At 35.5% G+C, this 138,107-nt stretch overlaps 6 protein-coding genes and 1 long non-coding RNA gene across 14 annotated transcripts; 3 read left to right on the forward strand and 4 right to left on the reverse strand.

The window, feature by feature from the left end:
• Nucleotides 1-15,053: 15,053 nt before the first annotated feature.
• On the forward strand, nt 15,054-28,631 carry LOC132617755 (TNF receptor-associated factor homolog 1a-like). Of its 2 annotated transcripts, none has more exons than XM_060332828.1 (13): nt 15,054-15,211; nt 16,446-16,655; nt 17,595-17,706; nt 19,853-19,941; nt 20,087-20,155; nt 20,242-20,371; nt 21,358-21,516; nt 21,793-22,141; nt 23,129-23,241; nt 23,997-24,135; nt 25,378-25,841; nt 25,958-26,135; nt 26,565-28,631. In XM_060332828.1, the coding sequence occupies exons 2-13, from the start codon at nt 16,475-16,477 to the stop codon at nt 28,434-28,436; spliced, it is 3,855 nt and encodes a 1,284-aa protein (XP_060188811.1). In that variant the 5' UTR covers nt 15,054-15,211; nt 16,446-16,474; the 3' UTR covers nt 28,437-28,631. The 2 variants fall into 2 exon arrangements, with proteins under 2 accessions (XP_060188811.1, XP_060188812.1); XM_060332829.1 differs by having other exon boundaries at nt 16,446-16,591.
• Nucleotides 28,632-42,961: 14,330 nt separating this feature from the next.
• On the reverse strand, nt 42,962-47,630 carry LOC132618778 (flotillin-like protein 6). 4 transcript variants are annotated; one of them, XM_060333791.1, is made up of 3 exons: nt 47,480-47,630; nt 44,592-45,548; nt 42,962-43,707 (listed from the first exon to the last, which is right to left on the reverse strand). In XM_060333791.1, exons 2-3 carry the CDS (start codon nt 45,519-45,521, stop codon nt 43,171-43,173), a joined length of 1,467 nt encoding a protein of 488 aa, XP_060189774.1. In that variant the 5' UTR covers nt 45,522-45,548; nt 47,480-47,630; the 3' UTR covers nt 42,962-43,170. The 4 variants fall into 4 exon arrangements, with proteins under 4 accessions (XP_060189774.1, XP_060189772.1, XP_060189773.1 ...); XM_060333789.1 differs by lacking the exon at nt 47,480-47,630 and adding an exon at nt 47,312-47,454; XM_060333790.1 differs by lacking the exon at nt 47,480-47,630 and adding an exon at nt 46,616-47,303.
• A 10,203-nt stretch (nt 47,631-57,833) lies between these two features.
• Nucleotides 57,834-61,489, reverse strand: LOC132617013 (4-hydroxy-tetrahydrodipicolinate synthase, chloroplastic). 3 transcript variants are annotated; one of them, XM_060331856.1, is made up of 3 exons: nt 61,307-61,489; nt 59,879-59,965; nt 57,834-58,960 (listed from the first exon to the last, which is right to left on the reverse strand). In XM_060331856.1, exons 1-3 carry the CDS (start codon nt 61,366-61,368, stop codon nt 58,033-58,035), a joined length of 1,077 nt encoding a protein of 358 aa, XP_060187839.1. In that variant the 5' UTR covers nt 61,369-61,489; the 3' UTR covers nt 57,834-58,032. The 3 variants fall into 3 exon arrangements, with proteins under 3 accessions (XP_060187839.1, XP_060187840.1, XP_060187841.1); XM_060331857.1 differs by having other exon boundaries at nt 59,879-59,962; nt 61,307-61,488; XM_060331858.1 differs by lacking the exon at nt 61,307-61,489 and adding an exon at nt 60,084-61,214 and having other exon boundaries at nt 59,879-59,962.
• Nucleotides 61,490-73,626: 12,137 nt separating this feature from the next.
• Nucleotides 73,627-89,652, forward strand: LOC132616469 (uncharacterized). The gene is made up of 3 exons (XR_009573196.1): nt 73,627-73,761; nt 81,833-81,891; nt 89,211-89,652. It is a non-coding gene; the product is annotated as an uncharacterized LOC132616469 (long non-coding RNA).
• A 3,760-nt stretch (nt 89,653-93,412) lies between these two features.
• LOC132616776 (phosphatidate cytidylyltransferase 1) lies at nt 93,413-102,197 on the forward strand. Of its 2 annotated transcripts, XM_060331428.1 has the most exons (13): nt 93,413-93,556; nt 94,644-94,788; nt 95,120-95,373; nt 97,511-97,662; nt 97,871-98,012; nt 98,545-98,701; nt 98,982-99,029; nt 99,118-99,204; nt 100,135-100,263; nt 100,367-100,423; nt 101,396-101,479; nt 101,557-101,681; nt 101,833-102,197. In XM_060331428.1, exons 2-12 carry the CDS (start codon nt 94,714-94,716, stop codon nt 101,644-101,646), a joined length of 1,275 nt encoding a protein of 424 aa, XP_060187411.1. In that variant the 5' UTR covers nt 93,413-93,556; nt 94,644-94,713; the 3' UTR covers nt 101,647-101,681; nt 101,833-102,197. The 2 variants fall into 2 exon arrangements, with proteins under 2 accessions (XP_060187411.1, XP_060187410.1); XM_060331427.1 differs by having other exon boundaries at nt 101,557-102,197.
• Nucleotides 102,198-104,119: 1,922 nt separating this feature from the next.
• On the reverse strand, nt 104,120-113,836 carry LOC132617023 (magnesium transporter MRS2-I-like). The gene is made up of 11 exons (XM_060331866.1): nt 113,285-113,836; nt 112,216-112,245; nt 110,596-110,746; nt 110,339-110,460; nt 108,684-108,758; nt 106,215-106,439; nt 106,052-106,096; nt 104,965-105,009; nt 104,851-104,880; nt 104,590-104,709; nt 104,120-104,476 (listed from the first exon to the last, which is right to left on the reverse strand). Exons 1-11 carry the CDS (start codon nt 113,534-113,536, stop codon nt 104,390-104,392), a joined length of 1,182 nt encoding a protein of 393 aa, XP_060187849.1. The 5' UTR covers nt 113,537-113,836; the 3' UTR covers nt 104,120-104,389.
• Nucleotides 113,837-116,322: 2,486 nt separating this feature from the next.
• Nucleotides 116,323-122,942, reverse strand: LOC132616534 (protein transport protein SEC23 G). Its single transcript, XM_060331002.1, has 2 exons — nt 121,598-122,942; nt 116,323-118,210 (listed from the first exon to the last, which is right to left on the reverse strand). The coding sequence occupies exons 1-2, from the start codon at nt 122,687-122,689 to the stop codon at nt 116,555-116,557; spliced, it is 2,748 nt and encodes a 915-aa protein (XP_060186985.1). The 5' UTR covers nt 122,690-122,942; the 3' UTR covers nt 116,323-116,554.
• Nucleotides 122,943-138,107: the final 15,165 nt, after the last annotated feature.

Raw genomic sequence — 138,107 nt, forward strand, 5'->3', positions numbered from 1 at the left:
GCACCGTCGTCGGTCTGAAAATTGCTTTCAAGGCAGTGGCTTGCCACGACACAACAATGGTTTCATAATTTGTTTTCTTGTTTTACTTGTTACTGATCTGTATTGTTCTCAATTTTTACTAACAATTTGAAAGTGATTTTTTACCAATATTGATCAGATGACTATTTCAATGAACAAACCTTTCCCGATTTGTCAAAACTTGAACCTTTGGATGGAAACAATTTTAAACGTCGTTCTAAAAAACTTTTGATTTTCTTTGAACAATTGGAAGTTGATTATGTTCTGTATGATGAACCACTTGTTGATGTTCCCGACACTCCTACTAATGTTTCTAACGCCACTAGTGGTTCTTCTGCTCCTGCTGTTACTGATGATGCTGCTAATAAGAAATTTAAAAAAGATAACAAAACTGTTAGAGGACATCTGCTGAACCATATAATTAACCCTCTGTTTGATTTAATTGTTACTGACAAATCTGCTAAGGAAATATGGGACAATTTGGAAAAGAAATATGGTGCTGATGATGCTGGGAAGAAAAAGTATGTTGTTGGCCAGTGGATTAAGTTCCGAATGGTTGACAACAAGACAATTATGGAACAGGTTCATGAGTATGAGAAGTTGACTGCGACTGTTCTGACCGAGGGCATGAAGATGTGTAAGGTTTTTCAGGACAATGTTTTGCTTGAGAAATTCCCACCTTCTTGGAGTGATTACAAGAACCAACTGAAGCATAAGAAGAAGGACTTGACTCTCCAGGAACTGATCAGTCACATGAGGACTGAAGAGGCAAACCGTCTCAAAGATAAGATGGAAGCTCTTTCCTTTAATTCTCTTAAAGCTAACCTTGTGGAAACTTCTGGTACTGTTGTGAAAGACAAGTTCAAAGGAAAACAGAAGAAAGTTCCAAAAAAGGGAAATCGGAACAAGAAGAATCACTTCAATAAACCAGATAGCCAAATCCAGAAATTCAAGGGACCTTGTTTTGTTTGTGGGAAACTTGGTCACAGGGTTGCTCAGTGTAATTAAAGACAAGGGCAAAACTCGAAGCAGGGAGGAAAAGGTGCTGCCCAAGCTAATCTTGATGAGGGGCATGAAGTTATTGCTGTTGTAGTCGTTGAGGTGAATCTGGTGGCTAACATAACCGATTGGGTGCTGGACACGGGCGCTTCAAGGCAACTCTGCGCTAATAAGGAGTTGTTCAATAACTTTGAGGAGTCTACTAATTGTGAATGTGCCTACATGGATAACTCCACTACTGTTGGAGTTATGAGTAAAGGAAAAATCCTACTTAAGTTAACTTCTGGAAAAACTTTAGCCTTGAACAATGTTCTGTAAGTACTCTCCCTTCAACAAAGCAGGCCTTAAACTTGTTTTTGAAGCTGATAAAATTATTATTTCTCGTGGAGGAGACTTGTCACGACCCGTCTAGAGGGCCACAACGAGCGCCCGATGCTAGCCCACCCGGGCACCCCTTAGCTTACACTTATCCTTACATCTAGGTGATCCACATAATTAAGCATACATTTCTATTCATCATTCATGCTAGTCCCATTGGACAACAAGTGCTTTTATATCATCATTGGCATTTATGCCACATCAATGTACATGAGCCGACAAGGTTATCCAAACGATATACAAAATATAGGACGACTGGGCCAGACATATCTAACCATATACACATGTCTACAAGCCTCTAAGAAGAGTATAACATGTCACATGAGTGGGACAGGACTCCGCTATGCCCATAACTATGTACACAAAAGAATAAGTACCCAAAGATATGGCTCCGAATGAAATGGAGCTCTGCTATGTAGTCTCTGAAAAAGTAGCTATAGATCAAGCCTGTCTCTCTGTGCACCTGCGGGTATGACGCAGCGTCCACAAACAAAAGGACGTCAGTACAAAGAATGTACTGAGTATGTAAAGCATGATCAATATTAATATAGAAGCATAATGAACAATATGAGAAATAGCATAAGATTGGGAGATGGTAATATCATCGTCATAGGCACTTACTTGCCTTTCATAGGACTTTCCATTTCTAATGCGTATTTGTGTACTTACAACCAAATCATATCCGTTCCATAGTTGTACTCGTATTCGTATACATGCCCTTATTCACATTCATATCGTATCATATTCGTATCCATATCATATACATAATCATATCATATACATAGCATTTACATAGCATACCCGACCATGCAGGATCGGTGTTTCATACATACTTGGCCAACCAAGGCTCAAGGTTACTCATACCTGGCCCTACCAAGGCTTCAGGGTTATCCGTACCATCTGCAGAGGTGTGCGCGCGTTACGTAATCATATACATACTTATTTACATGTCTTACCCGGCCTCATAAGCTCGGGGTTCCATAATAGTCCTACATAGACACATATACACAATAGCTCATAAGCATCTTTACTATTTACATCATTATCATGATCGTCATCAACATCATTGTTACTACTATCGTCATTCATCATATTTATCTTTATAGGCTTACTCGTCATACGAGGGATTTAGTAAAACTGTGGCGTATCAAGAATCGTGAGTTTACTAGCTCGGAAGATCAAATCATTTGAAGGATATTATAGTCTCACAGAAGATTTAGGTATTTGGTCAAAGAACCATGCCTTATGAAAGAAGGGTTAGCCTTACATACCTTTTCCGTTGAACTATTCTACACTTGCGTGTTCTCCTCCAATGCTAGCGTTTCTACCTTCATTAAAGTCATACTATCATTGGAATCGATAGCTAGCATATATGACTAAAGCTAGAGAAAATCGGACAACATCTCCTCTATTTATACAACATTCCTCTATAGCGTATATCAACTCTCAAACATCGATAATACATTCACGATACTATAACGATGGTCGTTATTCATCCACATTATCCAATTTTGCTTTCAATTACTCTTATCCATGGCTATAACACATGACTACGTCCATTTACATACATTGTTCACCTCACGTTCTCAACATCATTCATAGCATATTTACATCACAACACATCAAGAATCATAACTCAATTCAAACTATTTCTCAAAATGGCACTATTCCACATTCATGACCCATTTTGCCATACCTTTCTACAATCCATGTATTTCAAATCTTAAATACCTTAAACAACATAGAAATATCATAAATCTTACCTTAGATGTCGTAGGAACAGGCCTTGGTTGATAATACTCCACTTGAGCATAACCCTAGTTTATCTCCATTCGGATTTTCTTGACTTGTATGATCTTTAATGGGTTTCCTTACACTTGATTCACTTGGTTTATGTTGTTGATCCCTAATAAATCCTTGAATTCTTGTGGAATAAATGTAGAGAGATGTTTTAGAGAGAAAGGGTGTCATGTGGAAATGAAATAATAAACTTGGTCCCCTTTTTAATAACCCAAAAATCTGATCTGGAATGAACAGTCGTCGAAAGTGCACAGTGGTCGTAAACCCAGTTTACGGGCCGTATTCCAGTTTACGGTCCGTATTCTGTGGGCGTATTTAAGCATAACAGAACCAGAAAGTATGCTGGGGATCATGGTGATTTACGATCGCAGTTTACGAGCCGTATTTCAATTTACGGTCCGTATTCCAAGTCGTATTTAACCATTTGAACATTGACAGAAAGTTGAAGTTTTGGAAGTTGAAATACGACATGGCAGTTTACGGGCCGTATACCACTTTACGGTCCGTATTTCATTTTACGACCAACTGGCCAAAGTGCAAACCTGTGACTTTTCCACATTCTCAGAACCTATAGTTAGTCATTATGGATCATAACCTATCTCTTATTGCAATTGCCTTTGGAACCTTATTTAGGGACGTCAAACGTCGCTCCCTTCTTATTAAAACATCGTATACACTATGCCCTTTGTTAGCCTACCCACTGCACGTTCGCGGGGAAATTTTCAAGGTGTAACAAGACTTTGTTGAGAAGGGGTATCTTAGTGGGGGTTTATTTGTACTGAACGTTGTTCAAGAGATTATCAATAATGAAAATGTTTCCAATTCTGCTTTTATTGCTGAGTCTGTTGATTTATGGCATGGTAGACTAGGTTGTCACGTCTCGAACCATGGCCTAGGCGTAACACAGCGCTCGGTGCCTTGCTGCATGCGACCTAGCGAACCACATGACTTGCTGAGTCTACATAGGACATGAACTGATGCAGAATATAAAGTAAACATGCATGAATTGTGAAAACATGGGGTTCAATAATCATAAGTTTGAAAATATTAATATTACTATATCATGAATGCGAAATTATGGTAATGTAGCCATTAAGGCCAACTCAACTGAACATGAAAACTGACTAGTCTATGAAACCTCTGACACGAATCTGTCTGCTAAACTGTTCACCGGGATAAGGCCCTCGGCATACCTTAAATGCATAACTGATATAAATAGAAGTAAAGACACAACCCCGAATGAGATGGGGCTCACCAAAAGCTGATACGAGCAATGTCCTAACGAGCAAATCTGCTGTCCTGTCAATCAATACCTGCATCGTGAAATTCAGGCCCCCGGGTAATAAAAAGGGGACGTCAGCACATTGAATGTACTGGTATGTAAAACAACTGAAAGAAATAACATGGGACATGGAATAACATGATAAGAAGTGGAACTGAAAACCTGGACATGAACATGAGCATAAGCATGAGTATATATATAACATAAGTAAAACATAATAAGTAGGGAGAGCATTTCATAAACCGACAACATGATATCACCACGTGGATACGTGGAGTCTGGTACCTTGCCGGACCAGCAGAGCCCCCATTGTCACGACCCAACCCCGTAGGCCGTGACTAGTGCCCGATCTGGGCACCCAAACACATCTATCAAATGCTATCTCAAATTTTATCAAACGCATTCAAGTATATAACAGAAGCCGACAAGGCGGTGTTTCAAATTTATAAGATTTTCAAAGAAAATTTCGGCAGAGTTTCCTTTGTTTTTCGGACTATCCAAAATAACCCTGTACACAACAAATACCAACAAAGGCCACACAGGGCCAACAGAACAACATATACATGTGCGAGCCGACAAGGCTGCCATAACGAAAGAGATCATATGGACACAACTGTACAGTAGTAGGCACACACACCCACAAATAAGTCTACAGACCTCTAAACAGACCAAACGAATCATATGGCGGAACAGGGCCCCGCCGTACCCGGAACAAATATATATACATACATAACGAACAAAAGTATATACCAAAAATGTATGCTCTGAAATGAGAAGAGCACTCCAAACAGCTGAAGGGGATATCCTAAACTGGGGATCACCGAACTGTGCGTCTGTACCTGCGGGCATGAAACGCAGCCCCCCGAAGAAAGGGGGTCAGTACGAAATATGTACTGAGTATGCAAAGCAGAAAATACAGAAACAAATCTGAGGCATAAACGAAATAGTAGTACAGAACATAAGTATAAATCCAACATATCAAAATTTGTTTACTTTCAAAAATATGTAAGTCATGCGTAGGGTACAGAAGAATATGGTCGCCCGCCCGTCAATGGCGCCATAACACAGCATAACACCAGAATGTTTCAAATCTCCGTATCCCCGTCACATATCACATCACAACATAACGCCATACACAGCATAACACCAAATATATGTGGAACCCGACCTTCTTTTGTGAGTAGCTCGGAGAACCATAAACACAGCATAACTCCGGAGTATATCAAAGTGCGCACGATAACAGAACCGGCGAAAGATATAACAAAACGCACGAGCAGAGTCATGAGTAACCATATGCATAAAATCATTAGCATAGACTCAAATATAAGTAAATGACCATACTTGAAATTCGAAATGATAATCATACCAAATTCTTTCAAAAGTTGTCCGAATTACATAAAGGAAAGTCGCGGGACCCACGGACGGGTATTGACCCGAGACGGGCCCGCCTATGGAAAACATACTTATCATACGCCATACAAACTTCTACGAACATATCAAAGCAATCCGAGCCTTTCTGTGAAAGATATGACGTTCAAAAATTTCGAAATTCCTTAAAGTGAAATCTTTTTATGCAAAGTTCGGAAAGCGATTATTTCAAAGACATAATGGTTCATATTTCATCAAATTATACATAAGAGTGTCAAGGAATACATAAGGGTCATAACATGCTCGGATTCGAATCTTAGAATTTTCTTCAAAGCTTATAATCTAGCCTATTGAAAACTAAGGCATGCCAAAAGAAAGAAAGGTTGCGCTTTACATACCTTTAGCGCTTATTCGTGAATCCCTTTTGCCTCGTCGCTCCTTTAGCCTATTTATATAAAGTAATGTTGTCGTTAGTAACTACATTTTCTGGTTCACAATTCCATAGCCCATTTCTTATAGAACATTCCTTTAGTTCATATATTTTCGTTTTAAGGCATTCTATTATCTAGAGACTTATCGAAATTCGGGCAGCATTTCCCCTATATGTTCGCCTATCCCGAATTTTCAATTGCTCTCCTGTTGACACAGAAATACCAACAACAACATATGGACACAACCATATCTTCAATTCTTTTAATTTAACAAGAACAGCAACATATCAAAACAGCCCCAACTACAACATCAACCCCTAGCTATTTTAGAAAATCTAGCCTTAATGACTCAAGATCATATTCTAAATCAGCCCACAAAACTAACAAGAGCTCTACCATATATCCTAACTTGTGTCGCACAATTTCTTTATCTAACAAGTTGACTAATGACCAAACTAACTCAAGAACATATAGAAAAGATGTAATCTTACCTCAATCACACAAGAAAATCCTTAATCTTAGGATACTTCACCTAGAAGAAAGCTTCAACTTCAACACAAAGTAATCCCGAAATTGCTAAGATTCGGAGGGGACCGAAATTATAATCATGAAATCGACGAAGGAATAAAGCTATACTTGATCTTGGATGGATTTGAGAGAATTTGAGGAAATTTCATAAAAGGAACCTTTATTAGGTTACTACCGCACTACGTTGAAATTTAAAGAAGGAACAAGTTTCTGTAGCACTTCATTAATTTGAAGAGGAGGAGAATCGATTGCTGCTACTGTGAAAATTTTAAAAAAAGAAATCAAATACTTGCTGGTACTATTGATTAATTTAAGCAAAAGATATTTTCTGTTGCTATCAACGAACTTGAAAGAAGAAAACAAAGGTACTTGCTATTAGTACTAATGAAAAAAAAAATAGGTTGTAGAAGAATATGTTGGTACTTATCCATTAATCCTTTAATATACTACATTTATGCCAATTATATAGACATGACACGTGAATGCACCATGAAACAATTAAAGAATATAAGCCTTATCTCAAGTACTACTATTAAAATATTAATGAATCATGGTACCATATAAAATTAATAAGTACACTAATATTTCATTAAAACATTCATGTAAAAATACATATTTTTTATCAACTTCTAATTTTCCCGGTCTATATAAAAAGTACCAATTTTTGTATCCTTATTTCTCAAAACGGTAGAGAGATAATCTTCTTTTCTTATGAGAAAATAATTTCTATCGTCACAATAAGGAAAATTCCATTTATAAACTTCCTCATATCATGTATATAATTTAAAGCATATTCAAAAGGTAGTAGCAATAATAGTAAGTACTCGAAATCATACTTTTCAATTTTCAATTTGTTTTTATTTTTTATTTTTATTAAAAGGGTTCACTTAAAAGAAAATACCATATCAAGGCTATATATAATAGTTTCGAAACTCGTCAAACTTATGGGTCTTACATATATAACCTCGATGAAATTTATTTTCTTCGATTTGTTTAGCTTCTAATATTTATAACACGTCTGTACCATCGCTCCAACCACCTATAATCTTGGGGGGGGGGGGGATAACCTCGTTTCCGTTACCGGTGTCATTTAACTCATACGCTTTCCAACGCATGGAAACGCGGGATGTAACACCCATACCTTGCCAGGGTATAAGGTGGTAACGTGTCTGATGGATCCATTCAGTGTAAAATTAAGGTATCGTCCTAACTGGGCGGAGCGATCCTTGTCCTATGGTGGCTACATAGTTTCAGGCTATCTGAGCCTTCTCGGTAATTCGTGCAACTCCCAAAAACATGAACATAATATAGTTGGCTAAGAAGCCCATGATTTTCGTGAATTAACTTGTACTTGTCTTGTAATCACTATTTGTAAACATGGTTTCATGAAATAACTTGTAAATATGGTTTCATGAAATAACTTGTATTTAGTATGTATGTATATTGTATCATAGCATGAAAGTAATTATATACTATAGTTGCATGAAAACTTGTAGACATGTAGGATATTCATGAAATAATCATTTTTATTTAAAAACATGCATGCAAGAACCCATGGAATATAAGATATGGGTTTTCATAGATTACGGACTGATTCTCAATAATCATATGGAGTTATTAAGAACACAATGATAGAATAATAGCAATTCATACATAATATAATCATGGACATGGACCTAGGGTTGTCATGAGCATGGTATAGAAAACCCTAGTTTTCGTAGAGAATCATAATTTATGGATTATGAGGCGTGGGGAAGAACAATGATGTTCCCACACGTAGATAGTAACTCTACATACCTTAATCACTCCCAAAACTTGAAGAAAAGTCTGAATCTTTGAAGAAGAATTCCAAAAGCTTTGAATTTGGAAACCTTGAGAGGATTTTCACTGATTTTTGTAGCTACTGTTCGTGGCTCAAAGGGTACTGCTACGGACCTCCAAATCCAATCTCCACCGTTCATATTTTAGACTTATGTGTTATGAACACTCAGTTAAAATTTTGGCTTAATCCAACGGTTAGTTTATCGGAAAACACCAAATTCATATGGCTGGTCGGAATGAAACTCAACAGAAAAATACTAGAGTTTTCTCCAACTTTTTACAACTCTTGATTTTTATAGCTTAACGGGATGGATGGATTTATTCAAGTCTTTATAAATGATAAATCTTGTAGAATACAAAGGTTCTTGATTAAAATATTTACCTTGGAGGAAACCTTAGGAAACTAGATTGCTAAACCAAATTCTTGAAGGTTTCTTGATTTTTCTTGATTGCAAGAATGAGTTTCTTGCAAGATTGAAGTGTCTAGGTTCTTTAGGGATGGAGGTAGAGAGAAAAAAGAATAGTCTCTTAGGGTTTAGAATAGTGTTAGGGACGTTTTTAATTCATACAATAATAAAATAAGGAGTCCCAATTCGAGTAGGAAAAGGCTAAAAACGTAACTCAAAATCTGAAAATTCTGCTCCAACCAGTGATAGTAAAACAGGCATAACTCTTAACACAGGGCTCCGTTTGAGTTCCATAAGATACCGTTGGAAATCTATTCCAAAGGGCTACAACTTTCATGTTTTAAGTTTTCTCAAATTATCAACTAATCAAGGAGTTACGGGTGCCCGAAGTAGGCTGGTCAACCACTTTCGTAATACGTACAAACTTTCAATTTTTTTTCTAAAACTCTAACGTGACGAGTCTAACATAAGTTCTAAGCTACGAGGTGTTACATAGGTCATGTTAATATTGCTTCTACAGAAAGACTTAGAAAAATGGAATTAATCCCTACGGTAAAAGTTGATGAATTTTCTAAGTGTCATCTGTGTGTAGGAGCAAAACATGCTAAGAAACCATTCAAATCCGTTACTAGTAGAATGACAGAATTGCTTGAACTAGTACATTCAGACTTAGCTGATTTTAAGAACACGGTTAGTAAAGGCAGAAAGAAGTATTACATTATTGTTGTTGATGACTTTTCTAGATACACTAAGATATATCTTCTTGAGTCTAAAGATGAGGCAGAAAGCATGTTTATGAAATTCAATGCAGATGTAGAAAACCAATTAGACAGAAAAATCAAGAGACTTAGATCTAATAGGGGCGGTGAATATAATGCCAATACTCTAGTGGCTTTTTGTGAGAAAAATGGTATTATACATGAAGTTAGCGCTCCCTATACTTCCCAACAAAATGGTGTAGCTGAACGCAAAAATCGAACCCTTAAGGAAATGATGAACTCCATTCTTTTAAGTTCGGGTCTATCTGACAACATGTGGGGGAAAGCTGTTTTGTCTACATGTTATATTCTTAATAGAGTCCCTCATAAGAAGTTAGACAAGACTCCATATGAGTTGTGGAAAGGGTTTTCCCCTAACTTGAAATTCCTAAAAGTGTGAGGGTGTTTGGCTAAGGTTGGTCTACCTGATTTCAAACGGGTAAATGCAGCATCTAAGAGTTTTGACACTGTTTTTATTGGTTATGCTCAAAATAGTGCTTCTTATAGATTTGTGTCTTTGAATGATTATTCTATTTGTGAATCTAGAGATGCAGAATTTTGAGCATGTTTTTCCTTTGAAAATTAATGTGCCTAGTGATGTGCAAAATAATGCTTCTACATCTATGTTTTTTAATTCTTATGTTATGCCTTCTTCTAATGTTGTTGATAATGAGCATGAAATTGATCTTAGAAGAAGTAAAAAATGTAGAATTGAGACTAGTTTTGATCCTGATTTTATTACTGCTTTTTGACTGAGAATTGTGATATTGATGTTTTAAATGATGAATTAGTGTCTATTTACTTAATGGAGGAAGACCTTAAAACTTATGATAAAGCAATGAGGTCTATAGATGCTATGTTTTGGAAAAAGGCCATTAAAAGTGAATTAGACTCTATAGTTTCTAATCATACTTGGGACTATGATTTGCCTAAATGATTTAGACCCATAAGTAGCAAGTGGATATTTAAAAAGAAATTGAGACCTGATGGTACAATTGATAAATATAAGGCTAGATTTGTAATTAAGAACTTTATCCAAAAGCATGGTTTTGATTACTTTGATACTTATTCTTATGTGACTAAAATAGCGACCATTAGAACTCTTATTGCCTTGGTCGCTATCCATAATTTAGTGGTACACCAAATGGATGTTAAAACGGCTTTTTTAAATGGTGATTTAGAGGAAGAGATCTATATGACTCAACCTGAAGGTTTTGTGGTCCCAGGACAGGAAGATAAAGTATGCAAATTGAGAAAGTCCTTGTATGGCCTAAAACAGGCACCTAAGCATTGGTATGAAAAGTTCAATGGTACATTAGTGGCTGATGGTTTTGTTGTTAATGCTTCTGATGCCTATGTTTATTCTAAAATGATAGGATCAGATTGTTTAGTTATATGTTTATATGTGGATGACATGTTAATATTTGGCCCTAATGTGAATGTTGTTAATGAGACTGAGAATTTTTTGTGTTCTAAGTTTGAAATGAAAGACCATGAAGAAGCAGATGTGATTTTAGGCATTAAAATCAAAAGAACTGGTAATGGCTTTTCTTTGTGTCAGTCTCATTACATTAAGAAGATGTTGAAGAAGTTTGATTGTTTTGATGTTGCTCCAGTAAGAACTCCTTACGATCCTAGCATACACTTGAAAAAGAATGAAGAATCCAGTGTTTCTCAAACTGAATATGCTAAAATAATTGGGAGTGTAATGTTTCTAATGAACTATACTCGGCCTGATATAGCTTATGCTGTTAGTAGATTTAGTAGATATACTCATAATCTCAGTAGTGAACATTGAAGTGCTCTTCATCATTTGTTTGTTAAGGTATTTGAGAGGTACTATGGATTGATGTTTGCATTTTAATAAATTTCCTGCTGTTTTATAAGGTTTTTGTGATGCAAACTGGGTAACTGACAATGATGAAGTTAGCTCCACTAGTGGATATGTGTTTACTTTGGGTGCAGGTGCTATTTCATGGAAGTCCTCCAAACAGACTTGTATAGCACGTTCTACAATGGAGTCTGAGTTTATTGCTTTTGAGTTGGCACGACAAGAAGCTAAGTGGTTGAGGAACCTTTTGGCAAAAGTGCCGTTCTGGGGAAGACAAGCATCACCAATCTCCTTACATTGTGACTCACATGCGGCAATTGGGATTCCTAAGAACATTGTAGACAATGGAAAAAAGTGACATATTAGCATCAGACATGGTGCAGTTAAACAGTTGTTGAAACATAGTGTTATCTCCTTGGAATAAATAAGGTTCGAAAGAAATCCGACAGATCTTTTAACCCAGGGTTTAGCAAGAAAAATGATCCTTAAAACGTCGAAGGGATGGGGCTAAAGCCTATGGATTGAGGTAATATGGTGGATACCCGTTTGTGGTCAAATGAAGCCATATAGGCCATCAATAAACACTAAATTTCCTATCCCTATGGCGTGTAGTGGTGTTTATAAGGTTGAGATTTTTTGCTCTTAATGATTCCATAGCCTTAAGGTGGTCTATGAGACAGACTTGATGGAATTACCTACGTGAGTGTAAAGGTGTGGTCGCCTTTTATGAAAGACTTATGACATCTTTCTAAAGCACTCATTAGACCCAAGGTGTGTGCATGACCATAAAAGCACTTTTGTGAGTGTCGTGGAGTTTGCATAAAACTAAGGATATAGTATGTGTCGTAGGGGTCTCAACTCATGTCCATTTAGTTCAAGAGTACTTCACTTTTTGGATATTTGTTGTTGTCTCATTTCACTACATGTTAGTTCAAATCAAAAGATATTGACACTTAAGTACATGTTTCTTTTTTTGCCTAGAAATTATTCCTATTCTTTATCTTCGCATTAGTGGGGGATTGTGAGAGTTACGTATTGCTATTCTAGTCAATTCTTTATTGGTAATGCAAAGCCAAAGTCTCTTTGTGGTTTTTTTTTTTCCTTACTTATCTTTTCTCCTATATGAATTGCAAATGTCCCACATAGGTGGAGGAAAGTCTTTCTTTCCTCCTTATATTGAATTGTGTGTTGTTGGGTTGGTAAATAGGCTAGAACAAGAGATGGCCTGGCGCACATGAGAATTGGGCTCAGTAGGCAAAAGTGATGAATTTACCTCCCCATGCGCTTGAGGTATACGTGAGCCCAAATTAAATCTGGTTTTGCAAAATTTATTTTTTGATATTTTGGCCTTACTCGAAACAGTCCAAATATATGCTTCCTGGCTTAATGTCCAAATTCATTCCCTAGAATTTATATCCGGTCAAGGCTCATTATTCCAGAGTTAAATTGGCAACGTTATTTCCGTCCACTATCCATAATTAAATGGGCATTTTTATTCATTCCATTATACCGACTTAATCGTGATATTTATTTTTCCGAACGTTAGAGGACATTTCTTATCTTGTCCTTTACTACCGAGATATTATTTACTACCCATATATACCACTAGAGATTTCTCTTGTGAACACACCGAAAAATACTTATTCTCTTGTACACAAAAGTTAATATTTTCTAGTTTTTGGGCAATAGTTTGTGCAAGCTCCGTACTTCCAACCATCAGTGCAGGTGTTGGGGAGTTATTGTGGAACCTTGGGAGCATACCGGGCTAAATGATTTGCACTGTGGTCGGTCCGAAAACCGCTTTCAAGGTAGTGGCTTGCCACGACACAACAGTGATTTCATAATTTGTTTTCTTGTTTTACTTGTTACTAATCTATATTGTTCTCAATTTTTACTAACAAATGTGCCAATCCTTGCCATTGCACAAGCCATGCCCAAGGGTCATTGTTCAGGAGTTTAATGTAGGTTCAATTGATTGGCTATCTAGCCTTCAACCTTCTTGGTGGGGTTTAATTGCTCACCTTATAATTTTCCATGTATAAAAATGACAAGAATAATGCAATCTAGTGATATTAAGGGAGAGATGGATTTAGCCCTTTACAAACTTTTTTTTAGCTTTATAGTTTTTTTACAAGAAATCTGAGTTTTTTACACATAAGAGATCTGCAAAGGCCATTTTTTTCTACTCAAATTGCAAGAATGCAAGAGATCTCATTTCTCGATATTAATGGGCTTCACATTAAACCTACACTCCAAATGTGAGTCCCCGTTTAATTTTTTTTCACTCAAATTTTTATTAAATCAAATAACTTTTTGATAAACATTGGCAGAGATTAAAAGAGTCCTGTTTAGCAAAGTTAAAGAATAAAAAATGTTGAAGATATATTTTAAAAACTTCCTTAAATCTACCTCAAAAATAATGAGATTTGTTTAATTTTTGATAGAGATCTGAATTGCTCTATTTTAATAAGTTAAAAAATTTAAAATTGCTCCGGGATATATATGTGAGATTATGTTAATCTTCTCTATATCATTCTATTTTTATCATGTTTTCCTTATGAATTCAATTTTTATTTTCTTTCCCATTCTCTCTCTGTGTGTAATTAAGTAATAAAGAAATAATTACTATACATATAAGGTTTGTTTTGTAGTTGGTTAAAGTTATGCAGATATCATTAATGTAAGGATTGGTCGTGTATTAACTATTCAACTTTTCATCCTGCATAAAATAATAAATAGATTTCCTAATAACTTATACATATTTTAATTACTGAAAAGGATCAAATATACCCCTATACTATTGAAAAAGGGCCAATACATCCTTCGTTATACTTTGACTGGAGAGTAAAGAGGTGTAAAAAAGCGTTTCAGCTGGCCAAGGGAAGAAGCAATACCGAGTTATGGGTATGGGTCTTTTAATTGATTATTCTGTTATGAGGTGGATTTTAATTTTAATTAGTTTGGGAATAGTTTAAAATAGACCGTAGAGATCTAGTAGCTAAGTTGGTTGACTAACTAATCTTATTGGTGAGGGTTCGAATACCCAAGTTATAATTACCTTCCCATTTGCTCTTTCTCTACCAGAATTAAAAAAAGGTTTAAAATAGACCACTAGGATGATAACATTTATCGCTCCATTAAAATGAGAGCTACATCCGTGCCAAAATATAACGGCAAAAGTATATCCGGACCCAAAGGGGATATTTGGCCATATTTGACCCCTTTCACATTAATTATGCGAGTTTTTAAATTGCAAATCAAACACCACATTAATTCTACACCTGAATGACTTAAAACAATTACCAAATATGATACTCCATTACCTACACAAAACAAGTTACTATATATGTATATTTGCCTCCCCCACACACTCATATTCACACTTGTCACACATCATAATAAATTAGATAAATTTTCCTATTAGTATATATAGTATAGTATTATTCATTTCCTCATATTGGCTTCTTCAACCTATAAAAACTAAAATCTTTTTATTTCTCTACGCAGCTTCCTTTTATTCACAAAAAATAAACTCTTAATTCTCTCTGCTTCATTCAGCTCTGTGCTTCCTTTTTATCGATCTTCTTCAGGTAAATTATAATTTTCACTATTTCCCGATTTGCCCTTTATTATTTGTTTTGCTTTAGGGTTTCCGTGGGTATTTTAGGTAATTTAAGTTTTGCCGATCCTTGTCTTAATTTGTTGTTTTGATTTTTTATAATTAGATTATCGATCTTATATTCAATTTGGGTTTAATTTAATTCTGAACTGGGTTTTAATAACTAGTTCATTTTTTTTTTGTTGATAGACTTAATTATGTTTTCTGTTATTTTTATTTAAATTTTGTTGATAGAGTGTTTTTTTTTTTTCAATTGGGTTTAATTATTCAATTTGGTTTAATTCTGAACTGGGGTTTTGATAACTAGTTGATATATTGTCTGTTAATTTTTTTTTTTTAAATTTGTTGATAGACTTTCTTCAATTGGGTTTAATTAAAAAATAAAAAAAATAAAAAAGGGTTTAATTTGTCACTGGGTTTTTGATAACTGTTGATATGTTTTCTGTTATTAATTAAACAATTTTTGTTGATAGGCCTTTTTAAAAAATAAAAAATAAATTGGGTTTAATTATTTAATTGGTTTAATTATTCACTGGGTTTAATAATTCTGTTGGGTTTAATTATCACTGGGTTTTTGATAACTAATGGAAAATTTTGTGAAATTAGGGTTTATTAGGATTTATCTTAATGTGGATTTTCAATCTAATTTAAAAAACCAATCGAATTCGGTCGGTGTTTTAAAAAAACAGCAACAACAACATACCCAGTGTAGTCCCACAAGTGGGGTTTGGGGAGGGTAGAGTGTAGGGTGCAGACCTTACCCCTACCTTGGGAGGTAAGGGGACCGTTTCCGAAAGACACTCGGCTCAAGGGGAAGGCGGGCAAGAAGTCAGCCAAGAATTGATGAGAGTAAAGGAACCATGGCAAAATATTATAAATTAGCAGTATGAAAATAAGTAACAGTAAATGCAGCAAGCTAATACGAATGTTATATATCGTTGCTACAATGATAACAATTATGCCTTGATAGGATTGTAGTTGGGTCGGTTCGGCGATACTCACAGTCCATTTCAATTCATTTTGCGTGTTTATTAATGAAATTCACACCGTGAATTAAAATCTGCCAGTTTGGAAGGTCAAAAATTTAGCCGATATACTATTCCTTTCTGAGGTTTTCTTAGATACGTTAAATGTAGAATTGGGGTGTTTCATTGCTTTTAGCTCTCTGAATCAATTCTGTAAAAAAGTGTAATTTTTTGGTTTAGGTGAAGTTGCAGGAGTTGTGGAGCGAGAAATGGCTTCAAGTGCATATGAGGAGGCAGGCACAGCAAGGTCTTCGGAGGGAGTGTCAAGTGGGCAGCAGCAATGCCAAAATAGTGAAGCATTGGCGGAATGGAGGTCATCCGAGCAGGTAGAAAATGGAACTCCATCAACTTCGCCTCCTTACTGGGATTGTGATGACGATGATGATGGTGGTATGGTGTTTGCAATCTCCATTTTTTTTTACCAATTCATTCAAATTTGTGTTTGATAATCGAGGATTCATGGACTTTATGATGTTTGATTTCACAGTATTTTTTATGACCCTACTTGGTAAACAAGGTTGTTCGTTTCTTTAGATTTTTCCTTTTTATGTTAAAAGTGAAAAAAGCTGTGTAGGAGTTCTATTGTTGATTATGGAGGCTGGACTAACCTGCTCTACTTTTATGTAGAGTTATCTAGTCTGCCCAAAATTCCTTTTTTTGGCCTGCTAATAAGTGAGGCACTTTACATGCTTCATTTTGGATGAGTGTTCTTTTCACTCTTTAGCATAGGAGGCTTGTATCCCACAGTCTGTTAAGTCTTTCGAGAAAGGATATTAATCACTTCTATAACAACGCTCTGCATCCATTCTGTTGTGGTACCCTGTCTTCATTTTTCTGGTTCGTAACTTCGTATAACTTTTAAGCTGTATGAAAATGCCAACTCTTTAGTGATAGTTATAGTTATATGGCTGGCATAAAGGTCTTAGCCATGCCTTATGCCGGGATATTGGAGTTGTATTTGTTTCATGTTTCTGGTTGTTTTTCTTAGTTTTCATAAAATAGTTATTGCAGTTAAGTTGTGAATTTTACCTAAAAGATATCATAGTGACTATCAGCTTTCTTTAAAAGTATTAACATAAAAGATACCATACTGCCTACTTATCACTTGCCCAGCTACATAGATTTTATAACAGATGTAGATTTAAAAAATTAGAGGATTTAGGTCCGCGTTAGATCTAATTGCAAAACAATGCGTCTTTTGCCTATTGGGTAAAGACATGATCTTTGAGGTATAATTGAGAATTTTCTTTTTGTGTGGAACTCCGTGGCATTCTTATTCAGTTTCACCATTTGAGTTTTTATTCAGTTATCCTTTTTTATTGTCTTTAGGCCCTAAACCTTCTGAGCTATATGGGAAATATACGTGGAAGATTGATAAGTTTTCACAAATTAACAAGAGAGAACTTCGGAGTAACGCATTTGATGTTGGTGGCTACAAATGGTATGATGCTTTGTGAAGAATTATTTTGTGAAACGTACTTACTTGGCTAGCCTCAGTTAACCTCTTCTGTAAGCTCATTTTTGTTACTGCATTTAGAATCTTATATAAAAAATCTCCCATGTGCACCCTATATTATTGTTTAAGCACTGAGAATAGGAGAATGAGAGTAGACAGAAAATGATTTGTAAATTGCTTGAGCGTTTTGACACTCGGCAGCTGATATTAACATCTTATATTTGCTAGAATCACAAAGGGTGTGACCTAGCTGTCAATGAAGTGGGATGAGAACCATGAGGTCTCGGGTTCAAATCCGGCGGAGACAAAAACAGTAGGTGATATTTCCCATATGTCTAAGTCTTGGTAGACAAAGTTACCTAGTACCTGTGTTGGTGGAAGGTAGCAAGTACCCTGTTGAATTAATCGAGGTGCGCGCAAGCTGGTCCAGACACCACGGTTATCAAACAAAAAAAAGTTTATTAGATTCACAATGAATCTTGTTATTTACAATGACTCTAACTCCTAATATCTTTTTCTTTGTTACAATAAGTATTTCTTATTTCCAGTGCTATATTAACTTTTGTTACTCTCTCCATTTCAATGTATGTGAACCTATTTTCTTTTTAGTCCATTTCAAAAAGAAAGGACCCTTTCTAATTTTGGAAACAATTTAATTTAAATCCCCCAATTTACCATAAATGAGAAGCTTTTATAGCCATACAAATATTATAACATGTTCAAAAACCACAAGTTTCACAAGTCTTGTAGTATGGCATGTTTAAGACCACAAGTTTCAAAAGTTATTCTTTATTATGTTCACATAAATTGAAAAGAATGTAGTATCATTTATCAGGTTACATGGAATCTTCTTACTTCCAATGCTACATTAATCTCCGATATCATTTCCACCACTCTTTCTCGCGCTGGCGCGTATGCGCTTAATGGACCAAGCTTGTTATAAATATACTGACTTCTTGAAATCTTCTACGACGTTTCATAAGGACGTCTTGCTGGTTGTTCGTTTGAGCTGACTGTTGAGTGACAATTTCCTTGGAGAGAACCTTTTCCTAAACAATTTCCTTGGAGAAACAGTCAGGATTATGTTACATTGGTTGATAGACCGTTGTAGCTCGGATTGGCTTGATAATAAACTATAAGAAAGACTTGAAAAATTGAGAATTGACTAGGAAAGTGACTTGTGAATTTCTCGGAGTGATTTTTCACTCAGCAACGAGAATTTATTTACACAAAAGATAAGTACAGCTTTTTGATAAAGGTGGTATTTTGGGACAGCTTGCGGGTACCTCCAGTGTTCCCTTGGTACCTGATACCTCCCACCAAGGCTTAGGAAAAGGGGGGAGAAACCACCACATATTTTTCGTAAGTCTCTTTCACTGGTTTATGGACCTCTAGGCCACACCCTTGGATACATTAACTACATCTTATATTTGCAAGAACAACAGATCATTTCAAATGCTATGCTAACTACTATTTTCATTTTCTATGTATATTAGCTTTTCTAATTTTTAATGCTGCATTAACTCTTAATTCAGTTCTTCATTAATTGCTAATGCCATTTTCAAGATAAACTATATTAGTAGGAAGAAAATAAGTAAAAATGGAAAAGTGAGTTACTTCCATGGTTTGGTTAGATAAGAAAAAGTTAAGGTACATGATACCTCTTCATGTAATCTTTCTCCAACCCTTGAGAAAATTGAATGAAAATCACTAAATTCTTCTTACTACGTGTTAAACAACAAGGTAAACCCTTTTTACTTTCCTCTAGAAGTGAATGATCAATAGGTCAGCGAAGGAAAGTAATGATCAACACCCATTCCTGTTCCCTTCCTTCTTCTTTTCCATTGTTGAACCGAATAAACTTTAGCTTAGTTAGAGGCAGATGGGGTGGTCACAGCAATAATAATGTTCTTGTTACATTGATGTAGAGGTTGGTGATTGTAATTGTAAAATTTGGAGTTTAGGTTATCATGTTTGCCACTCTCATCATCGTAGTGGAAGTTCCTTGGGGAAATGCAATAAAAGCAGCATCTGCTCTATTATCATATGTTCGTTTTCTTTCATTGAGTTGAAATTATCAGTTCATGAATTAATAGTGACTGACAAATTTTGCTTCCAACTGTTGCGGCAGGTACATTTTGATATATCCTCAAGGATGTGATGTTTGCAACCATCTCTCTTTGTTTCTTTGTGTGGCTAATCATGACAAGCTCCTTCCAGGTGCGCGATAATGTTGTGATAGTTCTAACAGTACCAATTTTAAAAAAATAAATGTTGTGATAGTTCATCACAAATTCTGTAGAAAGTGACGTGTTAGCTATGGTTATGACTTATGATGTTTCATTCTCTATTTTGATAAGAACAGGTTGGAGTCATTTTGCTCAATTCACTATAGCTGTGGTGAACAAAGACCCGAAGAAGTCCAAGTATTCAGGTTGGTTTATTGGGTGTGTTCTTTTACAGTTGTTTTATTGGTTCCATTTGTGCTCACATTAATATACAGTTGCAAATTTTCTGCAGATACATTACATCGTTTCTGGAAGAAAGAGCATGATTGGGGGTGGAAAAAATTTATGGAGCTGTCGAAAGTTTTAGATGGTTTTGTCGATGCTGATACCCTCATAATTAAAGCTCAAGTTCAAGTAATCAGGTCTATCACGAGTTGTTCCTATTTGAGGCTTTCTAGATTGATGTTTGTTTCTCTTCTCCGTACACGGACAAATGGGAGGCTCTTCTAAATTTGGAAATTAATTTTAGGTTCCTTTTAATGCAGCTCACAGTGTTACCCTTAAATTGCATCTTCAGCCAGAAAAATGAAATCCGTTCTTCTTTGATTGTCCTGTGATTATTAATACACCCCTCTTGCTTTCATCTATCTCAGTTCAAATGCATATACCTTTTGTTTTACCTTAAGAGGTTTAGCAGATGCGCTATGGTAAATGTCAAAGTGATATCTTATGTATGCTTGTGAATGGGGTGTAAAACGTACGGTTTGAGCTTTTTTAAAGTGTTATGCATAAAAAAGATCAAGTTGGTTGATCTCAAGTATAGATGTGGAAAACACGCCAGAAGTATGGCATATGACCTGATATGGACATACTGACATGAAGTATGAACATCATTGAATTGGGTTTCCAAAATTTCTATTTTTTAAGCTTTACACACATATTAATCTAAGTAGGAAGTTATACTTGCACATTGTTTGTGCGTTACAAATTAATCATACAATACAACAATCTCTTTTTCCTCGATGCCATTTATCCTTGTGTTTCGTTACCTTCTAATATTCTACTATTATAAGTTGACCTTGCGTGCATAGGACATGATTGAAGTGCCCTTGCTGCATACTGTGAAGTTTGAACCAATCAGCAACTCAGACCATTATAGACCAAGGCTTCATTTATCTTACATAAATATTCGATCTAACTTTTAGTTCAGCTTGAGAATGTGTAGCAGTTCTTCTCTGAATCCTTCTTTCTGAGGATAGAATTACTGTCCTTTATATTATTTGGCAGTGAGTTGCACCTAAGCAGTGCCTTTGATGCTTGAATGGGTCTCAAAACAGTGATTATTGGATTTGTACCGCTATGATCCTTGCGATGCTGAACTGCTACAATCTATGTTCTTTGTCTGTAGGGAGAAAGTAGAACGTCCCTTCCGTTGCCTTGACCGTCAATATAGACGGGAGCTTGTTAGGGTATATTTGACTAATGTGGAACAAATTTGTCGCCGTTTCGTGGAAGAGCGACGAGTAAAGCTTGGGAAGTTGATAGAGGATAGAGCGCGGTGGTCAAGGTAGGGTTGTCAATTTTTCTTAATTTTTTGGCAATGTTTTGAAGGCTGTTAGTTTCTATAGGGTAGCTTCTATTTTGGTTTGTGCTCTCTGCTGTATCTAGTCTAGCTGGGTTGTTTGTGGCCAATGACTCATGGTTAACGTTTTTATGTTGAAAAAACTGTGTTCCTTCTCATCTCCTTGAGTGAAATGCTTAAGATTTTGATGTCAGTCTTTCATTGGTCACATTTCTCAGCATTTTCACCTAAACTTAGTGACTACTTGTAATGGAATTTCAGCTTCTGTGCTTTTTGGCTCGGCATGGACCAAAATTATAGATGCCGCATGTCCGAGGAGAGATCAGATTCAATTTTGAAAGTGGTTGTCAAGAACTTTTTCATAGAGAAGGAGGTTACTTCTACTCTTGTCATGGACTCCTTGTACAGCGGGCTTAAGTCTCTTGAAGGCCAGATGATGGGCAAGAAAGGTAAGGCAAAATACTCGGATGCAGTAGAACAACTGGTTCCTATTGTCCGTTTGGAGAAAAACATGTTTGTATTGGTGGATGATGTATTGCTATTGCTTGAGAGTGCTGCATTGGAGCCATTGCCTCCAAAGGATGAGAAAGGCCCTCAAAACCGGACAAAGGTGAGTGACAGAATGCCATTGTTGAAATTATAAGCCAAATATATTCTCATGCTTATAGCTCAGATAGGCTCCTTTATGCTATATATAAAGCTCAATAATAAGGATATTCACAATTAGATACATAGAGATGAAGATGATACATGCGTGACAATTTTTCTTCGAAAAAATAAGGAAATTAACACTTGATAAGAATGTTACCCTACAATTCAGTGCAGGTATACGTAAGACGACACTTTTAATGTTCATTGCTATAAGTCTGATTATATTAATTACGCTAGGTAATTGATTAAGGTTTTCTTATTTCTTGCGTGTTCTTGGTTTTGTTTGTTTGTTTGCTTATTTATTTAATTATTTGTTTTCTGTCATAGATTTGTCCCTTTTATTTAGGAGTGTGGCAAAAGTCAAAAGTATGCTTACAATATCATCGTCTGATCGTTGACAAGCATTTGTATGTGGTCCGTGACCTGTTTGGACACATGTTAAGCTGGTGTACTCGGTAGACTTCTGGACTTTTAGTGAAAATATGCTCCTTTGCCGGTGTTAAATACACCTATTAGCTGGTATACAACTAGTAAGTCTGTTTTCGGGGCTATGATGATGTCAGCTGGAATGCTTTTCCATGTTTGGAAATTTCATACTTGAACATTTAATGGCTTTGGGCAAGTGAAGAATTGAACTATACATCTAACGGTTGTGTACTAAAAAGCCTTTTAACTTAGAATCATCTTATTTCCTGATGCACACCCCCTCCCCTCTTTCCCCAGACACACACAAGAACTCAGAAGATCCCTTGGGTGGGTGGGGGGATATCATAGACATTTGTTCTTGTTCTTTATATGTCTATTTTTGGGTAATCATATCTTTTGAGCTATTTGTCAACTTCGTGGCCTGTGTATGCATGCTTGCAATTTATCTTTCTTTTTGGCAGGTAACATTTATGCATTCTGCATTGGCATTTGCTTATTGTACCATTGCCTTTTGTTTCAGGATGGCACTTCTGGAGATGAGTTTAACAAAGATTCAATTGAGCGTGATGAGAGGCGTTTAACTGAATTAGGTCGTCGAACCATTGAGATATTTGTTCTTGCACAGATTTTTAGGTAAACTCTTTAAGTCAATTTTTTGGCATATTTTTGACACGTAATTGTGATAGAATGCATAAGAAATGCTTCGGAACAGAAGTTTCTCTTTGCCCTTGCTATTTAAATGGTTAGAACTTAGAGATTTTCTTGCTTTTTAGTTCACGTGCTTTTTACTGAGGATTTTTTTCTCAGTTCTATTTAGCAATTGCATATTAATTCCGAATTCAGTATATTTTGTGACGTCCTTCAATATATCTCATGCACAACTTATGTATGGTTTGACTCCAGGGTTGGATAAGGTACATTTCCAGCAAATCATATCTTCTCCGTTCGACATTCAATTTCAGATTTGCTCCAAATTAATCCAGACCTTAGTAGCCAGCCCTCATACAATTATCATGTACTTTGCTTCTCTTGAATCTCCTTTCTCAGAACCTAAATGTTTTGCATGTTATATACATGCTAATGCCAACTGATTGGTAGGAAATAAAGGACGCCAACATTTGAAGCTTCATTTCTATATCGTATCAGTTTAAGGGGAAACTCGTATTATGTGACTAGTGCTCAAACATTCGTACAAGCTGGCTATTATGACCTCAATTTAATATCTTACTGATTATTTCTTTCTGTGCTGTGCAATTAGATATACTAACATAAATAGATAACCAGTTGCATCAGTAACTGCATTTTCCTCATCGCGAATAATTAGCAGCAGTTTGTTATCCTTGCAGCTGTTAATGGTTAACGACGACTTTTTCATTTATCTTCTGTAGTAAAATAGAGGTTGCATATCAGGAGGCAGTTGCTTTAAAGAGGCAAGAAGAGCTCATCCGTGAAGAGGAAGCTGCTACTGAAACTGAGCAGAAAGCTAAACGAGCACCTGGAAAGGAAAAAAAGTCCAAGAAAAAGCAGGTATTGTGCTTTATATGATCTGTGTGCAAAGTTTGATTGAAGAGCTATGATATCATAGTAACCGTTGTCAACAATTTATTCTCATGGACCAACAATCAGTTCGTCGGTCTGTCCAACGTGGTCTGGGGTTGTTAAGTGGCATCTCTTTGTTGAACAGTGGAACCTTGGCACTGAGTTTAATTTCTGTTTTTAAGCCATTCATCTGTTAGTAATGGGGTGGAAAATTAGCTACTTAGTAGTAGTTTAGTTCAGAAACAAGCTATGCAGAGATTAAGAATGCCGAGAATTTTTTTTTCAGGCGTTTGGTTCTTTGATATAACAATGGCATAGTTAGGTTAAACTTTAAAATATGGGTTTGTTTTTTAAACTTAATAAAATTGAAATGGTGTTGAACTGTTGATGGGTTTGATGAAAAGATAAAAGGTAGTTTTTGTCTAATCCATGTATTGCTATTCCATGTGATATTAGGTATAAATAGTACACAAATTTGTGTATTAAATTATATCAGGATTAGCTATATAAGATTGAAAATACAAACCAAACACTAGATAAAGCAATACTAAATTTTGTACATCAAATTGGACGAGTGCTTAATGTTATGTAGGATAAGAAACGAGCTTTGGAATTGAATTCTTTTTACGCACGTTGTGTGCACAGAAGCAATCGATTTGGATCTATTTGTCTATGAGCCCGAGCATCTGCCTTAGGTAATTATTGCTTGGAGATCTCGTCTCGGGCTCTCAATATTTGCTACAATTTTGTAGTTTTCGGACGTATTGACAATTGCATATAGTGGCCTCTTACTCCTTGCTTTTGTTTTCTTAGAGTTTTTTAAATAGGTTGACTCGTTGAAAACTGTTTAGTGACAATTAATTGTCAAAGCATGTTGAAATGATGAATGCTATGTAGAATAATTAAATTGTTGGTGAAGATCATTTCATTTCATTTCCTAGGTTTTCCTCGGCCCCTCTTCCAACCCAAAAAAGGAAAAAGAAAACTAAAAAAACCGAACGAGAGAGGGAGTGATGTAAAACTGTAATCTATCTCTGCTGAGATGGACTTAAATGTTCTATCCTTTGTGATTTTGTTTCATGGAAGCACGTTATTTGTCAGTTTCCTCTTTTAATGTTCAGAGAGTACAACCTTTCTGCTTTTCGCCTAACGAAGAAAGAGAGTAGTTCAGAGTAGTGTTATCTATGAAGTAGGATCTTTTCATTTCATCATGCTTGCTTTATATGTCAGGCTAAACAGAAGCGGAATAATCAAAAAATAAAGGATAAGGTTATTGATGAAAAATCTGCTGCGGCGGAGCTATATAAGACTGATCAGGATGGACCTATTTGTGATGGAACGTACATGAATGAGGAGCCAGAAGTGGTGCATGAAAGACCAGATGTACTGGAAGCAGTATCGGATGTTTCTGATTCAATAGATTGTGTCCCAGAGGTAATTAATCCCGACTCTGATGACAGAGATGCAAGTCCTGTCAATTGGGATACTGACAGCTCGGAAGTTCATCCTTCCACGGAAACTAGCTGCAGTGGGTTAAGTGACCTTTCAGCAGTGCAAAATGGGTTAGCAGGAAGGAGAAGTCCTTCTGTAATGGATGATAGTTCATCGACATGTTCCACGGACTCAATTCCTTCAGTGGTTTTGAATGGGCCTTGGACGCCTTCGAACCATAAAAAGCAGAAATCACCCAGCAGGTAACCTCCTTTTTTTCTTTTTGCTTTGTGTGTGTGGGGGTGGGGGTGGGATTTGTTATTCTAAATATGTTTGAAATGTTTGTTTTATTTAAAATTGTGGTGCTTCAACTTTTCAGAGGGGAAAACCAAAGAAACAAATCAAGTTGTAAAGCAGCCGATTGGGATAGTGAAACACTAAGTCAGCCATTGGATGCTGTTTCGGATGTAGGGCAAAGTGATACGAGTTGCAGGGCGCCTGGATCTGAGTCTCAGTCTACTGTGCTTTTGTCGAGTGAGCAGCGAGACGTGAAGAAGGTTCTTATCTTCCTTGTACCCATTCATTTTCTTCTAGAGAACAGGCTGACCATCATAAAATTCTTTTACCGAGATAGCACCCAATGTTGATGAAAACAATTATTTTTGGTTCTTTTGTCTCCCTCACTTATCTCTCATTACTTCCCATTGCCGTTAGATAACCTTAAATTCCCCTCCGTCATCACGTTTGTTACATGCGTAACTAAAAAAGAAATGCAAGAGAGGAAAAATCTCTTGAAACTGAGTTTCATGGTCTTACTGTTCATGTAAGGAATTACTATTCTCAAAATTCCGGTAAACTGACTTTTTTTTCAAGATGCATATACCTTTCTGATTATGAGTTTATAGGAAATTTCTTTTCTGTAGTGCTGTGTTTCTGTTGGGCTTCCAGTAAGTACCAGTTTCATGCTACTTTCTTACTCTGAGCAGGAAGTAGTAGCTTCGCCACAGAGGAAGCCGAGGAAGGCTGAGACAGAGAGACCTTCCAAGGAGAAGTCAAGTGTCCAGTCTTCTCTCAAAAGCCCTACAAAAGATGCAGCCTCTGCTGTTCAGCAAAAGTCACAGACGAAGACCCCCGTCACGAGAGATCCTATTTTGGTCAAAAAATCTTCTTCAGATGGTCCCAAGCTTTCTGATAAACCAGCTCAGGTGGCTAATTCATCTGAAACTGCTGTCATGTTGAAGGCTGATCCTCATAAAACTGTAGAGCCAAGGGTCAAGGATAAGCCCTTGGTGCAGGCTGCTTGTGTTACAGCTGGGAAAGCCCCGTCTCAACATGTAACAGTCCCTGCTACAACAGAAAATTTCAAATGGCAACAAGTGCCTGTCATGTCCAGACCTTTGAGTGATCCTTTAGTTTCTGGACCTAGGCCTGCTGCCCCGCCTGCCCCTGTTGTTTCTATGGTTCAGACAATGCCATCACTGGCTCGTTCAGTGAGTGCAGCTGGTCGATTGGGTCCTGACCCTTCACCGGCAACTCACAGTTATCTCACTCAGTCGTATCGGAACGCAATTATGGGTAGTCCTGTTTCTGGAACTCCACCTAGTTTTGGTCAACCTCATTCTCCAATTTCAGCAGTTAACTCATCATACTCTCAACAGCCTCCTGTTTCTGGAAGTCCGGCTAGTCTTGGTCAACCTCTTTCTCCAATTTCAGCGGTTAACTCATCACATTCATACTCTCAACAACCTCCAGTGGTTTCTGCGGCGTTATTTTTACCACAGGGCTTGGAAAGAACAGAACCTAGTTCTGTCAGACCAAGCTTTTCATATGGAATGGTGAATAATGGCAGCTTGCAGAATGGACTGCAATGGGACAACAACAGGAGTTTGTCGCAAGATCATCCTTCTGCATCAAATGGAATGGTGAATAATGGCAGCTTGCAGAATGGACTGCAATGGGACAACAACAGGAGTATGTCGCAAGACCATCCTTCTGCATCAAATGGAATGGTGAATAATGGCGTCTTGCAGAATGGACCGCAATGGGACAACAACAGGAGTATGTCGCAAGACCATCCTTCTGCATCAAATGGAATGGTGAATAATTGCGTCTTGCAGAATGGACCGCAATGGGACAACAACAGGAGTATGTCGCAAGACCATACTTCTGCATCAAATGGAATGGTGAATAATGGCGTCTTGCAGAATGGACCGCAATGGGACAACAACAGGAGTATGTCGCAAGATCATCCTTCTGCATCAAATGGAAATAGGAACTTTGACATGTTCAAAGCTGTAAACAGCAGAACACATGATCACCTTCCTGATTCTCTGGCATGCGCGTCAGGACGAGGGCCCCAGAGTGTAGCAGCTGCTGATGAATTTCCTCATCTTGATATAATTAACGACTTACTGAACGATGATCATGGGATTGGAAGGGCTTCTTCTATACCCGACTTAGGCTTTCAAAGTTTTAGCAGTGGGTTGCAGCATCTGAATCATGGGTTTGCTTTCCCAGGCGATATCGGCACGCCAGTTGATCTAGGTCCCTCATCGAGCTCGTGTAGGTTTGAACGATCACGAAGTTATCATGACGTGTTCCAGCATAACTACTCTGGAGGCCTTTATGATAGTGCTAGTGATATGATTATGCAGCAGCCCGATCCGCGACTTATGAACGGGCATCATATCGATGGGTTAGTTCCTAACCAGTGGCAAATGATGGGTTCCGATCCCTCATTTCTTGGAATGAGGAATGGGGCCATTGATGGTAGTCACCCGTATCCCGTCCCAGACTATTCGAACTTGGCGTGTGGTGTAAATGGGTATGGAGTATATAGGCCTTCAAATGGCCTTTGAGAGCTTCTATGGTGGAGCCTAGTCTTGATTATTTTCCCTGTCTTCCTTTGTAATAATGCATTTGAGAGGAGTCTTTTGGTCTTTAAAGGAAACATTTTGTATAGAGTGGTTCTGCTTTGTTTCGAATTTTTAACTTTAAAAAAACATGGCTTTGCTATTGCTCCAGACTGGTATTTGAAGTTTGGCTTTTTCTTATTCCTCAAGTTTGATGTATGCTATTAATCCTGATGCTGTTGTAACCAATATGATATAATTTTATTATATCATATACTAGGGGTGTTTACGGTTTGGTTAAAAACCGAGCCAAACCGAAAATCAAATCAAACCAACTAAATAAACCGATAATTAATTGGGTTTGGTTTAGTTTGGTTTTGAATTTTTAAAAACCAATAATATTTGATTTGGTTTTGGTTTTACTAAAAGCAAATCGAACCGAACCAATAACCTTTATACATAATATTTATAATTATATATATACAATATGTTGATTTTTATTATTATATATATATACAATATGTTGAATTTTATAAATGCTTTTAAATAATTTATATACTTTGTAAGAAAATTTTATTTATCTCTAACATACTAATGAACTTTATACCTTTAAAGCCGATTTTACAAAAGAAATCCATGAATTTTAACTCATTTTCAAAGAAACAATTATGAGATTTACCTAGATTCATTTTTTGTATTTCTGATAAACTTTATTCACTTAAATAAAATCATAAATCCTAAGCATTCTATTCATAATACAAAAAACTATAGCTACCACAATAAAAAGATAATAATGAATTATAAGTTGGAAAAAGTTAAAAAATTCTCTCCTAATTGTAGGAAAAAAAAACATGAAAAAGAGAAATACTGTGAGTTTTCTTAAAATCGACCCAAACCAAACCAAAATCGACTACAACCAAACCGATGGTTATATATTATATTTAGTTTGGTTTGGTTTTAAATTTTTTAAAAACCAACTTAATTGGTTTGGTTTTGGTTTTAACCTAAAACCGACCCATTATACTTCAAGAGCTTTGGCTCAGTGGCGTAGAGACGCAACACATGATGCGTAATTTAGATGCATGTCGTGGATTTCAACCCTGTCGCGAACAAAACCTGCAATTGAAGTTGGGAGGAAGGTAGCAAAAAGATAAAACTTCATTTCTACTTGAAGTAGGGATCTAGTAGCTCAGTTGGTTGGCTACCTGAGCTTTCACCTTATTGGTGAGAGTTCGAATTCCCACGTTGTAATCCCCTTTCCCTACCCCCTATGTAATAATTCTTTAAAAAAAAAAAAAAACTTTCATCACTATTTATGTATGATTATTTAATTTGAAATCCCATTGTTTTTGAAGTTGGGAGGAAGGTAGCAAAAAGATAAACTTCATTCTACTTTCATCATTAAATACGTATTGTTATTTAACTTGAGATTTTTATCATAAAATTTCGAACCCATAAAGTACAAATCTTGTAGCCGCTTCTACACAACGAGCCACCATTTTGCATGGTCGCATGAAACACTCGCATTTGAGTGTTTACTCCTAGCAAATGTTCGAATACGCAGTTTCTGTAATTTTCTTCTTATCCAACCAGCATTTATATATAACAGTATAACACCACCGAGGGATGTGGAAGGTTGGATGAGATTACTTTCTTCGCTTTTAACGCGACTTGAATCTGGATTAGTTGACTAGCGGGTTTCGAATACTTAAATGTACCGATTCTTGAGTGCACGTTCATGTGACTTTAATTTCTCAAGTAAAGCTCTTCGCATTGCAAGCGCTTATTGTGTCGGCTCGACCAATCGATAAGTGGAGACAGAATAAAGCGTCCATCGTAAAGGCGTTTACTATCCGTTCTTGATTCAACACGCATTCACTGTAGTGTCTTGTAGATACTGCATGCATTTTCTCATGAACCATAATACTACTCTCTTTGTCCCAATTTATGTGCTATAGTCCGGATTTCGAGCGTTAAACTTCTTTATTTTGATCATCATTCGGACATACAATCTTTAAGTTTTTTGAAAAATAATTGATATATTTAGAAACTACATGAAAGTAGTACTATCAGTCACAATAATTAACAATCTAAAAGGGCATACGAATAAATCGCGGTCAAAGATTTTCTTATTTGACTCTCGAAAAACAAAAAATGTCATATAAATTGGGATAGGGAGGGAGTCTTATATTTGATTAAATCATCGAAGCATTTATTTCTCTTGAGATTTTTTTCTAATGTTTAGTTCTACACATGTCTTATGGTTATACCCTAAAGAAGAAGAAAAGAAGGAACAACGACTATGACGAGCCTTGTGTTGCATGCGTTGATTTACTTGGACAAGACTTTGTATGGAACATAAATTTATACACATGACATATGAGTAATATTATTTATTTTCACACATGACACATGCAGCGGAAGGTGGAACAGGAACCTCTAGGCAATGATGTTAAAAGGGTGTTTTCTTGTTTCAACCATTTTCCCATATCCAAGGGCCTTGATGCTTTTGCTAATAATAGAACATTTGGAGTAGAGAAAATGGAAAATATGAATACGAATGTAACAAATGCTTTAAGAAGAACCATGATATATATATATATATATATATATATGTAATATTAGTATGAGAATCCCTTTTTTGGAGTTTGGTTTTTGGTGAGGAAGAGAGTTATGAAGGTATAAAGTTTATAGAGGTTGTTGAGATTATATTGGGAATGAAAATACAAGGCAGGTTGATGTATTTATAGGCAAATGGATATACTTTAATTAGGGTGTTCAAAGACTAAGTAGGTGTTTGGACATAAAATATGAGATATGTGAAAAAATACTATTTGGAAAGAAGTCGAAAAGGGTATTTGAAAATCGATTTGTGTTTGAACATGCATTTAATTTGAAAAAAAAAAGTTTAAATTTTGTGAGTCGAAAAAAAAGTTCACTTTAAAAACTGATCAATACCATTTTTTCAACCTTGAAACTCACCTTCAAATTAATTTTTTCTTGCAAAAAACCAATCTAATGTATATTCAAATGCTATTTTGAAATTATTCTTGACAAAAATGGAAAATTTATGAACGGGAGCTAGGAATTTCCTTGTATGTGCATTAATTTATTCAAGTTTGACTTGGAAAAAAATAAGTATTTTTAGTTGTTGACTTGGCCATGGTTAAGAACTAGGAATGTTGAATTGAGAATTTTTTTAAACTTTAATTATGACATTCCAAAAAGGACACGCATTCTTGGGCACCAAACAGCATTTATTACTGATGGAAATTTGAAAAAGTTCAAAGAAAATATATGTTTCCTAATTCCTATTGACTTTTGTACATATGTATAGTAGTCAGAGGCTCATCCAGAATTTGAAGACGACGACAGCACCACCAAAGGTAGATGCCACCCCTTTATAATTAATAGGTTGTCTGTTTGAAACCTGCCAACAACGCCTTTTTTTTATGCATTTTTGTCAATTATCAACTAAAAACGAAAATGCAAAATAAATCCTGCAGCTTAGGTTCGAACTCGGGTTGGGTGGTAGAGAACAAGGGTCTAAGGGCACGCTGACCAAATGGACCACTCCAGCAGATATGCTTGATGGGTCTTTTTAAATATATGATAGATATTTAAGGTATATACACATATATATACAGAGTTTTTTCCGAAGTTACCAGGGGCACGTGTCACCTCTCGTAGTACGCTAGGTCCGCTCCTGTTATACAACACTGAGGGACGTGGAAGGTTGGATGAGATTACTTTCTTCGCTTTTAACGCGACTTGATTCTTGATTAGTTGACTAGCGTGTTTCGAATACTTAAATGAACTGATTCTTGAGTGCACGTTCATGTGACTTTCTCAAGTAAAGCTCTTCGCATCGCAAGCGTTTATTGTGTTGGCTCGGCCTTTTGATAAGTGGAGAAAGAATAAAGTGTCCATTGTAAGGGCGTTTACTATCCGTTCTTGATTCAACACACATTCACTGTAGTGTCTGTGTAGATACTGCATGCTATTTTCTCTCGAACCATAGTACTACTCTCTTTGTCCCAATTTATGTGCTACAGTCCGGATTTCGAGTGTGAAACTTTTTTATTTTGATCATCATTTCGGACATACAATCTTTATGTTTTTTGAAAAAGTAATTGATATATTTAGAAACTACATAAAAGTAGTACTATCAGTCACAATAATTAACAATCTAAAAGGGTATACGAATAAATCGCGGTCAAAGATTTTCTTGTTTGACTCTCGAAAAATAAAAAGTCATATAAATTGGAATAGAGGGAGTATTATATTTGATTAAATCATCGAATGATTTATTTCTCTTGAGATTTTTTTCTAATGTTTAGTTCTACACGTCTTATGGTTATACCCTAAAGAAGAAGAAAAGAAGGAACAGCGACTATAACGAGCCTTGTGTTGCATGCGTTGATTTACTTGGACAAGACTTTGTATGGAACATAAATTTATACACATGACACATGAGTAATATTATTTATTTTCACAATCTTTTTTCATGTTGCCAGGTAATGTAGCTAGGAGAATTAACAACTCATTTCTCATCAGATATAAATCATGAATTGACCAAAATATTCACCATTCACAATGGGAAAAAAAAAAGAACAAAGTAATTCACAACCTTAAATAAATTTTTTCTATATCTCTATTTACATCAATTACTTGGATTTACAATCAAAGCTAACCATGCATGCTATACAGTATAGAAAGAAAATGAAACAAACCAAAGAATTAAAAAATAAGCCGTACTACAATATCAAAGAATTAATTAAATAACAATGGTGGACTAATACTATTTACACTACTAAAATTCCGTTTAATGTTTTCTGTTGAAATCCGTCAGAAATTTGATTCTCGGGAACGTTTTCGACTGAATCATAAATTTCCAACGGATTTAGAACGAAAACATCCATTGAAAATTCACTTGTTAGAAACGCCATTGGAGTTTGCATTTTTTTATTCGCGCATGCATAAAGTGAAACAGCAGAAAAGCAGTAATTTGATTCTTCGTCTGATTTTATCCATTCAAGGGCACGAGCCACCACCGCCCTGGCCGGGCATGTTGGTGCAGGGAGAAGAATCAGAAGGTGGAACAGGACCTCTAGTCAATGATGTTGAAAGGGTGTTTTCTTGTTTCAACCATTTTCCCATATCCAAGGGCCTTGATGCTTTTGCTAATAATGAACTATTTGGAGTAGAGAAAATGGAAAATATGAGTAAGAATGTAATGAATCCTTTAAGAAGAAACATGATATTTTATGCAATATTACTGCAAAAAACAAACAAAAAAAAAAACCTTTTGTGGACTTTGGTTTTTGGTGAGGAAGAGAGAGTTTTGAAGGTATAGGAGAAAGTTTATAGAGGTTGTTGAGATTATATTGGGAAAGAAAATACAAGGCAGGTTGATGTATTTATAGGCTAATGGATATACTTTAATTAGGGTGTACAAAGACTAAGTAGGTGTTTGGACATAAAATATGAGATATGTGAGAAAATAGTATTTGAAAAGAAGTTGAAAAGGATATTTGAAAATCGATTTGTGTTTAAACATGCATTTAACTTGAAAAAAAAAAGTTGAAATTTTGTGAGTCAAAAAAAAGTTCACTTGAAAAACTGATCAGTACCATTTTTTCAACCTTGAAACTCACCTACAAATTAATTTTTTCTTTCAAAAAACCAATCTAATGTCTATTCAAATGCTATTTTGAAATTATTTCTTGACAAAAATGGAAAATTTATGAACGGGAGCTAGGAATTTCCTATTCAAGTTTGACTTGGGAAAAAAAAATGTGTTTTTAGTTGTTGACTTGGCCATGGGTAAGAACTAGGAATGCTGAATTGAGAATTTTTTTTAACTTTAATTTTTACATTCCAAAAAGGACACGGATTCTTGGGCACCATACAGCATTTAATTTATTACTGATGGAAATATGAAAAAGAAAATATATGTTTCCTAATTACTATTGACTTTTCTACATATGTATACTAGACTAACACCACCAACGGACATGGAAGGTTGGATGAGATTACTTTATTCGCTTTTAACGCGACTTGAATCTGGATTAGTTGACTAGTGTGTTTCGAATACTTAAATGTACCGATTCTTGAGTGCATGTTCATGTGACTTTCTCAAGTAAAGCTCTTCACATCGCAAGCGTTTATTGTGTTGGCTCGGCCTTTTGATAAGTGGAGAAAGAATAAAGTGTCCATTGTAAGGGCGTTTACTATCCGTTCTTGATTCAACACACATTCACTGTAGTGTATGTGTAGATACTGCATGCTATTTTCTCTCGAACCATAGTACTTCTCTTTGTCCCAATTTATGTGCTACAGTTCGGATTTCGAGTGTGAAACTTCTTTATTTTGATCATCATTTCGGACATACAATTTTTAAGTTTTTTGAAAAATAATTGATATATTTAGAAACTACATAAAAGTAGTACTATCAGTCACAATAATTAACAATCTAAAAGGGCATACGAATAAATCGCGGTCAAAGATTTTCTTGTTTGACTCTCGAAAAATAAAAAGTGTCATATAAATTGGAATAGAGGGAGTATTATATTTGATTAAATCATCGAATCATTTATTTCTCTTGAGATTTTTTTCTAATGTTTAGTTCTACACGTCTTATGGTTATACCCTAAAGAAGAAGAAAAGAAGGAACAGCGACTATAACGAGCCTTGTGTTGCATGCGTTGATTTACTTGGACAAGACTTTGTATGGAACATAAATTTATACACATGACACATGAGTAATATTATTTATTTTCACAATCTTTTTTCATGTTGCCAGGTAATGTAGCTAGGAGAATTAACAACTCATTTCTCATCAGATATAAATCATGAATTGACCAAAATATTCACCATTCACAATGGAAAAAAAAAACAAAGTAATTCACAACCTTAAATAAATTTTTTCTATATCTCTATTTACATCAATTACTTGGATTTACAATCAAAGCTAACCATGCATGCTATACAGTATAGAAAGAAAATGAAACAAACCAAAGAATTAAAAAATAAGCCGTACTACAATACCAAAGAATTAATTAAATAACAATGGTGGACTAATACTATTTACACTACTAAAATTCCGTTTAATGTTTTCTGTTGAAATCCGTCAGAAATTTGATTCTCGGGAACGTTTTCGACTGAATCATAAATTTCCAACGGATTTAGAACGAAAACATCCATTGAAAATTCACTTGTTAGAAACGCCATTGGAGTTTGCATTTTTTTATTCGCGCATGCATAAAGTGAAACAGCAGAAAAGCAGTAATTTGATTCTTCGTCTGATTTTATCCATTCAAGGGCACGAGCCACCACCGCCCTGGCCGGGGATGTTGGTGCAGGGAGAAGAACCGGAAGGTGGAACAGGACCTCTAGGCAATGATGTTGAAAGGGTGTTTTCTTGTTTCAACCATTTTCCCATATCCAAGGGCCTTGATGCTTTTGCTAATAATGAAATATTTGGAGTAGAGAAAATGGAAAATATGAGTAAGAATGTAATGAATCCTTTAAGAAGAAACATGATATTTTATGTAATATTAGTGTGGAAAAAAAAACTTTTTTTGAACTTTGGTTTTTGGTGAGAGAGTTTTTTGAAGGAATAGGAGAAAGTTATAGAGGTTGTTGAGATTATATTGGGAATGAAAATCCAAGGTAGGTTGATGTATTTATAGGCAAATGGATATACTTTAATTAGGGTGTTCAAAGACCAAGTAGATGTTTGAACATAAAATATGAGATATGTGAAAAAATAGTATTTGAAAAGAAGTTGAAGAGGGTATTTGAAAATTGATTTGTGTTTGAATATGTATTTAATTTGAAAAATAAATTAAAATTTTGTGAGTGGGAAAAAACTTCACTTGAAAAACTGATCAAAATCATTTTTTCAAGCTTAAAACTTACCTTCATATTTTTTTTGTCTTTTAAAAAAACCCGTCTAATGTATAACCAAATGTTATTTTGAAATTATTTTGTGACAACAAGTGAAAATTTTGTATGGACAAACGGGTGCTAGGAGTTTCCTTGTATGTGTATTAATTTATTCAAATTTGACTTCGAAAAAAATGTGTTTTAGATGTTGACCTGGCCATGGGTAGGAACTAGGAATGTTGAATTGAGAATTTTTTTTAACTTTAATTTTGACATTCCCAAAAGGACACGGATTCTTGGGCACCAAACGGCATTTATTAATGATGGAGATTTGAAAAAACAAAAAAAATGTTTCCCAAGTCCTATTGACTTTTATAAATATGTACTAAGTGACTTGTTTGAATTGATACTATGACGTGGACTGGATTGATATTAAGACCAAGAAAAGAGAAGAAAATTATAAAAGAGATGTACTTTAGGTTAAACAAGTTATCTTCAGGGTCGGTTGTGACGTCAAATCCAAAGGAAGTCGTCATCCAAGAGCGCAATGGAAGTCGTCATCCAAGAGCGCAATGAGATGGATGAGATAGATGATGTTCGACTTAAAATACATATATTTATTCATTGATTGTCTCACATTTAGTGTTTTTAATTGTCTTTTGAATATTAATTATAATGAATTGCGATTAATATTACTCCCTCCGTCCCCAAAAAAATTATCTTAATTTAACTTGGTACAGAGTTTAAGAAATAAAAGAAGACTTTTGAAATGTGTGGTCCAAAACAAGCCTTAGATATTTGTGTGACTGTAAATCATCTCATAAAGTTAAATTGTTTCTAAATATATAAAGATATCAATCTTTTTGGGACAGACTAAAAAGGAAAGGAAGATATTATCTTTGAGGCAGAGGGAGTCTATTTTTATTAAGTAGATGAAGAGAGTTGGAACAAATTGAGCAGAAAACTATTGAAGTTGGAAAAGAAGGAAAAAAACATAATTTTGTAATAAATACAAGGCTGCTTTGAAGAGATGAAAATGAAAAAACAAGCATTGTTTGCCCACGTGGAATCAGCAAGAAATAATGTTTATCTTAATGTAAGTGCTTGAATGTGTATTAACTGAATTGAAAGGTAAAACCTTGCGCTCAATAACGCACGCGCTAGTAGGCTACGCAGCCAAGGAAATTTCAGAAGCCAACTTTCTCCAATTTTGTTTTGGATTCCGTTATTTTATTTGAGCTTTTTCTACGCATATAAATATTCCATAAGCCATAATTTTTAGAACTTTGAAAAACTTAAAATCCGGAGTTCAAAACTTTGAACCTAGAAAGAGCTTGAAGCTGCCGTAGAAGCTGGAGTTACAGGGTTTTATATTTTCTTCTATGTAATGCTTATTTTTACGTTTTTATTCGGATTATTTGTTGTTTTTCTTCCTTATCTACGTGGAGCTAAACTCTTTAGTTCTAGGGTTTTGACACAAACATGAAAGTTGACGTTTGATTATTGTTTATATCTATTGAATTTCCATCTTTCGGTTGCGTATTTATTTTCGGTTGCTTATTTATTCTTGTGCTTAATTGTTTAATTATTTGGCCAATAGTTAGATACTATCTGTGGTGGGTGAGTTAAGCTTGAAAGAGGGAATTCACATACATAATAAGAATAAATAGAGTTTGTTTGATTTACTTGTTTCACTACTGAGGATAGAAATATACCTTTTAGCCCTACTTAGTTAGTTACGGAGAAGTAAATGTGTTCTTGTTACCTCTGGCGACCATAGAAATATTGGCGTTATAGTAGCATCTACAGACTTGTGAGTAGTTCGAAAGAATATCATAAAGTTACAATTAACCCGTCAACTAGTAACTCATGAAATTGATAGGTAGAACGGTTTAAAGACTCAACTGGATTATTAGTGGGCATAGTCCTAGATCTATCTCTTCTCCGATACTTTCTTGGTTGAAGTTCATTATTTGCTTTCTTTTATTTTTAGTTAGTTTATAAATATAACTTTGTATTTTATTTCTTGTTTAGATAATTAGCATTAGTTTAATTTAGTAAATAGTTAATCATAAGTCCCTTTGAGTACGATATCTGGACTTTAAATTATATATTACTTGTATGACCGCGTATATTTGCGTGTGCATTTAGGAGCAACAATAGATTTACCCTTAATCAGGAGTTTAAGATTAAAATTTTGAGAGTGAAAAAACTGATGATAGGAAATGATTATCCCTTTTCATGGGCCCTAACACGGTGCAAATCTGAAGTTGGATCAATGGGTATCTGATAACATGGTATATCTTATAAAAGAAGCAAAGATACCATCACTCATGCTTGTTGATTTAATGAATTCTACGTGGAGTGAATCTCAATTAGTCGGACTAATGCATATCGTATAACAAAAAGTATTGCAAACCCCCCACAAAAATAAAAAGATGCAAAGGAAGCCACCATTCATGCTCGAGGTTAATGAATTTATTAACTTATGTAATGTCAGTGTACGTAAATAAATTTTTACATTATCAGATCATCTAAAATTAGAAATCTATAAGTAACCCTCCATAAAATATGAAATTTATAACCTTGTAAACTACATATATTACCTGCTACAACATGTAAATGTGACCTGATAATGTAATTTTTTTACACTATCGATAGATATTAGTTAAACTCTTTCAAAATTCATTTTTTTTCACTTTTTGTTTTAAACGAAGGGGTCAAAGTTGGTATACGTTCTTCCTTCTCCGTTAAGTCTCCTTGTGAATACACTATTGTTTTATAAGAAAGATTGTAGTTTCTTGGCAACTTTTGGTGTTCAACATGATATTGTTCAGAAAATAAATAAATGATAGCACAATGAAGTTTGTCAATAACGGCGAATGACCAAAATCAATATGAAGAATATTGAAAATATAGTACTCACGTTTGGAGTGCTACGTAAAAATGGAAATGAAAACTAAAATATTGAAGTCATAAATCTTGGTACTATAATATTTTAAAGTCAAGACTCAAGCACTATAAGTAATACCAACGAGTTACACGCACAAGTTACAACGGTACGAGTGTATTAAGTAAATTAAACATATACTACAACAATAGCAACACATACTCAGTGAAATCTCACAATATGGGGTTTGGGAGGGTAAAGTGTACGCAGACCTTACATTACCTTCGAAGGCAGGGAGGTTGTTTCCGAAAGACCTTCGGCTCAAGAAAAAACATGGCAAAAAAAGGTCAAATAAGGACAAGCAATTCAAAGCAGTATCAAAATAAAATACGAAAGCGAAAAACCATGGTAAAACAGTCTGAAAAAAAGGAGCAGTAGCTACTGCAGAAAGCATATACTAGCTGATTTGATTTTTTTATGAACATTTCAATCTTTTTTTCACTCTTTAATTAATTTTTCGTTATTACTTTTTAGATTAATACGAACTAGAGTAAAATTGACGTAGATTCATATATGTACATCGCTTTCTCTTTTTCTATTCATAGATGCATTTCCGTGTACAAATAATTAGCACACCAAAGTGGAAATTCTTAGTGTATACACTTTTAAGTAAACTCCAAAACCGATACAATTGTACCCCTTAATAGGAAAGGAAAAAAAGAAAAAAAGGAAAACCATCAATTATAAAGTTTCTAATGTTCACACCATATACAAGAAAATACCAAGAAATAACATTGAAAGAATGTAAGTATAGAAGTAATTAAATATTGTGATAGCAACGCATGCATTACGTAGCTTTATGTGCAACTGTACCTAACGAGTACTAAATTTTAATAGTGTACGTGCACTCCAAGAAAAAGTTATTCGTAATCGTACACGTACGTATTTTTAATATTAGCATGTGTATTTCATGGTATACATGATTAACGAGATTTCAAATTGAGATGGATCCATGATTTAAATTTGATGAATTCGACATTTAAGGCTCTTAGCGCTAGCTGAACTAATTGTACTTTATGAGTCACATCTAATAGTTGTTGAAATGGTAGTGGATTTTCACATATATACCTCTATCAACAGAGACAGCGTTAGAATTTTGAGTTTATGGGTTCTAGATTATAAAAGAATAACTGATAACTTTCTTCTTTTAGAATTGGTAACTTTCACATTATATGTTACCAAATAGAAACTTTCTTCTTTTAGAACTGGTAACTTTATTTTTGACACAAAATCTGTACTAAAGCTATTGGGTTATGCTTAATCTATAAACGAAATGCTAGTTCCGCCCCTATGTCTTATTTCGCGTTTAAACTAATGAGTTCTGATAAATTCATGCAGAAGAGCTGCATCAGCAGAACTAGTTTCAAGTACAAGTTGACTGATTATTTTAGAGATCTCAAGTTTAAAATTTAAAAAATTATGAAAAACTGGTAATGATGAGGTTAAATATATATATATATATATATATATATATATATATATATATATATATATATATATATATACAACTTTGTGTGACTCTCTTTTATTTTTAATCTGCTTGGAAAAGTTTGATTTTTAGTTTCTAAGATCAATTTAACTTTAAATTTCTTATTTATCCTTAATGAGAAAATTTAATAGCACTAAAATACTATGACATGTCTTAAAAAAAATCAAAAATCTTGTATATGTTTTGTTATGCACATATATATACAAAGACGGGAAAAACTTCTAACTATCTAACTGCGCTAATCGAATTGATCTTGGGGACCAACGATATTCATGGTGATTAAAAAAAAAAAAAGAACATACACAAATTCACAACAAACCCATCATAATTGTCGTGTATACGAAATCTACTGATCTGATTAATTTAGATTCAGGTAGTATACGTCAACCAAGTGTAGGCACTTGAATGACAATACCATTGCCATCAACCCAAACACGAACTCTATCACAACGAAAATCATCAGTCACAGCACTATTAGGCTCCACAATAGAAACTTTCACTCTCCTATTTTCATTCTTGATTGTAGCCACTGCCACTTGCCCATTCATGCCCAATAGCTCTGGCCACATGTTTTTACCAACACCTATATAGAAAATTAAACATAAGTTGAAAAAATAAAAAAAAAGATAAATATCAACAACAAAAAAAAAAGGATCACCATAGTGAAAGCACAAATGAAATAATAATTCAATTCATATATAGTTGTGGAGCTCGATCTAAAGGTTCTTTCTTGATTTAGCTAGTTAGAAGAATATGTAATAGCATAAAAATAAAAATAAAAGGCAGCTCAATACCGAAAGCATCCAATGTTCACGCAGGACCCGGAGAAGGGCTACACCCCAAGAGGTATAATGTCGGCAATCAACCCTGATGCAAGTATCAATATTTGCTGATCACACACATCGATTGCATGACCTATAGGTCACGCAGTGACAACTTTACGTTGCTCCGAGAATATGTAATGTAATGAAGTTACTACGGTGATTTAGCCCAAAGAGCAGGGACCGAACTAGGGGAGCGCAAGGGATTCATTTGACACTATGGCCATAATGAAGGAGATAAGAAGCCTAGCTGTAGAAAGATTTTATTTTATTTTTATTTTTTATTTTAAAAAAAAAAAGAGACTTACCATTGCATCGAAGCATTTTGTGATTATACAACTTGTTGAGTACTTGTTTATCGTTGTTTATGAGCAATGCTTCTAGGAAGATGAAATAGGTATTTAATCTATAGTTGGAGAGAACAACACTGAGGCCAATAATTTAAAATTGCCGGCCAAGATCTTGAATAATTCATAGACAAAAATTATTTAGGAACTTAATTAATTTATCGGTTTCGACCATTTTATATTTTAGCATTTTTGGGGCTTATTTTACTAGTAATTTGTCTGTAGCATGCAATCTATTGCGTAACTACAATATCCTGCCTATAGCGAGAGTAATGGGTCGGGTCGAAATCATGATCGAACATCTTTAACTTGGTGAAGAAATGAAATTACGACTTTGCTATCAGCTATAGCTTTTGGCACGATCGTAAGCGTTTGATCCTAACACAATCGGTAGCCAAAGAAATTTTGCATCATAAAAAAAAAAAAAAAAAAAAAACAAACAAACAAACAAAGATGGTATTTTCAGTTACCCTTCAATCATTAGAATTTCCAATATACTTAGTTGTGGAGGAGTTTTACAACTAGAATAAACCTTATTTGTCTTTGCAGGTGCATTAAGTTTTTCTGATATTGTAGCAAGGGAATTGTCTCAACATCACCAATTGAGTTAGAATTTCTGCAAGCTGTAAGAACCTTTTTTTAATTTCCCATCAGTGTCCATTATTCACTATGGTGCCCAACTAATCTGAATTCCCGTTAGGAAATCCTACTTTGGAGATAAAGCGCTTTCTATCAAAGACGACTTCATACTCAAAACTCGAACCTGAAACCTCTGGTTTAGAAAGGAGGAGAACTTACCACTCCACCACAACCTTCGGTGGTACACGTTGTAAGAAATTGTCATTATAGTGTAAGTTCCTAACATTCCCCACTCATTTTTCAAAAGAAAGAACAAAAAATAACGCGCCCCTCAACTAATTCCATGTGGTACCTGCTACCTTCCCACCAACACATGTACCAGATAACTCTGTCAACCAAAGCTTAGGCAGATGGGACGAAATCACATAATAGTTTTGCCGAATTTGAACCAGAGATCACATAATTCTCAACCCACTTCATCCACCCTTGGGTGCGAAAAGAAAGAAAAAGCATGTTTGTGAACATCATACTAGTACTAGTTAAAGCATAGTAATCTAAACTGTTAATTCCTTTACTTCCCAATGAAATATTGTGCCTAAATTGAGTCTACTAGTAGATCATTTACCAGCAAGTTAGCTAATATCAACCATTTTGTGAGAAACCATTAAGCTGATTCACTTGATGTGGCCTTGTTTGTGCTGTAAGTACTCAACCATGGTGGAGGCAGCATCTTAGTTTGCTCATTCACAGTCTGTAACAACCGAGGGATTACACTATAAAGTTCGGCCATCTCCTTCATAGCTCCATTTCCTTTTCGTGCATTCGTTCCATCACTCATCTCCCCATCACCATTTGACCAAATAGTGATCTTCGGTTGCAGTCCTCTAATAGCTTCTGCATTGAACTTGGCGATGTCCTTGTATATCCCTTCGTTAATCATCAAGTAATCCCTTAATGCTATGTAATTTCCTCCCAATGCTGACAACAATGTTTGTATGTAAAATCCTTGTGCTGCTGCAAAAGCCACAAGTCCTTCTGCCTCTTTCGTCTTGGCATAGAGCGCAACATCTGCAGCTTGTTTTTTCGCGTATGTTTCAGCGTCTGATTCGACCCTTCGAGCCTCTGCTAACTTTTCTTTCTCATACAGTATTGCATCAGCTGCTTTTTGCTTTTGGTAATACTCCCAATTTGCCTCTTGCACCTGGATTTTCGCAAGAAATCAGCTATATTATGAGGATTCTTTATAAACAATAAAATAAGATTTGATATTTTATAGATCCAAATGTCATCTGACGATGCCACTTTTGAGTAGAACATCAATCTTATTACGTATGTCAAATTTGAACAGTTTTGTTAGATGCTAGAGAGCATTGAACCGTCAAGCGAAGATATAATCAATTGATGCCATCTGGTTGGAAACATCAAATATATACTTCATTTCATTTTATACGGCGGTGTTCTACAGAGCTCCAAGTTTAGGAAAGAAAGAAAGACTTTTAGTACTGATCAAAAATACCCTTAGAATTTTTGGTTTCATAGCCTGTTTGGCCAAGCTTTTTGGAAGCCAAAGTGCTTATTTTTTTTTTTTCTTTTCAAAATGCTTATTTCAGAAAATTGAGGTGTTTGGGCAAGCTTTTAGGGAAAAAATAAGTGCTTTTGAGTAGTAGCAGAAGCTAAAAAAAAAAAAAAATCCCCCAAAGCACTTTTGGAACATTGGTCAAACACAAAGAACTACTCTAATATCGGCAGAAGTGCTTTTCAAATTAATTAGCCAAACACAAATTGCTACTATCCAAAAGCACTTCTGACAAAAAGCACTTTTCAAAATAAGCAGATTTTGGAAGCTTGGCCAAACAGGCTATTAAACATTTTATGAAATTCTTTTTATGATGTATTTTGTGACATTTCTACGGCTACAAGAGGACGTCATTAAGAGTGAAATGGGAAGTATAAAATTAATAAGTTTTCAAAGATAGAAAGGTACCTTTTTTTTATTAGACAAAACAGAAACAGAAACGGAAACAGTGTCATATAAAATAAAACAGATAAGAGTAACTGAAACACAGTTATACACTCAAGACTCACCTTAATCTCATATTCCACATTAGCCCTGCTGAGGAATTGAGCCTTGAAGTTCTCAGTCTTAGTCAGGACATTCCTTTGCTCGACTTCTCGCTGTAACTCAGCCTCCCGTATTTCCACGGCTTTTTCAGATTCCACCTCTGCCATCTTTGCCTGCTGAGCCCATGCCGCTTTCTTGGTTGCTAGTTTTGCATTCGCCTCGGACACTTCAGCTTCTTGCTGATTCTCAAAAATCTTAACTTCTGATCCCACCTTGATCTCCTCCATTTTACCTTGACCTTGTCTTTGAGCGGTTATTACCTTTGTCTCGACATCAATCTTTGAAGCACTTTGAATTGTCAATCCTTCACTCTTTTTGGCGCCAACGTCGCCCTTCATTTTTGCTTCAGCAACATCAACTTTTGCCCTGTTTGCTGCTTCCATTTGAGTTTTCTGGCCTAAGTATGAAAAGTACTCATGACCTCTGACATCAACTAGTTGCTTAATGTTAGCATTATATATCAGAAGGCCAAATTGGTTAAGCTCCACCTGAACCTTTCCAAAAACTTCGCTTTTGAAATCTTTTGTGCCTTTAAAGACGTCTTCCATCGACATTGAAGCAGCCAAGACACGCGTTTCTCCCTCAATGATGCCTTGAACAAGTTCTTTTACGTCATGGGAATCGCGCTGATGAAGAGAAAGAAGCCTCGCGTATTTGACAAGGCTGTTGTGGTCATCAGCCCGGGGACCAATAGTGAAAACGGCGGGGAGTAGGAAAGATAGCTTCTCCACGCTCATGGCATTGACTTCGAAGGTGTAATTTACAGGGGTAACATCAATTCTTGTGCATTTCTGAAATGGCCACACCATAGCCCTCTTCGCAATTTTCAACTCATCAATTCCTCTGCCAGTGATCACCAAGAATTCGGATGGCTTTGCCACATGGTACCACATTGTCCCGTTCCTCTGTTGTTTCACTTCCTGAAAAATTTCCAGAAACAATACACCTTTGTGAGACACAAAAGTACACAATTATTAGCCAAATCAGCAGAATTGCAGCAAAAACATAGCTTTAATTCCAACTACTGATCGTCTTTAGTTTACAATTAATTGGCTGAAGCAGGTGGAAACAATTAATCTACACATCATAAATACAAGAGAAAATTAGAGTTTACGTATTTGATCATCGTTTGGTAACGGGGAGAACTCAAAAAAATAAGGTGAAAGTGCTTGTAAGATTAAGCGTGTTCATATGTAGAACTTAAAGTTATGAGTTCATTCTAACACACTAACTTTGGTTCAAACTAAATAAGTACATATAGCTGACTTCGAACCCAATAAGTCAAATGAGTTATGGTAGAATCCCGAACTTGAACCCATAAAGTTCAAATCCTGAATCCGCTCATGTGCATATGAATCACTTGACTTGATAAACCAATTACACACAAAAGTAGAATCAACAAGAAAGAGAAATTGACTAAATAAGTATTAAAATTTCAAACCCTGTATATGTGTTAAGAATTTCACTAAGTAAAAATAACTGAATTCGAGCCCAGTAAATCAAATGAGTTCCGGTAGAATCCCAAACTTGAACCCATAAAGTTCAAAGTCTGAATCCGCAGAATAGTGTTCACTAACAGTGATTTCTCATACATCTTCAAGTGTTAAACTATTTTACATGCAAAATCAGAACTGCAGCAGTCACTAATAGCTCCAAATTTGATGAAAAAACTCACCTTGAATCTTACTAGAATACTTGTGACACGTGTAAAGCATAAAGTTATGAGTTCATTTGAACCCATTAACTTTGGCTCGAACCCAGTATATGTGTTAAAATCCACTAACTAAATACAAATATTTGACTTCGAACCCAGTAAATCACACGAATTGTGATAGAATCTTGAACTCATAAATTTCAAATTCTGAATCCGCCTCTATGCATGTGAATCACTTGACTTGATGAACCAAATTCATAGAAATTAAAACCACGAAGAAAGAAAAATTGACCCCTTTTAAGCAAATTGAAAAAGCGAAAAATAACAACATACCCATTGTAATCTCACAACTGGGATCTGGGGAGGGTAGAGTGTATGTGTACACCTTACCCCAACCTTGGGAGTTAGAGAGACTGTTTCCAATAGACCTTCTTCCAATAGACCTCGGTTCAAGGAAATATTTCAAAGCAGGTCGGAAAAAGAAATAGCGAAAATGACCTCGGCTCAAGGAAATATTTCAAAGCAGGTTGGAAAAAGAAATAGCGAAAATGAAAAGTCATGGCAAAATACTATAGAAAGCATGTCAAAGCATTATGAAAAAAAAAAAAGGATCAGTAACTACAACAAATAATACGGTGATCGACAGGGGAGGAGCCACATTAGCTCCGGGGGTTCATCCGAACCCCCTCGGCGAAAAATTACAGTATATTTTTAAAGTTAAAATTATTTTGTTATGTATATATAGTAGATGTTGAACTCCCTGACTTCTTCGTGTATTTACCTTTTAGAATTTTTAAACCCCCTGGATGAAAATTCTGGTTCCGTCACTGGTTATTGAAGCGCAAGAAACAACATATAGTAACCAAAATCAAAGGACAAGAAACTACAAGAGTAAAACTACGATGCTAGTAGGGAAGAATAAGCGAGACAATACTTTGAAAAAACAAAATATGTAAGATAACCTAAATAGTGTTCACTAACAACTATTTACATGCAAATTGCAAAATCAGACTGTAGCAGTAAACATACCTTTGATTTTGAACTCTAACTCCCTAATATTTATACATGAGAACAAGAATTGTAATATTTATATATGAGGACAAGAATTGTTTTTTTACACGCCTCAAATTACGGTATAATCTAAAAATTAAAACCCTAGTGTAGCTAAAAAAACGTTCAAATTGTTGATGGACAAACCCTTAGCCAATGTTCACTCAAACCAATTGGTGCATGACATGTGTACTTCGAGTAAACTTTATTGCCTAGTGTGGTTATTATATCTACGCTTTGATCCCAAAAAAGTTAGAGATCAGTGGTAGAGGCAGGTGGGAGCAAGGGGGTTCGAATCTCTTCGACGGGTAATTACACCGTATACTCAATGTTAAAATTATATATATATGTGGACAAAGTTAATTTTTTTTGTATGTTTACTTCTTCGTATTTTGATAAGTTAAAATGGACGAACTTAATAAACGGGTGAGATATTAACCCGCCTAAGGTTAATATCTATTTTTTAGCAAATTTTAGTTTATTTATTTTTTGTCTTGTAATTGTTGTATTAAGAATTTCTTTATTATGGTTCTATATAACATATCAAACAATTTATTTAAAAAAATATATAGATAAGGTTTGTTATTGCATTTTTTTTGTGTGGATTGTCCTTCAAAGGCATTGGTCTTTAATTTTTGTCTCTCAAATTGGTGGTCTTTTTTTTTTTTTTTTTTTTTTTTGCCCTTCGTCTAATATCCCAAGGTTCTAGGTTCGAATCTCAGCTCAATAACAACAACAACAACAACAACATACCCAGTGAAATCTCACAGAGTGGGGTTTGGGAGGGGGGTAGAATGTACGCAGACCTTGCCTCTACCATGGTAGAAAGACTGTTTCTGGTAGACTCTCAGCATAGGAACAAGCAATTCAAAACAAAACGAAAAAGAACAAACCATGAAAACATATTAATACAATAGTCAAAGTACAAGAAATAATAAATACTCCCTCCGGATAAAAAAAAAAGTCCACTTAGCCATTTGCACACCTCTTAAGAAAACACTAATTCCTAGACAAAAATAGATAATTTGGCTAAATTACCCCTAATTAAATAAGCATTGGGATTTGATCATTTAACATTTAATAGGGGCAAATATGGAAAAACAGGATTAATTCTTTCTTGATTTGATAAGTGAACTCTTTTTTTGACCCAATAAAAAAAAGCTAAGTGGACTCTTTTTTTGATTCGGAGGGAGTAGTAACAGAAATCGACGAGCAAGAGACTAAGAGTAATACTACGACTACTAGTCGAACCCTAGTTCAGTAAAAAAAAAAAGGAATTTTGCAAGGCAGACTTTTGCATTCAAAACTTTGACCCGAACAGGCCTAACTTTGCTACGAAACTCCGCCTTGCGATTTTTTGTTTTTTGACTGAGCCAGGGTTCGAACCCCAAACTTCATGGTATTAAGTGAAGGACAACAATTAAAGACCACCAATTTAAGGGATAAAAATTAAAGACCAGTGTCTTTGAAGGCCAATCGTGCAAATGACCCCGCCAGTGAGCCTAATAAAAATTGAAAACACAAAATCCCTCCAATAATTTGACTACCCGGAAGTCTCTACTCCTTCCTCGAGAAGCTTTGTAATTCAACAACTTCTTCACTCTCCATGCTACATAAAATTATCACCCATTACAACTCTTTTTAACTTAGCTTTTTTAATACACTTTCAAATTTCTAGGATTCTCATAAATACTCACAAAAACAGGCACGAAAAAGGATAAATAACATATGCTCTCAAAAAACATAATCTAGTTTTTGACACTACAACAAATTTTTTAAAATACTAAAGAACTTGTGCCGAGCGAGATAAAAGTTTAATTTTTAAACATAAAAATGTTACAGAAGTTATGCCGAGCGAAGAAGGCCCGAAATATTTTTAGTAAATGAACAACAGGACAAAAATTAAAGACCACAAATACAAGGGACAAAAATGAAAGACCAGTGTGTTTGAAGGGATATCCGCGCAAAAAAGTGTCAATAATATGTTTCATTTGAGGCCCAACTATAAGGCTTTGGTCCAGGGCAATTAGCTGGAATGCCCTTATTTTGGGGTGGTCTTTAATTTTTGTCCAGCAAATTGGTGGTCTTTAATTTTTGTCCTTCACTTAATACCATGAGGTTTGGGGTCGAACCCCGGCTTAGTAAAAAAAAAAATCGCAAGGCAGAATTTTGTAGCAAAGTTAGGCCTATTCAGGCAAAAGTTAGGCCTCAGGCAGAATTTCGAATGCAAAACTCCGCCTGCAGGCAGAGTTTTGCAAGCCAAAGTTAGGCTTCAGGCATAGTTTTGCCAGCCACCAGGCATAGTTTGCTACAAACTTTACCTGCAGGCAGAGTTTTACAAGCCAAAGTTAAGCCTCAGGCATAGTTTTGCAAGCCAAAGTTAGGTCACAGGCATAGTTTTGCAAGCCATTAGGCATAAGGCAAACTCTGTCTAGCGAATCTAAACCTCGGTCTTGCGATTTATTTTTATTTTTTTGTTTGAACGGGAGTTCGAACCCGAAACCTATGAATTTTTAGGCAAAGAGCAAAAACTAAAGATTTCAAATTTAAGGGGCAAATATTAAAGACCAGTGCTTTTGAAGGGCAATCCGCACAAAAAAATGGTTATTGATTAACTTGGGCTATATAGCGATCCAACTCTTAGATGGGCTCAACTCTAAAAATATCCAAATTTGTATGGACTTTGTGAAAAGGTCATATATACTCTTGGCGTTATAGAAATGTGTTGCTTTTCGATATGTGGTCATAGAGCCAGTTTGGATGGGCTTAAAAAAAACAACTTATAAGCCAAAAAAAAAATTGGGGTAGCCCAACTTTTTTTTTTTTTTTTAGCTTATAAGTTGTTTTCAGTTTATAAACTGCTTTAGATAAGCTAAGTCAAATGGGTTCAATTTTTTTTTTTTTTGGACTTATTTTAAGCACAAAATGACTTTAAGCTGGCCAGCCAAACACTCAAAAAAAATGAAAACAGCAACTTATAAGTCAATCCAAACGGGCTCATAGTAGTCCAATATGGTTAGAAATTCTGAAGTAATGGTCATTTATATGGCATTAAATCACATTTCATCTCATGAGGATGTACATGGACATATTCTGGTAAGCATGAATTTGAACTTTACTGGTAAGCCCAAGAGTATAAGAGTAATTTTTGCAAAATCAGGCCTCACATATATCTCGCACGCATAGGGAAAATCCACCACTATCTCTTTCATGCCCAATGTTTCACATGTCTGAGCCCATTCTTCTTTTCCCAACTCTTTACAACTCCACTAAAACCAATTCCTTATAAAGTGGAAAGAGAGATCTTCTTATTCCATAAGGGACACTTTTTAATTAGATACATTTACTTATAACACATATTTAGTTAGATAAATTGGATTTGAACAAAATTAAAATAATTCAAATGAATCCGTATGTTATACTTTGCATTCTTTCTAGATTTCATAACCTACTTTCTCAATTCAGAACCGTCTAACTGAATCAACTACAGAAACATTTTGTGAGTTGCATATAGGGGCATGTATAACTAAAGATTAGGACTTGTTTTGCTTTAAGAATTAAGGAACTCTTTTTCATCGACTTCAAGATAGCAAAAAACTTGTTTAACATTTTAGATAAATTATTTCTCCTTTCATTTCAAAATTATCTGTCACTTTTTGCTTCTCTAGATTTTAACCATGTGAACATTGACTAATATTTCAAAATACTTTTTTCATCACATGACAAGAATTGCGACCTAATTATAGTTTGTTTTTTTTTTGTATACCTTTTTTATATCTAAAATTTTAATTTTAAATTATTGAGATGATCTGATTTAATTTAGCTTCAAAAATTAGTCAAGTTGACTCTTGAAAAAGGAAAAGGCATTTTATTGTAACATTACCTCATCGTTACGTTGGGTTGTAACTTCCTTAGCAGTTAAATGTGATGTGCCTAGTCGTCTAAATCGGACCTTTATTTTGGTACAACTTCTTATAAATGCTCTTGTTAAATGATTTTTTAAAAGTTATATAGGAGACACTTGTTATTATCTATATTTAAGGACAAGTAGCCATGCATAGTCTAAACTAAACCAATAATACATCTGTTCTCACTGCTGTCCCCTGAAGAGTTCTCCTTTGTTCCTCAATAAAAGAACAAAAAAGGTACCTTAAACTGAGTATTTGTTCAAATTTTGGGGGAATTTTAATGTCTCTAACATAGTGAAGGAATTTCAATTATTATTACCTATACTAAGGGAAACTATAGCCATGCATAGTCTAAAGACAACCTTAATGATTTGTTCGTCAAAGTCATCATTATAGAAACATCTGCCAGAAAAAGCAAAAGAGTGAATCACAATGATAAAACAAAAAAGACAGCCCCTTCTCACTTATATATAAAGGGCTTGGGAATTAAAATTAAATGACCTGACCCTTACCAAAAATATTGAAGCAATATTCAAGTATCCCAAAAATCCCCCCCACCCCTCAAACAAAAAATATGTTTACATATAAATTGAGATCGGCTATATGAGTACTTAGTTACCATTCGAAGAAAGAAATAGGAAAAACAAGATTTGTTAAGGAGAATGTTGTCTGGTTCGTGATCAATTAAGTGTCGACTTTGATCACTTAAATGATCTCGGACCAGGCTTCATTCCCCTCAACTCGATGTTTTATTTCCAGGAGTGTCGATCATCTTTTTATTTGATACTCATGAGAAGTGGCGGAGATATGAGTATTTTTCACCAAAGGAATTCACCATCTATTATATATAGATAAAATGATTTAATCTTATATATATAATGTGATTTTCCGGCAAATTAAAGAAAGAGCTCTTTATTTGGATTAATGTCAATGTTCTTGTTTTGACAGCCAAAGAAGAAGAACAAGAGACAGCATGCAAGTCATTGATACTGATCATCCCATCTTCGGAATTAATCTGCAGGGTAATAATTAAGTAGTAGAGAACTTGTTGAATTACTATATCCTTTTAATTTTCTAGTTCTTGATTATAATAACACTTCTTTTGTACAGGATATTGACATGTTTGGGAAATGCTAAGTAGATAATTAAAAAAAGAATGTCTCGATTTGTTTTCCAGCCATAGAAGTGTGTAAGAGAAGACATTTGAACAATCAGGTCATGATTTATACCATCATATATTACCCATAAAAATGTTTTTTTTTTCAAGTCCAGTTAACTAAGCTCCCACTAAACTGATAACCTATTTAACTATACTGATAGTAGGGGCGGATCCACGTCCATGGGAGCGGGTTCAGTTGATTCCGCTACGTAGATTTTTTTATTTGTTTGTATATATAAACTATATTGGAAAAACACAAATTAAGGTTTTATATTTCTATTGAATTCGATGATCTGATAGTGTAAAAAAATACGTATATTAACGATGTGAATAACTTAAGGAATATATGAAAACAAAGCTATCTTTACATACAGTTAATATATCTATTGAGTCTTTCACAATGAACGTTGCTTGCAGAAAGTTGCAAAGGATATAGGGTTGATTTAGGGATTTCTTTTCTCTATTCACTCTGTGAGAGGCTTTAGTATGATGTGAGAATTTACTTGAATGTGTCTCTCTTTTCATCTTGAGACTTTTCATCATTAACATTATGCCCCATTTAAGGCTTTCTACTACAGTAATTATATTGGGTCAGCTGATTGGGTCACTTTTGCATGGAAATTCTTTACAACCATGTGGCTTGTCATGTCCAGACAGTTTTTTGTCTAATGAGTTTTATTTTTTATGGTGTAAAAAAATATCTGCATAATTGGGTCACTTGAACGATAATTGTAAGTGAGTTTAAGTTCTATATATTGATGAAACTTATTTAGGTACAATGGTCAAAAACATAGCTGAACTATCACTTCTTCATGAGTTTCAAACCTCAACTATAAGTTATTCCCTTTTCCTCTCTGAACTATCACCATCTACATACTTTTCCTCTCTGAACTATCATCATCTACGTACTTTTCCTACCTGAAATCACCATATGCGTACTTTTCCAATCTGAAATCACCATCTACGTACTTTTCCTACATGAACTATCGTCATCTATGTATTAAAACACACCTAGTTGAGTAAATAGTGATTGTTCAAGTAGGAAAAGGGAACAATCAATAGTTGGCTTAATCAGCTTCAAGGTGTGTTTTAATATATAGATGATAATAGTTCAGGTATAAAAGGGGAACAATATAATTGAGGTGTGAAACTCTCGAAAAAATGATAGTTTAGATGCGTTTTGACCATTAACTCAAATATTTATATGACCATATAGATTAATTGATATTATGTTGAAAACAATAACTAACTTGCTACCATAAATAGGTTGAAATTCACTAATAGTAATTTTAATATATATAACTTAAATCCAACCAACTATACCTAGCTTTGTTAATAGTCATTGATTGGTATAACCTAAAAATATAAATAGTAAATAACATCCAATGACTTATCAACTTCGAGTTAAATCTTCTTTCAACCGTTATTTATTAGGCAAAAGTTGAGCTAAAGTTACTTAATCTTCATTGAGATCATATATTTGTACTTCTAAATCTCAAACAAGTCGAGTCGGTTATATGAATTTCACTAATAATATCATCCATTTAAGCTTATCTCAAGGGGGGAGAATTTATCTTATTATGCTTGTAAAAATCCATTATATTTAGATAAAAATGTTTTTAGGGGAAAATTACTTTTAGAGGAGTCAAAAGTATGGAAGAGAGACAACTTGAGTGTGTATGAAGAAAAAGCAGTGTCTTTGTTGGATAAAGCCTCATCATTAAAATGGAAAAATTGATTGTTCAAACACTTTTGAGTACTTCCTTTCTTTTCAATAATTCTTGTAACAACAAAAGAAAGAAAAAAGAACCATTCAGACAGAAACTTTTATTCTTTTATGAACAAAAAATCTGTGGAAGCTTCAAAGATTTGTTGAGTGTCAAAAACTAAAAAGCTGCAATAGTATAGCAGTAATGAAAAGGGCAGATTTATAAGTATGCACCTTTTACTTTTTCCTTTTCCCTTTGGTTTTAGCTTACATAGGCATGATGTGGTTCATGACACAAATCTAAAAATAACAAAAGAAATGGATGTCTAACGTGACACGTTTTCTCCATAACTTTCAAGTTAAATAACAAAAGAAATGGATGTCTCAAGTTAAATAACAAAAGAAATGGATGTCTAATCTTTTTTCTATTTAAAAGTGTAACTGGTCATAGGAGACCATACCATTTGTGCAGAGTGCTTTTTCATCATGGATCATTAGAAACAAATAATCAATTCTGAAACTAGAAACTCTCTAACGTATATGCCATTAATTCTCATGTATGTAAAATACGGCAGGAGAAATGTTGAGAAACCATAGGCAAGACGGGGGATACACAACCCGCAGGAGTGGCCGAGTTGATTGAGCAAGGATCTCCATAATGAGAGGTCTCAGGCTCAAATCCCCCTACATGCTTTCTCGGTCAAACTCGTCACACAGGGCTTGCCTAGTGCGGTTTACTCTCCTCTATGATTTGCGGGCTATTACGGTGAAGCGGCGCACCCAAAGGGTAGCGGCTGCGGGCTCACTTGTCATTAAAAAAAAAATGTTGGGGGGAAGGAGGGGGTGTTTGTACACAGCTCTTCTCTAACGAGTAGTCGATCAGGTTCTCCAAGTGATAATAATAACTCGAAGCATCAGGTTATCTTAATATTGCAGATAAAGAAGCAGAAGAGAAGAAATTCAGGGCTCTCAAACAAGACTCTCATTTGCTGGAGGAAACTAATAAGGCGATTCAAGTCTCTTACAAGAACTCAACAATGTCCATGCGTGCATCGGAGTTTGGATTCTTTTACCAAAGCAAGTTCAGAGCTTCATCTTACTAAAACCAAATTGCAAGAGGTAGTCGAAGAAAGGTCGTTGGTGGATTCCCTTCAAGCAGAACTAGATAGCTTGAAGGGCTATAACTCTCAACTTAAAAAGAAGGTAGATGAAGCAGAAGTCTTGATGAGAACTTGCGGTTAGATCTTGATAACAGCAAGAAAGAGCTCTGAAGCAAAAAAGTCAAAGGGCGATTCACGAATCCAACAGTTACTTCTGAGGCTGTTCAGTTTCTACAGGAGCGAGGCAGAGGAGAAGAGGTGATGAAGAACGTGGAATTACTCGGACAAGAAGCTGTCACAGCTCGAGCTTCAGCAGAGGAAATACTAAAAAGAGGCGAATGCTGCCTGCAGAGACGCTCGCAAGTCATCAGATTCACAAGATGGGATATGATAAGCTTGGAGTCTAATGGAAAGATCAAATTGGCAGTTGAGAAATACCGTGCTTTCAGCAAAAAAAGTCAAAAGAGATCAGAAATGAGAATGACAAAAAGGTTGCCGCTGCCACGGCTCAAGTAAAACCATCACTGCCAATGAAAAGGAAGTTCTCATCAAAGTGGAGGCAGGTCTGAAAGAGAAGCAGGACATGGAAGTTTCAATCAAGGATGCTTTAAAGGCGGCAGATATGGCTGAGGCAGCCAAAAAGGTCGTTGAGGGCCAACATTTCCCTCTCTTGCTGTTAGGAAACGCACATATGTGTCCCTTGGACAGTCTTGATGTATATTCTGCAAAGTAGAGGAAAAAGATCAATTAATGAACCATTAGTTATAACGCAGTGGCATAGATCCAAACTTGAAATGCGTGACCAACTGATTTATCATTCACTTCAAAGCTTTAGCTGAACTAAGAAAAGTCACACACAATGATAGCTATGACATGAATCATAGATAGCAGCCCATACAATGATGTCAAGAAATAAAGTGGTCAGCGGTACTAAGCTATTTTCACACTCATCTACAGCTCTTTGCCTGGACAACCATGCTTCCGTTGGTTACAATTTACGATCACAAAAAATCCCAGTGTAAAATATCTATTGGGACTCATTTTTAGTGTTCTATTTGGATACTTATGATACATTTTCTAGAGACTAATAGTTACTAACACTCTGGCAACACAATATTCAGAATCGTCTCGAGTCCCAAACACGAGAAACTTGACTGAATGCTCTCAGAACATCAATTCTCAAAGAGAATTCATTGCTTTCACCAAATAAGATATAAGAATAGTATTTTCCTCTATTTTTTTAAATAAGTTTCTCTTATCCAATGCCTGAGCATTCAGAAAGCTTTTGGGATGATGAGGCTTTCTTAGTTTCTTTAACTTCTTTTTTAATAAGTCTATTAGTTTCTTTCACTTTAATCCTTTTCCAAAATAAAACATTAATTTTACAGCAGGAATGACAGAAATCAGTTGGGCTTGTTAGGAATTATGAACAAAATGAAAGAAAAATATAAGTCTGCAAACATGTCACAAAGAAGCAGTGGAAGTATGCATTTACGTGCCACAAAGGAACAGCAGCCAGGGAATACAGGGGTAATCTGCACTAACTGGCTTAAAATCCATGAGAACATATAACAGGCCTTTATCAAAAAAAAAATGAAAATGCTTCATTCAGTTGTTTACTCCCTTTTTTTTTCTTTTTTTATTTTACTTTTTAATAGGTAAAATACCAGAACCAATTTTGCAATTCTAGTTAACAGTGTAGAACGGATAAATTATTGTTTACAGAATTACAGAAGCTGAAATGAAAAGGAATGCAGACTAAAGTCAAAAGAATTAGAGTTTCAGAACCATCGCAAGGTAAGATGGTGAATCGGTTATCAGGCTTACATTGTTTAAGTATGACTAGTCTCAACCGACAGCTAAAGGTCCTAAGAACAGAACTGAATTAAGAATTCCAATAACGACACATCACTAATCTTCCAAGAGATTTTGTTCAACTCAAAAATCAAGAAAAGAAGCCAAAAGATGTCTACTTTATAAACGTCCCTGAAAATTAGGACCATCTAACAACAGCAAAAAAAAAAAAAAAAAAAAAAAAACTAAGATATGTCTCTTTGTATCTTTCTACTCAGTGGCACACAATCAAAAGAACATGTAGGAGGGGGGAAAAATAAGGAGAAGAAACAGGCTAAATGCCCCTAAAAAAAAGAAGTTAGGATAAAGTTATACAGGCGTAAGCATGAGAAGAAATTAAAGCAAAGGAAATTAAACTGTAGATAGTGTTAAGGGGCAGATCAGAGAGAAAGAAAGTCAGCATAAGGGAAGAATGTGAACCTGAAAAGTAGTTTGAGTACTTCATCAACAGCTAAAAGAGAATGGGAGAAACAGCAAATTAACAGTGTTGAAGGAGAGATCAAGAGGGAGTAGAGTATTTATTACCTTGCTCCATTAAAGATGCAATTTTTCTTTAAGCTCCATTACGGCTAGGCTTTACACATAAGGCCAGCTGCTTTCTTTATCTCACTTGCCATTAACTATTTCAAACACAAAAGCAAACCATATACTACAACCCTCGCAATCCCTCTCTTCATCTACATAAAGTACTTCGGAGAAAGATGACGAATACACCAAACATAACGAGGCAGGAGAAGATTAACCAGGATCTAATCCATAAACACAGAAAACAGAAGAAAATGATCCAGTCCATAAACTAACAGCTACAATGTACATGCCTCCCAAAACAGAAAAGCAAACAACAAGAATACTAAAGCTGTCACTGATACATGCTGAAATAGAACATAGATAAATATATCTTCATGCCAAGAAATTTTAAAGTTAAGCAGCTAACAACAAAAACTTACTTCTCAACACTACTTGGGAAAAAGCTAATACCTACCAACCAAAACAAAATCATTATCATCCAAAACTTGGACATCTCTATCCCCTATAAAGTTTTCCCGTCCAATTTCCTCAACAATCTTCACAAACTCCACTCTTTTTGCCTTTGTAAGTGGAACATACGGAAGGCGAAAGACAGGCCTCACGACTCCAAGTTGAGCTAAAGCTGTATTTATAGCAATTGGGTTTGGTTCATGAAACAACCATTCAACCAATGGCATCAGTTTTGAGTTCAAAGCAGGGTTCTTTCCTCCAAACATTAGTTCACGCATCAGACCAGGAACCAAGTTGCTAGTGACAGAAATAACTCCTGCAGCACCATGATCCCACCTTGAGTCATGGCATTCATCATCATTCCCACTCCACACTACGATCCCATTACTTGTATACAGCTCCACTCTATCATTTCCAACACACTCTTTGACACCGGCAAGGTTAGGGCTCTTTGCTAATGTCTGAATTACACGTGGGGGAATGTCTTGACCAGTTCGTGATGGCACATTATAAATGATAGTAGGGCCCATGGGGAGCACACTGTCAAAGTGAGAAATCATACCCTCTATGGAGGTCTTCCCATAGTAGGGATTAATGTGAAGAGCTGCATGCATACCTACAGCAAATCCCTGTTCTGTCGCATGGATTGCTTCCCTCGTGGAGTTGCTTCCTGTGTTCCCGATGACTTTGATTGATCCCCCAAAACAATTGATTGTGTGACCAATGAGCATGATATGTTCATCCCAGCTCATCAATTGACCTTCACCTGTAGTGCCACCAACAATCACACCCTCAACACCATTTCCGATTTGCAAATTTACTAAGGCGTCATAAGCCTCAAGGTCAAATCTGCCATCCGGTAGATATGGAGTTTTGATTGCAGTAACCAATCGAAGTGCTTTTATGTCATCGGCAAACGTCCTGCATAAGAGAAGGTTAAATGAATTTATGTTAACATCGTGTTTGCATGTATCCCTTATAAATTTCCTTGGTGCTGATATTCACTTAATAACTGTTTGCTTTAGCTTAAAGGGAAATGTTTGTCCATCTCCAATGCATGTATCATCGATTGCTGCTAATAGCTTATCAGATTAAGATGATAATGAATGCCCCATTTTGTTCACACAGCAATACCTAAGCATTCAATATACTAGATAGTTCCTAATACCGTGTATTCGCGGAAGACTGACAATATGAAATCTAAAACTGACCTCATTACGAGGCTAGGAATAACATACCAAACAGATGAACCATTCATCAAATCACACACACACAGAGATGATAAAACTATGCTCAAGGAACCACCAGTGCCTTCTAAACTCTTATTCTGTAATATATGTTTTACTAACATCGAATTCGCCAACTACAATTGGTTATCTACTAGTACTATTAAGTCATTGTGATGGTCAACATACTTTTCTTTTGTAAGTAAAATTGGTGAATATACTACATTCTTTCTTTTATCATCTCACCTAACACTTTGTTCAAATAGGAATTAAACAACCTGTGATTTTTCCTAACCTTTTCGCCTTTGACAACTCTTGCAATAATCATAGTTTCCACGTTGAGGTTTGCATGGACTGAAATTAACCCCAAAACGCCACTACATTCCAATTATACACAAATAATCAAGTTGTCAGGTACTTGCAGAACAAGAAGTGGCATTATCCAATACGCACAAGACCAGTCAACAGCAGTGTGTCAATTTAGCAACACCTAACTACATATGATTTCCTCAAACCAATTTAGAACAGTAAGAATACTGCAGGAAAAGAAAAACTTCGATCACATTAACCCCAAATCAACGTCCCTAAGAAACTAAAAGGCGGATAGTATTACCTATTTTTAACTTCATTACTGCGCATTGGGAGGTGGAAACTTGGAATTACTGCTGCTCTTGGTGACCTCCATCTTGCAGTTCTCCTGCTAATCATTTCACATTACACAATTTATCATGTGATACTACCTGGAACAATTACGAAAGGAATTGCTGGAAAAGAGCTAAGCTAGCTAAGAAGAAAGGAAAGAAAACTAGGAAACTAACAGTATTCTCATTGACAATCCGAAATGCAACAAGTACTATGGTACTTGAAGGGGAAAACAGCTCAATCCATGTAACTGCAATGAGCAGGCATAACAACTTTGACAGGGACCACCAACAACAACGTATCCAGTGAAACCCCACAAAGTGGGTCTGGGGAGGGTATAGTGTACGCAGACCTTACCCCTACCTTGGGAGGTAGAGAGGATGTCTCCGAAAGACCCTTGGCTCAAGAGAAAGCATGACCAAAAAGGCCATATAAGGACAAACAATTCAAAACAGTATGAAAATGAAAATAGCGAAAGTGAATAAGCCATGATAAATCAGTCTGAAAAAAAAAAATAAGATAATCGAAGTACAAGAAACAACAGATAGTAGCAGAAATCAAAGGACAAGAAACTATTTCGTTATCACAATGCGTAAATATCAGAACATGTATCTAAAAACCAAAGGGACCCAAATATTAAAAGAGAAAACCCAGCAAAAGTTAATTGAAGTAACAACTACATTTGCCATACAAAGTTCAGCGTACACCCCTGCAAGCAACTCAATTTCCAGATTATATCATCACGCAACTTATGGCTTTTCCATTTGCAGGGGAATAAAATGATTGACTTCACAAAAGGACACAAAACTTGAGTAAAAACGATTTCATTATAGGTCTATTAAAAGACTCATCTTCTCAGCTAAGCAATTGTTATAGGTATTGATATTCCAGCATCGAAACTGAAGGTTAAATGTGTTTAGTGGAATATCACAAGGACCAAAACTACAATATACATATAATTTAGACACCAAAAATGTTCTTATCCCAAGAATAATCTTATATATCAGCTTACTACCTGTTATTTACCAAAAAACATTATTACACATATTAATAAACACGCTTCATTGTTTCAACGCTATCGAAACTGAAGTTTAACTGTGCTTAGTCAAATATCACAAGGACCAAAAATGCCTAGTATCATCCCAAGAATAATCTTATCTCTCAGCTTGCTACCTGGTATTTTTGAAAAAACAATTAATTGTTATACGTATTAATATCGAGCAACGTACCTACCTGTTTGTTTCGATATTAGGTTAAACGTGCTTAGTCAAATATCATAAGGACCAAAATTACAATTCAGGGACCAAAAATGTTATTATACCAATAGTAATCTTATCTATTGGCTTATTACGTGGTATATTTTAAAAAGCAATTAATTAATCTCCAGCAACATAAATACCTGTTTGTTCTGGAAGTTCCAATGGCAGAGAAATGGCAGCGACCTATAATTGAAGATGACATTTTTCTCCCTGTCGGAGATGTAAACGGAGAGAGAATTAAATGCGAGAGAGAAAATGAAGGGAAACTGAGAGAGGCGGCGGGAAAGAGATAAGAGGCGCTTAGGTTTTTTTTTTTTTTTCTGGATATATGGCTGTGGATGACTTTCATTTTTTTGCGCGAATTGCCCTTCATTTGGGTAGTCTTTAAATTTTGCCCTTCATATTTGTAGTCTTTAAATTATGTCCCTCGTAATGCTGGTCTTTAATTTTTGCCCTTCGCATTGCAACCCTGAGCAATCACGCAGAAATCATGAGGTTCTGGGTTCGAACCCCCGCTCAAGCATAAATTAAAAAAAGATTGCAAGGCAAAGGTTTGGATCGCGTGTATGCCGGACCCGGCATACACTTGTTAAGGAATTACCAAAGTTATGTCGGATCTGGCATACTCATGCCTTATGGGCAGACTTGGCATAAGTATGCTGAATCCGACATAACTTTGATAATTCCTTAACAAGTTTATGCCGGTGGAGGCATACTTATGGGAAACTTTTAGTTAAACCTTAACTAAAAGTCTTTTCCTAGTTATGTCTTATGGGGCAGACTTTTAGTTAAGGCACAACTAAAAGTATGCCCCATAAGGCATAATTAAAAGTATGTCCCATAAGGCGGAATTTTTCCTTAAGGCATAACTAAAAATTTGTCTTATAAGACAAAGTCTATGTCTTAAGGAAAAGTTATGCCTTATGGGGCATACTTTTAGTTAAGGCACTTTTAGTTGTGCCTTAACTAAAAGTCTGCCCCATAAGGCATAATTTGAAAAAAAAAATTAGTTAAGGCTTAACTAAAAGTTTGTCCATTAAAAGTTTCCCCATAAGTATGCCGGACCCCGCATAAACTTGTGAAGGAATTACCAAAGTTATACCGGACCCGGCATACTTATGCCAAGTCTGCCCATAAGGCATAAGTATGTCGGGTCCGGCATAACTTTGGTAATTCCTTAACAAGTGTATACCGGTGGGGGCATAGCGAAATTTAAACTTTGCCTTGCGATTTTTTTTTTTTTTAATTTTGACTAAATGGGGGTTCGAACCTGGAACCCATGGATTTTAGTCGAAAGGCAAAATTTAAAGACCACCCCCAAAAAAAAGGGCAATTCCGATAACTTTCGTGAAAGAGTTTTTAGAGCCCGTTTGGATTAACTTATTGTAAATAAATGATAAGCATTTTTAAGTACTGAAATTGATTTTATAAATAAGCAGTTACATATTTAAGTAAAAATGTTGAAACTATTAAATAATTTGTTGATGTATTTGACAAAGAATGTTGATAAGCTGTTCTTTTATTAGAAATTTAAAATGACTACATTATACATAAAAATTTTGCAAAAGGATATAAATTTAAAAGTATCTGTATTAAAAAAAAATTAAAACAAAAAAAGTGGAACAACCCATTTGGAGTGAAGAGAAAATTAGGAGTCCTGTTTTGGAATTATATTTTGAGAATTCGGAAAACAAATAAAGGGTCATATATATCCTTGTACAATTCCAAAAAACTTGTACCCGTCCTCCGTTATACCTCCACTGTTATTTTTCTCTTTATTTAATTAAAATATACACAAATCCCCAATTATGACCCATACCCGTAACCCATTAGAAACCCCTTCTTGTTGATCGTTGTTATAGCTACAAGCTATGAAGAAATTACTCAAACCTAATCTTCTTCTACACCATTATTTTTATTGCCACATACATTGAAGTGCTCAAATAAATCAGTCCAAAAGTCATGCAAAGTATGAAAGAGCGGTGGGTGAAAAGAGGAAAAATGAAGCAGTAACAGCAAATAACAACTACTATGTACAAAACTACAAGAAAAACAGACGGGTCTTCAATATATGTGTCCCCATTAAAGGAGCCATTTATATGTTAAAAAAGATAACGGTGGGGTATATATCATCGAAAAGTGAAACAGAGGACGGGTACGACTTTTTTGGAATAGTACAGGGATATATGTGACCCCTTCCCGTTAGGAAAAATACTAAAGATAAAATATTAAAATACTTGATCAAACTAAAAGTGCTTATAAGCTAAAAAGCTTTAGATTGGAGATGATCAACTTATGACTTTTAGCTGATTTTGCTTATTAAGTACTTGGCTTATACTCCTTCCGTCCCAAAATAAGTGTTACCTTAGCAAATTCACGCTCATTAAGAAATCATAAATACAATGTGGAGTTTACTAAACTACCCCTATTTATTAAATGTTGTTTTTGATAATTGAGCAATATTAAAGAGGACTACTTCTTCAATGTTAGGACATAGTTGAAAACACTTGTTAATTTTTCTCTTAAATTTCTAAGGTGGCACTTATTTTGGAACAGTAGGAGTAACTTACAAGCACTTTGGTATTTACCTAACACATAAATAAGCTAAAAAAAGTGATTTTAAGTCAATTTGACCAGCTTATAAACTTAGCCAAACACCTTCATCTGGCCATGAGATTTTTAATTTTATTCTGAACTTTTTTTTTTCACTTTATTTGAAAATTAGCGCTTAGTCATGAAAATTCCAAATGCAACTTGAAGTTGTACCTTTGGAATTTAGAAAACACCTGAAACCCTATTTTTACTTTTTGTCATTTTTTTCACTTTCAATACATTCAAACAACCAAATATTCTTTGCAAAACTATAACCAAACACAACTCCAACTTAAAAATTCCAAATAAAGTGAAAAGTATTTGGTAACCATGACCAAACGTCTGCTTAGTTTCTTTTAAAAGAAAATAAAAATTCTATTACTTGGAGAGAATGAGGAACGGTGAATTGATAATAAACATTGAATTGATATTCATGAAAAACGTAAAAAGAAAATACAGAGTGCATGGTATAATGCTAATTTTCCATTTCTTAAAAAGTTAATTGTGGCTGAAATATCATGATTGTTGGAGTTAATTACATCTTAATATTAAAATTAATAATATTAAATTTCTTGTATTTTGTCTTAGTGCTCTAAAGATGAGAAACTGATTATAATTTTATATAATATTGTATAACCATGTAAAATTGTGTATAAACATCTCATATACACTTTTATACAAGGTTGATACGTTTAAGTGCATAATATTTACATTAAGTATATAATATTTCAAAGTTGTATATCGAAGGACAAAAAACAATATATATTGGCAGAAATCAAAGAACAAGAAACTATTTCGCTATCGTAAATAACAGAACGTGTATCTATAAATTAAAATGAACTCAAATGCTAAAAGAGAAAACCCATCAATAGTTAATTGAAGTGACAACTATACTTCCCATGTAGCACCCCCTTTGGAAGGATGCCACTTACGAAACAAAAACAAATTTCATACTTACAACGTTCAGAAGAAATTTATTTAATAAGATATTCGGAATAATTTTGTAGCGAAAATAGGGCCATATGAACAAGTTTCAAAATACATCTCAACATAGCAGGAACTAAAAATAGAAATATCCTCATAAAAAAATAGACAACACCTATTTTGAGTTAAATCAACACTTTAGAATTCATAAAACGCGTAGTAGAGAAATATCTTTCATGCTACAATATCCAAGGCTCATACCAAGCATGACATTCAACTCCCAATCTCAAATATAAACTATTTAAGTTTCCCAAGTTCAACATAAGTACTGAATTTAAAATATTACATGACTTGGGCATGGACACTCCCAAAATAGTCAAGTCATTCAGCAAAATCAAGTTGCAGAATATTAGTGTCATGACCCAAATTTCATTCAAAAGTGTTATCTAAGTGTATTACATGGATCACGTACAAATCCCCAAAAGTATACAAAGTAATGTTTTCTATCGGCTTATTACCTGGTATATTTGAAAAAGCAATTACTTCTTATAGATATTAATCTCCAGCAACATAAATACCTGTTTGTTCTGTAAGTTCCAATGGCAGCGACCTATAATTGAAGATGACATTTTTCTCCCTGTCGGCGAAAGAGATAAGCGATAAGCGAAAGAGGCGCTTAGGTTTTTTTTCTGGATATATCTGTTCTCTGTTGTCTAGAGATTCTTACACTGTATTTAGGGCAAAATGAAAAAGTATTTACCCGATCTAGCCCATGTATAAATTTGTTATCTGATTTTAGCATTAATTATCTGATTCACCGCGTAGTGGCAGACCCAAAGGAGGCAATAACGATTTTTTTTTCTCCATCCTCGTATTAAAGTCTGACTAAATTCATATTCTCGCCGCGTAAGGCATATTAGGTGAAACGCTCCCTAGTTACCTATTTAGATAAAAGTGTTGAAACTATTAAATAATTTGTTGATGTGTTTGACAAAAAATGTTAATAAGCTGTTCTTTTATTAGAAATTTAAAATGACTACATTATACATAAAAAATTTGCAAAAGGATATAAATTTAAAAGTATTTGTATTAAAAAAAAAAAAAAAAAGTGGAACAACCCATATGGAGTGAAGAGAAAATTAGGAGTCCTGTTTTGGAATTATATTTTGAGAATTCGGAAAACGGAAAAAGGGTCATATATACCCTTGTACTATTCCAAAAAAGTTGTACCCGTCCTCCGTTATACCTCCACTGTTATTTTTCTCTTTATTTAATTAAAATATACACAAATCCCCAGTTATGACCCATACCCGTAACCCATTAGAAACCCCTTCTTGTTGATCGTTGTTATAGCTACAAGCTATGAAGAAATTGCTCAAACCTAATCTTCTTCTACACCATTATTTTTATTGCCACATACATTGAAGTGGAGAAAATACTCAAAATACCCCCAACGTTTGACCAAAATCCCAACTACACACCTAATCTTTGCGGGGGTCCTATTACCCCCCTGGACAAAAAATATCAGTATCAAAATGACCCTTTTTTGCTGATGTGGCAGTCCAATATGACAACTCCCAATTATTTACAGGCGCTTGTCTACACGTGCCACGTCATCATCGTCTTCATTAGGAATTGAAAAAAAAATCACACCAAATCAACTCAAAAAAAAAATCTCTCAATTTTCCATACTCCATTTTTAGTAAGGATCCGAAAACTCATACCCAATTCTCCTTCATCTTCATCAACATTATCATCATCATCATCATCATCTTCATTAGGAGTTGAAAAAAAAAATCACACCAACTTTCTCAAATCTAATCCAATCAAACCTAAATGTGAAAGGAAGCTTCCTAACACCAAATAGAACAAAGTTCATCCATTAATTTGATCAAACAATCAAGAATTTAAAGAAACCCATTTGGTGTTCTTCATAGCTTTCTCCAAATTCCTAGCAACGGAGTTTAATTTTCTCCTCAAATCAACTCAAAGAATTAGTGCTTAAACAACTCCAACCAAGCAACAAGTAGCAACTCCAAACAAGTAACTTCCAAACATATTTTCTTTAACAAGATTAGATTTTTCAACCTTGTTTTTTTTTTTCTCCAGATTTTTCGTTTTTTTTCTTCAGATTTTTCATTTTTTTTTTCTTCAGATTTTCGTTTTTTGTTTAACAAGATTAGATTTTCGCGGGGGGTATTATTTTTATGTTTTATGAATTTATAATGGATATTGTTTTGACAAAAAAAAAATGGAGGTGGGTATTAAATAGGGTGAAGAAGAAGATGAAGTAGCCTAAAAATGGAGGGAGTTCAAAATTAATCCATGTGGCAGCTGAGTTGAGCACAAAAACACCTCAGATGCTGTTTTTTAAAGGCTGTCACGCGCCACTGGGCGGTGCAGTCACGCTCCCTGCCACATCAGCAAAAAAGGGCCATTTTGATACTGAAAAAATTTGTCCAGGGGGGTAATAGGACCCCCCGCAAAGGTTAGGTGTTTAGTTGGGATTTTGGTCAAACGTTGGGGGGTATTTTGAGTATTTACTCCATTGAAGTGCTCAAATAAATCAGTCCAAAAGTCATGCACAGTATTTCGGGTAGTTTTAAAACATGAAAGAGCAGTGGGTGAAAAGAGGAAAAATGAAGCAGTAACAGCAAATAACAACTACTATGTACAAAACTACAAGAAAAACAGACGGGTCTTCAATATATGTGTCCCCATTAAAGGAGCCATTTATATGTTAAAAAATATAACGGTGGGGTATATATCATCGAAAAGTGAAACAAAGGACGGGTACGACTTTTTTGGAATAGTACGGGGATATATGTGACCCCTTCCCATTAGTAAAAATACTAAAGATAAAATATTAAATTACTTGGTCAAACTAAAAGTGCTTATAAGCTAAAAAGCTTTAGATTGGGCATGATCAACTTATGACTTTTAGCTGATTTTTGCTTATAAGTACTTGGCTTATGCTCCTTCTCAAAATAAGTGTTACCTTAGCAAATTCACGCTCATTAAGAAATCATAAATACAATGTAGAGTTTACTAAACTACCCATATTTATTAGATGCTGTTTTTTATAATTGAGCAATATTAAAGAGGACTAGTTCTTTAATGTTAGGACATAATTGGAAACACTTGTCAATTTTTCTCTTAAATTCGTAAGGTGACACTTATTTTGGGACAATGGGAGTAACTTACAAGCACTTTGGTATTTACCTAACACATAAATAAGCTAAAAAAATACTAAAGATAAAATATTAAATTACTTGGTCAAACTAAAAGTGCTTATAAGCTAAAAAGCTTTAGATTGGGCATGATCAACTTATGACTTTTAGCTGATTTTTGCTTATAAGTACTTGGCTTATGCTCCTTCTCAACATAAGTGTTACCTTAGCAAATTCACGCTCATTAAGAAATCATAAATACAATGTAGAGTTTACTAAACTACCCATATTTATTAGATGTTGTTTTTGATAATTGAGCAATATTAAAGAGGACTAGTTCTTTAATGTTAGGACATAATTGGAAACACTCGTCAATTTTTCTCTTAAATTCGTAAGGTGACACTTATTTTGGGACAATGGGAGTAACTTACAAGCACTTTGGTATTTACCTAACACATAAATAAGCTAAAAAAAAGTGCTCATAAGTCAATTTGACCAGCTTATAAACTTAGCCAAACACCTTTATCCAGCCATGAGATTTTTAATTTTATTCTGAATTTTTTTTTCACTTTATTTGAAAATTAGCACTTAGCCATGAAAATTCCAAATGCAGCTTGAAGTTGTACCTTTGGAATTTAGAAAACACCTGAAACCCTATTTTTACTTTTTGTCACTTTTTTCACTTTCAATACATTCAAACAACCAAATAGTTTTTGCAAAACTACAACCAGACACAACTCCAACTTTAAAATTCCAAATAAAGTGAAAAGTATTTGGTAACCATGACCAAACGTCTGCTTAGTTTCTTTTTTTTAAAAAAAATCTATTACTTGGAGAGAATGAGGAACGGTGAATTGATAATAAACATTGAATTGATATTCATGAAAAAAGTAAAAAGAAAATACAGAGTGCATGGTATAATGCTAATTTTCCATTTCTTAAAAAGTTAATTGTGGCTGAAATATCATGATTGTTGGAGTTTATTACATCTTAATATTAAAATTAATAATATTAAATTGCTTGTATTTTGTCTTAGTGCTCTAAAGATGAGAAACTGATTATAATTTTATATATTATTGTATAACCGTGTAAAAGTGTGTATAAACATCTCATATACACTTTTATACAAGGTTGATACGATTAAGTGCATAATATTTACATTAAGTGTATGATATTTTAAAGTTGTATATCGAAGGACAAAAAACAATATATATTAGCAGAAATCAAAGAACAAGAAACTATTTCGCTATCGTAAATAACAGAACGTGTATCTATAAATTAAAAGGAATTCAAATGCTAAAAGAGAAAACCCATCAACAGTTAATTGAAGTAACAACTATACTTCCGATGTAGCACCCCCTTTGGGAGAATGCCACTTACGAAACAAAAACAAATTTCATACTTACAACGTTCAGAAGAAATTTATTTAATAAGATATTCGGAATAATTTTGTAGCGAAAATAGGCCCATGTAAACAAGTTTCAACATACATCTCAATATAGCAGGAACTAAAAATAGAAATATCCAATCATAAAAAAAAATGGACAACACCTATTTTGAGTTAAATCAACAGATTCAACACTTTAGAATTCACCAAACGCGTAATAGAGAAATATCTTTCATGCTACAATATCCAAGGCTCATACCAAGCATGACATTCAACTCCCAATCTCAAATACAAAATATTTAAGTTTCCCAAGTTAAGTACTGAATTTAAAATATTACATGACTTGAGCATGGACACTTCCAAAGTAGTCAAGTCATTCAGCAAAATCAAGTTACAGAATATTAGTGTCATGACCCAAATTTCATTCAAAAGTGCATATCTAAATGTATCACATGGATCATGTACAAATCCCCAAAAGTATACAAAATGAACATGCTCATGCAAATGTGATCTTCATCTAAGCTTCCAAATAATCTACTTCAAATGGCCATCCTTGAGTCTCCCTTGTAACATCACCTACGATAGTAACAAACTATCGCTATGTATAAAGCTTAGTGGCACATAAACTTAACTAACATTTCATATTAAAAGTATGCTATGTAAGGAGTACAAAAATAAATTCTAGAAATGAGCATATCAAAATCATCATCAAGTACTTAATGAAGGTACAATTGTTTCAAGAGAATCAAATATCAAATAATAAAATAGTTCAATATATCAATATTCAAAATCTCAAATGTCAAGAAGCCTTCCAAAGCTAATTCAAAAAGATCCACCGATTAGTTAATTGAATAGTGAGCTATGTATCAATGTGAGTGCAAGAAGTAAATTCAAGACATAAGCTTATCCGATTTATCATCAAGTACTTAATCAATGTACGACATTTCAAGAGAACCACCAAACCATAGGATAGTTCAAGATACTAATATTTCAAATACCAAGTGTCAAGAAAGCTTTCAAAGCTAATTCATGAAACGTCATTCAATTAGTTAATTTAATAGTGAGCTACGTATCCAAAATGAGTCCAAGAACTAAATTCAAGGAATAGACTTATCAAAGTAAGCTATATACGATATTCAAGAGAGTCAAATATCAACCCAAGAAGTAGTTCCAAATAATAATATTCATATCTCTGGTGTCAAGAAAGCTTCCCCGACTAATTCGAGAAAGTCATTCAATTAGTTAATTTCGTCCAACACATACGTCATGCTATCACATTAAGCATAATCAAATAACAAGAAGGACTGAAGCCCAAATCAAGAAGGGTCATCACCCAATAATTAAGAGAATCAAGAGCCATGTTGAAAGTGGCTTTCCACTCATACTCGAAAATGGAAAAACATCCTTCATCAAGATGATATGTAAATCCAAAGTCAAGATGGGCAAGATCCGAAATCAAGAAGGGTCGTTACCCAATAATCAAGAGAATCAAGAGCCGTGTTGAAAGTGGTTTTCCACTCATACTTGAAAATGGACAAAAGTCCATTGTCAAAATGAAATGTAAATCTAAAGTCAACATGGGAAAGATCCGAACAATACCATGAGGTATGTCATTATAAGTGACAAGGTCACTATCACAAGAAGGACAATGTCTTGACAAGAATGCAATAATGCTCAAGCAATCCATGTGTGTGGGTGAATTAAGTCGTCTTACAAAAATACTTGACATAACACCAATGTCATTTTAACATACTCATAACTCAATTACAAAATGATCCCCTCAATGATAACGTCATATTTAAGTGTCTCAAGATATTCTTTCTTAACCAACAAAGCAAGTAAACTATTAAAGTAGCAACAAAATCAATATGATAATAATTTAATGTTGATAATATTTCACCAAAATTCAAGCTTCTCGCAATAGCTCAAACAATATAAATTGAAAGAAAAGTTCAATTTTAGGTGCAAACCTTGGAGCTTTAGTGCTTCTAAAGCTCAAACAAACATCAAGAAGTTATAAATCCCCAAAGCAACGATCAAATAAATATGTCGACTTCCTTAGCCAATTTCCCTTAGCTTGTACAAGAATATATATACCTTAAATACACAATCAAATATCTATTTAAGTTCAATGGTTCAGCACGTCGAAACTAAACATGATATCAGTGAAAATCACCCTAAACTATCAAAACAGAAATTCTGGACAGTACTACTGTCTTGTATTGTGGCTCAGTTTTGAAAGAGTAAACGAAAAAACTAGACTTTGTGGTCTTAATGAAAGTTGTAGATATATGTCTTGGGGTTCCATAGAAATTTAAATCACCCAATATCAATTTCGTAAAATAATATATGCTCAAACTACTAACAGTAGTACATGGAGGGTTTGTAAAACAAAATCTGGGCAACACTTGCCCTGTGCTTTATCACCCATTTTCGAGTAAATACAAGCAAAATTAGGCTTTGGAGCCTGAACAAAAGTTTTAGATCTATGAAATATCTTTCCATATCATCTTGGCTCACTTAAAATGAAATCTTATACAAGGAGATATGCTAAAACTACTAACAGTTGTCCAGTTCAAAAACGGGTTTGGTAAACTTACCTCAAAAGTGTGGAGTAGCTTGTGGCTCAATCAAAACAAGTCTTGTTGGTGATTTAGTGGGATAATTTGATGAGAGGAGAGGAGTTTTGGGGTTTTATTTTTCTAGAGAAAACGAAATTAGAGGAGGTGGAGAGGATATTAGCCAAAAAGGTATATATGTTACTTGGATAAGGATGAAAAAAAAATGTGGCTGCCCAAACTTTTATGCTTGGATAAATATGAAAGAGTGGCTGCCCAAAATATTAAATATCTATTCCATTTCTTAATTTACTAAGATAATAATAGTAGGAGTAGTTTACATAAATACACCATAACACTTCAAACAAGTTTCAAATATCATCAAATTCACGTTTAGGAAGTGCGAAGTAAAATATATCCTTACTATTAAGATATGATCAATCGAAAATTCTAAGTGTTAGTTTAAAATTTTTGGGGTGTTACATCCCATCCAAAGTTCAACATATAACCTGCAAGCAGCTCAATTTCTAGATTGTATCATCACACAACTTATGGCTTTTCCATTTGTAGGGGAATAAAATGATTTGACCGATAAAGCACAAAACTTGCATGAAAAGGATTTTATTATTGGTATTTAAAAGAATCATCTTATCAGCTAAGCAATTGTTATACGTATTGATCTGCAGCAACATACCTCTTTGTTTAAATGTGCTTAGTTAAATATCACAAGGATCAAAATAACAATATACATATAATTTAAGGACAAAAAATGCTAGTATTATCCCAAGAATAATCTTATCTATCAGCTTGCTACCTGGTATTTTTGAAAAAGCAATTAATTATTGATCTGGTACAACATACCTGTTTGTTTCGGAATTTTCAATTCTGTAGAAATGGCAGCGACCTATAATTGACGATGACATTTCGACTAATGTAAATAGAGCTAGAGAGAGAGGCGACGTTAAAAAAAATAAGGGGAAGAAACGCTTTAGGTTTTTCCTTTCTTTATTATTGTCTATTTTCTCTGTTTTGCCTTGTAATTTATTTCTGTTACATTTATAGAAAAGTCACCAAGGGCAAACTTGTCATTTTGACTCACTCATAAATCTCTTGGTATTTTATGTCACACGACATTCCTTGAAATGGCAACAACCTATAGTTGACGATGACATTTCGACTAATGTAAATGGAGCTAGAGAGAGAGAGGCGACGTTAAAAAAAATAAGGGGAAGAAACCCTTTAGGTTTTTCCTTTCTTTATTATTGTCTATTTTCTCTGTTTTGCCTTGTAATTTATTTCTGTTACATTTATAAAAAAGTCACCAAGGGCAAACTTGTCATTTTGATTCACTCATAAATCTCTTGGTATTTTATGTCACACGACATTCCTTGAAATATCTGCTCTTCAGTTCTCCTTCAGACACTCAAATACACTTTGCTAAGTTCTCATATAAGCCTGTCAAGTACAGGAAATCTGGCATTGGTGCTACTTACTCATCAAGGAACTTTCCATTGAAGTGAATAGTGAGATATAGGTCTCAATTTATATGATACACTTTTCCTTTTAGTCAGTCCCAAAAAGAATGACACATTTTCTTATTTAGCAACAATTTAACTTTGAACTTTACCTTTTATGCTTAACGAGATGATTTATAACCACACAAATATCTTTGACTTGTTTTAGATCACAAGATTCAAAAGTCTTCCTTTACTTTTAAAACTTCGTGCCCAGTCAAATTACATCACATAAATTAGGACGAGAGGTGTAATCTTTTTGTTGAAGCCTTATCTTTTTTTTTGGGGGGGGGGGGGGGGAACCATAAAATAAGCCAATATTTTACAAACAGAAAAGGAAAAGCAAACTAAAACAACAAAACTAGCAACTCAGACAACAAGCCCAAAGTGAAAAGCTAAGATTAGGAAAGTGCAGACTGGTAGCTCATCAATCAGATCTAACACTTCCAGGTAAAACCCTCTTTCAATCACTTAGATTTCCACTAATCAAGTCTTGTAGCTGTGAATCGGCGAAGAATAACTCGTGAAATGTTAACCCCCCTTTTCTTGAATTCTTACATGCTCGAATTTGGGGTTTCAATGTTAATGTCTGTCCATCTTCTCTGATTTGCATGCCTCTATGTGTTGATGGAGTTGTTTGTAAACTATTTCTCTGCAGCTCACTTCTTTATCATGAATCCGTCTTAATGTAACAAAGAATGTTAGTCTCCCCCATTTAGCTGTATAAGTTTGTTTGGATATTTGCCATCGACAATGGATGATAAACACCTAAAAGAACTAATTCAGCCATAATAAAGGATAATAAACTCTGATTGTTAAAGCACCAATGAAGTTTCTAATGGTTGTACTGTATCCTTTGCTTCTCATCTACTGACAGTTCTTCAATGGGATGAGCCATAGGCTAATACCACCATTAGAAGTTTTGTCAATATTTAAGTTACAAAGTCAGACTTGTACATCATTATTTCCTGTATTTCTAGCATTCTTGATTATGATAATTGGTACTTGTGCTTTGTCTAGATTAAGGATTTTTCTCCCTGCACAAGGTAGTTTGGAAAATGTTGAAAAACTTGATGTACCTGCAAAAGGAAAAGCTAGGTTAGTTAAATAATCTGCTAAAGTTGCTAAAGTGTTCCCTTCCCTGAACACATGTTGTGTTATCACATTGAATTGATCCTTCAGTGCCTTTAGTTTGTCCACTTCTGTGATCATACACCATGGTGGCTCCCATATACCATCCACAACATTCTTCATCATTAGAGAGTAGGTCTCCAAAATAACAGAATGTAGCTCAAGCTCCACACAATAGAGTAAATCCTTCAATATGGCTCTAGCTTCAGCTATTACATTTGTATTGATGCCAAACTTTTTACACTCTGCATAAACCAAATCTCCCTTCCAGTCCCCTATACAAAAACCATAAGAACTAGGCCCAGGATTACCTCTAGAAGCCCCATCTATATTACATTTAAACCATCCCTCATTAGGAAATTTCCAGCAAACAATCTTAGAGACTAGAATAGGCTTATAGTCTTCTAAGAATTCAACCAAATCAGGCTACAAAAAAGGAATGTTATTAAGCCATGGGTATCTCAACTTAGCTAAATAGAATAGATTGTTGTTAATCTCATGTACTACCCTTTTAAAGCTCACATTTCCACCATGCTTAATAGTATTCCTTCTTTTCCATAATTCCCAAGTAATTATAGCTGGAACTGCATGTAAAATAGGTTTGAACTTTTCACTACAATCCATTTTCCACCATGTTCTGATAACCCGCTAGAGTTGGATCAGATTCATCTGAATTCCCACCGCATCTCTGAACACTTTTCAGACTTCTGTTGCAAAATTGCCCGTTAAAAATAAATGTTGCATTGTTTCCTGTTGTGGAACTGTGCAACAGTAGCATCCAGTTGTCACAGGAATTCTCATGCTCATCAGTTTGTCAGCAGTAGGCAATTTGAATTTCCACAACCTCCATAGGAAAAAAGAAATCTTAAAAGGCACCCCTTTAATCCATAATTTCTTAAAATCTTCTTGCTCATGTTCCTTATGTCTCGGTATGTCCCAAGCACTGTTAACAGTGAATTTTCCTGTGCTTGTTGGCATCCACCATGGCTTGTCCCAATTACCCTGCAGTTGATCTATGCATATTCCAGTTTTTATGTGTTCAACAATCTCTACAGGAAAAGATTGTTGTAATAAATCCTCCTTCCAGTGCCCATCTTCTATCAAGTCGGCCACATCCTTCAGTTCCTCATTAAGAGGATATTCAATAGGGACCACATAGTGCAAAGCTCCCAATTTAGTTCGGTTTTCATACCAAACATTTGTTGTCCCTCATTTAATTTCCCACCAGATTTCATGCTCTATATTCTCTCTCACTTCTAGCATCTTCTTCCACACTTGAGTCCCCCCTTCCATTGTATCAAAGTAGGAATCACCTTTTTACAATATTTATTCCACATATAATTTGCCCATAGGGTTGATGTTGTTCTGAATCTCCACCATAATTTTGCAAACAATGCATTAGACACATCAAATAAAGATTTAAAACCAAGTCCTCCTTCCTGAGTTGGTAAACATACATCATGCCAAATCGTCCAGTGCTTACTCCTTCCTTCCTCCTTATTACTCTAAAAATATCTAGCAAATATTTTATGAAGTTCAGTAATCACACACTTTGGAGGTGCCAGGACAGAGAGCAGATGAATAGGCATACTCTGAAGAACATTTTTAATCAATACAGCCTTTCCACCAAAAGACAGAAGCTTTCCTTTCTAAGAATGCAATCTTCCCTTCGCCTTCTTAATGAGCTCTGTATAGTAAACCTTCTTCTTCTTGGAATGAAAAATAGGGCACCCTAGGTATGTAAAAGGGAATTGTCCCTTAGAGAAACTTGTAATATTAGTAACCATTTGAGTTAACTCAGTACCAATATTAGAGTGCATGTAGAAAGAGCTTTTTCCTTTGTTGACTAGTTGACCAGAAGTATGCTCATAGTTTTTCAACACTTGCATTATATATTTTAGAGAGTATGTATCAGTAGATGCAAAAATGATAGTGTCATCAGCATAGGCTAAATGGTTTAGAGGACAAGACCACTTAGGCATCCCATATCCAACAAATTTGTTGTCTTGAAATAAGGAATTCAGAGCTCTTGATAACATTTCTGCTAAGAGTAGGAACAGTGCAGGAGACAAAGGGTACCCTTGTTTCACACCTCTTGTAGACTGAAAGAACCTGGTAGCTTGTCCATTCAATAAAACAGAATACTAGTTATTAGCAATCAAACTCCTGATCAAATTAATTAGGTGCTCCGCAAAACCCTTTTTCCTAAACGCATGTAACAAATACTTCCATGATACTCTGTCACAAGCCTTGGCCATATCCAGCTTAATAACAACACTTGCTGGCTTCCCTCTAATTCTGATATCTGAAACAATCTCCTGTGTAAGTAGAATATTTTCAAAAATACTTTTCCCCTTCACAAATCCAGATTGATTTGAAGAAATCAAAGACGGGATTATACTTTCCATTATATCGTGAAGAACCCTGGATATCACCTTGTTAATAAAATTGGACAGACTAACTGGTCTCATATCTGAAAAGGTCTGTACAGGGTGCTTTTTGGGTATGAGAACCAAATTGGTATGAGTAATGGATTTTGGAAGTTCAACCCCATCAAAAAAGGCTAATACTAGGGCATGCACATCATTACCAACTATGTCCCAGCATTGTTGATTGAAAAAACCTGTAAAACCATCAGGTCCACTTGTACTGTTACCATTCAAGGCAAAGACTGCATTCTTGACTTCTTCCTTTGAAGGGTATGAGCATAATATCTGTCACGACCCAACCCCGTAGGCCGTGATTAGTGCCCGAGCTGGACACTCGTATACACCTGTTAACTATAATCATCCACAGCTAGCATAATAAAGAACTTATATATATAAAAAGATAAGACGTCGTCTTAAAACTGTCGCATATATGCATATCATAGCCACCTGTCTCCTGAGGAGTTACAACTTTCAGCAGATAATATCGCACATAAGCCGGCAAGGCCGTCATGATATAGGGGAACGTCCCAACTATACACGAGTCAACAAGGCTACCATAATATACAGCTTCCAGAACATATATATATATATATATATATATATATATATATATATATATATATATATATCTACGCAAGCCGGCAAGGCTGCCACTACACACAACATCCCAAAACATATATATACGCAAGCCGACAAGGCTGCCACTACGAATGGGAACGTCCCAAAACATAAGTCATACAAACACGACTGAACAGTAGCTATATACAACCCACACATATGTCTACAGACCTCTAAGAGTAACATCAGTATTATATGACGGGACAGGGCCCCGCCGTACCCCTGGATAACCACATATATGCAAGAAAAGGTTCTATACCAAAACTCTGGGCTCCTGAACAAGGGAGCACTCCAAGATAGCTGAATAAAAATCCTAAGCTGGCGGATCACCAAAACGAGCGTCTGTACCTGCAGGCATGAAACGCAGCCCCCCGAAGAAAAGGGGGGTCAGTACGGAATATGTACTGAGCATGTAAAGCATGAAATATAGTGAACAGGGTCATACTGAGATGAGAAGTGTAGAAAACTAGTACAATAACCAGAAAAACCACAAGGCTTACCTTTGAACATAAACCATACGCGTCAATATCATATCCAACCAGTTATAGAACTTAGTGACATAATTAGATAATAATCCTATACATACGCATATAAAACGTGTCCCGGCCCTCTAATGAGGGACTCGGTAAATAAAATCATCATATACATGTACATATAATGTGTCCCGGCCCTCTAGTGAGGGACTCGGTGAATAAAGTCATCATATGCCATCCTGGCCGCCATCCCCATATCATCATATCATTATGTCATCATGTCATCATATACATATACATATAACGTGTCCCGGCCCTCTAGTGAGGGACTCGGTGAATAATGCAGTGGATCTGTGCACGAGAACATGTCCTGGCCCGGGACTCAGTGAAAGATGTAACAGTATGCACGAGCAGAGTAATAAGTAACCATATACACATAAATCATCTTTGAGACTCAATAGATAAGTAGACTAGTCAATGCTCGAGTATCAAGATAATAGTCACACTCAGTACTCTTTGAAAATCACTACGAACTATGTCAAATAACGTCTCAGGAATCATAGACATGTATCAAGTCAATCCGAGGCAACTTATAAAAGTTATGGTTATTGGGCAATATGGAGTTTCTCAAGAATAGGAACTTTCATGAATCATTTACTATCCGATCATATAGGAAGCTCGAGAGCAGTAGTTCGACTATTTTAAGAACTCTAATATCAAGAAGTGGATAAAAATCATAATACATGCTCGAAACTTATGAGTAGAATTACCCCGAATCTCATATCGTTTCATACTTACATCTAGGACATGCCAAAAGAAGGAAATGATAGGCTTTACATACCTTTAGCGTTACTCGTAACACGACCCGCATACGCTGTCCAATAGTACTTTATCCTATATTAAGATGTCAAGAACTACGATTAGGCTACGAGGGAATTCAATACGTATTCTAACGTTAGTAACTCCTTTCTAAATAATTTGACGACATTCCCTTTTACATTCAAATCAACCACATACAATCAAGCCAACACCAACGATCACACGTTTAAGTGTTAACCCGAGGCCATTCAAACAAGACTCGAGAACACTTCGGACAACCCGCACAATATTCATAACAGCCCGACCAACATACCATACCACCCGCAATCCTCCAAACTCAACAAGAACAACAACAACAACACATTCTTTTCTTCCACTTTCACGAATCCTACCAACAACCACACGTTTAGCAACATCATTTATATAAATGCAAGAAACTATATTAACATCATATTAGTTTCTACCACAGCCCACAAACAATTACAACTCCAATTTGAACCATTAAACTTTCATTTTCATCATAGAATCCACAACAACAACAATAAAAAATACTAAGTAAACTTAGTTCATCGTTCCTACACAAACAGCCCCTACACGGCTTCAACACCAACACACATAAATCCATGATTTTCATTCATTTCTACACACTACAACACGTTCAAACCATCCACAACACATGCAAAAGAAGATTAAACCTTACCTTTAATACTTGGCTTTTCAACTTGGCTCCAATTTGCTGAATTTAATGGCTTCAATTAACAACCACCCTTGCTGCCCTCAAGGACTAATTCACGTTACCATAGACCTTCATTTGATTTAAAACACCATGGAAAATTAATTTGAATCAAGCTTGGTGAACCTGATTTTTTTTTCCACCATAGCCGTGAGCACTTCCCTCTCTATCTCTATGGTTTATTGTTGTGGAGAAGATGAAATGGATTATGACTATGTAATTAGTCAGCCATTATACTTATATATGCTGCCTTATAGAGTGACACATGTCCCACTTATAGCATGGGCCAATCAAATTTGGCCATGCCATGAGTGGGGTCCACAGCCACTAACACTTAATTCATGACTAATTAAACTTTTAATCCCATTTAATAATCTAATCATGGTAAATTAATCCCAAATTTCCATTAATATTTCCACACCAAATAAAATTTATAAGCAACTTGTGCATTAATAAAAAAAAATCGGGAATTAAAAGTCCTTGTCTCATATCCGAAATAATCTTACCTTCGGATTTATGTTGATTAACTTACGAATAATCCGTCGTATAAAAATACGGGATATAACAATATCATATTCTGTTTATGTGTCACCATACGAGGTACATGTTGGAGTATTTCAAAGTCATTTACATCCTCTTATTGACTGAATTGTTTCTGAAAGAAATTCACTGCTTCCTCTGCTATAAGATCCATTGAATCCAACCACACCTCATTGCTGTCTTGTATTCTATTTAATTGCAGTTTCTTCCTCTTACCACTAACATAGTTATGAAAGAAACTGGTTTTCCTATCACCTTCAGAGATTTCTGCCTCCAATTCTGTTCTTCTATGCTAAAATATTTCTTCAGTTCAGCTTGAGCTTTCTGAAGTACTATTCTGTTAACAATGCTTAGATCTTCTTCAAACAATTGTTCCTTCACCTTTACAATCTCCTTCTTTATTGCTAATTCTTTTAAAATGTCTCCATAAGTTTCTATACTCCATCTTGATAAAGTCCGTTTCAAGTTCTTCAGTTTTTGTTTGAAAGCTAAGTATGGGGATCCCACAAAATCAAATTTCCAATTCTGAACAACCAGGTTCTTGAATGACTCATGTTGAGTCCAGAAATTCAAAAACCTAAAAGCTTTTTTTAATTGCAATATCCTCTTCCCCACAAGATAAAAGTAGAGGAGCATGATCTGATCCAATTCTTGAGAGATGCTCTACTTCTATTTGTGGGAAGATATCTTGAAAAGAAGAATTAACCAGAATTCTATCTAATTTTTTAAATATACAGTCATTGGCTGATCTTCCATTCCACCAAGTATACAGACTACCTTTGAAACCCATATCAAACAGTCCACAAGAGTTAATACAGATGGCAAAATCTTCACATTCAGATAATGTAACTGGCAAGCCTCCCAGTTTCTCCTCTTCTGATAAGACCACATTAAAGTCGCCTCCAACCATCCATGGCAAATCCAAAGAAGCTGCTGTATGATACAAATCATCCCATAGTTGTAATCTTTCCCTTTCATCACATTTGGCATAGACAAAGGTTACAATCATAATCTTATCTATGTCTTGATGGTGAATTTTCAAAGTAATTTGTTGCTCTGAATTCATCAATATATCACATTGCACTGATGCATCTACAAACACCCATATTTTTTCATTTTTATTTACAATGGAACACTCCATCCTAAGTCTTCTTTTGTACTTCTAAATGTGTCTACAATTCTAAAAAGGCTTCACAAGAGCCACAATGAAGCATTTTTGTTGTCTTTGAATGTTGATGAGTCTATGAAAATCCTGTTGTGTATTAACAGACCTGATGTTCCAAATTCGAGCCTTTATCATCATTTAATCTTAGTTGATGCTATCCTCTTTGGTAGCACCCTTTTAGACTGTGCTACTTCTTGATTCTTGATCTTTTTTCCACTAATAGCTAGAGCCCGTGGAGATAGGTCTGCCACTCTAGCTACTTTGTGAATATTATTTGACCTGTTTCCACCTCTTTTTCTTCCTCCTCCTTTTCTAGCTCATTTGTGGTTCTTTGTATCTCTGCTTTAGTCACTTTGTGAGCAACTATATCTCGTAAGACTGCTTTTGAATGAGTTTTTGAAACCTTTACTTTCACCTTTTTATTGCTCGTATTTTGAGTTAGCAGTGTTTTGGACCCCTTCTTTTGATTTACCCTGATTATTATTGGGAGATGCTGATGTATTTTTTGAGTTAGGGTTAACATTATCCCTCTTGTTTAGCTGATTTTCAGTTTCTACTAGCTATTTTTGTGTTGACTCCATCTTGTCTCTTGTGGTGTTCTGATGCTGCTCAGTATCCAATTCATGAATCTCAGAAATCACTGGAACTGATGAAAGGTTCTCCTTCTGGATGGTATGTGACATTTTATCCTCTTTGTGACTTGATAAACAAACAGGTTGTTGGTTCTTCTTGCCTACTCCATCTGCTGATATTATTATTATGTTTTGCTTTTTAATTGGTTGCTGCAAGGTTGTATCATCTGGAGGATCTTCCTCAATGGTTTTACTCTCTTGATTGTTTATTGCCTTGCTTTCCCCAGTACTGTTCTCTTCCCCATTAAAAACTAAAGCACATGAAGATACCCCCTGGTTTTCTACATTAATTATTCCTTGTTGCACAATTTGTATTTGTTCTAGCCCTCTGTATATGTTCAAATCAGTAGATTGAGTTTCACTCTTTTCTTCCAGCTGGTTACAATTCTTCTCCTTCTCTATCTCTATCTCCTGATGGGCCTTTATCATTACAAATGCATTAATGTTATCCCCTCTTTCTCCCTGATTTTCAGAAGAAATTGAATTTCCTTCATGAGAAGGATCATTGCTTGAAATTTCTCCTGATTCTGTGCCCTCCACCTCCTCTCTTCTTTCTTCCCATTTCTTTCCTGAATCTTGTTTCATGGCCCTTTCTCCTTTTATGTCAAGTTTACCTTGTTGATTGAGAACTCTTCCAAATGTAGCTTTTATCCAGGGCTTTGTACTTTTATCCTTGTCATCACTGCTTTTCTTTTCTCCTCCAGTTGTGTCATTTACTTCTAGCCTCTTTTGTGTACAGTTAGTGTTTATGATTGGATTATTCAAATGTGTTTCTTTATTCTCTCCTGATTATTCCTTCATGTTGGCCTTAGTAGGTTCATATGGTTGTTGCTCTCCCTGTTCTTTAGAATTGTTTCCATTTTATTGTTGTGTATGTGCTTCCTGCTTTTCTTCATTGTCTGCTAGTTTGCTCTCTGAATGTTCTTACTCTATTAATGCTACAAACTGATTGCTAGTTTGCACAGCATTATAAGTATCTTCTGCCTTCTTTTCCCTATTTTTGCTTTTTGAATTTGACCCTGTTTTTTTTTTTTTGGCAATTAAAAAGATTTTATTAATTACCATGGAAACATTACAAAACCAGGGGTGAATAGACCAAATTCAGCCCCTCTCATAACGTAAACCTATCAAAATGCTACTTTCCCTGCTTTACTCTTACATACACATAACCAAAAAACTAATAGAGACCTATTGAACCTATTCTATATCCGAAGACTCCACCAGTTTAGACAATCTCATGTTCCTCCGAACTCTGATGCACATAGTAGTCTTCAAGCTATGAGTTATTACTTCACTGTCTCGCCTTTGTTGTTAGTACACCCTTGCGTTCCTTTCGATCCAAATGTCATACACAGTTGCAGCAAAACAGGCCTTGAGTAACCTGTTCTTTACTGTTTTCCCCTTAGATGTTGTCATCACCCAATTCCATTCATCCTCCCAAAGTAATATGGTTCGATTTCACTTCATCCAAGTAAGTAAGTTCTGCCAAATAGCACTGGAAAAAGGACACTCAAAGAAAAGGTGTTGAGCTGTTTCATCAGCCATATTGCACAATACACATTCAGCATTAACATCCATTCCCCATCTGGTAAGAACATCCTTGGTTCTTAATCTTCCATACAATGCTAGCCATAGAATAAATAAGGTTTTAGGACTAGCTACATTGTGACATAGCAAGCTTCTCCATTCAACATTATCTACCTCTTCTCTAATACTCTTGTAGACCTTAGAAATCTAGAACTTCCCCCTGTGAGTATACTGATTGCTAGAGCTTAATATTGGCCAGTGTTTCCTCATGTTTAAAATCTTTCTCACCATCCATGAAGCTTGCTTAGGGAGTTCCATTAGTGCAATGTTCTGCCTTTTTATATAGTATGTGTGGACCCAAGTGATCTATATCTTTTCCTTGTTAAGACTTAATGCCCAAAACAACTTGCAAATGGCTGCTTGGTTCCAGATTTTCATATTCAAAATGTTTAATCTACCTGCACTTTTGGGGAGGCAGACTTTGTCCCATGAGACCAAGGCCCTTTTGGATACGTTTGGTTCTTCTGTCCACAAGTATGTTCCACATATAGCTTCTACTAGCTTGATTACTTTTTGAGGGAGCAAGAACAGTTGTGTCCAATAGGCTTGGACGTCAAACAAAACAACCTTTATCAGTTGAAGTCTACATGCATAGGAAAGGCCCCTTGCCATCCAGTTAGTTATTCTAGTTGTAATCTTAGCTACCAAGGGTTGGCGTTGTGCAATAGTAAGCCTTTTGGTAGAGAGTGGTACACCAAGATACTTGAAAGGCAATTCCCCCATTTCATACCCCAACAGTTGTAGTATATCTTCCTTTGTATCCCTGTTAACACCACCAAAATATACTTGACTTTTAGCTAGGTTAGCTTTGAGCCCTGATGCAACAGCAAACATTTGAAACTTCTCATGTAGTAACTGTACAAAGCCAGCATCCCCTCTAGCAAATAATAATAGGTCGTCAGCAAAGTATAGATGAGTAATGTTTAGCTTCTGACATCTTGGGTGAAAATTAAAGTCAGGATTCTCAGCTAAAGTACTCAAGCATCTATTCAAGTACTCCATGATCAAAACAAAAATATATGGGAACATGGGGTCCCCCTGTCTCAACCCCTTTTTTGCTTTCATAGTCTCTGATAGGTTTCCATTTATTAAGAAAGTGTAACTCACTGTTGTAATGCAACTCATGATCCAGTTCACCATCAAATAAGGAAAACCAAGCTCCTATAGCATTTGTGAAATAAAGTGCCACTCCAAAGAATCATATGCCTTTTGTAAGTCTACCTCGATCATACATCTCGGTGATAACTGTTTTCTTGTATAGCCTTTAACCAGTTCATGGCTCAAGATGATGTTGTCTGATGTGGGTCTTCCAGGAATCAAAGCTGATTGATAAGGTCCCACAATTCCATCTATTACCCCTTTGATTCTATTAGAGATTACTTTAGAGATAATCTTGTAGAGGGTGGAGCAACAAGCTATGGGTCGAAAGTCCTTCACCGTTTCAGAATGAGAGGATTTAGGTATCAAAGTGATTAATGTGTTATTGATGGCCCTAAGCATTGGGTTGTTATGAAATAAATCCTGGACAGCATGTTGTACATCATTTCCAATTATAGGTCAGGCCTTTTTGAAAAAACAAGAGTTATAACCATCCAAACCTGGTGCTTTATTCTCATCTATTTCAAAAAGGGTTGTTTTCATCTCCTCCGGTGTGACTTGTTTACACATATCCTCCTGTTGTTGTCTATTTAAACTAGGTCCCTTCCTTACTACATTTAGATCAATCCCAGGGAGTCTATCAGATGAAGAGCCAAGCAAGGACTTGTAGAAAGTCAAGAAAGCTTGCTCTATATCAGTATGCTTGTGAAGTACTTCCCCAACTTCATTTTTTAGCATAGTTATAGTATTAGTGCTTGCTCTAGCCTTCATACATGAGAAAAAATATATGTTGCCAGCAATAATCCAATGTGCTTTAGATTTTTTCTTAAAGATTTTCTCCTAGATACTTAGCCACTTGTTCAATTCTGCTAGCATGTCCCTCTCCCTCTCAATTTGCTCAGAGTCTCTGTGTGTAGTCATTACAGCTTGGATAGTTTTCAGCTTCTCTCTAACTGCTGCTACCCTGTTTTCAATACTTCCCCCCTCCCTTTGTATTAAGTTCTTCAAGGGGTCTTTACACATTTTCAATTTTTTCCATATCTGGTACATATGAGTTCCCTGGATGTCCTGCCTCCAGACTACAGCTACACAATTTACAAACTCTTCATGCTCAGCTAAAACATTCAGAAATCTAAATGGCTTTCTACTTATTTGGTTATTAGGGGCAAACTCCAGATGGATAGGAGAGTGATCTAAAAAATATTTATCAGTAAAGTGGGCTGTGATATGGCCATACTCCAGGACCCATTGGCTGTTGCAAACTGCTCTGTCAATTCTAATCCAAACATGTCCATTGGTCCAGGTAAGGACTCTCCCAGTAGACTTCACAGTTGTTAGGTTAAGCACATCAAGCACTTGTTTGAAATCTCTTGTTTCAGATTCAGTCACGGGTTGTCCACCTATTCTGTCATCTGGTTCAAGTGGAGAGTTAAAATCTCCAGCGATGCACCAAGGTGTAGTAATTGTTGCCCCTATTCTTTGTAAAGCTGCCCATAATTCCTTTCTTTCCTCTATAGTATTCCTTGCATAGACAAAGGTCATCTCACATTTGAAATTTGAGTTTCTAACTTCTACCGTACAATGTATATATTGAGCATGTGTCTCCTGTATTTATATTCTGATTTGATTATCTTGCCAAAAAACCCATATTCTTCGGTTCTCTGCTTCATTATAGTTATGTGCATATGCCCATCCTTTGGCTATATGTAGCAGGCTTGAAGCAAACTTCCTCTCCTTTACTTTAGTTTCCAATATCCTAGCAACCAAAATTTTATGTTTCTTCATATAAACTCCCAACTCCCTCTGTCTGTGGGGCTTGTTCATGCCCCTGACATTCCAGATAATTCCCTTCATGGAGCAGTTGTCGTGGTCCTCCCATCTGGAGGTCTCCTTGCATCATTAGTGGCACCAGTACCCAGAGCCAAAGGTAAGAAAGAGTTCGCAGTCATCATAGGAGATTTCATTGGGGGAAACTCTAAGTCATGTAGTATCACAAAGGCTTCCCTATTCTCAGCAGAGCTTGAGGCTTTTTCCATCGGAGCGTTCACCTGTGAAGCCCCTTGTACAGTTGGAACCAATGCCTTCTTTTGATACTGCATATTTCTCCTTCGCCTATTCCATCCTTGGTCACCCCTGGGCTGATTCTGTCTTTGCTTTTGAGCTTGAGCAGTTAGTCTAGGTGGTTGAGCAACTGCCTGAGCATCTGGTTGAGCAGCTTGAGCAATTGGTTGAGCAGCTGACTTAGGTACTAGTTCAACAGTTCTAGGATCCTCCTCCCGGCAAACATGCCCAAATTTGATGCATTTCTTACAGAATTGAGGCCTCCAATCGTGTACCACTAATTGGTCAAAGACTCTGCCTAAAGGATCCATGATGGATATCTCATCAGTCATATCTTGGGTAACATCTATATCCACCAACACTCTCGCATATGATAGTCGTGTTTGGTTCCTTGTGCATTCGTCTGCAAAGATAGGTTTCCCCAACCTACTAGCAATCTTACTCAATATCTTTGGTCCCAACAGTTAAATGGTAGGTTAGGCAATCTAACCCAAATTGGCATAGTTCTAGGGCATTCTTGCTAGAAATCAAATTCAGGAGTTCATTCCTTAAGTATTAGGGGCATGCTATTCAAGGTATACGGTCTTGTACATAGGATCTCATTCCGCTCCTCCATGGTTAGAAATTTTGCTACATAAATCCCTCGTCGTGGAGGTAGAGCTCCAACAATGTCACTGCCTTCCAGTGCTTAGCAATGTATTTACTCATAAAAGTATAGCTCGGTGTTTCCCCCAAAGTATAAATGATAAGTGCATTCCTCCACTCTTCAGTTTGTTCCTCAATTTTAGTTGCCTCTATTACTACCATGGGTTTACCATCAATTATTTGTGGAGGTATAAAATCAAGGGTCATACCATGTGTAGCTGCTTTATTATGAGTGAAAAGGCCAGCCCATGTGTTTGGCGCTTCTCCGTCTTCCTCCGCCTGCTGTTCCGGTGGAATTATTATTGCTGCAACAGGGTTAACAGCTACTGGTTCAGGTGTTACTTGTGTGAGATTCTCCTGTGTCCTAGATGTCTTGTTCTGGGTGCTCGATTGAGATCTCGACGGTTCCCCATGCCCATTCGGAGTACCAAGGTGCAGAGGTACAACAACAGGGGTTCTCATTTTCATTGTAGAAGCACTTTCAGTCACCTTTGGTGTAATCGCCTCCGCAGTAGACATCATCTTGTTGGTGAATCGCATCGCTGGTGGGTTATCGGTCTCTTTTCGAGGTCTTCCCCGACCTCGTTTAGCCATGGAAATGAGTTCGCAGGCGCACTTTAGCAAGAGGAGCTAAAATACGCCGAGAGCATTTTTTCAACTTTAAAGAAAAGCATTCCTGTTGTGTTGTTGTGTACTTTATTGTCCTTCACAGGGTTCCAAGTACCAGGATTTCCCAACATTCTTCCACTAGATAGCATTCTGGCTGAATTATGGTATCCTCTTTGCATCACCTTCTCTGGATTCTTGTGTTTCCCCTCCTTTCTTTGTTTTTCTCCTGCTCTTTATTACTTTGTTCCTGTCTGTGTATTGCATTGCTATTTTCCTCTTCCTTCTTCTTTTCCCCCCTTGGTTGTACAAGTTCAGGATTGATCACTCTGCTTTCATATTCATCATGCCCCTGTAGTTTGCATACCCTACAATATTTGGGAATATAATCATAATGAATCTTCACATTAATTATACTTATAGCACCTGTGGTTTCATCTTCAATATCCATCCTGATCTACCTCCACCACGTAGAAAATAAAATAAAAAGGGTGATAAAGAGATTGAATGCAATTTCCAAATTATGAAAGATTAGATAGAATCCTACCAATCTAAATCAAAGTTTCCCCTTACTAGATCAAATAGGGAAATTCAAAAAAGTACAGGAAAGGAAACCTTGTTCGATGACCACTCTTCCTTCTGAATAGAGATAGGGTCGCCTATCAATCAACCATCCGAGGAAGAATAGGATTTTATTCCCTGGCACTGGGACTTTCACTCGAATCTTTTTCAGTGTGAAGGTTTTCTGAAAAAAGGTTTTCTACTCCTTTGTCCTTGATCGAGTCAAGGATACGAAAGGGGTGTAGGAACATTACCATACGCCTGGCTTCCAGGTTTACTTGTTTTATATTATGGTTATATAGAATAACTTGGTCCCTTGCTTCCATTAATCAGGCTCCACGCGCTGGGAATACCTCTTCCGTGCGTCTTTCTCGTGGCACTTCTCCTAAAGACTGGGCTCCCAAGACATAAGAATTGATCGGGGTAGATCTGTCGATAAATCCACTAACACTTTGACCCTAGCACAACTAGGTCTGGTTTTGTTGATAGTTTCCATATCCAAATGAATACGCTGACCAACTGTTGAAGCAAGTGTGAATAAAGATTCTTTCACAAAATATGTAGGTAGCAGATTGGGAAATGAAATCCATGCCATAGCCTTTGATGTCTCTTCATCAATTTTAAATTTAGAGTCATACATTAATGGTCTCATTTGATATGAATATCCCTCCTTATCACTAATATAGTATGATGGTTTTGATGTTAACTTCACAAAGTCTTCAACTAGAGTACATCTAATTAGAACATGTCGACTTCTGAGGAAACCAATTTCACCTTCTCCTTTTAAACCACATTGTGCAGGGATTATTTTGTGCAGTTGATCCATGTCTGGCCATCCATAGGAAAATTTCCCCACCACAGTATGTTGCAGATTCTGCAGAATTTCCATGCGAGACACTTCATTCTCCGTCCACTTGACATATGAAGATCCATGTAGAAAGGAGATCTTCTTCATTTCAATAGGTTGAACTGCATGTTTTGGATTCTGAATAGTTGTATTTAGATGCGAAGGTTTCAAAAGACTAGCATATTGAATTTTGTTCTCATTATGAGTCACCCCCTCCTTTAGTGTAGTCGTAGTGATTTGCTGGTCAATCTCTCCGGTGGACTAACCAGCAGCCACGGAGGCCATAGGCGATTAGGTTGAAAAAATTAAGTTTTGCATGAAAATAGGAGGTGAGAGAAGAGAGAAATTTTGGTAAATTTCTTGGTAAGTTTATTCGATTCTCTCACAAAATATGACCCTTATGCGCAGTGATATTGTTCAAAAAAAGTTTTTAGACTATTATTTCAATGTGATTTTTATGAAAATCATGGATTATTCAAGTGAGTTTAGTTTAAAAGATTACTCCCTCCAGTTCAAAATAAGTGTCCACTTAGCATTTAGCCTCTTAAGAAAATACTAAATTCTTAGAAAAAAAAGTACTCCATCCATCCCAATTTATATGACACCATTTGGATTGGCACAAAGTTTAAGAAAAAACGGAAGACTTTTGAAATTTGTGGTCCACAACGAGTCATATATATTTGTGTGGCTATAAATCATCTCATAAAGTTAAATTATTTCTAAATTAGAAATGTGATAATCTTTTTGGGACAAACTAAAAATGAAAGTGTGTCATATAAATTAGGATATAAGTAGGTATTTTGACTAAACTACCCTTAATCAAAATTTGCATATTATTATTAACTTACACGTTGAGATGCGATCACTTAGCACTTAATAAGGGAAAATCTGAAAAAAATAAAGTTCGTCTCTTCTTGATTATGTAAGTGGACACTTAATTTGAACCAAAACTAAAAGGCTAACTGGACACTTAGGGTGTGCTCGGTAAGGAGGAAAATTTGTTCTTGGTTAATAAGTGAATTTCTTTCTTATTTTCTCATATTCGGTTGCTTAGTGGAAAATAAGTGAATTTCTTACTTATTTTCTCATGTTAGGTTGCTTATTAAAAAATATTTTTCGAAAAATAGCCACCCAAGCCCCACTAACACCACCCCACCCCATCACACCACACCACGACTCCACGCAACCTCCCTCCCAAATTTTTTATTTCATATATTTTATTTTACTTTTATAAAAAATGGAATAAAAATTCTTACCCGCACCACCCACCCCACACCAAATTTAACCACACAAATTTTTCATTTTTTATAAAAAGTTTATAAACAAATATATGAAGTAGAAAATTCGGGAGGGGATGGGTAGCGTAGAAAACCAAATAAGAAAGTCAAATTTTTTTGGAGAAGTGTTGGGTCGCGCAGGGGAGGGGGGCTGATGTAAAAGCTCAAAAAGAAACTTTTAAAAACTTTTTTTAACAGAAACAATTAATTTTTTTGGAGGGTGTTTTTTTTTGGGGGGGGGGGGGGGGGGGGGTGTTGTGAAAACCCCCCCAAAAAAATGGAGGGGTTGGGGGTGGGTTGGGTGGTGGTGGGGTGATTGATGGAATGTCACTTGTTGAACTTGTTTTTCCTATTTTCCTCATTTTTAAGGAATTTGTTTTCCTAAAGAAAATATTTTCTAAAATTTTGCCAAACGAACACGAGAAAATTGAAAACCTCCACACCCTTATTATGAATCGGAGGGAGTAGTAAAGGAAACAAGGTTTTGTTTGAAAGACTAGTTCTCTATTGCAATGGATTTTTTTTTGGTCATAAATTATCTCCATTTTTATGTGAATAATATGCTCAATTAGACATTTAGCCATGCCTTCTATTTTCTAAAGTGGTTCCTCTATTGTAAGTTTTCATCTGAGAAGTAAGCCTAAGTTGACTTGTGAATTAGATTTTGCTTTATGTCTTATATTCCTGGACTTCAAGCTGGAAATGAAAAGGATACACAAAAGTATACTAAAGTTTACAATCAAAGCGTGGCCTAGTGGTCAATAAAGTGGGTGAAAACCGTGAAGATCTGGTTCAAATCCCAATAAAGATGAAAAGAAGATACTATAGGTGATTTCTTCCATCTGCCCTAGCCTTGGTATGCAAAGTTCATCAATACATTGTTGGTGGAAGGCAGAAGGTTCTAGCCAGTAAACTTGTCGAGGTGTGCGCAAGTTATCCCAAACACCACCGTTAAAAAGAAGTACAGCAGAGTTGCTTGTGCGATTTCAATTGTTTCTTTTGCGTAGACGAAACATTAAATGCCCTTGCTTCATAATCCAGTCGAAAGTAATTATTTAGCTTTGGGACAAATGTTTTTGTGGTGTGTATTAGCCAAAAAAGAATCTAATGTAGAGATGTGATTTGTGGGAAAGCACAATCTTAAAGTGATGTAAGAATCTTTTGACCGTGAAATGCACTCACTCAATTTATAAAAGGGATTCCCTTTATAAAATTATAAATCATGTCAAACACATTTAATTAAAGTCACTTTTTCTTATGATAACAAATTCTCGAAAGTGAGTGATGCATTGTTCAAAACTCGATAGATGATAAATTCGTTTTTCAATCATTTTTTACTTTCAGGCTCCACTCATGGGATTACACTTAATATGTTATTTGTTGTTGTAATTATTTTTCACTTAAATATCAGAATTTTTTATCCGCCACATGATTCGAACCCATAACATATATATCATGCTCTACATTTTTACCATTAGACTAAGCTTGGACTAAATAAAGTTACTTTCTCTTATGCTTAGCTTTACTATAACCATGAAAAAAGTCAGATACCATTGCCATCTAATAAATCATCATCAAGCTTCCCAATAAAGCAATTCAATGTGAAAAGCATGGTACTTTGCCCCTCGACACGAATTAAAAAAAGGAAGAGAATAATGTAATATAATAGTGGTAAAATATAGGCACACAATAAGAGGAACGAATAATGCGTCAACATAATTAATTTTCCGGCGTGGAATGAAAGCTATTGGTTAATATTAAAAAAAAATGACAAGAAACAATATATGACATGATAATCTTTTAAAATATAGAAGTAACAAAAAAATGTGTCATGTATTATTCTACAACAAAAAAATGTGTCATGTATTTATTCGTAATTGCTCAATTTTATTTTCTATTACACTTTTGGTCAATTCATACCTTCATTGTTAGCAAATCGTCTCGTATTTGTCCTTGTCATTCAAAACTCTACTTTGAAATAGGTGTTACGTGTCCAAATTCTTCAAGAAACGTGTACATATCTTTTTTATAATCATAACATCTAGGCCAGCTTGCACACTTCAACTAATTTCCCGAGTTACTTACTATCTCACTCTAGTGACGAATGTCGAGTAACTTCATTCATCAAAATTTAGACAAATGAAAAGAAATCATTCAATATTTGTGCCTCCACTAGAATTTACAGCTGAGATCTCATAATTCTCAATATATTTTGTTGGTTGTTAGACCATACTCTTGCATACTCGTTGGCCGAGGCCACACTTTTGGATACAAAAAAGGCTTATATTTACCCCTTAAGTTTTATTAAGGTAATAAGCTCAGGTAAGGATTAAGCACAAAAATGACATTTTATTCTAACACTAGAAATAATGTTAGATCAAAAGTTTAAGGTGAAATAAAATTGCTAATTTTTGAACAATATTGGGATAATTCAGCCCCGATTCCCAGAGGTTATTACTCCCTCCATCCCAATCTAAGTGATACTATTCGGATTTCAAGAGTCGAGATTCTTTGTTTTGACCGTGAATTCGGATCTTTACGTTTTTTTTGTAAAATTCAAGCTTCTTTATTTTGACCGTGAATTCGGACATACAATCTTTATGTTTTTTTTTTATAAATTAATCTACATATTTAAAGACAACATAAAAAGTACTACTCCTATAAGTTACAATAATTAACAATTTAAAATATTTAAAAGGCATACAAATAAATCACGGTCAAATATTTTCTTATTTGACTTTTGAAAAGCGACAAAAAATGTCACATAAATTAGGACACAAGGAGTATTAACTAATATTATAATACAGAATATTGGATAATTTGTTATTTATTTATAAATACACCACATAAAAACTTGGGTGGTTTTAATAATTCTAATATTTTTCTTCTGAAAGTTAATATCATTTGCTTATTAATAATATATATATACCACCCCTAATTGACATCCAAGTTCAGCCAAATAGAGGCAGTGGTGTTTCCCTCATTCCTTCACTCAAACAACAAACTTCCCACTCCCAATATAGGTCCGATCTCTTTCTCTCCTTAATTAAGCAAAATACCTAATTTTTGTCACATTTTTTTTAATAAAATTCAATGTGTAAACTGTTTAAATTGTTTTTTTTTTCCTTTTTTTGTTTTGTTTTGTAAGATTCAGTTTTTTGTTCTGCATCACAGTGCTTATAGTTTGTTTAATTAGGGTTTATTAACAATTTTAGCTTTAATTTGGACTATTAAGTGGGCTTTTGAACATAAGAATTGTGAAATTTGGACGTGAATATAAATAGGAGTTGTTTTTGATTTTTTTTTTAAAAAATGATTTGGAGTGAAAATTGTGAAAAATTGTAACAATTCTATGTCCAAACAGTTTTCCGGAATAAAATTTCGAAAAAAAATTTGTAATAACATGCCTTTGCACCATTATGTATACAACAAGATTAGAATTATTCAATTCTTACTTTGTATTGGCAGCTTTGTTTATTTAATATACTTACCAGTATATGATTAGAATTAGCCTTATACAGAGAGAAGAAATAGAAAATCTAGTTTTTTTCCACATTTTTTTTGGTCAAATATCATTGTGTCAACTGTTTAAATTAAGGGTGATTTTTGAAACTTGTGGTCTAAAACGAGTTATAGATATTTGTGTGGTTGTAAATCATTTCATTAAGGGTAAAAGGAGAAGTTTTAAGTGAAATTATTTTTAAATATAGAAATGTATCAGTCTACTAAAAAGGAAAGTGTGTCACATAAATTGGGACAGAGGGAGTAATTATTTTGTCTGATGCTCATATTTATTTGTTGTTGGACTTGAATTCATTGACCTTATCACACTAGTTGAATTGTTTATTTAATAGTACTTTATATGATAAGAATTAGCCTTATAGATTGTCTAAATGTAATTGGTTTAAACTTATTGTCTAATGTTTTATTTGTCTTGTTGAATTATTGACCTTTTCTAACTGCTTATCTAATACTTACATGGTTAGAATTAGCCTTGTAGAAAGTCTAAATAAAAAAGGTTTTAATTATTTTGTCTTATAATCTATTTTATGTTGAATTCATTGACATTTTCCAACTGCTTTAGCTTTTTTATGATTTCTTTACATTCAGGTTGTTTTAGGGATTCATGTGCTTTTTGTAAGTTGAACTACTAGTGGGGTAAGGACTTGATAAAGAAAGTATGCACAACGATAACAATTCCAGTGCCCCAGGAACACCTTCAGGACGAGTTCGTCGTCGTAGAGGATCAAATGAGGTGACTTGACCTTTTTTATGTTTGTTCTATTAATGACTTGAGCTATTTATATATATTTTTTTTACTCTATGAGTTTTTGTTAATTTGTTTAGGAATGAACAAGTACATTAATCAATGGAAAGACAAGTAAATAAAGTTGAGATTGGTTTAGTGCCACCTTTTTGGGATTGGAATGTTTTATTTTGTACTGTAATATTTTTCTTGATAACCGAGAAATCTTCTGTTTTTTTTTTAGTTTTGAACTTGGTAGATAATGGGCCTGCCCCTTTATTTTTCTCCACTTAATTACCGAATTTTCTTGATATTCATCGCCCTCTTCCTGAACTTACAGGTTCCTCCAGAAGTTGCCAGAGCAAATGGAAACCATTTGCTTGTTAATGATCGGTCCAAGTACAAATCAATGCTTATCCGTGCATATTCATCTGTGTGGATGATTGGAGGCTTTGCGTTGATCATTTACATGGGTCATCTTTATATTTGGGCCATGGTAGTTGTTATCCAAATCTTTATGGCAAAAGAGTTGTTCAGTCTACTTAGAAGAGCGCATGAAGACCGACAACTTCCTGGTTTCAGGCTATTGAATTGGTGAGTAAAATCAGTTTTACATGAACTTGTCTTCTTACTTTCTCATCTTATATGTGCCATATCACGTGTGCATATTCTACTTCTTTTGGGAGATCTCACAGGGGGTTGGTTCATGTCGTATCCAACTTTTGATTAAAAATTTCACTTTCTTAATATATTTGCTGGAAACTAAAGTATATAGTGTGGGTAAGACAGGGTAACTATGTAGAATCTTTTGGATCTGAATATACTTGCTTTTTCTTTATTCAAATGTATGGCATAAGTTTGAGCCATGCTAGTATTAGAGTCTCTGCTTTAAGAATAAGAATTGCTTAGAGGCATTAGCTACTCTAAGGTGCAACAGAATCCTTCCTCTATTTATATGAAAATTATCTAAAAAATGCTATGAATACCAATTATCTACGTCGAGCCTTTTGATGTTTCATTAAATAGAGCATATGGTGTCCAGTTCTACTTTTTTGGTGGATATGTTAAAATAACTGTTGTTAAATGTGCATAAATTACAATGTGGAAGCTATAACTAATTAAATAAAAGTGTGCTCTCTCTAACAGTTTAAACTTCTAGATGAGTTGGTTACCTACTTTAACATAATATTAAAGTAGACAGAAGTCATACGTTCAATTCTCATAGCTACCATTATCAAAAAAAAAAAAAAAACTTTCACATGTTTGGCTCATGAAAAATCAAGCCTGCATGTGAGGGGATTTGTTGAAGATATAATTAAGTAAATAAAAGTGTGCTCTCTAACAACTACACTTTTAGATGAGTTGGTCACACACTTTAATATACAATATTGGTGCAAGGCGATTACAGTCAAATTCCTGTATAAAATGTAATTACAAGAGGAAAGTGTTGGTGCAATGTGATTACAAGAGGAAAGTGACATTGACTAACTAAACATAGAGTTCCTCGTATGCTCTCAATGTTGTATAAATATTTTACTATAAAAGAAGTAATATGAGTTACTAGAAAAAAATAGAGGTAACATGAGATACTTTTGTATCAAAAAGAAAAAGATTCAACTTCTTAGAAATGTTAAAATTAATTAAACCACTTCTATTTAAGAACGATAACTTTCAAATTTTGTAGCAACCTGAACAAAAAGAAGGCACTTGAATTGAGATGGACGATAACATAAACTTGTATGTGTATTCAAATTTCAACATTGAGATGGACGATAACGTAAACTTGTATGTGTATTCAAATTTCAAACAACAACTAAAAGAACTAGGCCTCATATTTTTTGCTTTTTTGTTTGTATATGTAAACAAAAAAAGAAGGATCTGATCCCAGATCAAGCAAATGTTTATGCCAAGCCCTATACCTCTACCACTGCCTTGAGCCCTTGATCAATTAGTGGGGCATTCTAAACCTACGTCAACAATCCTCTAGAACATATTGTTTACAAAAAGTTGGCTAAATATAGATTTCCCATCTATACCCAATCTCAATGAGAATAGAAGCGAGTTGCTTCCGGCCGATCTTGTAGCCGTAGTCTTTTAGCTCATGTAGCCGTTGATCTTCTTATACGCATGCATCGTCTAGAATGCCTCCTTGGTTTGGGACGAAGCCAAGCCGATAGATACGGTAGGTGAAGGAAACACCCCCGTTTTATAGAGACCAGGGAACGCAGGTTTGATCGAGGATTGGAGATGAGAGGTGGAATAAAGGGCTCATGATGGATTTAGGAGCCTTTGTCCGAGCCTTATGGGGTTAGAGTCTCACATACTGTAATGAGGGGGGTTTTGGTTTTGCGTCTATACGTGTAAATTTTGGCCATTCAGGGAGAAGGAGAGTCGTTGCTATGAGGTCTTAGTTGTTAGTTTTGGTTAGCTATCAGATTTTCCTGTGGAACTAGGACTACTTTTGCCGACGGATGCATACTGCCTATCTCACACGATGATACCTCATAATCATCAGTCTCTGAAGATTAAACAGGCAGATGCGCTGCTACTTTGCACCATTTCGGGCGGCTTATAGTTGCAAATGTTGAGTGCCATAACATGTGATGTGACATACAGTTGCATATTGTAGCTGACTCTATCCTGAAGCTTGGCACTAATTATCATATTGCCATGATATCATGGTTTTCTCGACTAGTACTTTCTGACTTTGTTAAATTCCTACTTTTTCCAGGCACTTTTTCTTCACAGCAATGCTGTTCGTATATGGCCGCATGCTAAGCCAGAGGCTTGTCAACACGGTTACTTTAGACAAGGTCCTATACAAGCTTGTCAGCAAATTTGTTAAGTATCACATGGTCACGTGTTATTTCTTCTATATCGCAGGTTTGTTCTATCTGTTAAGCATGTCCTTTCATGTAGTATTTCAACGTCGAAAGCATTTCGCAATTTGACAATATCCAAGACGTAAAATAACAAGTTGTTCGGTATTCCCCGTGTTCCGTTTTTCAAGCCTTGGGTTGTCACAGTACATGTACTATCTGCTGATTGCTTGAGAAATTTTACTGAAGTGTTCCCTCTCCTTTGAAATCAGGTTTCATGTGGTTCATTCTAACACTGAAGAAGAAGATGTACAAGTATCAATTTAGCCAGTATGCATGGACGCATATGATTCTTATTGTGGTGTTTACGCAATCTGCTTTCACTGTTGCCAATATTTTTGAGGGAATTTTCTGGTAAGGCGCCTTTAGTTTCATAGATGTTACGGATTATTTTTCTTCCTTCAGCTACCTTAGGTAATATTGGTTTGAGATGAACTTAAATGCAACGACATGGATAGTGAGGATTCATATAACCGATCCAACTTGCTTGAGATGGAGGTGTAGTTGCTATTATATCCACCACAAATAGAGAAGGAAAATGCTGTTTTCACTGGCTAAAATAACCTATCATAACTACCCTAGCATACCGGCTCTTCTCTCTCTAGTTCATTTTGGAGATTTAAATTTTGTTTTGGAAACTAGTAATTGTATCCCAGCTTCAAGTTTTAGTCCCTTTCCTCTTGGTGGATATATCTAGTAGAAATGCTTGGCGGGCACCTTTTAGTTCTTGGGGAGCATACATTTTTTTTTTTTTTGGTTCTAAATTTGCTTTACACATCGCCCATGTTTGTATTACTCCCCTTCTTCGTTTTATCTTTTTCTTTTTCCTTTTTTGTTAACTTGAATATAGATATAGAACTTCAAACACTGGTTCATTTTAATGCAGGTTCCTGCTTCCAGCTTCGCTCATTGTGATCAATGATATAGCTGCTTATTTTTTCGGATTCTTCTTTGGACGAACTCCTTTGATCAAATTGTCCCCCAAGAAAACTTGGGAAGGCTTCATTGGAGCATCTATTACAACCATTATCTCTGCCTTTCTGGTAACTATATTACATACAATAGTACAGTACATTGGTCATTCTTTCAGTTTGGAACGTTGGCATAATGGTGCTATTTTTTTTTAATCCTACTCTTATGTGGTTATGCCACCTTCTCAAGACAGGCTCATCTAAATTCCTAGGCTTAAATTGCATTGTTGCTTTTATAGTTTTATGTATGTTTATAGCAATACACTAGAGGATTTTTCTTCTGAACTGTTTATGAGAAGGATATATGGTCGTCTTGTGTAGATTTTCTAATCATTGTTTGTTGTTTTTGCAGCTTGCGAATATGTTTGGTCGTTTCCAGTGGCTGACATGTCCTAGGAAGGTAATATTTTCTGGCAAAGTGTCTCCCAATTGGATTGGTAGACTTGCTGCTCAGTCTTGAAGCCTAACTTCCATATTTTGTGATGCAGGACCTATCAACTGGTTGGCTGGATTGTGATCCTGGCCCACTGTTTAAACCAGAGTATTTTACTTTGCCAGAATGGTTTCCTGCATGGGTAACTTCTCTGTCAGCCCTAGAAACTTAAAGTTGCATTTTTGTGTACTGTTGTCAATACTGATACAGCCCTGTTCTATTACAGAAGCTTTTCTTTTAGTCATAGCTTTAGCATACGTTTGCTTTGCTCACCTCTGTTACTCTTTAAGGGGACATTCACCTTTTTCTTCTTCTTTTTCCTGGTGAATTTGTTGTAGGAAATAGATATGAATTTGTGATAAGATGTGTGTGTGATTACGTGTGTATCCGCCCGTACACTTACATATATACGTATGTTATACCTTATTTTGGAATTTACAACAACAACAACATACCCAGTGTGATCCCACAAGTGGGGTCTGAGGAGGGTGGTGTGTACGCAGACCTTACCCCCATCTTGTGTGAGGTAGAGAGGATGTTTCTGATAGACCCTTGGTTCAAGAGAAGTGTTTTCAAAAACAGGTTTGACAAATGCAAAGTAAAAGCTATGGTGAAAATACTGTGGAAAGAAAGTTCCGGCAACAAATATAGTAAAGATAACCCAAGTAATAGAAAAAGCAATAGTAATAGAATACTAATAATGGTACTGATAAGTATAAGAGGGAGCAAACAAGGTGCTCTAAGCTAGAACGATGCTCTCCCACAGGAAAGAGAGAAATCGCTCGACTACCTACTGACCCTCAATCCTAGTCCTCGACCTCCATGCTTTTCTATCTAGGGTTATGTCCTCGGTGAGCTGAAGATGAGCCATTTCATGTATAATCACCTCTCCCCAGTTCTTCCTCGGCCTACCTCTACCGCTCCTTAGACCTATCGCTGCGATTGGTATAATTTTGATTCTTCTAATAGTATACTTGAGATTGTCAAGTGATTCATACTGCATGAGAAATGTAGCTCTTTTCTGCCAGATGCATAAATAAACTGAAGTTATCTTTGATTCTTATTTCTGTAGTTTCTTTCGAGAGAGATTGCTGTTTTGCCTGTACAATGGCATGCTTTATTGCTTGGCTTGTTTGCATCTATTATAGCTCCTTTTGGAGGTTTTTTTGCTAGTGGCTTTAAGAGAGCCTTCAAGATCAAGGTAAGACATTCACTATTTTTTATCTTAATTTCTAGATGCCTTACTAGGTCCTTTACTATTACCTTACTGAATAATATGGTTTATCTTGTTCAATTCACTGCAGGATTTTGGTGATAGTATACCCGGACATGGCGGTATGACTGATAGAATGGATTGTCAGGTAACTAAATTAAATACGGGTCCTGAACTTTTGTATGAACTGGTCCTATTGAACATTTAAGAATCCTTTTTGGTACACTGCATGTCTGAGCTATAAAATTGTCCTCCATGCATTCTCTTGCCGTAACTTCATGAATTAATTCAGGAAAAACTTAGTTCTGTCCATGAAAAAGGGTTACAAATCTTGGAATCATACAATTTTAGCTTTGATGGATCCAAAGATGAAAGTTGCTTGGCTTCCATTCCTATCATCTTCCTGAACTATTACATTTGAAAAATTGATAATTTATTTAATACACTTGATGAATTTTCAATTCTTGCAGTAATTTTTTTTTTTTTTTCTGATTTCCACTTGTTCGATTATGTGAGCATTAGGATAGTCTATGAGAAAAATCCTCCTAATTATTAGTTTGTGATTTAATATTCTAAGTTCCTGGCTGATATAAGAAATTGTAAAATCTAGTGTCAAGTCGCTTTCATTATGATGCTGAACCTCCTCTTGGAAGGGGTGTAATTGTTAGCAGAGATCACTTCCTCTTTTACATTTTATCTTTATATGGAAGCTGGTGTAGACTCATTATGTGTTGAACAGTAGCAAAGCCTCAGCGTAGTCGGCGTAATTCCCCTCTAAACAATAAAACATGTTGGCGTGGATCCCGTAATGGATCTATCCCTATATCTAAATATGAAAGAACTGACACTTCAAGGGTGAAGTTGACAGAAGGTTCTTACCCTTACTCACACACATAATAATTTAGCAGGGACAGCCAAAGAAATGTTGCATACTGATTTCTACTCTTTACATTGCATACTGATTTCTACTCTTTATATTGCTTACTAGAATTATTATTTTCAGAGACTGGTATTCTTTCTTGTGCTTCACCTTTCCCTCACTGAGCAGTAGTACTTTGTAGTTCTAATCTGAATGGTCGAGATCGTGAATCTTTTTTCATAACGAGTTATGTTTCTGCAGATGGTGATGGCTGTTTTTGCATATATCTATCATCAGTCCTTTGTTGTGCCACAAAACTTGTCAATTGAGATGATCTTGGATCAGGTATGTTTCTCGAGTTCATAAAATCTTGATGAAATACAACTTTTAGTGATGATTGATGTTCTTGTGCTATGGTGTAGATAATACTGAACCTCACATTCGAGGAGCAGATAGCTGTGTACACGAAACTTGGGCAGATCATCCAGGAGAAGACATTTGGAGAATCTTGAGTATGATTGATGTAGCCTTCAGATAAGAATATCCTGTATATGTTCTCTCTTTTTGTTTTTTCCCTCAGAATTTAGCATTTCCCACTGGCCTTGACTTTTTCGTGAGCTGTACAGTGCTTCTCCCTCTTCTTTTTCCGTTTAGATGTTCCGATAGTTCAGTGAATCTCTATCTTCCCCAAATAATAGGGTATGATGAAGCATCATTTTTCAAAATTCCTGTGCCAATTGGTTAAGTGAGTCAATCCATGCCTAATTGATCTGGTTTTCGTGAGGAATGACAAGGCCAAACTCGTCGGTTGAAGAGAGCACTGAATCATTTGAAAGGGGAAGAGTCAGCATTTTAATAGTCATCTACTATGACGTTTTAAAGTTAGCTTTGACAGAAGAAATACAATGCTTGTTAGACTCGAGTCGAGTCATGGTGAAATTTCCTTGATTATTGACAGGAGTCTGGTGTAATTGGCAGTTTTTACATAGTATCATCGTGTATTTGATGTTTGCTTCTTGTGAAATTGCTACTAATTTATGTAAAACAGTTCCACATTTCTCGAGCTGGACTTTGTTCAATGTGTTGTAAGCAGTTTGTTACTGATATAAATCTTTGCATTTGTAGTGCAGTGTCTGGTTTTTAATATCAGTCGCTGTGCAATTTATGGAGTCCAATAAAAAGCCAAGCGAGCGTTACTTTTTTTGTGAAATAGTGATGTGTATACAATAGCATCTAAAGATAAAAGCATCTTTGAATAGACAATCCCTTACTACAATCCATGCATATACTTTTTTGGTGTGATAATCTATGCATTGTCTTGCTGCTATTATCTTTGGATAATTATTGCAATATTTAGCTTTTAATTTCGAGTTGAGAGTCTATCGGAAACACCCTCTCTATCCCATAAAGGTAAGGTAAGGTCTGCATACATTTTACCCTTTCCAGATCCTACTTGTGGGATCGCATTGGGTGTATTGTTTTGTTGTATTTAGCTTTTTTAGTTTCAAACTGTGTAATCAATGGAGTCTGATAACGAGATTATATTATGAGAGATTGTGAAATAATAATGTGTCATGACACTAGTGTCTCAAGGTAAAAGTATCATTCAATAGACAATCCTTTACTACAATCCATGCATTATCTTTTTGGTGTAACAATCTATGAATTATTTTTATTCAATCACTATATATGTTATTTATCGCGTAACTATCCAAATGCTATTTTTCAGGCAATGCTAGACCTTGAACCAAATGACCCTCTAAAGTGAAGAAAAGAGTATTAATCCTTGGATTTTTCTTAAATGGGATTAATGATAGGGAAAAGGGTCAAAAATACCTCTCTACTTTGGAAAAAGGGCTAAAAATATCCTCCAAACTTATTTGGGTCAAAAATACCCCTCCCATCTTTAACGTTTTCAAATATACCTGTCTTGACGGAAATTATCCCCCAAAATAATTAGAAATCATTTTTTAAACTCGTTCCATCATTTAAATCCGACCCAACTAAATAATAACTCATAAGATCCCCTTATTCCCCCAATACGTAGGTTTGAAGTTTGATGGAATTAGGGGAATAAGAGAATCTTATGGATTATTATTTAGTTGGGTCGAATTTAAATGATGGAGCGGATTTTAAAAAATGATTTCGCGTTATTTTGGGGGATAATTTCCATGAAGACAAGGGTATATTTGAAAACTTTAAGGATGGGAGGAGTATTTTTGACCCAAAATAAGTTCGAAAGATATTTTTAGCCCTTTTTCCAAAGTAGAGGGATATTTTTGACCCTTTTCCCTTAATGATAACCAAATTTAAGTAGAATTAGGAACATAGAACAAATTGTCCTTTCACTAAGATTTGCATTCTATCTCGAGATGAGAAGAAACCAACTTGAATATTGCTACATAATTTTGCGTTGGACTAATAGTAGATAGATTTTGACATCTCAAATTAAGAGAAGAAACAAAAAGACAGTTCATTACAAGTGAAAATTCAGAAGGTAGTCGTTAGCAATGGTAACCATCAAAATAGACCCAGTGCTTTATATTTGGCCTTCAAAATGAAATAAGTTATGGATCTATGGATCTTGAGAAGCTTAGGGATTTACTCATCCTTCATGCAAGTTAGGAACCAGTAAAGTGGTTGGAAAGCAACTACTCCCTCCGGTCCAAAATAATTGAGGTTTTAGAATTGCGCACATGAATTAAGGAATTCCCTTAGTGTATTGACTAAAGTACCATTAATTGAGAGGGAATTTGAAATTATAACAAGCATTAAATCTGTTCAATAAATTCAGAATGTGTCGAGGGTAAATTTGAAAAAATAATAAAATATCTTCTTGATAGACTAAAACCTCACTTATTTTGGACCAACTTTTAGAGGCTAAATCCTCAATTATTTTGGACCGGAGGGAGTATTTTCTTTACTTCTAGAAAACACTGCGAAAAAATTGCCAAAGCATAACTGGATTAACAGTATTTTCTTAAAAAAAAAAATCTTCATTACACCTTTTGGCTGCGATTGACATTATCAATTATAACTGGAATATGATAAGGTAAACCCTGCATTAGATATCTCAAACTTGTTTTGTTGAAAAGAGTGAGGAACTGTTATGACTGCAAAAATTATGTCATTCACAGCGTTGGATTTGCCACATGGTCCCTTACCAGATAGCCATCAAATGTATCTTCATTGTGTTCTAGACTTTGGCAAAAGCTTTTGCTTGCCATCAGATCTGTCTTAACTCGATAGTAGAATTCACGATCCAACAAGCCCTTTGAAGCGAGCGTAAGAGATTATAAATATGAAAAACACGGCACAAAAGATGCCACTACCGATTACCACCTGCACAGCATTAAACCAACCATCAACCAAATAGCTAGTGTGTTTTCCCTTAAAGGTATGGCACTCGGACAACAATGTTATAGCTGGTCAGCACTAAGAACTGTCGAACTTACCCATTTAAACATGTAGCCATGATCATGATTCCAAGAATATGGGATGTTCATCCCAAAAATTCCAGCAATCAAAGAGTAGATAGACAAACACACGGTTCCTGAACTGAGAAAGAGTTCTAACTGCAGCCAACATGACAAAAGCCCATGAACATAGAGACAACTCTCATCGTGAGTTTCAACGAGATTGTCAATAACACAGTAGGAAACAAAAATGATAGTAAAACGTAAGGTATGTGATTAACATATGCCAATGAAGAGCACCTGAATGAGCTGATTTCGATGATTGTCCAGCTGAAATAAGAAACATAAGTTTTACATCATAACTCATTCAGATGAACCATATCAAAAAGAAAACTATCTTGCCATTTCAACTACCTGAATGTTTATGTAATCTTCTGTGTTTTCAATATATTCTCGTAGCTGCAAATTAAAATACACAAATATTAACTGGAAAATGAAAAAAAAAAATGCATTCAACATGTCACTCGTAACTAAAAAGTCCCAACGAACAAAATCTAAAAGATCAGTGCATTTCCACCCATCTAATAGTTATGTCAGAAAGGCCATCATTTGGAACAAAAGGTGCACATGCTAGCAAGTAAAGGAAACCGAAGGGCAAGGCATTTTGTTGAACGAATGGATTCAATGAAAGCAACAAAGACTGGTCCACAATGACATCCCATTACTCGACGATGGAAGGCCTCATCCCTATTTGCAACCAACTCAAAATTACTTCATTTTTCAAAATTTGACCTGATTTTCTCTATCTTCAAGACTAAAGAGGCATGAAAGAAAAGGTAAAAGAAAGCAATAACAATTCAGGTTCAGATAGAAGGAATATATATATATGTAAGCATAAGGAGACTTGGTTGCTCTCTGTCCATTAAAAAACAATGACCACCAGTATTGACAATTGAAGAGCATTGAGAAGAGGGGTAAAAAGGAAAGGGATTTACTTTTGTGCCAAAGTGAATTATTGGGATGGATTTGTAATTTTTTTTTTTTTTTAATCAAGGGGATCTGTCAAATATTAATCAACAAGATACGCAACCAAAAAAAAAAGCACCATAGATTGGAATTGTAAGGAAGAGCCAAATCACGCAAGGCCCGATAATCAAACAAACACATATATTATCCAAGAGAAAAGCTAGAAAAATCAAGATGATTTTTTTATTTTTTTTTTGTGGGGAAAGGGGATTGGTGAAGAACTGGACTATTTGCCCAAGTCCGCTATTCAATTGTCAAGGAACTTCAGAGCCAAGCATACAACTTAAGACTCTTACAGCCATCTAAAGCAATAATATTGTTTCTCTACTATAGAGGCACATTGACCAAATTTAAAGAGGCTGTCAAACTTAAAACTCCACAAAAACATACATGCAGCAAAGGTTCTAAAAGGCTTTGCCAACTAAAATTATCCAACTTCACATCACTAAAGCTAAAGAGGGCAAAACTTGCTTACCGTAGTTAGTTTATTAAATGTGCCATCAATTTGCATGAAGTAAGCCTGCGAGAAAGAGAACCACTTCCTTGTAAGTGTGACTCAATAGAAGCATTGTTTTTTTTTTTTTTCCAACTTTTCTTTCTCTTAGGTATAACCAATGATGGCATCAGAAGAAGTTTACCTCCAATAACATTTCAAGCTCTTCAACATCATTCTCATCCCCCCGAACTGTTGCAATACTTGCTCTACTAGCCCTAGATATCTTTGAGCCAATGGTAGGTGAGGCAAGAAACCAACTGGCTGCACCTGATCCACTTACAGGTGATGCACCAGCCAATTTTCTGGACAAATAAAGGTCAGCCATGTCATCATCATCATCCAGAAGTTGCTCAAGCTCATCTCTCACCTGCAATACATAAAGAAGCAAACATAATGAGTTGATGACTATTCAGTGCATAGCTGACAAAAGATGGAGCAAGGGCAGGTGGGAGCATTGGTATTACACAGCTGATATATTCTCCTGTGTTTTTTTGGGATAAGATAAGATTTATGATATCAAAAGAGCTCTATGTAAGCTGTCTAGTGAATTGAGCAACTGAAGGAGGCCAGTTACATCATGTACAGGGTTCTGTCTGCTATATAAAGTAAGGAAATAGACATATAATTAAGGCTAATTACATTTTCCTTTCTGCCTTACAAATTCTAAGATTTTTTTCTATCCCATCAGTCCATTAAGTGCCTGTTGGAACTGTATTCCAAGTGTTGGTGGCCATTTTGCTCAGGTCCTTACTTTTCTGATTCAAGAAACAAAACAAAGATATGGCAAGAACAAAATGCTCAAGATAAAATCCAATATGCTCCCAGGCACCTTCTAGTTGTATTCTTCAAACACTGAAGGACTAACTTAGTCGAGATGGATGACAATGCGATTTTTTTTACCTTAGGTCTCAAATAATAAGATGTTAGTAGAAATGAATCAAGAGCAGAGGTATGGTAAACTGGACTGAACGAGATCAAAACATGATCAGAACAACTTTTTTTGACAAGGAACATGATCAGAAGAACCTTTTTCAGCCAGAAAATGATGGTGTGATTATGCTATCCACTAGAGGAAGCCTCGAAGGTGAAGTGAAACTCAGTAAGAAGATGCAAGTTCCAGGATCAATTCTCAGAATTCTTCTGCTCGAGAAGCTACAACAATCACCTCTTGCAGAAATGCAGGGTAAGGCTGCGTACAATAGACCCTTGTGGTCCGGCCCTTCCCTGGACCCCGAGCATAGCGGGAGCTTGGTGCACGGGGCTGCCTCGAGAAACTACAGCAATCATGGGCATCTATTTAAGTATTATAACCATGTAAGGCGCGAGGTAAGAGAAGACCGGTCATTATTATCCCGTAAATGCCATTTAATGCGGGGTAGATGGATACTGCACTTAAAACCTCACTTCATCAATATCAAAGCCCAGAAGGCAGTTACAAAGTGTTCCCAGGAATACAGTGGAAGGAATCCTCTACTCAGAGTCTCAGACACAGTCACAAGGAATAAATGGACTCCCAGAGAAATGAATGAGGCCACAGTTCAGGAGAAAGGTGGTATCATCAGCATTTCTGGAGGAATCAATACTTCCGAAAACGCACTTCTTTCTAGGAGCATGGTGGGTAGCCTTCACCACTTGGGATCGTTGGGCTAGTAGCACTTGGAAGAAGGCACACCGAGTGTTAACATTTATGAGATGGGGCAAAACCCTTCCTCTTCGAATTCTCATTGAAGACAACTGCAGACCATGTTCTAAAAGGGAAGTGGAATTGAAAACTTCACAAGTTTCATCCTCAATGGTTGTTGCCGACGGTGGGCTCTCTCTCAAAAACTGCAGGCACCAATCATGTTTGGATCAGGCTCGTAGGTCTCCCGCTACAATTATGGTCCCATAAAGTTTTCAAGGAAGTAAGAGATTACTATGGAGGTTTCAAACTGAAGAAGAAACATAGCTCAGAAGCCATCTGAAATGAGCAAGACTGAAGGTGAAAGGGAATGGGGACTTAATCCCGAAGGTGGTAAAGGTGGAGAATAAAGGAATGACTTTTTCGATTCAAATATGATGTGAAGTGCGGGTGAGATTCAGCTCCGGCGAAGGCCGCAACGAAAAGGCTTTGAACCAGCGATCGCTTAAGGCCAGTACGATGTCAGGGGAGGGGCTCAAGGATACAGCGATGGGATGGGACATGTCGGTTGCTCCAAAGATGTACAATATAGTATCTTTGAGGGCTCATATGTTTTGGCATGTGAGAGGACGTGTCTTTTAAGTGATCCAACAATAACAAGATTCGGCAAAGAATTTGATGTAGATTTCCACGGATGCGAAAAGGAGGCTTTATAATTGTTCATGAAGATTGATCACATAAATTCAGCTCAACACGCCCATTTTGACACTTCTAAACGACATGAAGGCTGGATTCAGTGATCATGAAGAGACATTTTTCAATGAAATAAAGCTATATCACAAAACACGCCTCTTTCACAAAATATCCTCAACAATCTGAAGAGGAAAGGTTCAAAGGATTTACATATTATTCAGCCTGTTAGAACAGACTAATAAAAATGAAAACATAAATAAGAAAGTTGTCAATGTAACTTAATTAATAGGTTCTAACCTTTTGTACACGAGCAGTCAACCGTGTCATTTGACTCTTTAATTTCCGCACTCTATCCAGATTACGGCTACTAATCTGCATTATAAATTATTTTGGAGAAGTTACCCCATGAAGGACAGATAAAATTCTAGCAATCAACCTTCTAAGGATTGCAGATACAAAGAAATGCACATTTAGGTGCATGCAGCACATTATGGGTGAGAATCAGGAAACGGACACAATGTCCAAGATGCCAAAAGACACAAAATAGACCAGCAAACTAAGAAAACAGTATACATTCTTCCTTTTTTATATGTAAAAAATCATATGCATTCTTCCAATAGGAAACAATATTTGAAGGAGAACGAGCTTTTTCTGTAAGTTTTTGGGAAACACCTTTCATTGAAATAGACATGTAGAGGGAGAGGTCTCTCTCTCTCTCTCTCTCTATATATATATATATATATAAGAGAGAGAGAGAGAGAGAGAGAATGCGTAAAACGCCCAACAGTTGTGCTGAGTGAGTATGGCCCGTCCTAACTGACATCTGTCCGTTATCCTTTAAGAAGTAAATATGACCAAATTTTTCTCCAGATACCATCAAAAGTTTTCTGTGATATAACATGCGCATGAAGGGTACTCATTCTAAAATTAACACTAGGGGAAAAGGTAAGAAGCAACAAAACCTTTTTTGGGCATAGTTCAAGCTTCCTCATCGGAAAAGCAGTAAAGGAGAGTCCAAACAATATTTAATATGGCAAGGAATTTTCATTTTAAAGGAAAACAAAACAACTGCAAGTACTACTGTTTATAAAAAGGAACTACCGTTAAGGAATTATTTACTGTTAATAACAAAGTATTATCTGGCATAGAGATAGTCCAACACTTTTACCCAAATATGTTTTAATTTTTCTTTGCCTTACAATTACTCGTCGAATTTTATGGTGTTTCATTTCCTTGAGAAGATAACAATGGCAGCAATTGGGAAAAAAAAGAAGTGTGGAGAATGACATATAGGATCTTAGTTCAGGTAAACAAACAAAAAACATAATACTCCCTCTGGTTCAAATAAGTGTCCACTTAGCCTTTTTATTTTGGTTCAAAATGAGTCTCCACTTACATAAGGGGTGTGAAAAAGGCTAAGTGGACACTAATTTTGAACCGGAGGCAGTAGTTGAGATAGAAGGTTTCCAGCATACACACAGAACAACAACAACAACAACAACAACAACATCATACCCAGTATATTCCCACAAGTGGGGTCTAGGGAGGGTAGAGTGTACGCAGACCTTACCTCTACCTTGGGAGGTAGAGAGGCTATTTCTGATAGACCCTCGGCTCAAGAAAAGGCATTTCAAAGACGATCAGTCACGAATTAACAAAAGTAAAAAAGTCATCGCAAAATATAAAAGAAAGCATAACAAAGCATTATGTAGAAAAGAAACAGTAACTGCAGCAACTATGTGTCAGTGTGCGTGCAGGGAACAATTAAGGATTGCGAGTCATCAATTGACATATAACCGGAAATTCAGGGTAAACGAGGAAAAAAGGAAAGATAAGCATGTTTGCAGAAGTTTTTTTTTCCCCTAATGATGGAAGTGCTATATCCTTTAGCATACTTATGATGCAAATATAGCAATGTGAGCACTACACAGATTAAAATTTCATATACACACCTTTGATGTTAGCATATCTAAAGCAGGGTAAACAGCAGTTTCCAATTCTAATGTGCGAGCAGCAAGGAAACTGCAGATGGCTTCCAAAGCAACCTCTAGAGCTCGGAATTCAAATGGAGACTCTGCATTGTGTTTGGCACAAGAAAAAGATCAGCATACTCACTAAAAGAGAGCGAGCAATATCCAAAAATGAGATCGAAAATCCGATGTGAGAGAAATTCACAAGTACAGAAAATTGAAAATGATAAGAGGAAAACCATCTTCTTCAGTTGTTTCAATATCATGCTGAACATTCGAATCTTTTTCCTCTCTCTGGTCTTCACGATTTCCATCCATTGGTTTCAGTCGCCTTCTAAGTTCCTCAACAACAGGAGTAACATTTTCGTCTGATGGATCTCGAAGAAGAATCTGTCCAATAGAAAATTTAGAAATGGTCATATATGTGGGGCTGATCTTATAAACAAAAGTTGCTCAGTGTGTACAAGTTGATGTGAATATCCACAATAACAAGATCAAACTGCCCACATGGAATTTCAATGACCCAACAATAGTAAAGACGTATGTACTCTTTCTCCTCAACAAAAATAAAAAACATGGGAGCCAAGGGAATTGGGTCAAATCAGAATGGTAGGACCGAATCTGACTCATCTTGTCTAATTACAAAGATTACTTTTGTTTATTCCAAATGATATCTGGCTCATGTGGCAAAAAATAAAGGGCATTGTACTCATTCCTCTTGACTTGAATTCAAAAGAATATGGTAACAGCAGGAATTCTATTCCTACTTGGGATCCAGATAAATCTAGATTAAGAGCCAGTTTGTTTGGTTTAGCTGATCGTAAATAGTTGATAAACTTTAAATAGTGGAAAGCATTTTTAAGTGTTGAAACTGATTTTATGAAAAAACGGTTACGTGTTTGGATAGTAGTGCTAAGACTGATAATACGAAGCTAATGTGTTTGGTAAAGAAGTGTTGATAAGTTGTTCATTTGTTAAAATGACTAATTTAATGTTTTACAAAAAATTATAGATCTAGAAGTATCCTTGTAAAGAAAATTTGAATGATAAATACGAGTGAAGAGAAAGATAAGGTTTTATTTTGGAAAAGGTATTTTGAGAATTAGAAAAAATATTAAGGATAAAATAGTAAAAAACTTGGTCAAACCAAAAGTGCTTATAAGAGGAAAAGCCATAAGTTGGCTGACTTTGGCTTATAAGAGGAAAAGCCATAGGTTGGGTGTTTACCAAATGCGTAAATAAGTCAAAAAGCACTTATAAATCAGTTTGACCAGCTTATAAGCTTAGTCAACATCCTCTCAGATGCAAAACAAAAATAAAAACCTCAGTTCCTATCTTTCCTGGATTGAACAAGACCTGAATAAAAGCTAATATGAAATCACTCCGTTCAAAGTATGTTTAGATCCGAACGGGCTCCAAGAGGAAAAAGGACATGGTAGCATTTTTTGACTTCACAGAAAAATAAAAGTGAGTTCTGCCATCTAGACAATAAAAGATGATACACAAGTTGTCAAATCCAATCTTTCTACCCTTGCAATTGTAGTCTTAACTCCTAATTTCAACTGATGAAACTCAATCATAAGATTTTTCAACACACAACACATACTATCGCCTTAATAGAGTGAACTGTTGGCACACCCTATAATTAAGCATTGATAGTATACTAAAGTAGTTAAACCTCAAAGTGAATTAGCAAGAACACAGTTGACTGCATCCTGCCTTTGAAAGTACAACAAAATGTAGTCCCATAGACTCCATACATACAATTAACAGAAATTAAAATTACTTTGTAAAAGAAAAAGGCAGAAAACAAGATGCTTCTGCAAACAAAAAAAAAAAAAAAGAAGAACATAAATTACCTCTTCAGATGTAATAATAGCCTTGATATGCTGCCCTTAACACAATCAAACAAAAAATACACTGATCAGTAAACAAAACACTCGAAAATGAAAAATGAAAGTAAAAAATAAACTTTCAAACAAAAAAGCAAACTGTGAAAAGCAGCTATAATTATTTACAAGAGAAAAAAAGGGAACATTATTCAAACATTTAGCACATTATCTCCAAACACATAGTGCACATTGGGGGACGGTTTTATGAATTCTTAATATTCTTTTTGCTCCATTTCGACCAGTCTCATTCCAAAACTCAACAATAGAACAAAAAATGCAATGATCAGTGAACAAGACACTTGCAAATGATAGTAAAACTAAACTGTCAAGTGAAAAAGCAAACTGGCCAAAGCCGCAATAATTATTTACAGGAAAAAAAAAAGTAATAAAATTCAAAAAATTTAGCATATTATCTCCAAACACAAAGTGCAAATTCCTAATTGAGGACTGCTTTATGGATTCTCAATATTCATTTTGCTCCATTTCGACCTGTCTCATTCTAACAACAACATATCCTGTGTAATCCCACAAGTGAGATCCAATACTCAACAATAGAACAAAAAAATGCAATGATCAGTAAACAAGACCCTTGCAAATGAAAGTCAAAAACAAAATGTCAAGCAAACAAGACCCTTGGCTCAAGATTTTATCTAATAATAATACTATTGCCTTTTGGGTTGAGCTCGTCGCAGCACTGGGCTTGCCTAGTGTGATTTACCTCTCCTGTGTGGTTTGCGAGCTATTGCACAGGAGCTGCGTTTACCCTGTGCGCGCCCGAAGGGTAGCGGCTACGGGCACGGGGCTTGCCTAGTGAGAGTTACCTCTCCTGTGTGGTTTGCGAGCTATTGCACAGGAGCTGAGTTTACCCTGTGCGCAACCTAAGGGTAGCGGCTATGGGTTCCCATGTCATTTAAAAAAAAAACTATTTTATCATTTACCCTGATAACGATACAATCTATCCAAACCTTGTATTCATCAAAACAATACAATACGATACGATAAATTATTCGGTACGATAAAAAATAAATCAAATTACCTCTAAATTGAGAACAATAGCTCTTTCACGACCCATAATAGTAGAAGGATAAGATAATAAGGGATCAATAATCCTCAAATCACGCGCGTGTATTTGCACGCGATGCATGATCTCATATTTATCAACATCTAAAACCGTTTCCTGACCCGAATCATCTACTAATAACCAACTCCTTGACCCGGTTCCCTTTTTCTTCAACCCGACGGTACTCGGATCCATTAACGGTACCACTTCTCGACCCATCATCACCATCAATAACAACAACCATTACCAAACTAAAACTTAATTGAAAACATATATATTATCAATTTTGTTTTTTTAATTTGTATGTTTATGTAAATATTTCTGTACAGAAAAATTGAATTGGAGAAAATTTAAAACCCTAATTGAATGAACTGATTAGGGTTTTTGGGTTAAAAGGGAAATCTATAAGGATCACATTTCTCTATATATATGCACAGATTTTGTGGAGAATTTTTTGTATTTAGTTGAACAAGGAAGCTTTTATTTTGAGTTTTTAGTGAAATTATTCGTTTTTTGGTTACTATTTGAAATTCGTTTTGTTTTTTGGGGTTAAAAGTTGTTATATAATGGCCAAAATGGGCCCGACTTATATTTCATTTGGGACCACAGTTTTGTAGAATAAATATTTTATTTGCTCACATTTAGCCCGCGTTTGGCCATAAGAATTATTCACTTTATTCCAAATTTTTTTTTCCGAAATCAGCGTTTGGTCATGAGAATACCAAAAACTCAAAAAACTTAATTTTTTAATTTTTTTTCACTTTTTTAGAACTATATTTCACCAAAAATTATAATTTCAAAAATTATGGCCAAACACAACTCCAACTCCAAAATTTCAAAAGAAAAGTGATTTTTTTTTTGTATCTATGGACAAACGGGGCCTTAATCTTAGTGTTAAAGAGTTTGTAGTGAGAATAAATATGATTTAATCATAATAATTAAGTGATAATCGTGTGTAGGGGCGGATTTAAGTAGAGGTGAGTGTGTTCACCCGAACACCCTCTGCAAAAAAATACAGTGTATAAGGTAGATTTTCTGTATTTATGTATATATATTAACTTTTGAACACCCTGAACATATGTAAATGGTTAGCTCAAGTGATCTAGGGTGTTCAAAATTATCTCTAGCATCGTAGGTTTGATTCTCATCAAAAACATTATTTTTTATATTTAGCTTTTGTTGTTTTTTTCGAACCTCTTGAATAAAAATCCGGAATCCACCATTGATCGTGTGTATGAAGTTTTGATGTCTCGCATTCAATAGTTTGGGGTAAATATTGAATGTGGATTAGTTTTATTGTTTTGTAGGAGTAATCAGTATACTCAATAAATAATAGGAGTAATCAATAGTTGGATGAGGTCAAATTAGGATAAGTTTCAAATTAATTACACTAGTGTTTCATTTCAAATTAAATGTATTATTGACTGATCATCTTGGTCTTTTGTCTGGTAATTTACTCCTAGTTGAGCTACTTATGTTGTCCTTTTCTTAATTTGTTGACTATTAATTTGGTTGCTTCACTATTTTTTAAGTTGTTATTATCCCTTTAGGATGTTCCCACCTAAGTAATTAATTTGAGATACTTTTTACTTTATAGTGTACTAGTCTCACTTAACTTTTCTAATTGACTTGTTTGGGCAAACATGATATTTCACTATTTGTAGAAATTGAAGTTCGATATTGACAAATATTAGTTTGTCATGAATAGTTGTAAATACGTCACTTCAGTATTTGAACGTAAAACAAACTATTAAAAAATATTGGAAGTCTCTTTTAAGTGAGATAATATCTTCCTCATACTTTTTCCATTTTTACTTTTTTTTTTCCTAGTGAAATTTGTGTTTAGAGACTATTACAACTTTCAACTTAATTTCAACTATCTTTTCCTTAACTTCAACTTCAATACTCATCCAAATACTTACTACATTATTAATCAACTAGAATGTATTGTTTATAGAAAATTCATATTGACTTAGGAATCTACATCCATTTATTAAAATTCATATTGACTTAGGAATCTACATTATATGTTTGTTTTGTAAACCGAATAAAAGCATCTACATCCATTTATTTTTTATTATCAAGATGAATAAGGAATATACCCAGAAAGACTGCATTTATTAGAACCACTCCCTTAAGATTCCTCCACAACAAATATATTCTTTTCTTCTTTTGATAGAACTCTTACATCAATCAAACCGTAAGCAGTATTATTATAAAGCTAATAATAATCACATGTCAGCATGGAAATAAACAAAAGGTTTGGCCGGTTACAAATTGATGATTGTTTATAAATATAAATATACATAGAAACCTGCGGTTTTACTTATTTTAGAATTGTTTTGACACCCTGATGATTCAGTGTCACATTAATTAGTTGAGTAAACTAAGAATTTTAGAAAAACATGAGCTCAACGGTGTGGCCACATTAATTAGTTGAGTAAACTAAGAATTTTAGAAAAACATGAGCTCAACGGTGTGGCTTATAACCTGTTAGGCCAAACTTCTAAAATCAGTTTATTTGAATTTTTTTTTTAAAGTTCTTTTCAAAAAAAGTATTTTTGGCGAAAAGCAATTTGTGTTTGACCAATTAATTTTAAAAACACTTTTGAGCCGCAATTAATGTTTGATCAAGTTTTTAAAAAGTGTTTTTAAGTGTATTTTTCTCAGAAGTGTTTTTGGGCAAAAGCTATTTTTTAACTTATAAAAAACTGCTTCTGTTACTCCCAAAAACACTTATTTTCTCCTAAAAGCTTACCCAAACACCTCACTTTTTTTTTTTAAATAAGCACTTATTGAAAAAAAAAATACTTTTAGGAAAAAATAAGCTAGGCCAAACAGACTATCAGTAACTGTGATGATAAAAATTACAATAAAACGATTTCTTTTTCAAGTAACGAAAAGAAATATTTTCACTATATATTAAACGTCATTACAATATAGTGTTGCGGAACACGTAAGTAAAGCATTACTACAGGCCGATAAGTATTTCCTAATTTGTCTGCTCCAAGTACTTCCGCAAACAAAGGGCTACTGCAAATTTTTTTATTATACTTGTACACTAATTTCGCGTAAGCCAAATGTTCCATAAACAAAAAGTTAAAAATAGAGGCAATGAGGAAATGCTTACTTATCTTTTTCACCCCTTAAAAAAAAAATATTTACCAAAGAGACATTTCACCTTGGATCTAATGTACAACACTTCCTCCATGTAACTACTTGAACAACTATATACAAAACTCAAAATTAACCCTGCACTGCTAAAGCTTGCAAATGCTCAATAAAAACTTGTAAGCTCAGTTCTTCAGTAAACATAATATCTGAGCCTTGCGTGTAAGTTGAGTTGTGTGTAACAGATGGATTCAACTTAGCAAGTAGAAACCTAGCCTGACTACTATGCTGATCACATTTTATAAGCTTTGGCACAGGGATCCTTTCCGATACCAATTGTTCTGCATCGATCTCGGGAGCTTCTAGTAGTTTCCGGAAACTGTCTTGGCTGGGATCTTTGTGGTAACCAAGTTTACGCCATTGTGCAATCTTAGAGCCATAATGAATAACCACGTAGAAGTAGGAGTCGAAGAGCAAAATAATGTCCGGAGAGACGGAGCAGATGTCTAAGAGAACTGGGATAGGGGGGCCGTCAAATGAATACTGGAAAAGGGTTGGCTGGATCATAATAAGTGAGCCAACTACCCCCTCACGGTTCAACAAAAGCCGGAAAAAAGCAGTCTCGTCTGGGGTGCAGTTGAAGACATCGATAAACTGAGACCTCCTTAAATAATACATGAACTGTGGGAAAAGAGATAAATTAGTTGCGAGACGGAATGATGAGGGGTCTTCCGGAACATAATCTCCAAACTTTGAAGCAAAACGTATCAAACTTTTATCTAGCCACCGGACAATATCTTGAGAAAAATTGCTCTCTGCTTTATGAATTGCAAGCCTAGCCATTACTGAAGCTGCTGCTTCCTGATCAAAACCGGAAGCAATTTCCGGAGAGTGGTTCGGGACCCACCTTCTTGCAGCAGTAATCACTCTCTTACGAATGCCCATGCTTCCATATCTATAGCGTGTTATGAACTGTATGAAAAATGCAGAGCTAGGTTGGGCTTTCTGTTCATCCCCTACTTCAAAAAAAAAGGCAATACACATTTTATCAGTAAGTGCTCCTAATTTCCACATATAGGTACCTCCCTCGCCGATTTCCTTGTCACTGACTGAACCGTTCTTCTTCTGGAGAGACACACATGAACCAAGGGCCCCACAAATTTTAACATCCTTCGTAGTTATTATCTCGATAGTTGCATCAAGGCACATTTTCAAATTGCCAACCTCGTCATGGCTAAATATGTGACGTAAACACTTTCTGAACTGGTCCGAGTCAAACGACTCTGTTAACATCATGAACCCCCCTGAACTTTCGACTGGAACTCTAAGCTCAGCTGCTCCAACTTGATCCAATGAACAAGCAAAGAGATCAAGAGCGATGGACGAATTGGACAATCTTCTTGATATCTTCTTATAGAATTCAATGGACTTCTTGTAGTAAGGTGCATAACCATTACCAATGTCTCGTTGATTCCTAATGGCATTGCCAAAATCAGAGCTTACGATCATCCCGGGGCCAATTGTTGCTGGCCCTGAGGTGAAGATCATGATACGTGAACCTGCAGAGACCAAACATCCTTCTAGTAGTCCAACAGCAACCGATACTGCTACTCCTGTAGCCCGTAAAGGTCTATGCCCTGGCATAACCTGCGGTGAAGAATGGATATCTTCAATTGCTGATGTGATGCTGAACTCCCCTTCTGATAGCGGTATCAGGAATCCCTGTTTTGGAGCCATATGTACCATTCCTGCTTGGTACTTCATACGATGAATACCCAGGAGTTGCTTGGTCTGTGATAAAAAGAATACATTAGCAAAATGAGCAAATTAAAGCATAATGCACAATAAGTTTCTAAAAACTGCTGTTAATGCATTTTTGTGTGCTTGTGGGGGGCAAAACACGTTACGCGAGGTAGCTTACTTTAATTATTACTATTTCATTTTCTTTGTGGTTCAGAATAATCAGTAAATTTGGTCATCCAGAAACTCTAAGCGCACTGAAGCTCTTTAAATTTTAAACTATTTTAAATTTGGGCAAACGCCTTGAACTAACTAACCCTCTTTTTTATCAAGTATAATTTTATTGACAATGGGAGAGTCATATACAAGAGGTATACCCAAAAAATAGAGAATTTACACATAGATATGATTCTCTATCTCTACCAAACAAGCCCAATCTTCTACACCAATAGGGACCACATGGGTACACCAAAAGGACATTATAAGCAGGAAGCTATTCATCATATTCACAAAATCAAGCCAATACTAACCACATAAGTTCTAATGGCGCAACACCCCCCATCAATGTCTTGTCTTTCGTCTTCTAAGACCCAACTAAATAGTGCATGCTTCACAGTACCCAACACGGTCCATCGTACTGGAGACCATCCTAAAAACTCCACCATAGACGTGATGCTACTTGGCAATGCATTAAGACATAATCTATGTTCTATCCTGAGTGTTTTCACATGAAGCTGATCCTCCTCTTCCTCAAGTTTTCGACTGGCATAATCAACCCTAGCCGTCAACCAAGCGAAAGAAGCACATCTCTTAAACTAACCCCTTAGACAAACATTTGTGGGCCTACCTTTTAACTTACAAAGAAGCAATTGATCTATTGTATTAGTTTTCACCTATGTTGCTCAGACCCTTCAATAATGTAGACGGGTGTGTCTGATCCTCCAAAAGTAGTGCATTTTTGAAGGATCAGATAAGGTACGACAACATTTTTGGAGAGTCTGAGCAATATAAGTTTTCACTAAGCAAAATTAAGTCTAAGGGGTGTAGTAGCAATACTTTTTTCCTTTTTGTTTTCTTTTTCCTCACCTGTGCACGATCATTGCTAAGCATCAGTCAAACGCTTCAGATGCATTGCTCCCTTGCTAAGATGGAAAATAGTTCTTCTAATAATTTTCTTACTTTTTTCCCATGCTTTCGCTCTTTATTATTTTCAGGTTTCTCTTTCTTTATTTCTTCAACTCCTTCTACTGCTTCTACTCCTGTTAGGAATTGCTTCTCTGGCCAATTTTCTTTCTGCCAATACTTTACCAGAGTTGAGCTATGGAACGAAAAATAATGTTGCAGCCAGTAGTTCAATGAAGGAGAAGGAAATAATCCTCCCCCTCCCCGCAAACAAACACACACAAAAGAAAAAAAAAATTAAAAAAGGAGAAAGATGGATAAGTTGTTTTTTTTATGACAAGGGAACCCACGGCCGCTACCCTTTGAGTGCACACAAAAAGATGGATAAGTTCCTGGGAGACAAGATTTCACTAGCCTGTGAAGGTGGGGGTGTTGTGTTGGTTGTCGAGAAAAGAGACTGGAAGAGACATGGAAAAGAGCAAGAGGGGGAGAGGGTGTTTTGGTTTTTTTTTTTTTGGGGGGGGGGGGGGGGGGGGGGGGGGGAAGAGTTGTAGGGTGATGGTAAAGAGGATGATGAAGGAGCATATACTCATTGAAGTACGGTGGAAAAAACAAGTAAACAGTGGAAATTAACCAGAAAGAAACAATAAAGGAAATTAGAACTCAGGTTAGGAAAGAACTGAAGGAGAGAATAAGCAAAGTCTAAGAGAAAAAAGAGAACACATAAGAAAATTAGGGGAAAACTAATGGAGCAGGTGACTACTCCTGAACGGTGAGCATTGACAAGAAGAAACTAGGAGAACTGGAATTTCCAACAATTCTCTCACTGTTGAAATTGATCTTCGTTAAAAACTGACGTAAGGGACTAGTTGCCACCTTCTAAATGTTTAGGTGGTTATATGTCATTAAAGATGGTTTAGAGGGTAAGTTGCCAAAGTTTAAATAGTTATAAGGGGCTCCGTAACACTTTAATATCCCTAAAGCAGGTTAAAGATGTTAGGCACATGTTCATTAGTTAGCACGGAGTTTTGGACTAGAATTAAAGCATAGACATGGGCGTGTTCAACGACATCCCTAATATAAATAAAACCAATGATAAGTTGTAGAAGGAGAAGCCACGAAAGTGAAGACCAATTCATCTCAATCTACACCAAAACACTTCCTCTTAAGCTAAGTGCTAACTACATCTTCTGTGTCTCTCATCATAACGAATAATACTTTCTTTCAAATTGAATACAACTCTTTGACTATAATCTTTAAGATGTGTCGATCAACTGTACTATACAAAGTGGAGCAATCTTGCCAGCTGACTGATTTACTTCTTTTAACGGTAAATATTAGGTTTTGTACGAGCACAAGTGAACCTTATATTCATCTACAGAACTGAGAACTTCAAAACGACGACCCTCCAACTTCCTTTGACACTTCTTTGGTGACAAGAAAAAAAAGACTAAAAACTCAACGTGGAGTTTTTTTATTCTCCTTAAAAGTATAGTGCATGCCCCCCACCATAAAGGCTTATTCATCTCACATTTCTTACTGAAAGAAATACATCAACATTCAATCAGAGATCCACAGCTCAAAAACAAGTAAAGAAGGAATTGTGTTATTCTAGCTAAAACTACCCGATATGTTATATTTCAACTTTATTATATGTTTAAAAAGCAGCTCGCCATTGATAAATCATACATACTAGTAAATTGAACTAGATAAATCCATTAGCAAAGACTTACATAAACGGTAAGTCTTAGGTTTTATCTGATCAAACGAGAACCTTATATCATCTGCAGAACCTAGAACTTCAAAACGATGATCCTCCAACTTCCATTGACACTTCTTCGGTGATCGGTGTTTTCTTATTCTCCTTAAGAGTACAGTGCATGCCCGTCCACCCCACCCCCAGCCACAAACACACACTCTAAGGTTCCTCTTTTTTTCGCCTTTTTACTAATTCCTTACACCGCAAAGGCTCATTCCTTGTACATTTCTCATTTCTTACTGAAATAAATGGTCAGCATGTCCCCTGCTTCATCAAGGTTCAATCAATGATCCAAGCTCAAGTACAACATGCACTACTACGCGATATATTATAGTTCAACAGTATTATCCGAAGCTGCAGATGGTCAGCATGTCCCCGCTTCATCAAGATTCAATCAATGATCCACAACTCAAAAGCAAGTATAACATGCATTACTACGCGATATATTAGAGTTCAACAGTGTCATACGAAGCAGCTCTATTGATAAATCGGACACATTATTAAACTGAACTAGACAACCACATCAACAAAGATTTATATGACATGTCACATTTTACCTGCTCAGAAGAAAGCTCACGCTCACCATGGAACACCACAACTCTACAACACTCTCCAAAACCAAGATCATAAACGCTAACCATTGAATCAAAGACCACCAACCCAACCAATGCACTTTCAGGCAATTGAGCAATCACATGAAGTAGCTCATTTTTCACTACCCTAAGCTCCTCATCCGATGTACAACCATCCACAACAAACACAAACGCTGGGCCAAGATCGAAGCCCGAAGAAGAGCCCGATAACAACGACACATTTCCAAAACTAGAGCTCGAATTTGAATTTTGAGCTAAACCCTTTTTCCCCAAATGATCCTCAACAGTACTGTACGTCGGGCCAAGCCCCTGACCCGATAAACCGGACAAAGAGCCCGAAAATGACACATTTCCTAAATTAGAGCTCGAATTCGGATTTTGAGCTAAACCCTTTTCCCCCAAATCCAAGCCTGAACTCGAGCACGAAAACGATGGAATTTTCGATAACAACAACGAATTTCCAAAATTAGAGCTCGAATTCGAATTTTGAGCTAAACCCTTTTTCCCCAAATGATCCGAAAACGACGAATTTCCAAAATTAGGGTTTTGAGCTAAACCCTTTTTCCCCAAATCCAAGCCCGAAAACGACGAACTTCCAAAATTAGACCTCGAATTCGAATCTTGAGCTAAACCCTTTTTCCCCAAATGATCCGAAAACGACGAATTCCCAAAATTAGAACTCAAATTAGGGTTTTGAGCTAAACCCTTTTTCCCCAAATGATACTCAACAGTACTATAAGTAGGAAAAAGCTCAGCAGGTATATTATTCTCATTAATTCCATGACCCGATTTAGGAAACGGGTTTTTCCGACCACAAAACGGGCAAACCCAAATTCTTGATTGATAATCAACACGAGCATAAGGGTTTAAAACAGCATTACATTGAGAACAAATAAGTGGATCATATGGTAATATTGGAAGTTCATTAAAATGCATTAATGGTGTACACATAATTGATAATGGAATTATTAATGATGAATTTTGAGATTTTGTTAATGGCCATGAGTTCCATGACCAACGTAGACCTTCAATTGCCTCCAATTCCACGAAATCCATTTGGATTAGTGAAATCTGAAGGCAAAAATAATAATATTTGGACTGATTTTACATAATCGTTGAAAAGTGAAGGGTTTAAGTGGATTTGATTTTTTGGCGTAGGGATTTAGTTTGAGAGAGATTTCGGGTCGGGCGGCCAACGGAAGAAGAGAAGTGGTGGGCCGCCGAGTGGAGGAATGGAAAGTTAAAGGGGGAAAAGATTCGATTCTTTGATAGTGATGAAGTTTGTGGGATCACGTGACTAATGTCATGTTATAGATGTTTGATTGTAGTTCTTAGGTGGCTTCTTTTTTGTTTTTTTTTTTTAGGGGGGGGTTTGAGTGGTGGGGTGAGGTAGGCAACCGCCCCTGCCCCTATCACCCCTAACCACCTCTACGCCACCCCTTACTGATAGGGGTAGGGGCGGGGGTGGTAGGAGAGAGGTAGGTAAGGGTGAGGTACACAATTAGGTGGGCGTTAGGTAATGGGGTAAAGGGTTATTGGGTTGGGGTGGGTGGGGGTAAGGTGGGGATTGGGGTGTGCGTGGTGGTTGGGATTGGATGGGTGGGGTTAGGGGGTGGGGATCTATCGGTGTCGGTATCTATTTTGGAATTCCGATTAATTTGTATTTGCAGTGCATAACAACTGTTTAAGGGGAAAATGCTCCTGAACAGAATTTTTTTCATACACAAGATTCGAGCTGAAAACTTTTATTAAAGGTGATGGAATCATCATATCCATCCACCGCAATTCTCATCGGTTCTTAGGAGGGTTTAAAACAACACCATATTGAGAGCAAATAAGTAGATTATATGGAAGTATTGGAAGTTCATTGAAATGCATTAATGGTGTACGCATAATTGATAATGGAATAACTAGTGATGAATTTTGGGATTTTGATAATGGCCATGAGTTCCATGACCAACGTAGACCTTCAATTCCTCCAATTCCACAAAATCCATTTGGATTAGTGAAATCTGAAGACAAAAAATTTGGATTAATTTTACATAATCGTTGAAAAATTGGATTAAGCTTTTGGGATTATTTGGGGATTTGATTTTGTTGCGTAAGGATTGAGATTTAGAGAGATTTCGGGTCCGGCGGCCAATGAAAAAGGGAAAAGCGGTAAGCCGCCGAGTGGAGGAAAAATTTGATTCTTTGATAGTGGAAATTGTGCGATCACGTGATTAAAGTCATGTGACAGATATTTGACTTTGAGTATAGATCTTAAGTGGCTTTTGTTTTGTTTGGGGGAGGAGTAGGGGGTGCGGGGGTGAGTGGGGTTGTTTGGGGATGGGTAGTGGGGTGTGTGGGGAGATAGGTGGGGGTGAGGGGTGTGGGTGGCAAGGTTGATTGGTGGTTGGTTGGATGGGTGGGTGGGATAGGGGGAAGGGGATCCATCGAGTGTCGGTGTACATTTTAGGATTTCGACTAATTCAGATCACGCCCCTGAGCACAAGATTCAAGCCGAAATCTTTTGCTAGGGGTGACGGAATCATAATATATCCATCCACCATAACTTTTGTTGGCTCTTAGGAGGCTTTTGTTTGTGAACTTCACTTACCAAACTATCACCATTTTCTCATTTCATAATATTCAGGGGAGTTCTATAAACGTTCAATAGTTTAAGTATGAAACTTGCAAAATGGCGATAGTTTAAGAGTTTTTTAATCTATTCACTCTTGCACATTTTATTCTCAATGACAATTGACAAGTTCTTGTAGCCCATAGATATTATTGCAGATTTAATATCACAAGTTTTAAAAGTAGTATAATTATGCAAATATTATAACATATTTAAAGTCATAATTAAGAATTTTTTTTATTTATCTTAGACTATTAATTCTTTCAAGTATTAGAGGTCTCCGTGAACACTCAATTGATTATTTTGCTTGTAAAATATGACTGACGATCTATCCAACATTTGGTTTACCAAATCGAAATGGTTCAATAATGTAGTGATCTATCCAACAATCACTAACTTTACATATGATTCGCTAACCGAAGTCTAACCAAAAGGTAAGTCATAACCTACCTGGAATGCCGAACAGGAGCCTCGAACTATCACGCTGGCGCCTTGTCTTTTCGTTACGCCTCCCCGTACTCAAAGTCTAGTCATATCGAGTTCAATATTAAAAAACCATGAATAGCAACACCCATATTGCTATACTTCTAGTTAGGTCAATTTCTCACCTATGGAATTGGGGAAACAGGCTCACAAGGATAAAACGGAAAATTGAAGGATGGAATATCATATTCAAGCTCTAGGTGATCAAACCCACTAATCAATTGCTAAATCAACCAAGATTAGGCCTAATTCGGATTTAAAGTGAAACTCCCAAATTTGAATATAAGCCCTAACTCTTTAATCCTCAAATTAATCACTAATAATGGAAGAACTAAGCTTAGCAACAAGGAATTCATCAATTTCTATGATTATTCTAGTCAATTTCATCATCAATTTCTATTTATGAAGTCTAAGGGCCAACTCAAGAAAAATCATGAAACTAGACTTCTATATTTAGATTCCAATGATTCTAAGCATGAATTAATGAACTAGAATTAATGAACTAGGAAAGTAAATGATAGTCAATAGGGTCATAGCTCTTACCTCCAAGAAGTTTCAGCCTTAAGTTGATTAATTTGCCCAATTAGTGCTTAGAAAGTGATGAGGAGAAATGAAAGGGTTTTGAGGGGTTTAACTTAAGAAAAATTAGGAGACACTGCCCGTCACTCGCTGCAGCAAGCTCGCCATGGCGGCCAAGGGCCCGTTGTGGCGCCTACGCCAAAATCTAGACTTGCCGCTATGGCGGCTTCGTGCACGCCACAGCATGTCTGCCTCAGCGGATACTTGTCCGCTGGGGCGACACGCCCTAACTCCCTTCACCACTACAACGCCTTCTCCCTCGCTAAAGTAGGGCCGCCGCGGCGGACACCAGACACCCGAATTTTCTGATTTTTGACATTTTCCAACTCGAAATTCGACAACAAAATTGCATACACACATATCACCAAGTCACAAACGATCATCCGGACCGCTCGAACTGAATTCCGGAAAAGGTCCGTTTACCCAAAAGTTAACTTTGAGTCAAACATTTTCCATTTAAAGGTTCTATTCCACAAAAGTCATCACAATCCTCGCCTGATCATCTCGGAAACCGTACCACCCATCCCCACGAGTCAAAATCATACTCAAAGGGGCTCCGGAAGGGTCGACGGGAGAAAAAGGGTCAAAACCCTATAACAACCAAACGAGTAGTTACATAATGTGTGTGTTCGCGTGTGAGTGCGTGCGGCGTGCGACGTGTGTGTAAATAGTAAACAACATGAAATTCATGTCTCAAATTACAACAGATCACCATAAAAAAAACATAGAGCATATTAACAATTTATTTATATTTATTAGATTGAAATTTTCACTTAAGGACTCAATCAACAAGACGTTATGATTGAAAAACTTGTTACATTCATTTCAAGTACAAATTCGGTATCTTTTACACCAATCTTTGATTGTAACTCCTCAATCGTTTGCTCATTTCATACCTAAGATATTGGATGTTCTTGTTACCCCCCGAACTATATCTCTCTTTAGATTAAAAAATCCTACTTGAATATGGGAAAAATGTTTGTGATAACTTACTGAGGGGCGTATGGGAGACGAAAAAGTCATTAAATGAGTACACGCGACACAAGGAGTTCATGGTGGTTCAAGTATGAAACTAGCAAAATAGTAACGGTTTGGGGGAGCCTGGTAACTTTTTTTTTTTCAACGTGTATTGCCACTTGGAATTTTTTAGAGGAGCCTTTGGAGTGTGATGTTCACATAACATGTCATATCGCTTCATGAGTGTTTAATATGAGTTCATGGTAGTTCATGGGAGTTCTGTGAACATTCAATAGTTTAGATATGAAACTTGCAAAACGGGAATAGTTTAAGAGTTTTTCAATCTATTCACTCTTTCCCATTTTATTCTCAATGACAATGGACAAGTTCTTGTAGCCTATAAATATTATTGCAGGTTCAATATCACAAGTTTTAAAGTAGTATAATTATGCAAATATTATACTGTTTTAAGTCATAATTTAAATAAAAAATCTTTATTTATATTAGACTATTAATTCTTTCAAGTGTCATCCTACATATCAGCGAACATTCAATTGATTGTTTTGCTTGTAAACTTCAACTGACGATCTATCCAACATTTGGTTTAACAAATAGAAACTGCTCAATAATGTAATGTGTGTGTTCGCGTGTGAGTGCGAGCGGCGTGCGGCGTGCGTGAAGACAGTAAACAACATTAAATTCATGTCTCACATTACAACACATCATCATAAAACCATAGGACATATTAAAATTTTATTTAGATTTATTAGATCGAAATTTTTGCTTAAACACCTAATCAACTAGACAATATGATTGAAAAACTTGTTACATTCACTTCAAGTACACATTCGGCATCTTTTACAATATTTGATTGAAACTCATCAATTTCCGTACTAAATCTCATTCAACTTCATCGATTTGTTGCTTTAATTTCCCAATGGACTCAGAACCAGTCGCATGAATTTTCAATGTAGAGCATACATAATTACCTTCAGTGGCATTTCCTTATCCCTTCTCATTGATAGATTTTGTTTCTTCTCATGTTTCTTATGACTATTAATTCTTTCAAGAGTTATCCTATAGTTTGGAGAACACTCAGTTGATTGTTTTGCCAGCAAAAATCCTTCGCTGATCGATCCAATATCTGGTTTACCAAATAGAAACGGTTCACCTCCAATTGAAATTGTAGTAACACAAATTTCAATGTTGGCGAACATTCAGTTGATAATTTGCTTGCAAAATTTGATCGACGGACGATCCAACATTTGATTTACCAAATCAAAACGGTTCTCCTCGAATTGAAAAATAATGCAACATGTGTATACTCGTGGGTGCAGAAGCTGTGCGTGTTTGTAAATAATGAACATCATTAAATTCATGGCTTACATTATAGTATAGCATCATAAAAAACATAGAACATACTAAACTTTTATTTAGATTTATTAGATCGAAAGTTTTACTTAAAGATTAAACCAATTAGATGGTATGGATGAAGAATTTGTTACATTCATTTCAGGTACCATTTCGGTATCTTCTACACCAATATTTGAATGTACCTCATCAATGTCCTTATACAAATATCTTCCAAGGTTTTCCATCTCTTGCACCAGCTTCTCAAAACTCTTTGAATCAGCCCCCTCGAAATTTTTAATGTAGAGCGTTCAAAATTATCTTCAATAGACTTTCTTGTTTCCTTGTCATCAGTTGTCTTTTTTTTTTTTTTTCTCTTTTTGCTCATCTTGTTATGTTTTTTGTGACCATAATTTCTTTCCATATTCATCCTATAACTTGAGGAGCGATAGATTGATTATTTATGTCTCCTGCAAAAATCGATCGATAACCGATCCAACGTCTGGTTTACCAAATAGAAATGGTTCATCTCCAATTGAAAAAATAACTATAACAATTTCTATCCCACATAGAACTGAAAGATTGGTTGCTCTCGTACAAAGAGCTTTCTGTTTTTTGGGGAATCTGACCTCCTCAGAATTTGATAAACTTCACTTACCAAACTATCACAATTTGCTCATTTCATACCTAAAATATTGGATGTTCTTATTACCCCCAAACTATATTTCTCTTTAGATTAAAAAGTCCTACTTGAATATGTAAAAAAATGTTTAGACTGAGAGGTGCGTGGGAGATGAAAAGGTCATAAAATGAGTCCACGCGACACAAGAAGTTCGGTAATTCAGGTATGAAACTAGCAAAATAGTAATAGTTTGGAGGAGTTTGGAAACTCATTTTTTTTAGAACGTGTATTGCTACTTGGTAGTTCATGGGAGTTATGTGAACATTCAATAGTTTAAATATGAAACTTGCAAAACGGCGATAGTTTAAGAGTTTTTTAATCTATTCACTCTTTCCCATTTTATTCTCAATGACAATGGACAAGTTGCCGGGAGTCTATCGGAAATAGCCTCCCTGCCCGTCAAAAGGTAAGGGCAAGGTCTGCGTACACTTTACGCTCCCCAGACCCCACATAATGGGATTACACTGGGTATTTGTTGTTACATTGTGGACAAAGGACAAGTTCTTGTAGCCAGTAGATATTATTGCAGGTTCAATATCACAAGTTTTAAAGTAGTGTAATTATGCAAATATTATAACATATTTAAAGTCATAATTTAAAGGAAATCTTTATTTATCTTAGACTATTAATTCTTTCAGTGTCATCCTACATCTCAGTGAACACTCAATTGATTTTTTTGCTTGTAAAATTCGACTGACACTCTATCCAACATTTGGTTTACTAAATAGAAACAGTTCAATAATGTAATGTGTGTGTTCGCGTGTGAGTGCGTGCGTCATGCGTGAAAATAGTAAACAACATTAAATTCATGTCACACATTACAACACATCATCATAAAAACATAGAACATATTAAAACTGTATTTAGATTTATTAGATCGAAATTTTCACTTAAAAACTCAATCAACTAGACGGTATGATTGAAAAACTTGTTACATTGATTTCAGGTACAAATTCGGTATCTTTTACATCAATCTTAGATTGTAACTCATCAATTTCCTTAGCAAATCTCTTTCAACGTTGCCGATTTTTTGCTTTAATATCCCAAGGGACTCGGAAACAGTCGCCTAAATTTTCAATGTAGATCATACAAAATTACTTTCAGTAGCATTTCCTTATCCCTTCTCATTAACAGATTTTGTTTGTTTTTGTCCATCTTCTCATGTTTCTTATGACTATCAATTCTTTCAAGTGTCAACCAACAGTTTGGCGAACGCTTTGTTGATTGTTTTGCCAGCAAAAATCAATTGACAATTGATCAAACATCTGGCTTACCAAATAGCAACGGTTCGCCTCCAATTAAAATTATAGTAACTGCAATGCCAATGTTGGCGAACATTCATTTGATTGCTTGCTTTAAAAATCCTAACGACGGACGATCCAACATCTGATTTACCAAATCAAAAGGGTTCTCCTCGAATTTAAAAAATAATACAATGTGTGTACACGGGTGCGTGCAGTAGCCGTGTGTGTGTGTGTAAATAATGAACAACATTAAATTCATGGCTTACATTATAACATAACATCAAAATAAACATAGAACATAGTATATTTTATTTAGATTTATTAGATTGGTGTTTTACTTAAAGACTTAACCAATTAGATGGTATGGTTGAAGAATTTGTTGCATTTATTTCAGGTACATATTCTGTATCTTCTAAACCAATATTTGCATGTAGCTCGTCAATCTTCTTATCCAAATATCTTCCAAGGTTTTCCATTTCTTGTATAAACTTCTGAGGACTTTCTGAATCAATGCCCCCTCAATGTAGAGCGTTCAAAATTATCTTCAATAGCCTTTCCTTTTTCCTTGTCATCAGTTGTCTTCTTTTTCATTTTGTCCGTCTTGTCATGTTTTTTGTGACCACAAATTCTTTCCATATTCTTCCTATAACTTGAGGAGCACTCGATTGTTTCTCCTGCAAAGATCAATCGACAGTCGATCCAGCGTCTGGTTTAACAAATAGAAATTGTTCACCTCCAATTGAAAAAATAATTATAGCAACTTCAATTCCACACAGAACTGAAAGATTAGTTGCTCTCGTACAAAGAGCTTTCTGTTTTTTGGAGAATGTGGCCTCCTCAGAATGTTTATCTTTGATAAACTTCACTTACCAAACTATCACCATTTGTTCATTTTATACCTATAATATTGGATGTTCTTGTTACCCCCGAACTATAACTCTCTTTAGATTAAAAAAATCCTTCATGGATATGTGGAAAAATATTTGGGATAACTTGCTGAGAGGCGCGTGGGAGATGAAAAAGTTGTAAAATGAGTCCACGTGACACAAGGAGTTCATGGCAGTTCAGGTATGAAACTAGCAAAATTAATAGTTTGGGGGAGCCTGGTAACCATTTTTTTTAAACGTGTATTGCTACTTGGAACTCTTTGGAAGAGCCTTTGGAGTGTGATGTTCACATTGCATGTCATGTCCCTCCATGGGTATTTAATATGAATTCATGGTAGTTCATGGGAGTTCTGTGAATGTTCAATAGTTTAAATATGAAACTTGCAAAACAACGATAACTTAAGAGTTTTTTTAATCTATTCACTCTTTCCCATTTTATTCTCAACGGTAATGGACAAGTTCTTGTATCCCATAGGTATTATTACAGGTTCAATATCACAAGTTCTAAAAGTAGAACAATTATGCAAATATTATAACATATTTAAAGTCATAATTTAAAAAAAAAAAACTTTATTTATCTTAGACTATTAATTCTTTCAAGTGTCATCCTACATTTCAGTGAACACTCAATTGATTGTTTCGCTTGTAGAATTTGACTAATGATCTATCCAACATTTGGTTTACCAAATAGAAAAGGTTCATTAATGTAACATGTGTGTTCGCGTGTGAGTGCGTGCGGTGTGCATGAAAATAGTAAACAACATTAAATTCACGTCTCACATTACAACATATCATCATAAAAAAAACATAAAACATATTAAATTTTTATTTAGATTTAATAGATCGAAAATTTCATTTAAAGACTCAATCAACTAGACAGTATGATTGAAAAACTTGTTACATTTATTTCAAGTACATATTCAGTATCTTTTACATCAATCTTTGGATGTAACTCATCAATTTCCTTACTAAATCTCTTTCAATTTCATCAATTTGTTGCTTTAATTTCCCAAGAGATTCTGAACCAGTCGCTTGAATTTTCGATGTAGAGCATACATAATTACCTTAAGTAGCATTTCCTTATCCCTTCTCGTTGATAGATTTTGTTTCTTTTTGTCCATATTCTCATGTTTCTTATGACTATTAATTCTTTCAACTGTCATCCTATAGTTTGGCGACACCCAATTAATTGTTTTGCTAGCAAAATTGATCGACGATAAATTCAACATCTGGTTTACCAAATAGAAACGGTTTGCCTCCAATTTCAATGTTGGCGAACACTCAGTTGATTATTTGCTTGCAAAATTCGATCGACTAACGATCTATCCAACATTTGGTTTACCAAATAGAAATGGTTCAATAATGTAACGTGTGTGTTCGTGTGTGAGCATGTGCGGCGTGCGTGTAAATAGTAAACAAAATTAATTCATGTCTCACATTACAACACATCATCATAAAAAACATAGAACATATTGAAATTTTATTTAGATTTATTAGATCAAAATTTTCACTTAAAGACTCAATCAACTAGACGGTATGACTGAAAAACTTGTTACATTCATTTCAAGTACAAATTCGATATGTTTTACATCAATATTTGACTGTAACTCATCAATTTCCTTACTAAATCTCTTTCAACATTGATTTTTTACTTTAATTTCCCAAGGGACTTGGAACAAGTCGCCTGAATTTTCAATGTAAAGCATACGTAATTACCTTTAGTAGCATTTCCTTATCCCTTCTCATTGATAAATTTTGTTTCTTTTTCTTCTATGTTCACATGTTACTTATGACTATTAATTCTTTCAAGTGTTGTTCTACAATTTGGCGTACACTCAGTTGATTGTTTTGCCAGCAAAATCGATCAACAATCGATCCAACATCTGGTTTACCAAATAGAAATGGTTTGCCTCCGGAATAATTGTAGTAATTCCAATTTCAATGTTGGCGAACATTTAGTTGATTGTTTGTTTACAAAATTCGACCGACGGACGACGCAACATCTGATTTATCAAATCAAAACGGTTCTCCTCCAATTGAAAAAAATAATGTAACGTGCGTATACGCGTGCGTGCAAAAGCCGTGCGTGCATGTAAATAATGAACAACATTAAATTCACGTCTTACATTCCAACATAAAATCATAAATAACATAGAACATATTAAACTTTTATTTAGATTTATTAGATCGAAGTTTTGCTTAAAGACTCAACCAATTAGATGGTATGGTTGAAGAATTTGTTACATTCATTTCAAATACATATTCGGTATCTTCTACACCAATAGTTGAATATAACTCGTCAATCTCCTTATCCAAATATCTTCCAAGGTTTTGCATCTCTTGTATCATGTACATATTCGCTGGTCTATGAAATCAGAGATTCTGGGTTTGAACCCCAGCATAGTTACATAGAAACTATACTCTGTAGGATAACTTAATTTCTACAGAACTATGTCGGATAAGACATAATTTCTGTATAACTTAATTTCTACAGAACTACGCCTTAAGGCATAACTTTGCTCGAATAGACATAATTTCTATGAAAACCTTGCCTTGCGAAATTATTATTTTTACTCTTCTGGGATTCGAAACCAAGATGTGAGAGATATTTTAGGCCACTTTTTTATTACTTATGTGCCGAAGGGCAGAAATTAAAGACCAGTGATTTGAGGGCCCAAAATTAAAGACCATCCCCGAAATAGGGCATTTGTATGAATGACTCCCCAAATTCATTTGGTTAAGCTCAGCTCAATCTTGAGCATCCTAAGAACGAAAATTAGGTGGGATGATAAATTTTTGAGACGACAATCAAAGTTTAGCCATCATTTCAAATGTAAAAGCAAGCAGTCATTTTTTAAATCGAAAATAGTATATGAACAAATATATGCCTAGTGAAAACACGAAACATCAAAATTTTGACAAGTAAAACTCCATGTGCTGGTAGGGGTGGAGCTAAAGTGCCGATTTCGGGTTTGGCCGAACCTTTTAGCTTTGATTCAAACCATATATTTATCTAAAGATTTCATTAAACATATAAAGATTATGAATTTAAACCCAATAAAAATTGAATTCAGAACTCATTACTTCAACCTGACTCCACCTCTGTCAATGTTTGAGTTCAAATAGTTCCTGGAGTTTTAATCTCCAGGAACAATTCACGGAGCTTGAAACGTCATATCCTTATTCAAATTCCTAAAGCTTTGAACTCTAGTTTCAAACTTCAGACTCACATATCGGGAGTTTGGCCTGCAACACAAAATAAGGATCAGATTCTGACTGAATAAGGCCTTACTATGATGAGTGCATGTACAACGGAAAAAGATTTTATTCAATGAGTATAACATAGAAAAATAAATTCCATTGCTTAGTTTATGCTAAAAATTACTATAATGTTATGGAGATTCATTCAGTGAACCCCTTTGGTGTGAGTGTGAGAGAAAGATCGCAATCCAAGTACACTCAATCATGATTTTAGGGGCATAGACGTGGCTTCACCAAGAACTCGAAAACAATATATATACTCATGAGAGTATTTCGGCAACGGGTTCCCGAACCTGGTATTTTTTATGTGAAAATTTACGAATCTTCAACAAATATTATATTTGAACTTTTAGTTGATCTTAAAGGTACGACTAATTCAGTAAAAAAAAAAAAAAAAAAAAATCACACATATCAAATTAAAATTTGGGAAAACATCACTGAATACCCCTAGAAATAAAAATATTTACCAGCCCCATGCCCCTTCTAAGGTAATTTCGCTTCTACCCCTACCGGCTGGAAATATTTACTCGATATACCCCTCGGCCAAACCACTTTCTCCGTGATATCATCACAGTATATTTATATATCATGATGGTATCATGGAGGACTAAGAGAAGGACTGAAACAGTTATCCATGATACCATCTCAGTCTATTTATATACCATGATCGTACCATGGTCCTGAGGAGTGTCTCATTGAAGGACTGAAGCAGTCCTTCATGATACCATCACGATATATGTGTATAACACGATGGTATCATAGAGGTTTTTTTAGAGAAAAGTGTGTCTTCTTAAATAATGAACATGATCATCCATAATACCATCTCAGTATATTTATATACCATGATGGTATCATAGAGGATTAAGAGAGGACTGAAGCATCTTCCATGATACCAACTCAGCATATTTATATACCATGATGGTATCATGGAGGACTAAGAGAAGGACCGAAGCATCTTCAATGATACCATCTCAGTATATTTATATACCATATTGGTATCATAAATGGAGGGCATCTCAGGTAAATATTTTTAATTTTTTACGGGGATACGAAAATAATGAGGCTATGAGCAGATAGTTATTTTGATTTGAGGGAGCATGCGTGAGCTTTCCTCCTAAAATTTTGAATCCATCTCTAACTATGAACTATGAGTATCAAGGTGACAATGCTGGTGACAACCATGCCTTTATGATCTGCTAACAGAAGATATTCGAGTGGGTGTTTGGGCCTACATGTAGTCTTAACAGGAGACTCAGTCCAATTGGAATATCCTCTCGTGTGGATTGAATTTAAAATCATGTTTTTTTCAAACAATGACGTGTGCATTGAATTTAAAATCATGTTTTTTTCAAACAATGACGTGTGCATTGAATTTAAAATCATGTTTTTTTCAAACAATGACATGTGCATGATTTTTGATAAGCAGTGTTAATATTTAAAGTACAGAACATATGAATAAATCACTATAATAATAAACAGTACCAATTTTTACATTTATATGTAATATATTTATTTTGCTAATTATCTATGTGTATATATATATATATATATATATATATATATATATATATATTTTTTTTTTTATTTTTATTTTTTAAAAAAAAAAATTGATGAAGCGATATCCCATGACATTGTTTGGACAAGGTATATTTGTTCCTGTTTCCAAATCTCTCTGGGGCCGAGTTAACAAATAGGCGTGGGAAGAGTGAGTTGCGTTCAATGATTCTTCGGTCTACCACCTTTTCTTTTTTTTTTTTCTTCAAGTTTGATAGTTAGCTATTGTACCAAACTTAAATGAGTCGGGAGCTGTGTGAGTCAAGTTCAACATCTACTTCATTTGAACTCAATATATTCGATGCAAAAACTAAATTAAGAAGTGAAAAGTTACTAAAATTTCAATAAATGTTAAAGTTGAAATCATAATTTAGAAGTACGATGAGCTCATTGCTAAAATTCTATACTAATCAGAACTCATTAAGCTTAAAGCTTGAATCTTACGATGTGGGAGATGACCTAATATTCATCCTCTTAAATTAAATGCATTTGTTAAATGCCAAAGGCAGGCATGTTTGTTGAGGCAACTAATAATGACGAGAAAATGACAGCCTTAGAGACAGCAAAACACGTCGAATTTTCATGCTGAATTTTTGTTTTCATATTCAATATGAAAGCAATATTGCCACGAAGGTTCTAATTGACAAAATCCAAGAAATGTCTTGTTATTGTTGGTTGGATACTTTCAGCTACATAGACTAGTTGATCTGTGATTGGATTGTTCAGTATCTTCATGTTAATAGCTATTAGTGGAGAACATAATTAAAAGACAGAAAAACAGAAGCAGATTCAAAATTTGAACATTATGGATTCGAGTTTAAAATTACAATTCATTTGATTTACTAGGTTTGAATTTCATTTATTGTACTTATTTTATGGAATTTTTAACACATATGGAGGATCCGAGTCAAATGATTTTTAATTTATGCCCTCTCGACTGCAATTATTTTTGCTTACTGGGTTTTAAATAAATTATTTATACATATTAAATAATCTTTTAACAAAAAATGCAGAATTTTAGGTAACACTACTGAATTCTGCCGGATCTGTAACTATAATGATGGCTCCGCTCCTACGATAAACACATAAGCTACGCACTTTAGCACAACCCAACTTCATGATATATATTGTTCTCCTTGATCCAATAGATCTTACAAATTTGTCCTTTTGTCCCTATTTTGGGCCGATCTATAATTTTTACCCTTCAAATGGGCCGGTCTTTAGTTTTCCCCTTCAAAATAGAACTTATGCCTATAAAGGCATAATTTACGTATCATAATATCCACAAATTATGGCAGCTCCCTTAAAGAATTTATTCCCTGCTAGACATAAGTTCGATTTTGAAGAGCAAAAATAAAAAACCAGCCTATTTGAAGGGCAAAAATTAAAGGCCAGTTCATCTGAAGGGCAAACCATACAATTAGTTCACTTTATGTTATCACATCAAGCCCAAAAATTGTATTGTACCGTAATCTTGTATTCTATCTAAGGGTGTCAGTGGGGACAGGACAGTCCCGGTCCCGCCCCGTGTCCGGTCAGGTTTGGCACCGGACCGTCCCGGTCCCTGTCAAGTATGGGAGAACGGGCAGAGGGGGTAGGGAGACGGACGGGCCTGAAAATCCCGGTCAGTCCCGGTCCGGTCAAGCCCGGTACCGGATCGGCTGACCGATCCCGACCCGCCGAAAAATTTAATGTTTTTTTTAGTTGACCAGACTGTCTGACCGTTGGGAGGCCCAAAAATGTTAACATTGAGACTCCAAACAGTCTGATTTTCAACCGTTGGAGTCCCCTTCCCCCCCCCCCCCCCCCCCCACCCCCAAAAAAAAAAATACCCCTAAAGTTTAATAAATTGCATTTTAATCCAAATTCTAAACTATAAATACCTCTTATTTTTATTCATTTTCACACAAATCATCCATCAATTATCTCTCTATCTAATATTTGTTATCAATTATATCTCTCTCTAATATTTGGTGAAATATTATTATTATTATTATTTTGGTGAATAGGGCAATATTTGAATTTTGGAGCAACTTTCAAGCTTCAAGTAACATAATTTCAATTTCAACATTTACGGTTACGTCTGCTTTTACGCCGACGTTTGGTACACTCATTCCATCCTTTAATTTATTTAATTCTTGCATTTTATTTGCGTATTTTTTTTTCAATTAATTTTCATATTTTATTTTATGATACTTTGATAATATGTCTAAAAAAATTAAGATCCCAATCCTAGGTAAAATTGTCGATATCCGTAACCCTTTTAGCCATAGTAGCAAGGGTAAATCTGGTTCTTCTACTAAATCTAAGATTCAATTTAGAAACAATACGGAGGATTTCACTCATGTTGATGAAACTGATTTTTTTCTCCCCCCGGTTTTCCTCCTATTCCAGAAGATTTAGAATTACAAAATGAAACCTTAGATAGAGCTTATGGTAATTTAGATTTTGATGAATTTGAAAATTTAGAAGTAGAAGAAGAAGAGGAATTAGATTTAAATGAGACACCTACTAGTCCTGTTACCGAAGCTCCAACTCGGACTACATCTCAGTCTGGAGCTGGTTTCCCCCCTAAACCTCCTACTCGGGGTACGACTAAGGAGCAACGTCCTAGAACTAGTCCCGTATGGAAATTCATGACTTTAGATGATACTAAAACTCAAGCTATTTGTCACAAATGTAAATCAGTTTTAAAACGTGGATCCGGTGGAGGGGTGGGTGGGACAGGTGGTTTAGATAGACACTTGAGAAAATGTGTTGGAAAACCATACTTAGATGTTCGATTAAAAGCCGGACTTAAAAATACACCGACCGGCGCTAGTAGTGTCCCTCCCGATGGATTCGTTGGGGGATCTAA

This window comes from Lycium barbarum, chromosome 11 (assembly GCF_019175385.1).
Source record: "Lycium barbarum isolate Lr01 chromosome 11, ASM1917538v2, whole genome shotgun sequence".
NCBI classification, from domain to species: Eukaryota; Viridiplantae; Streptophyta; class Magnoliopsida; order Solanales; family Solanaceae; genus Lycium; species Lycium barbarum.

Coding starts and splice junctions, on each gene's coding strand:
- LOC132616776 (XM_060331427.1), top strand. CDS start 94,714: ATGCACAACGATAACAATTCCAGTGCCCCAGGAACACCTTCAGGACGA. Junction 99,030..99,117: donor GGCTGACATGTCCTAGGAAG/GTAATATTTTCT, acceptor TTTGTGATGCAG/GACCTATCAACTGGTTGGCT. Junction 101,480..101,556: donor TTGAGATGATCTTGGATCAG/GTATGTTTCTCG, acceptor GCTATGGTGTAG/ATAATACTGAACCTCACATT.
- LOC132617013 (XM_060331856.1), bottom strand. CDS start 61,368: ATGTCATCTTCAATTATAGGTCGCTGCCATTTCTCTGCCATTGGAACT. Junction 59,966..61,306: donor GGAACTTCCAGAACAAACAG/GTATTTATGTTG, acceptor TGAAATGATTAG/CAGGAGAACTGCAAGATGGA. Junction 58,961..59,878: donor AGTAATGAAGTTAAAAATAG/GTAATACTATCC, acceptor TCTCTTATGCAG/GACGTTTGCCGATGACATAA.
- LOC132617755 (XM_060332828.1), top strand. CDS start 16,475: ATGGCTTCAAGTGCATATGAGGAGGCAGGCACAGCAAGGTCTTCGGAG. Junction 16,656..17,594: donor TGATGACGATGATGATGGTG/GTATGGTGTTTG, acceptor TATTGTCTTTAG/GCCCTAAACCTTCTGAGCTA. Junction 20,372..21,357: donor GCTCAAGTTCAAGTAATCAG/GTCTATCACGAG, acceptor CTTTGTCTGTAG/GGAGAAAGTAGAACGTCCCT.
- LOC132616534 (XM_060331002.1), bottom strand. CDS start 122,689: ATGGATTTCGTGGAATTGGAGGCAATTGAAGGTCTACGTTGGTCATGG. Junction 118,211..121,597: donor GTGAGCTTTCTTCTGAGCAG/GTAAAATGTGAC, acceptor TTTTTATCACAG/ACCAAGCAACTCCTGGGTAT.
- LOC132617023 (XM_060331866.1), bottom strand. CDS start 113,536: ATGGTGATGATGGGTCGAGAAGTGGTACCGTTAATGGATCCGAGTACC. Junction 110,461..110,595: donor TGAAACAACTGAAGAAGATG/GTTTTCCTCTTA, acceptor AACACAATGCAG/AGTCTCCATTTGAATTCCGA. Junction 104,881..104,964: donor AAGATTACATAAACATTCAG/GTAGTTGAAATG, acceptor TTCTTATTTCAG/CTGGACAATCATCGAAATCA.
- LOC132618778 (XM_060333788.1), bottom strand. CDS start 46,369: ATGGGTTCAAATGAACTCATAACTTTATGCTTTACACGTGTCACAAGT. Junction 45,549..46,303: donor GTATTCTAGTAAGATTCAAG/GTGAGTTTTTTC, acceptor GAAATTTTTCAG/GAAGTGAAACAACAGAGGAA. Junction 43,708..44,591: donor ATGTGGAATATGAGATTAAG/GTGAGTCTTGAG, acceptor GCGAAAATCCAG/GTGCAAGAGGCAAATTGGGA.